Source organism: Poromitra crassiceps (assembly GCF_964638095.1).
Source record: "Poromitra crassiceps genome assembly, chromosome: 3".
In the NCBI taxonomy this organism is placed as follows: domain Eukaryota; kingdom Metazoa; phylum Chordata; class Actinopteri; order Beryciformes; family Melamphaidae; genus Poromitra; species Poromitra crassiceps.
Window position 1 is genome coordinate 64008420 of NC_139625.1, and position 144179 is coordinate 64152598.

General features: G+C 44.1%; 4 protein-coding genes and 1 pseudogene across 7 annotated transcripts in view; 2 read left to right on the forward strand and 3 right to left on the reverse strand.

Annotated features, from left to right (window-relative positions):
- Positions 1 to 27143: 27143 nt before the first annotated feature.
- Positions 27144 to 79119, reverse strand: gtf3c3 (general transcription factor IIIC, polypeptide 3). 2 transcript variants are annotated; one of them, XM_083634369.1, is made up of 19 exons: positions 78830 to 79119; positions 78338 to 78419; positions 76154 to 76476; positions 69480 to 69603; positions 63787 to 63978; positions 63114 to 63279; positions 62188 to 62335; positions 61784 to 61943; positions 54849 to 54949; positions 54094 to 54265; positions 52013 to 52215; positions 49999 to 50100; positions 49314 to 49446; positions 45311 to 45536; positions 41290 to 41344; positions 39724 to 39859; positions 37883 to 38007; positions 35760 to 35912; positions 27144 to 27740 (listed from the first exon to the last, which is right to left on the reverse strand). In XM_083634369.1, the coding sequence occupies exons 1-19, from the start codon at positions 78920 to 78922 to the stop codon at positions 27720 to 27722; spliced, it is 2715 nt and encodes a 904-aa protein (XP_083490495.1). In that variant the 5' UTR covers positions 78923 to 79119; the 3' UTR covers positions 27144 to 27719. The 2 variants fall into 2 exon arrangements, with proteins under 2 accessions (XP_083490495.1, XP_083490494.1); XM_083634368.1 differs by having other exon boundaries at positions 27144 to 27747.
- On the forward strand, positions 42254 to 43234 carry LOC310774221 (izumo sperm-egg fusion protein 1-like; the record flags this gene model as incomplete). Its single annotated transcript, XM_083634276.1, has 1 exon — positions 42254 to 43234. One exon carries the CDS (start codon positions 42254 to 42256, stop codon positions 43232 to 43234), a length of 981 nt encoding a protein of 326 aa, XP_083490402.1.
- A 6696-nt stretch (positions 79120 to 85815) lies between the features above and the next one.
- LOC310773216 (adenosine receptor A1-like) lies at positions 85816 to 90938 on the forward strand (the record flags this gene model as incomplete). The annotated part of the gene is made up of 4 exons (XM_083633108.1): positions 85816 to 85998; positions 87670 to 87804; positions 89374 to 89558; positions 90218 to 90938. The coding sequence occupies 4 exons, from the start codon at positions 85816 to 85818 to the stop codon at positions 90936 to 90938; spliced, it is 1224 nt and encodes a 407-aa protein (XP_083489234.1).
- A 3084-nt stretch (positions 90939 to 94022) lies between these two features.
- The window catches only part of dmd (dystrophin), a gene marked incomplete at its 5' end in the record, with an annotated part of 540780 nt that continues 490623 nt past the window's right edge, over positions 94023 to 144179 (reverse strand). For both annotated transcript variants that reach the window (XM_083633507.1, XM_083633508.1), the window contains 13 exons: positions 94023 to 96867; positions 103006 to 103095; positions 103307 to 103421; positions 105927 to 106170; positions 107337 to 107495; positions 112201 to 112266; positions 115148 to 115213; positions 116903 to 116941; positions 117589 to 117725; positions 119280 to 119391; positions 137396 to 137562; positions 143491 to 143648; positions 143930 to 144015. In XM_083633507.1, the coding sequence (XP_083489633.1) occupies positions 96770 to 96867; positions 103006 to 103095; positions 103307 to 103421; positions 105927 to 106170; positions 107337 to 107495; positions 112201 to 112266; positions 115148 to 115213; positions 116903 to 116941; positions 117589 to 117725; positions 119280 to 119391; positions 137396 to 137562; positions 143491 to 143648; positions 143930 to 144015 (1537 nt within the window). In that variant the 3' untranslated portion in view covers positions 94023 to 96769. The remainder of the gene's footprint in view (positions 96868 to 103005; positions 103096 to 103306; positions 103422 to 105926; positions 106171 to 107336; positions 107496 to 112200; positions 112267 to 115147; positions 115214 to 116902; positions 116942 to 117588; positions 117726 to 119279; positions 119392 to 137395; positions 137563 to 143490; positions 143649 to 143929; positions 144016 to 144179) is intronic.
- On the reverse strand, positions 127844 to 130552 carry LOC310773597 (catenin alpha-1 pseudogene; annotated as a pseudogene). Its single transcript has one exon. The product of its transcript is annotated as a catenin alpha-1 pseudogene (transcript).

The following is a 144179-nucleotide window of genomic DNA, read 5'->3' on the forward strand; positions in this document are numbered from 1 at the left end:
AAGCAATCTGATTGGTTCACAGCCATTGTATAATTCCAGTAACCGAGTTCAATAACCCATGGCCATGGGTTATTGGTTGCCATGGCAACTCTCTTACTAAAAGGCTCGAGCTCCGTGTTGGGCTTTCCAGAAAGCTCTCAGCTTCTCAGCAAGCGCCAGGATTGGCCAATGTCAACTTCAGTCTCCAGAACGATCCAATCAAATCACCCGCACGTCTATCTTCTTGCTAGAGGTCCCGCCTTACAGTAGTGTCAAAACAAAAAGCTACTCGCTTGCAGCCAGACGCATGATGGCGCAACTCTCTAGGCTTTGGTTACCTCAAAAACAAAATGGCGGAGACAACTTTCAGATCCTTGTGAATCGATCTTCGCTTATAACTTTACTAATACTTCGCAGAAAATGATGTTTTGTACAAGAATAGACGCGGGCTAATGTCTTAACCCCTCTCTCGCGCGCCCTCACTCTTAACCCCGCATTTCTAAATAAGACGTAACGTTACTTGGTGTCGGCATATGGCTCTGGTGTCGGGCTATGCAAAACCTCTCAGCAAGCGCCAGGATTGGCCAATGTCGACTTCAGTCTCCAGAACGATCCAATCAAATCACCCGCACGTCTATCTTCTTGCTAGAGGTCCCGCCTTACAGTAGTGTTTCAACTGACTCTATCAGAATAAAATGCCAGTCGGACTTATAGTATTATTATTATTATATTATTATACTTGGAAACCGTTTTATAAAAGCAATATAGCACTCGAGCTGCGTGGTGTTGTGGAATATATCCCGCTGATAAGCTGTTATCCCACGAGGCCGCAGGCCGAGTGGGATAACAGCTTATCAGCGGGATATATTCACCACAACACACTTGCTCTCGTGATATATTGCTTAAATATATGCACGGCACCACACGCCACTACAAATCAGTTCATTAGGGATGCACTGATATGAACATTTTGGCCGATACCAAGAACCGATATTTACTGATGTCGATATGATCTGTATAAAAACACATTTCTATGATCATCAAATGTTGCATACTGAAAAACACATTTATGTTCATTTTAAATATTAGTACATTATTGTTTCCTCTCTATGTGAAGATTTTGGCTGATACAGATAACCGATATTAACATATCAACATACATCGGACCATAGTACGTACTTTTAAACATTTAATTAAAGGCCCGCCTTTAATCAAAAGTACTGTGATATTTTGGTAGATAGTAGCATACCCTACGGTATTATACTGTGTCTATACCCTAGTATAGAGTGATTGATCTATTGATTGACAGTACTAACATTATATGTATACAAAGAAGAAATATATTGATTACTGCTTCTTTCCTTTCCTTCTGCTTATCTCTCCCCTTCTCAAACACACACACACACACACGCTCTCTCTCACTCACACACACACACACACACACACACACTCAGGTTGCCATAGTGAGCAGTGATTACGCCAAACCACGTCTCTGCTTCCACACCGCTCACATCAAAACCGATGATCAATCTACCAATCTCTCTCTCTCTCTCTCTCTCTCTCTCTCTCTTCCATCTCCGTTCTATCTTTGTACGTCCCCCTTCCGCTTGCTCACTCTCTCCATCCATCTTGCCTTTACCAGACCGGACGGAAACACACAAACACACACACACACACGCAAGCACGCACACTCACACGCACGCACACACACACACACACACACACACACACAGTCCCAGGAGGCATCTAAATTAGCTGTGCAATACCCTGCTGGTGAGAGAGGTAGAGAAAGACCGGAAGGAGAGAGATGCAGAGAGAGAGAGCGAGAGAGCTATAGAAACAAGGGCAGAGAGGGAGTGTGTGTACGTGTGTGTGGGATATATACACAAATAAACAAATAAATGAGGAGAGAGAGGAGAGAGTAGGAGGCTGTGTGAGAGGAGAGAGAGAGATATGGTGAGGGGGAGTGTGTGTGTGTGTGTGTGTGTGTGTGTGTGTGTGTGTGTGTGTGTGTGTGTGTGTGTGTGTGTGTGTGTGTGTGTGTGTGTGTGTGTGTGTGTGTGTGTCTCTGAGAGAGAGAAAGAGAGAGAGACACACCAACAACACTTGATGCTCAAATGAAAACCCTTCAGCACAATATAACCTTGCATCCTGCTTCATGTTTTGTTTATCATCCATCCATTATTATTCCTGTCATGGCTGCTGTCTGCTTTCCCTAACCCAAAGATAGAATATGGCTTCTGATTGGCTTATTGTCTTATTTTCCTCAGCACTAACAATCATTTAAGGGATTCCACCTGTAGGCACCTGTAAATGAGCCTCAAATCTCTATGCATAGATTTGGCAAAATCCTATGTTTTGATTAACTGGATTAGACTAACCCGATGCAGCCAGGTGGTTTGTTACACAGAACCCTCTGTGAACTTGTCCTTGAAAACCGTTTGGAAAAGGGCAGGCGCTTTCAAAAAATACTTGGCAGCTGATTGGATGAACCATCTCTCATACTATCACCGTTTATGATGGGCAAACGTCAACCACTTAGGGCTGTCTCACGCGCTCTTCCTGGTTCCCCATGGGGCCTAGGGAATTAAATTCCCTATTAGTTTTTTCCCATTGACATTTCCTAAACAAACAAATGAAAAACAGGGGACTTTTTTTTGTCTGAGTCAAATGTTCTATGGTCTCTGGTGAATCGCTTGGTTTGTCCAATAAAACTCTTCTTTTTTTATATGGATTTTACGAAATGTCACTCAATGGAAAAATGAATGGGGAATTTCTATGCCTAGGCCCGGAAGAGGGCGTGACATAGGCACTCTATTGGTCTGCACCCCTGCTGGAGTCGAGTCAAAGTCATGTGACAGCAGAGCAAGATGGATTTACCATCACGCCTGCAAGTTTAGGATTAGACAGCATTCATCTGCATCTCTGCTGATCCTTAAGAAACTCCTTCATGATTGTTTTGACATTTGGAGAGACATGTTCACAGTCTGTTGTCTGTTTTGCTCTTCAGTTTGCTCCTCCACACTTCTTCTTGTTAACGGTTTGGGAGCTCGTCCGAATCTTGATTTCATTTCAGAGGCTTGAGACCTTTTGCATTACATTACATTACATTACATTACATTACATTACATTACATTACATTTTGCTAGCAACGAAATGGCAAGGATCAAATTCAAGAGCTGAGAGACAGAGGCGGCGACATGGGCTTAGAAAATAGCCAGAGCCACATCCTGGGACGTACACCTACACTCATTTGACCCACATTTCTATTTGTAGAATAGTCGACTTGCTTTTTAGGCATTCAATATATCATTGTGATGAACATGCAGCAAGAACAATCAAACTGATTGGGTCTTAAATTAATGCTTTTCTGACAATATGATTGATTTTGGTTCATATCAGTAGCTGTGTTTCCATTACAGTTTTTCGTTTCGCAATTCCCGTTACCAGCAGCTGCCACAGTGATTACGCACGCGGATCTGCCCCATATCCCGTCCCCTGCATGCTCAAATCCAACCAATGGTCAATGCAAATCACAACATGAAGTTACAACGCATATAAACGAGCCTGATTATCAATTCAAAAGAACATGTTGCGGGCTGCGGTGAATGCAGTGAGCGCGACAGGCAGAGGAAAAAAGGTAGCCTACAACTTGTCCCATTTTAGAGATGGAGGAGGGGGGGAAAGGCTGATATGGTGCAATAGTCAGAATATCGTGTATTATAATTATAACATTGTACCTGAAACGTGTGTAATGTATTAATCACTTCAGTCAACAGCACCGCACCGGTGTGCTTTTCATCCCGCCGATCATCTCGCCGCTGTGCCAAATGCGCGCACACAGGCATGGATCGATTTCTCCCATTAAACATGATCTATTTTCCGGCTCCGCTTTTGCACAACACGTCTTTCTGCTAGGTAGCGTTGCTTCAAAGTTTTCCACTTGCTGCGAAGGTTTTGCCACGGTTTATCAAACCCTTTCTCCCTAATTTCCTTTCATTTTCCAAAGGAGAAGATGGGTCACATGACGTGCAAATGCGGAAAATGTGTTTCCATTACACTTTTGCGATAAACTGCTATATCGACACGTCTGAAAAACCACCTCATGAGAGCGCAAAAACGTTTTGCGATATTTGGGAGCTTTTTCGAAATTTACGTGTTTCCATTACCCAATTTCTATTGCGATATTTAGATTTTGCGCATTTCTGACGGTAATGGAAACACGACTAGTGTGGTTGTTTGCCTTGATGAATCACTGACTACAGGTCAGAATTTACCAATTCACCAGTAACTCCATCACATAAAGTGATCATTTGAAATAGTGATGGGAAACTTAAATGTAGTCTCCCCATTTATCCTGGCGCTAAGCTTTGAGATTCAGTTGACTCATGGCTTGAACAAGGTTTTGTTGTATTGTAAAAAGTAACAATGATTACAGATTACAATAAAACACTCCATAAACCTGGTTTACCCCCCCCCCCCCCCCCCCCTTCACTCACACACACACACACACACACACACACACACACACACACACACACACACACACACAAACAAATCTGGACTGATAGTGTTATAAATAGCTTGGGGCAGAGGCCAGCAGTGAGCACAGTGCTGCTGGCAGAGTTTAGAGGCACTTGTCCCCAAATGACACACACACACGCACGCGCGCGCGCACACACGCACACACACACACACACACACACACACACACACACACACACACACACAGTCTCTCAAAATTATACATGCTTTTGCACTTACAGATGACCACCCTCTTCTCTCTCTCCTTCATGTGAAGAACACTCAGCACACGCTGCAATCTGCAGCACCAATCTGCACAGAAACCTTATCTTACTGATGGGAAATGCAAACACACACACACACACACACACACACACACACACACACACACGTGACAACACACAATCTTGGGCGGTGAGTGTTCTTGATCCAGCAGCGGGATTAAAACAGAGAATGGGGGGGGGGGGGGGGGGTTAGTGTTGACAGAATGCCTCCTCTAATCTGCTTCATTACCACACGGCTTCAATCTGTAGCTTGAGTCTCTCTCTCTCTCTCTCTCTCTCTCTCTCTCTCTCTCTCTCTCTCTCTCTCTCTCTCTCTCTCTCTCTCTCTCTCTCTCTCTCTCTCTCTCTCTCTCTCTCTCTCTCTCTCTCTCTCTCTCTCTCTCTCTCTCTCTCTCTCTCTCTCTCTCTCTCTCTCTCTCTCTCTCACCATGTAGCCATGCTTACAGGCAACAGATTTGAACTTTTCAATTCAAAACTAAATAGACCAAATCAGCGGGATGTTTACATTTACTTCCGGGTACCCCTGAGGTCCACACATTATAATGGCGGTGGACGGCACAAACTGACGTGTTGAAGACAAAAACAGACAAAGAAGACAAAAATGGTTCGTCCGTGTTGTGTTGTTGTTTAATATCATTCATAACAACACTTTCACTAACGTTAGTGGAGACCAGACTAGCTAATTTACCTGTTGGACCAGACCAGAGTAGACTTGAAGCTAAATTAAATTAACTTGGCGTCAGTAGCTCTGTCTGTAATAACCTCGCGTCACCAGGCTCTTCTCACGAGTCTGCAAAAAACAGCGAGTTTGACAGACAAACAAAACGTTATTAGCTAGCTAACACTACATAAAACAAACACAGAAGAAAGGCTAGATACGTCGGACAAGCATGTTTACCAACCGTTTAACCATTTAAATTGAAAGTAGTCGGCCGAAAACAGCGAGAGGGTTTGACAGCATTTATTTGACAACACGCACATTTAAACCTGCCGCCTTCCCCAAGTGGTACCCGGAAGTAAATTTGTTTACATGGTGACGTCACGGTGATTTGGTCTATAAAATGTCCATCCAGCTGCTGGGTTGAAGCAAAATCGACTGGCTTCCTGTACCTTTAAAAACAGGACCTTTCAAATGTTTTGACAACCATTTTCAATCTGTCACACCTGCTGCACTTGCTTGGTCCTAGATGTGGAAACAGCTCAAAGAGCTTTCAAGGGTTCTGGGCTGTTACTGAGATGTGATCCTGATTCCTCTCTATCCACAGCACCTCTTTCTAATGGAGGTTGGTCATCTGAGAAGGTTTCTGTGCATCAGCTGCTGAAAACGTCATCGGATCAGGTTGGATTTGCTTTTGGTTGATCGTTTCTTGTTGCGACAAAATGCTGATGGAAACAGTGTTTTAAGAAAAAATACATACATCATTCAATTTAATTGACTGAAAGCTGCAGTAGTCTAGACACGATTTTCATTTAAAATACATGAAAACATAAAAACATTATCAGCCCAAATCAACAGGATGAGTGAGCATGAGCGTGCTGAGTGTAGTTGAATCAATTCATCAGTTTGAACTTTGCAAAATTCAAGTAGTTACCCCTCTCCGTCTCACACACAGCCAATGGCCTTCTCTCTCTCCGTCTCACACACAGCCAATGGCCTTCTCTCTCTCCGTCTCACACACAGCCAATGGCCTTCTCTCTCTCCGTCTCACACACAGCCAATGGCCTTCTCTCTCTCCGTCTCACACACAGCCAATGGCCTTCTCTCTCTTCGTCTCACACACAGCCAATGGCCTTCTCTCTCTCCGTCTCACACACAGCCAATGGCCTTCTCTCTCTTCGTCTCACACACAGCCAATGGCCTTCCCTCTCTCCGTCTCACACACAGCCAATGGCCTTCCCTCTCTCCGTCTCACACACAGCCAATGGCCTTCCCTCTCTCCGTCTCACACACAGCCAATGGCCTTCCCTCTCTCCGTCTCACACACAGCCAATGGCCTTCTCTCTCTCCGTCTCACACACAGCCAATGGCCTTCTCTCTCTCCGTCTCACACACAGCCAATGGCCTTCTCTCTCTCCGTCTCACACACAGCCAATGGCCTTCTCTCTCTCCGTCTCACACACAGCCAATGGCCTTCCCTCTCTCCGTCTGACACACAGCCAATGGCCTTCTCTCTCCGTCTGACACACAGCCAATGGCCTTCCCTCTCTCCATCTGACACACAGCCAATGGCCTTCTCTCTCCGTCTGACACACAGCCAATGGCCTTCCCTCTCTTCGTCTCACACAGCCAATGGCCTTCCCTCTCTCCGTCTCACACAGCCAATGGCCTTCTCTCTCTCCGTCTCACACACAGCCAATGGCCTTCTCTCTCTCCGTCTCACACACAGCCAATGGCCTTCTCTCTCTCCGTCTCACACACAGCCAATGGCCTTCTCTCTCTCCGTCTCACACACAGCCAATGGCCTTCCCTCTCTCCGTCTCACACACAGCCAATGGCCTTCTCTCTCTCCATCTGACACACAGCCAATGGCCTTCTCTCTCTCCGTCTCACACACAGCCAATGGCCTTCTCTCTCTTCGTCTCACACACAGCCAATGGCCTTCCCTCTCTTCGTCTCACACACAGCCAATGGCCTTCTCTCTCTCCGTCTCACACACAGCCAATGGCCTTCCCTCTCTCCGTCTCACACACAGCCAATGGCCTTCCCTCTCTTCGTCTCACACACAGCCAATGACATTCAATACATTTGGGCTCACTGGAGAAAAATAATTGTGATTGAATCCGTTTTTTCTGTGCAAGGCAAATCTAATATCCTTCAAAAAGGTAGAAATGCAGTTTGCATTACTTTGATTTTTGTGTCTGTTTGTTCATAATGTAGCACTAGACTAGAGAGATTCTCTGATACAGCCTGGATGCTATTTTAGCCTGTGTCAGCATAAGTCATATCAACTCATAACTAGGGATGCACGATATGGATTTTTTTTTTTTATTAAAAAAAATATATATATATATATTTTTTTACCTGTATTTTATGCACACCTGGGGTTAAAAAAGGGTTAGGGTAGATGTATGGATGTAGTGAGCATAGCTCTGACCTAACCAAATCTAACTGACATCACTGTGAATGCAAAACAAAGAAAACTTCTGATATAATATGATTGTTTTAATAAAGTGTATCACTCAATTATAGTCAATACAAAAATAAAGGCTTTTATAGAACGGAAAGCCAAGCTGCTTAGTCTGCAGATAAAACACTGACAAAAGGCATAGTAATTTAGACTCTTATTGTCATGTTACTGATCTGTTCAAATTTTGCATTGGTTCCATTTCTCAGTGAATTGTAGCCTGGGCCCAATGAATGGGGCAGGCACTATCTGTGTCGTTTCACTTTTTACTGAAAAATGCTGCCACCAGATTAAAGAAAAGACACTATGTGATGTTGACTGACTGATGCTTTTTATGTAGCCTAATGTGCGCGACTGCGCCTTTGTTTTCATTATTGGTTCTGTTCATTGACAGTACAATATATGGACAATATATGGACCACCTATGTTTTTGACACGGCAAAATGAAGCTAATTTCCCGATATTGTTTGATTTCGTTTGATTGGATGAATGGATTTTCCTGTTGCATTGTGGGAAATCTGTTCAAACCTGGAGCCGGGAAAACAGGAAGGGGCGTGAGCGTGGACGGGACTCTGGGGAGGGTTTCCTCCGCCACGGCATCCATCTTGTTCATCTTGTTTTCCCTGCTAGCCGTTAGCTTGGCTAACAAATGTTGCTAACGTTAGTTGCTATTGCTAGCCTTGCTCCATTGCTCTCACAGTGAATACAGTAGCCCGAAGAAAAACCAGAGTATTATTTCCTCCAGACCTCGCGCGGCGTCACCAGCCTGCCGCTTGCATCTTCAACAAAATCGAGGTAATCTTATTTTCTAACGTAACGCTAATTGCATAGCACGACATTAACGCTAGCTACATGTCCATTTGTCATTACAGGAGGACGTTAGACTAGAGTAGCATAAGTTAACGTTATACAACGTTAAACTATTGCATGCTGCACAGATTCGGTCGTAGACAGAAAACAAACGCAGTTCTGTTTACCTAGGTTACCTCTTTGAGATGAGGCAGACTCAAAGCATACTCATATGATCTACCAGCTATAGCGTTATATAACTAGCTAACGTTAGATCAACTATCAATCAATGAGGGGGAACAAGGGGGTTCAACTCCTCTGGATAGTTTATCCACCTCTGCATTTACAGTATTTACCAATCGCACGTAGTGTTGGGTAAGCAAACGTTAAAGTTATACAGCGATTAACAGCGTCTAATTCGTTTCTTCTAGTGATGGGAATTACGGCTCTTTGACGGGAGCCGGATCTTATGGCTCCGTTCCTTTCCGAGAGCCGTTCAAAATAGCGGGTCCTCGTTCCCTTTTTTTTCTTTTTTTAATGGGGCTGTTGATCTGCGAAATTACTAGGATAATGATATGGTATAATTTGGATCAGATTTGATCTTAGACCCACAACTATTTCATTTGGCATCAGTGGACTGCAGCAGCATTAAATTACTCATAGTATGTCCAGACCTAATGTCAATGATCTGCATTGTAAACATGATACAAGGTGACACCATATCCATCTGCTTAGTCAGTGAATTTACTTCTATGAAATGTGTTGTGTAAATAAAGTTGGCTTTCCTTGAATGCAATTCATGCAACACTTCGCTGCTCAGAAAGTCTTCAGATGCACTCCGCGGCGTAGCCCGTTTTGATATCAAGCTGAGTCCGCCCACCCAGGCCAGTTACAGCATGCACCGGTAGCAATTAACGAGTGCACCTCCCTGCTCAGCGGGCTAGCAGAGGGAGGGAGGGAGGTCTACCCTGTGTGTGTGGTGTGGAGCGCAGGCAGTGAAATGTAGGTACAACATTAAAATGAACGGCTCTCAAGTAGGACTCGGTTCCCTTCGTTCATAGCAAAGAGCCGTTCAATAGATTCGGATCGTTCGCGAACGTCACATCACTAGTTTCTTCCAAGGGTAGCTGCTGTCCAGTACCAGATGGGACACACAACAGAGGATCATGATTTGTGAAGATCAAAGCTATAATATTCTGTTCTCCTGAGATTAACGCTAAACTACATGTTACTGATGATCAGTTGTTTCGACATAGGAAATTGCAATAACACACAAGCCAAATGCTGACATGAGAGATTTGATTTGAACAAGTTGTAGCTAGTATCTGCCAGTGACCGGAGAATATTGTTATATTTGCTTGTTTTAATGCTTTTGTCAATAAACATTGTCAACAAAGATAGCCTTGTTGTATATTATCATGTATCTGAATGTCGCAAATATGATCGCGCAGAACGATCCATTAGTTGTCTGGTCAGGGGCAGGTTGGATAAAATGATCAGATGTGATATAAAGATTGTTGATGTCGAGTGAACACAAACTACGAACCGAAGATTGGACCAGAGGACATGACGACGGAGAAACAACCGATCAGCAGTCTGCTTCAATCAATGAATGCTTTATATTTATTGAAATGAAATATGGTGATATCTGGTGGTCTGAAATTACCCTCTAGCTAGGCTAACTGGCTCATATTATGTCATATTATTGTAACGTCTGAATCAGCGTTTCATAACTTTATAATATCCTAACATTACTGTATAGCCTGACGTTAGCTAATGCTACCCATCCTTCCATTGGTGTATGCTGCCTTTAGCTTGTGGTATTATGGTACAGTAATATTGTCTAGCTAGACAGACAAGTTTATCTGAAATCAGGGTGACAAGATCCCTGCTGCTAGCTCGTCTGCCTTTCTGTGTCACAGAGTATCTTGCATGTTTACAGTATCTTAACAGACTGCATTACATGCTACACCATGCAAATATATTTTGATATAATTCAAACAATGGTTCCTTTCCATGGTGGGCTGGACTGTATGTATTGCTGTGGAAAAAGTTACATTTGATTGTTTCAAGTGTTACACGTTATATTTTTAACTGAGTTTTGCGGAATTACCTCAACACAATTGTGTATCAGCTTTAAATGTCCAATATATACAGCATTAAACAAACGACCAGCAGCATTCAAATGTGCAAAAACGTTATATTTATTGAAATGTGGTGATCATGTCACAAGTCACATTACATAACGATATAGCGTTAGGTGTTCTTTTGATCAACAGACCTCATAACGGGGATCTATACTGTTACTACGTTGCTAGCTAGCTAGCCGCAGATCAGCTCTGAAGCCCCAACTTGTATGGTCGCTGCCCGTCCACTAAAACCCGATTTCGATATAGCGTTTAGGTGTTCTTTTGATCAACAGACCTCATAACGGGGATCTATACTGTTACGTGTGTCTACTAACATCATTAAAATATCATAAAAGTAACGCTGTTTCTGGTATTTTGCTTTTAATCTCTGGCTACGTTGCTAGCTAGCTAGCTAGCCTGCCTTGGCAACTGGTTGGGATCATCTGGTTTCCTGTGACTGGTGTCAATCAAGGAAAATCCCGCCCCCAAAGTTATAATTTCTATCGGCTCTTTTACTCGAAATGGGACCACAATTTAGAAAACGGAGCCCAGGAGAGCATGAAAAAGACTTGAAATTGTTTATTCAGACCATAAGCTCATTCGGAAAATGTTTATTTAAGACACAGAACGAGAGAGAAGTCGGCTCATTTTTAAATTGGAGCCAATGTACGTGTCGTCACTTCCGGACCTGATGTGCGCCCCCCTGCGGACTTTCGAATTAATGGAATTTCAGGACTGGCCTCATACATTCCCTAATTCTGTTGCCCACTGGTTCTGTTACTGTAGATGGCTCTGTCTAGCAGCTAACGCTAACTAGCGCGGTTAGCTTAACGTTAGCGAGTGGTTTTTTGGAGTTAAATACACAATCCCTGGATGTTTAATTTCGGGTAAAGGGGTTTCCATTAGTTTCTATAAGTTTACGCCAGCTCTGTGTATTACAGTAAGTGCTTTTGCGGGACTGTTCGATCACAAGCCACAGATTGTCTGCCAAGTGGACGAGCCTGCAGGGTAAGCCGCGCTACGAGCTAATGCTAACAAAACTCGCTAACAAAACTCGCTAACAAAAACAACAAACATATCCGCTGCATCATCGCCAGCTTTGGTTTAACGTAATGCCAGCTTAGAGGTTTCCCCTCCTCTCAGAACCTGTGTGGGACATGGATTGCAAATTACAGTAGCTTTCTGATCATTCTGAAACTGAAAAACAGCAACACACTGGGAGCAGCCATGTTTGCGTCGCAGCTGTGATGTACGACAACAAAGGCTCCGCTTCAAAATAAAGCATGATTATTATCGGATGATAATTTATCGGAAAAAGGCCATTATCGGAATAATAAATAATAACGCAAAATGGCCATATCGGCCGATAATTTATCGGTCCGATAATTATCGTGCATCCCTACTCATAACAGTTACAATGCCTCAAAATCGACACATATTAAATTACGCCTATGACGGAAGCAGTTTTTAATAAGACTTCACCTGTTTTAACAGCTTGTAACAGCTCACAAACTACCGTAACGCATCATTATCATTACAGCCTGTTACAACAGCTTGTAACAGCTCACAAACTACCGTAACGCATCATTATCATTACAGCGACGTGCTTTGATGCTGCCTAACAACAGAGTTGGGACAATCCATCTGAGGAAAGACACTCAGTGTGTGATCTACTAAAACCTGGGCAGATTGAGCAGCTCCTCTGCAAAGTGCTGTGTTGTGTTTCCACTCCATCACACAGCGGCTCTCCACAGCCTCTACAGTGGGGGGTTGGAGAGTGAGCTGCAGAGAGGTGCCAGTGCATGGCGCCATGCTATCAGCACACACACACACACACACACACACACACACACACACACACACACACACACACACACACACACACACACACACACAACTATACACACAAATAGACACACACAGGTAGAGACATGCACATTCAAAGATGCTTTCACAGGCACAGGTAGAGAGACACAAAACCAAACACTTTTATATTACACACACACACAAACACTGGTGTGCACGCACACGCACACAAACACACACACACACACACACACACACACACACATACGCACGCACACACTGGAGACAGTCAGTGGATTGATGGACTGAGTAGACAGGATCAGAAAGCTGACGCATCACTGCCCCACTGCCCTGGCGTCTCCAAGACTCTGTGTGTGTGTATGTGCGTGTGTGCGTGTCTGTGTGTCTATGCCTGTGTGTGTGTGTGTGTGTGTGTGTGTGTGTGTGTGTGTGTGTGTGCGTGTGCGTGCGTGCGTGTCTGTGTGTCTATGCCTGTGTGTGTGTGTGTGTGTGTGTGCGTGCGTGCGTGTCTGTGTGTCTATGCCTGTGTGTGTGTGTGTGTGTGTGTGTGCGTGCGTGTCTGTGTGTCTATGCCTGTGTGTGTGTGTGTGTGTCCGTGCGTGTGTGTCTGTGTGTCTATGCCTGTGTGTGCGTGCGTGTGTGTCTGTGTGTCTATGCCTGTGTGTGTGTGTGTGTGTGTGTGTGTGTGTGTGTGCGTGCGTGTGTGTCTGTGTGTCTATGCCTGTGTGTGTGTGCGTGCGTGCGTGCGTGTGTGTCTGTGTGTCTATGCCTGTGTGTGTGTGCGCACCTAGCTTCCCGGCGGCAAGGCTAGCCCATATATCCATTATGTGAATTAAATATTCCAGTGTTTGTTGGGATGTGGGTGCTTTTTCTTCTGAAAGTATTGCAGACAACACAGTCTAGTACATGTTAACTCATTCATGGCCAGTTTAGGACTGCCAATATTTAGCACAGGCCAAAGATTTTCATAATTGTTGGTCATCTTTCAAGACCCACAGTAAATTATCTATTAGCACCAAAGTGATTTGCAATACCTCAAAATGAAGATGTACGTCTCTGGGTTCACCAGGAAAAAAAAGTGAGCTTTTAGCATGTTCTGTACTCTACTTATAGCCATTTATATTAGGGCTGTGGCGATTCACTTATCTCCCGATTCGATACTATCACGATTCTTGGGTGCCGATTCGATTTATATTGCGATTCTTAAGTATTGCGATTCTACGATTATTGCGATTCGATATTACGATTTATTGCGATTTTTGTTTATTTTTTTCTTTTATTTTTTCAGTTTGTTTGCTTTTTTACACTAGATTAGAACATGGGAAAAGTTGAATCATACACTAGAGACTGTATATTATATATCATGAGTAGGGCTGGGCGATATAGTTAAAAACAGGGGCGGACTGGGATCATAATTCAGGCCGGGCATTAGATACCAAGCAGGCCAGGCCGATATGGGCCAACGCGCGTGAAATTTGGGCCGTTTGAAGCCAGATTTGGGCCGTTTGAAGTCCAATTTTACAATGAGATGCACCCACTTTAACCCTGAAGTGTAATTATTACTTCAGACTAACTAATAAAGTAATAAAACCACTAGTAAACCAGTAGGTGGCGCCTGGCCTGCTGTTCAGTGAGTGGCCTGACTGCAAGCACCAAAAAAAAAAAAAAAAAAAAAAAAAAAAAATTTGCGATTATCGATTCTGGAATAAAAGATCGATCCAAAAAATCGTGACATTAAAAATCGCGATACTTAGGTGAATCGATTTTTTCCCCCACCCCTAATTTATATACACCCTGTTTTCACCAAAAAGGTCTCCCTGAGAAGATAAACAGGAGAAAAGGCCATTTTTGTAATCTCAGGCAGAACTCGCTCTCAATTCTTTTATTTTGAACTGTATTGACATCAGACATGTAAATATTATTCGTTATGACACAAATGACAAAAAAAAAAGATATATATATATATATATACATGAAGTGCTTTTTTTTTACATTCAACAATACAGTTTACTCAGTGTGAGTGAGTGTGCAGACAGACACACAGACAGACAGACAGACAGACAGACCGACAGACAGACAGACAGACACACCGACAGACAGACAGACAGACACACACACACACACACACACACACACACACACACACACACACACACGATCCCCCTTTTATCTTCGTTGCGTGATTTCTAACCCCACATAGGATAAGCAATAACCACGCCCTGTGGCGCCGGGATTGGCCAGGAGCAACACTGGAGGGCACGCAGCCCAGCGATTTCATGAACCAACTGAATAGCTCTTGAGAACGGACAGCGGGCTGCTGTGACTGCCGCTTCTGCCTTGTTAGCTGTTAGTGTGTTTATTTTGTTTTGTTCTGGTCCACCCGTCCTCGTCCATGTCTCCCTGTCCTATCCTCCCTGCTATTTTCAGTTTGCAGTTCAGTTTGCAGTTCTTAAGTCCTTACACTGGTTGCCAGTGTGTCAGAGAATAGATTTTAAAATACTGTTATTAGTCTATAAATCACTTAATGGCCTAGGCCCAAAATACATAGCTGAATTGCTCCCACGCTACGAACCGTCTAGAACTCTTAGGTCAACAGGGTCCAGCTTATTAACTGTCCCTAGGATCAAATCAAATCACGGGAAGGCTGCATTTACCCACTATGCTTCTGCTAGCTGGAACAAATTGCCTGAAGACCTCAGATCTGCCCCAACCTTACTTACTTTTAAAAATAGACTAAAGACTTTTATGTTTACCGTCGCTTTTAACTGCTGACAGCTACTATGCAAACCCAATGAGTCCTCTATAAGTTTTAGCTCTTTCTGCAACTGCTGCGCCTGCTGCCTATTGCACTTTTTATACTCTTTTTTTTTAAGTTTTGTTGTGATGCTTTCAAATGTCCATTTTATTTCTTCTTTTCGTTTATTTTCCTGTAATACACTTTTTATACTCTTTTTTTTAAGTTTTGTTGTGATGCTTTTAAATGTCCGTTTTACTCTCTTCTTTTCTTTATTTTCCTGTCAACCATTTTATGTGAAGCACTTTGAATTGCCTCTGTGTATGAAATGTGCTATACAAATAAACTTGACTTGACTTGACTTGACTTGACTATTTGATCGTTCCCGTTTTCCCCTCGGCTATTCAACACGTCCTCACCGCCCTCTGGATTACCCGTCAAACTGATTGATCATTTCCTCATTCCTCCGATGATCAAACACATCTCTGGATTACTTTCTCCCGTTTTCTCCCGGCTGGCACACAGGAAGGCGACCAGCTCGTGCAGCGCGCCGAGGGGCGTTTCAATGGCGTTTCTCCTGTCTGCACAAGGAAGCGTTTATCCGTTTTCTGATTTTCCTCCTGCTCAATTTCAAAACAACAGCTGCGGTATGTGTTTGTTCACGTGTTGTCGGCTTGCCTTAGATGCCAGGGACCTGGACCCTGTACTACGAAGCTAGTTTAACAGATCCGCGATAAGTCCCTTTGATCTGGTTTGACTGAACAGGATCAAAGCTATCTAGTTTAAGGATACTACGACGCTGGTTTTGTAGTCGATAACTGAAGCTGGGATCTGCCTGTGCACGCGCACGTTTTTCGCTCGTGCACAGGCGCGCGTCCACACGAAAGAGGTGCACTAGCCAATCACATTATGAACAGCTGAGTTGATCCACGCCCACACCCATTTCCACACCCATTTCCTCATTCAGCGCAGCCACAGTGTGATCAGAGATTTTTGCGGATATTTAATGTATCCGCGATTTAATGTCAGAATGAAAATCCGCGTTGGATAGTCTGCTGAAGGGCTGTCTAAAGCAGCAGCTTGTATTCACATCAGTCATTTGATTTACTTTGATCAGCGATTTCTGTCTGATACAGCTGCATTGATACAGGCAGCAGCAACAAATGTAAAAGTGTAATCTCAGTCTATACATTTCCACAATCTGTAAGCCTATTTAGACCATAGATTTAAAAACGCATGCTCAATGAATAATGATCTCTATCACTCATGTGTGTGGTTGCACTGATCGAATAATTCATATATAAAATAGCCTAGTATAAAGCCTAATAGCCTACTATAAAAGAGAAAACTGTTGAACTGAATTGAGACGATGCGGGCATAGTTATCATTGATGAAAACTAGCCTATTTTTGCTCATATATTGGCATACAGCCTACAGGACACAGTTCCAGCTGAAAGATGCAAGAATAGCCTGCATATTTAGTATTGGGGCTATCCCATATTTAAACTAATATCTATATTATATGTATAGGCTTTTCTGGCATGTAGGAGAATATCACCCTCACTCCATTTGAAGGTCCGTTCATGATCTGCGCCGCGGTGATTAGTGATCATATTTCTCCACGCATCGTTGAGCTGTTAAGACATAAAGTGGTAAGTAGGCTTAATTTAATTATGTAGCCTACAGAGCCACGAATGTTTTGCTTGTTCTATTCTCAGTTGACTGCAATCTATTTTTCATATGGCGATCTTATCAATGGTGAGTGACTCCAGAGAGCCGATATTATATGGGTCTCTCATGGATTTTGATCTTATCCTCTGAAGCTAACCTGGTCGCGACCAGGTTAGCTTTGCAGCGTCAGTTGCCATGGTGATTGAAAGTTAACTTGCTTTGTAGTACGGCTAAACCAGGTTTAAACTCAAACTTACTCGGATAAGGCATTAAACTAGCTTCGTAGTACAGGCTACTGATACAATGTCACAGGCTGGGGAAGTGTTTGAACTACGCGCTGTACTAATAAAAACAAAAACACGTCAAACACGTCATTGGCTGGGAGGGCTATTCCTGATAACACGTCAAAGACGTCTTTGGCCATGAATGAGTTAATAACAGCATACAGTATGGTTTTATCAATATATGGGTGTGTTGGCAAAAAATGACAAATGAGATATCAGAAGACAAGGAGCCACAAATCAAAAATCGTTGATCCTGGCCCAAACTAGACAGATTAATTAGCTGATAATGATGCATTGCCTATGCCATTGTAACCCTATTAAAGTGCCATTACCCAGAATGCTGTGCAAGTGTACAAACATTCAATAAGGGTGCTAACATGTGCTTATGCTTATTATTTAATTACATTTATATTTAGGATAAGCAGTTTAATCTCTGTATCCTGTTTGAAAATATCCCTACAGTATATATGTGAATAATATAAATATCTTAGCATGGAAAAACACTGCAGTAATCATGATGGGCTTTGCTTGGCTTAGTATCCTGGCTCTACTGGCAGCTTCTTGGCAGACATGTTTGGATGCAAGCTTATTGTCAATGGAAGCGTTTACATGCAGCAGTTAAACTAATGGAAAACGTGAGTATGCCACATATAATATGTGGCCAAACAGCATGAACTCATTAACTTTACAGAGAAAGCCATTAGACATCGGAAGAAGTTTCATGACAATGCACGATTTGGATTTAAGATCTAATAATTCAAGCGTAACAATTGATCCATTGTGTAATAATTGAAAGAATTGATGGAAAAGAGAAGATATCCCGCAGTGTGTCCGTTTGAACATGTTGTGTCCCATATGGCACTAGTGCTTCTCAATGTGTGTCTGGAGACAACCAGGGGTCCTTGAGGGGGTCCCCAGCAAACTGATGAATTAATTGTTTTTATTTTATTGTTGTTATTTCATTTACAAGAAGTCAACAAAATTAGAACATGTAGAAGAATGACTGCTTTAATCTTATCTTCTCTGTGGATATTTTATGTTTTTATTTTTGGCCACCCCCCCACCCCCCGCCCCCCTACTCCCTAATTGTTAGGGTGCTCCACGCCCTCTGCCAATCTGGGAGAGTTGTAGACTAGCACATGCTTCCTCTGATGCATGTGCAGCCAGTCACCAACCGGTTCTTTTCACCTGACAGTGAGGAGTTTCACCGGCAAGAAATAGCACATGGGAGGATCACACTATTCCCCCCAGTTCCCCTCCCCCCAAACAGGCGTCCCAACCGACCAGAGGAAGCACTAGTTCAACTAGGACACACACCCTTAATCCGGCTTCCCACCCGCAGACACGGCCAATTGTGCCTGTATGGATGCCCGACCAAGGCAAGCAAACATTGGGGCTCGTACCTGCAACCCTCATGTTGGTAGGCAAGGAATCTACTGCTGCACTACCTGGATGCCCAATCATAGTTTCTCTGTTATCTCTCTACCTACAGCACAGATATAGTCATGGAACTCTGGAGAAAATCTAAACCTGACAATACAAATATTCTCAGATTTGGGATCTCATCAAATGGGGGTCCGTGTCCCTAATTTGGACTGAATGAGGGGTCCTTGTTGATCTGAAACAGGTTGAGAATGGCCACATGGAACAGGAAGAGTCAATGTGAGCAGTGACTCAGTGTGGAGCTGTGTAAGATAAGTGCTATCTTTTCTCCTGCAACAGCTTCAAGTCTGCAGGTTATTTATAAGTTGTGAGACTTTGTGACTAAATATACACACACTCCCGTGAATACAGGACCATTCACTGACATCAGCATGCACACACACACACACACACACACACACACACACACACACACACACACACACACACACACACACACATCGCACACAAACACACACACACACACACACACACACACACACACACACACACGTACGGTGTGAAGTGGATGCAATTACACACGCATGCCCAAACCTCTTTCTGGTATGGTAGCTATTTTCAATAAAAGACATCCTACACTAAAACAAGGGAATTATGCATAGTGGGACACAAACACACCTACGCACGCACGCACGCGCACGCACGCACGCACGCACGCACGCACACACACACACACACACACACACACACACACACACACACACACACACACACACACACACACACACACTCACTCACTCACTCACTCACTCACTCACTCACTCACTCACTCACTCACTCACTCACTCTCTCTCACACACACACACCAGTATTTCCCCTAAAAAACATTGTGAGTTAAATTAATCGCCAACTATTTTGATGATCAATTAATCTGGTTGAATTTTTTTTTAAATCACAATCCTCTAATTCCAGCTTCTTAAATGTGAATATTTCTGGTTTCTTTATCCCTCTATGACAGTCAACTGAATTTTGAGTTGTGGACAAACAGAGACATTTGAGGATGTCATCTTGGGCTTTTGGAAACATGATCGATTTTTTTTTTACCATTTTCTGACATTTTATAGATACACCAAACAACTGATCGATTAATCAAGAAAATAATGGACAATGAAAATAATCGTTGGTTGCAGACCTATTTGTGACGTGGAAAGGATTGCATTTCAACTCGTATGACTTGACGGTCGCTCTGCCAGACCTCCACTACCACTACTCACCAGCAGGGAAAAGAGGGAAGGAGAGAGGAGGGGAGTGGCAGGCACACTTTCACATATCACTGAATTATACAAGTGTCTCAATGTGGGGGTCCGGGGACCATTAGGGGTCCTTGCGGGGGTTCCAGAGGGACCCCAGAAAACGTATGAATTGTTAAACTTTAACATTATTTCATCAAACACAATTATAGAAAGTAGAACAATGACTATTTTGGTCATTATGTTGAATTCTGGACAAAATCTTATCTAACAATAAAAAATATCTCCCAGTTCCCCTCCCCCAAACAGGCACCCCTGACCGACCAGAGGAGATGCTAGTGCAGCGACCAGGACACATACCCTAAATCTGGCTTCCCACCCAGAGACACGGCCAATTGTGCTTGTATGGACGCCCCGACCAAGCCGGAGGTAACACGGGGGCTCGAACCTGCGACCCGCGTGTTGGCAGGCAGGGAATCTACCGCTGCCGTACCCAGACGCCCAAATGAGAAATATTGAACAATGAACATTCAGTTTCATGTGTCTTTTCTGTAATTACAGTATAGTAGGCTATAGCAATTCCCTTGCTGAGAGACTGTCACCCCCTGCTGTTTACGTGCTTTATTGAACCCTAAAAGCTAATAGCATGTGACAGCTAATAATAAGTTCTTAAAGCAAGCGATGATGTGAGACACTTGTTTGGAATTGGAATTGACCTGACCTCTTCAACTCATGTTACATTTCGTCTGCCTGAATATTGCTCAATATAAAAACACACAGAAACAAACTTCAGAGATAGGAGCAGTAAGTGATTATATACACACACACACACACACACACACACGCACACACAACTGCACACACACACACATTGTCCTGAAATAGCGGTAGCGTGATTGGAGAACAATGAGGCGGTCCCGTCAGAGGCGACAGCTTCCTGTCCCCAACACACACCCATCACATTCCTCTGTGCCAGTGTGTGTGTGTGTGTGTGTGTGTGTGTGTGTGTGCATTCTTGTACTCCTACCCTTGTTAATGTGAAGCCTAAATCGCCCGACGGACGAGGGTACTCCACCAACTAAGCACATTTTGTGCAGTGTGTACTGACAGAAAAACAATTTGTTTTGGGTGAAGCCAAAGGTTACTTAGCGTTATGTTTAGATTGAATAGTTAGGAGGATTATATAGAATAGTAGGATTAGAGAATGGATACGTCACAAATATAGTGATATAAATGAGTGTTTTTATTGATGTTTTTTTTCACAGAATTCTGTTGCTAGGGAACAGTTTAGAACCTAGCTTATGTCCTGTCAGTTATTGTACTAGCAAACACTGCCACAGGAAGTAAGCTGGGGGCAATTTAGAATGTTTATGTTGTAGAGTTGAAATCGTCTATAGTGAAAATATATAGCGTCAATCAGTCAAGGCCTAAATGGTGTTTGCAATTAATGTTCCCCTACCAGTGACCTGAATTGACCGCCAATCTCACCACCACAGCACATAAGCAGCTCTAGGTGGCACCGTGGCAGTAAGAGGTGACCCTTTGAAAAATGTGGACTTCAATACCCAGAAATCTTGCGAGGTGATGTCACTAAACTGCACACAGCTCACTCTTGTTTACCAACCCGGCCAGTCTGGGATGCTTTAAAGTTGACACTAAAGATACCAAACGGAGGAGAGACAGATTTAGAGCTCATGTTTAAAGTTGAGACTAAAGATAGCAAACAGAGGAGAGACAGATTTAGAGCTCATGTTGGCAGCTCTCTCTGGACGGAGCGCTGCTCACTGCTGTGTAGGGAGACACAGGTCGGATTTCAACAATTCACTCTCAATTGGTCAGTTCCTGTGGGCGGAGACGTGTCCGTACCAATCAACAGACTTTTATTTTGGACAAATCTAACATCAGCCAAATAATAGTCAGTTTCATTTCTACTAGCCCTTTAACATCAGCCAAATATTTCTACTAGCCACAGTAGTGTGTAGCCCAGCTGTTGCAGGTGTTTTGGGTTATAATATATATATTATTTTAAAGTTTTGTTGTGATGCTTTTAAATGTCCATTTTATTCTCTTCTTTTATTATTTTATTTTCCTGTCAACCATTTTATGTGAAGCACTTTGAATTGCCTCTGTGTATGAAATGTGCTATACAAATAAACTTGACTTGACTTGACTTGACTTATAATATCTACGGTACACTTAATAGCAACTGCATGTTTTGATCTAGACTTTTGTACATAGCACACTTGTTAAAAACAAAGCCGTCTAATGGAGGTTTTAATTTACTGATTGGAAAATAGCACATGGGACAGTAATTTGTTTATAAAACATGGTTGCTAGATTGTCTTCTTGAACGTCAGGAAACTAGAATAAGAATCTGTCAGGGCGTAGATTCAGCAGTGTAATATTAGGAGGAGCACAAAGTCAATAGGGATGATGACACTGTAGTAGTATCAGATGCCGGGTCGGGCCTGCTTCCCTGTCTGAAGGGCAGGTTATAGTACATGGTAACCACCGACTATCATCAATGCCCATTGGGCGCAATGGATATCGATCATAGTCGGTGGTCATGGTCGGTGGTTACCATGTTGTACCAAGGTTGTACCTTCTGGGCATTTGAAAACTATTATCACAAATCACTGTATTTCAACCTTGTTTTAACTGATTTAACAGCCTACCTAGTAGGTTTGCATATTCTGTGTATATTTGTGTGCTTTGTGTGTACATGTATATCATGTATGTTTTTTTTTTTTATTGTTTTCTATTGTGCTATTGTCAACTCGAGGTCATTGCAAATGAGAGCAATGTCAATGATTCTCGAGATTAAATAAACGTTATGATGATGTTATTTTTACAGTACAGTCAGAAGAAGCAGTGGATGTGATTGGTCCATCTGATGAGTGAATCCAATAAATCTTGATAACAACCTATTGGTGAAACCTAAAGAACATCGTGTCCACCTTGTTAACTGCAAATTATAGCGTAATAGATGACTTTCCCATTAATCACATGTTAATTTAAACTCATTATAATCCACTGAACATCCTACTAACCAATAGCCTACAGATTACAATCAGGGCCAGAACCTCGTTGGGGGCTATTATAAGGAGGAAATAGGAGGAGATGAGCTGAAGACAGCTGTCTCACTCGGGGAATGATCTGATTGTGTGTGTGAGAGCACATTACATGATCTGATTTCCTCACATTCTCAAACAGTGTGTGTGTGTGTGTGTGTGTGTGTGTGTGTGTGTGTGTGTGTGTGTGTGTGTGTGTGTGTGTGTGTGTGTGTGTGTGTGTGTGTGTGTGTGTGTGTGTGTGTGTGTGTACAGTAGATTGAAATGACTGGTGCTGCCCTCTCCATTAGTGAGATGGTTCCATTATGCCAAACCTTATTTCATCCTGACAAACATGATTATCACTTGATGCTGCAAAACAAAGCTTATTTTTTTCTTTTTGCCCTGTTATGGCTTATTAGGACATTTATTGTTTGTCATTGTTGTACTGTTGTTGCCACTAGAACCCATCCAAACATCACTTCACCAGCTCACAAAAACAACAGACAGTCGGTGGGAGCCCGTTACTTCAACTAACGAATATAACAGGAGACACCTTATAGAGGCTACCGCTACAGATTTATGTGATTAAATCTGAATGAAGAGAAAATGTCAGCTGATAGCTGATGGCTGCGAATCAAGATCAAAGCCAGATCAAAGAAAAGCAGCCACAGAATAACAACACAAATGTCAGTCTGCATTACATAAACGTACCTCACTTACCATGCAGACGTCCAGGTCTCTCTATGGCGATTATTCCTGTTTCAATCACAGCCGCTCCTTTGGTGTCAAAACGAAGCTGTGATTATGGACGACGGACCCCCACACGGCCCGGGCCCCGCCGCCACCGACCCTTCATCCGCTTCCAACCCGGGATCCTGCGCTCCTGTGCCGGGGCGCAGCGCCGCTGCCTCTCGGCGTCTCCCCCCAGCCTCCCGTCACGTCACGGCCAAACCTCGCTTTTGACGATGGACGATCCGTCTTTACACCAGTTGTAGAGGCACCGTTGCCCGGGTCTCTCCGCTGCAGCGTCGGGGCTGTGATGTTGTTGCCAGGTTGGGTGGGAAAGACGCGTTCATATCTTATTTATTTGCCTGGCAGGATCATAGTAGCCTACTACTTCACATCCGCTTTCCTGCTTCCGCTGCTACACACTTATGCCCGTTTTCCCCAAGCCAAGTCTGGAATCTCGCTTGCCAGACTAGACTATCTCCGTTTCGCGCTGGACCAGCGGAGGAGAGACATGACACAATCCAATCCGAACCGTTTTCTCACGATAATGTCCTCCTACCTACCGGCGTTAACAAACTAGTCGCATCCGCCTACATCAGTACCAGTGACGGCTGTGAACTTTTCTAAAGCCGCGGCCTTGTTATATGAACGTCCATTAACAGACCTCAAGACCTCAAAAGAAAATAGTGATTTAAAACCCCCTCCTTTCTGTAGCCTAGATCAGAGTTCCTCAACGTGGGGTCCTGGGACCACCAGGGGTCCTTGAATCACAATTAAATTTTATTAGAGAAAGTAGAATGATGACTATATTGATCATGGTTTATTTATCTGTTATCTCTACAATAGGCTACATAGAATTCTGGACAAAATCATCAAACAATAAAAGGGAGGAAGGGGGCTCTGTGTCTGTTTGTTTCCATTTTTGGCCCACCAATTGTGATGTCACTGATGATGTCACAATGTCTATGACATAATCAGTGATGTCACTCAATCAATTGTGATATCATGTCTACGACATCATCAGTGCTGTCACTCGAGCACTCGATGATGACATCAGTGATGGTAAATTGGCTCTGTCTGCGATTTTGGTCCGCGATCTCGAGCAATTGTGATGTCACTGATGATGTCACAATGTCTGGTCACTCGATCAATTGTGATGTCATCACTAAGTGATGTCATCAGTGATGCAAAGTTGGGCAGTTGCGCCTGCCAATAGAGCTGAGCAGGCGAGGCCACGCAGCAGCTGAGAGCTGCAGGCGAGGGCGAGCTGCGTGTGAGAGCTGCAGGGTGTAGCAAGCCTGGACAATGCGAGCCTAGGAATCGAGCACAAGATGCCTAGTAAAGAATATTCTCTATTTGGGTCTAACGATAAATTAGGGCTCCTTCACAGGAAAAAGGATGAGAATCACTGGCCTACTGTAGATCAGTGCCCAAACTGGCAAAACGATGAATAGTTTAATTTCAATATTATTCACTAAAAATTATCCCAATTAGAGAATGTTTAAAGTTGACTATTTTAGGCTCAGTGTAGTTCAACACAGGAGAATGGGGCCATATGGGGGACAGTTTTATGAGTTGGGAGGGCAGTGGGGCCTGCCTGGTGCCTATTTGGGGGTTGGGGACATGGAAAACATCTGAGATACCCTGGCCTAGATGAGAGTGCACTCAGTGCAGTGACCCGCGGAGGAAAGACGTTGGGAGCAGACAGTTGAGATGAGAGAGGAAGAGAGGAGGAAAGACATTGGGAGCAGACAGTTGAGATGAGAGAGGAAGAGAGGAGGAAAGACGTTGGGAGCAGACAGTTGAGATGAGAGAGGAAGAGAGGAGGAAAGACGTTGGGAGCAGACAGTTGAGATGAGAGAGGAAGAGAGGAGGAAAGACGTTGGGAGCAGACAGTTGAGATGAGAGAGGAAGAGAGGAGGAAAGACATTGGGAGCATAGTTGAGATGAGAGAGGAAGAGGGATTTGGCAAATAATCCCACTGCCTTAATCCCTGTCACAACAAAAGAAAGCTACTACTTCTGCTTCCATCCATATTTGCAGCTTTTGTCACATGACCAGAAAACAACAGAAAACAACAAGCTCTCAGATGTTCCAAAGCTACTTCCATCTTATTTATTATGATCTGAAAAAATTCCCTTCATACTTTAAATACCATTCATTAACAAATATAAAACTGTTTTTACATTGTGGCCCAGAATCATCTACCAATATTGCTCCCAATATTGCCGTTATAACCCACACTTTGTAGGATATAATAGCTTTATTGGTAGCAGTCATAATGATGATGATGACTGGAATGAGGTTGACAACAGTAAAAATGGTAAAAGCGGATAAAGTTGAAGCTGCCATCCGCTTTGCCACAAATGCCCCCTATAGGACACTCCACTGCAAACTATACTCCCTGGTAAACTGGCCCTCCCTCAAAATCAGACGAGACATTCGCTGGCTGACGTTTATTTATTTACAAAACACTTCTAGGCCTCACTCCCCCCTACCTAACACACCTACTGCAGTTACGCTCACCCCCCATGTACAACACCCGCTCTGCCACGCACCTCCTGCTGAAGGTCCCCAGAGCCCATTCCTCCTTGGGCCGCTCCTCCTTTCAGTTTGCGGCAGCTGATAGCTGGAACCAACTTCAAAAAACCCTTCTTATGGAAAGCTTTGTTCCCATGCGCTCCTTCAGGGACACAATTACAAACACCTTAGAGCATAAGCTTCTCCTGATGCTCTCCACCCTGTCCATGTGTCTGTTTATGTTTGCCTGTGTGACTGTGATGGTATGGCCATACTAACATGCCCTGTCTGCCGGCTACTGTGATGTCTGTCTGCCTATACATGCTGCCTTTATACTGCTGTGTGCTGCTTATGTGCTGTCTACTACAACTGTGTGCTGTCCTGTACATAACTGCAGGATTTTTATTGTTTTTAAGTGTCTGCTTCTGTGCTAATTGTCTGTTAACTACATGTATTGTATGTTACTGCCTCTGTGACTGTTTGTGATGTCCATTTTTAATCGTCGATTCCGAATTCCCTCCTGCATCCCCTTCCCCGCCTTATGAGGTCTTTTGCCTCCTACCAGGCTGTCACACTGGATAAGAATTTGTTCTTACAGACTTGCCTGGTTAAATAAAGGTTGATGATGATGATGATGATGAAGCTATTTAGCTTTCAATCAAAAAGCTTTAAAATGCTGAAATTGAATGGTAACAACAGGATAAAGACTATGGGCAGTTTGTAATGTAATATAAAAGAAAACAATGAAGCATAGTCTGATTCTACTGAGAAAAGAATGGCATTAAAGACAATAGTTAAATCCAACAAAATTAAATGTGTTTTTATTCAACAGGATCATATGAAAAAATATGTACTGACAAAGTATTATTTTACAGCTTGCATTGGAAACATGTTTCAAACAATGTCCTGCAATTCTCTGCATGAAGACATGGTGATACTCGGTCGGTGTGTGCGTGCGTGCGTGTGTGTGTGTGTGTGTGTGTGTGTGTGTGTGTGTGTGTGTGTGTGTGTGCGCGCATGTTCAAATGATGACCGTAACAACCAGTGTTTCCTTGACATTCATTAGCTGTGGTGGTTAAGGAATACAATATATATATATATATATAATATAAATACAAGGAAAATGTAACAATAAATCGTCACCTAAATAAATATTACAATTTAATTACAATTAATAATAGAGCAGAAATGTCCAGATATCATGATGTTCTGATACTGCAGCACTCATAGCAAATTAACCTGGGTCTCAAAACCAAAAATATACAAACAAACAAAAATCTACAGGAAACACTGGCAATGACAATGATTTTGGATTGTGTGTGTGTGTGTGTGTGTGTGTGTGTTCAGACAATGCAGTGTGTGTTGATGAGCTGGCGGGCCATCTCCACGTTCCCACTGGCCTGATAGATGAGGGAGAGGTTGAAGGCGATTTCTCTCCTTAGATCCACCTGATCGTCAGCTATGCCCTGCAGGGATGGAGAGAGGGAGAGAGAGAGACAGAGGGAGAGAGCGATGAGAGAGAGAGGGAGAGAGCGATAAAAGAGAGAGATGAGAGAATAGCCCATTTTACACAGCCTGTGAAAGCCGCGATCGTTGTGGCATCATTACGCCTCGCCTCCTGTTTAAAAGTCACAAGGAGGGAATGGCGAGTCATTTTGTTACGCCTTTCGTTCCGGCAGTGGAGGTAGTATCCGAATCAACATCTATTTAAAAGGGTAACCCGCGGGAAGGCGGATCAAAGAGGGGGAATCGCTGTTTACTGCAGTCTCGTCTGTGCACGTTCTAGGGGTGTCAAAATTAATCGTTTAAACGATGCATCGCGATGCAGACGTGTAAATCGAATCGAATCATTGACAGATGAATTGTTGAATCGTTTACGTTTAAATTTCTGTTGACATTCAGATTTTAAAGCATTTTCTAAGTAAAAAAGGGACTTGATATTTATCTGATTGCTTGTATTAATTGATGAAAAAGTAGCCATGTGCAGTAATAATATAGAAAATTGAGGATTTGATACTTGGAGCTGTGATACTTTGAGCTGTATGGAGATCGAGATGCATCGTGATGCATCGTGGAATCGAATCGAAGATAGTTGAATCGTAATCGAATCGTGAGGCTAGTGAAGATTCACAGCCCTGGCATGTTCCCTTCCGAAAAACGTTATAGTAATCCTGTGCATTTATAGCCTACTAAATAGCCTATATCCCAACAAATCCATAACTCCATAGGAATATTATAATACATTTGACGTTACGGCCGTCGCAGCAATAAAAAGGGGAAAGGCATAAGTGAAAGTAAGGTTGCTTTCTCACTGCTTACAGGAGGAATGCTCTGTGCCTACATGTGTTTACAGGAGGAATGCTCTGTGCCACTGCCTACATGTGTTTACAGGAGGGATGCTCTGTGCCTACACGTGTTTACAGGAGGAATGCTCTGTGCCTACATGTGCTTACAGGAGGAATGCTCTGTGCCTACATGTGTTTACAGGAGGAATGCTCTATGCCTACATGTGTTTACAGGAGGAATGCTCTGTGCCTACATGTGTTTACAGGAGGAATGCTCTGTGCCTACATGTGTTTACAGGAGGGATGCTCTGTGCCTACATGTGCTTACAGGAGGAATGCTCTGTGCCTACATGTGTTTACAGGAGGAATGCTCTATGCCTACATGTGTTTACAGGAGGAATGCTCTATGCCTACATGTGTTTACAGGAGGAATGCTCTGTGCCTACATGTGTTTACAGGAGGAATGCTCTGTGCCTACATGTGTTTACAGGAGGAATGCTCTGTGCCTACATGTGTTTACAGGAGGAATGCTCTGTGCCTACATGTGTTTACAGGAGGAATGCTCTGTGCCTACATGTGTTTACAGGAGGGATGCTCTGTGCCTACATGTGCTTACAGGAGGAATGCTCTGTGCCTACATGTGTTTACAGGAGGAATGCTCTGTGCCTACATGTGTTTACAGGAGGAATGCTCTGTGCCTACATGTGTTTACAGGAGGAATGCTCTGTGCCTACATGTGTTTACAGGAGGGATGCTCTGTGCCTACATGTGCTTACAGGAGGAATGCTCTGTGCCTACATGTGTTTACAGGAGGAATGCTCTGTGCCTACATGTGTTTACAGGAGGAATGCTCTGTGCCTACATGTGTTTACAGGAGGAATGCTCTGTGCCTACATGTGTTTACAGGAGGAATGCTCTGTGCCTACATGTGTTTACAGGAGGAATGCTCTGTGCCTACATGTGTTTACAGGAGGAATGCTCTGTGCCTACATGTGTTTACAGGAGGAATGCTCTGTGCTACACGTGCTTACAGGAGGAATGCTCTGTGCCTACATGTGTTTACAGGAGGAATGCTCTGTGCCTACATGTGTTTACAGGAGGAATGCTCTGTGCCCACATGTGTTTACAGGAGGAATGCTCTGTGCCTACATGTGCTTACAGGAGGAATGCTCTGTGCCTACATGTGTTTACAGGAGGGATGCTCTGTGCCTACATGTGTTTACAGGAGGAATGCTCTGTGCCTACATGTGTTTACAGGAGGGATGCTCTGTGCCTACATGTGCTTACAGGAGGAATGCTCTGTGCCTACATGTGCTTACAGGAGGAATGCTCTGTGCCTACATGTGTTTACAGGAGGAATGCTCTGTGCCTACATGTGTTTACAGGAGGAATGCTCTGTGCCTACATGTGTTTACAGGAGGAATGCTCTGTGCCTACATGTGTTTACAGGAGGAATGCTCTGTGCCTACATGTGTTTACAGGAGGAATGCTCTGTGCCTACATGTGCTTACAGGAGGAATGCTCTGTGCCTACATGTGTTTACAGGAGGAATGCTCTGTGCCTACATGTGTTTACAGGAGGAATGCTCTGTGCCTACATGTATTTACAGGAGGAATGCTCTGTGCCTACATGTGCTTACAGGAGGAATGCTCTGTGCCTACATGTGTTTACAGGAGGAATGCTCTGTGCCTACATGTGTTTACAGGAGGAATGCTCTGTGCCTACATGTGTTTACAGGAGGAATGCTCTGTGCCTACATGTGTTTACAGGAGGAATGCTCTGTGCCTACATGTGCTTACAGGAGGAATGCTCTGTGCCTACATGTGCTTACAGGAGGAATGCTCTGTGCCTACATGTGTTTACAGGAGGAATGCTCTGTGCCTACATGTGTTTACAGGAGGAATGCTCTGTGCCTACATGTGTTTACAGGAGGAATGCTATGTGCCTACATGTGCTTACAGGAGGAATGCTATGTGCGCTCTGTGCCTACATGTGTTTACAGGAGGAATGCTCTGTGCCTACATGTGTTTACAGGAGGAATGCTCTGTGCCTACATGTGTTTACAGGAGGAATGCTCTGTGCCTACATGTGTTTACAGGAGGAATAGACCCCTTATATACGCCTACGTCACAATGACAACAAACAGCGTCAGATGCGCAAGACGGAGGCAGAAAGACAGACTCCGCGCAGCCCTGTCAAGTAGTTTTCCAGTCGCCCGAAAACTATTCGAGCTAGATATGTCTTCGTGTTGTACAGTGGGATGCCAGAATCGGAAAGTTATTGTAGGAGAGTATTCGGGTCCGCCTATTCACACTTGGTTAATAAAATAATAAACGATAGAGCCAGGCTGTAACGTTATAATTCACCTAATTCTCCCCACATATCCTGTTCTACGCAACTCGAGGGAACATACACAGCCTCGCACACACGCAATAGAACACAACACAACACAACACTGAACAGTCTGTTACACTATCAACAAAGCAAGGACTAAAGTTTTACCGAATCCCGTCAACTCATACTGCTTTTAATGCTAACCGTAGGTGTCTTTGGTTGCAAGCCGAAAGAGGAAATCGTTAAAAATGCCCGACTTTGCAGTGCTCGCTCATTTCATATCAGGTAAACTGTAGTAGGCTGCAGCCACATCGCTCGGTTAGTTAACAACCAAGTAACGTTAAATAATGTCATTATTGAGTTGAACTGATTGGAACGAGGACATCATTAAAAATGCCCGACTTTGTAGTGCTCTTCATAATCAGGTAAGCTGCCTGAAACTATAGGCTGCTCAACATCGCTCGGTTAGTTAACGGACCAAGTAACGTTACATAATGTCATTATTGAGTTGTGTGCATTATCAACATAACAATATATCTTTGCAAGTTACATAATAATTATCTACGCTATCCCCAGTTATAAAGGAATGCATGATATGTATTGCTGGCCATATAGGCTTGGCCAATTGACAGCGCCAGTGCGTATGGGTCTGTAAGACATATCCCATTAAACAACGTTAATTTCGATGCATAACATTGCTTATCACTAGGCGATAAGCTGTGGTAGTAAGCCGAGAACTGCATTTTAAAACTAAAATATAACTGTGTGTTGCAGATGGGCACAGAGCAGTCCTGACAGCGTGGCTTTCACACAGTTCTCACTGTCTGTCAATGCTGGGCTGACGGTTTTTTGCCTACACGATGCGCGCGCAGCTCAATGTTGACAAGCTGTATAAGGGGTCTATGCTCTGTGCCTACATGTGTTTACAGGAGGAATGCTCTGTGCCTACACGTGCTTATTTAACGTGCGTCTGCATCTGTGGTGAGTCGTGGTCTGAGGACTCCCTCTCTGTCAGTCTCTCCTCAAAACAATCCACAATCCAGCAGGTAGGCTTTTTTGTGTGCGTCTGATACATCTCTCTGTAAGTCGTAGGTGAGGATATCCCCTCTGATCAGAGCTAGTTCATGATAGAATGTCATGCCAGAAGAATGCCTCCTCACGCTGTGTAAAAGGCAACACTGCCCTCGTTGTGGGACTCATTGCGGGCCTCCCTAACAGCAATATCGTGGGATCTCTGTGTAAAAAGTGGCTGATGCCAACAGAGAAAGACAGAGGGAGAGAAGAGCGACAGAGAGAGGGATATTACCCTGACTTTGAAAAACACTTTCCAAACTTCTATCTGTTCTAATGAAATGAAACTAGCATTTGTACTTTGAGAGGAAGAGAAGAGACTGTGGGCGGCAGCTAAGTTTGTCTCAGCCTGTTATAGTCTGAGACACAGCAGCTGAGCTCATTTCTCTGTATTCTTACTCCACTGAACGTTTCCCTGTTTGCATCAACAATATGTAACTGTAACTGTATTCTGTTTACTACAATGTGTACGTTTGCTTTGGCAACAGACACCGCTGTATCTAATGTCAAAAAAGACACTTTGAATTGAATTGAATTTAGAGGGATGGAGAAAAGACAAAGGTGGAGAACAGACAATGGGGAGAAACAGAGTGCAAGTTCCCTAGCCTGGGTAAACCCAGCCTCCACGTGACCTCTATCTATGTGCTATCAGTCACAAGACTGAAGACTGAAGACTGATAGCACATAGATAGAGGTCACGTGGAGGCTGGGTTTACCCAGGCTACAAGTTCCCCATACTGAAAAGTGGCTTTTAAACATGAAGTCTGGATCATGTCTGGCTAGCCAGAACAGGATATTTTCCAGTTTTACCTTTTTAACACGTTCACTGCCAATGACGTGTTAACACGTTTTCAGAATCCAGCTGTTGACTGCCAACGACGTGTTTTTTTTGACGGTGGGACGTTGATCTAACCCTTTTACGTCTCCTACACCAGAATTGGAGGTATTGAATGTGTATAATCTATTTTACCGACGCACTGAGTGGCGACATGTCTCTCCACAGTAGAAAGAGGCGACCCAAAACTGGAGGGAAAAGCGTGAGGAAGCCGTTCTCATACTGTAAAATTGATGGCGAAAACGCTTTCACTTTCGCGCTGATGCACAGCGGTGGCAACGGTGGGGGGTTCCAAGAATAGATTGGATGCACACTTTGAAACACGCAGTATAAATATGACCAGAATCGCAAAACCTTCATCAAAGCTCTCAACCAAAACTCCACGAAACGAGCGAGTCCACCCAGACTTCCTCAAACAGCGGCCGCGCAAACAGGCACAGCAGCAGCAGCAACTTCGTTGTGACACGCCCGCTGGAGAGCCAGGGAGGCAGGAGGAGAACACACACGGAGGGAGGAGTTGGAAGCAGAGGGGGGTTTCCTGCTGTTATGGAGGAAATTACTGTTCAAAACTATTGTTTAGATGTCTGAAGTCTTACTGATGCCAAAAATGAATGGTTAAAGTGACTGTTCTATCGAATTTCACAAAAAGCCGTTTATCTCTGAATAATTTTTCTGACGCTGAAACCATGCTGTATTCAACTGCTAATGCTTACATAACTACTAACTCTACAAACTAACTCTTTTAGACAGAGAAAGCACACATTCTATTAGTTCTTTTGAGATATTGTGTGTTCACAAAATCTTAGCAGAAAAGAATCCTCGGGTCTTGAAAGATGAGCCAGAATTCTCAAAAAAAAAACTCTGGCAGAAGCTAACTACAGTAAAAAAAAAACGTCTGGCAGTGAATGTGTTAACACGTTCACTGCCGTGGACGAGATATCTCGTCAAGCAGAAACCAACGCTTGACTGCCGTGGATGAGATATCTCGTCAAAAAAAAAAATTTTTTTTTTGGATCAACGCCCCCCACGTCTCCTATAAAAATATGGGAGCCACCGAACGTGTACAACCCATTCCACCGACCCACTAAGTGGCGACAGTGCTCTCCAGACTAGAAAAAGGCGAGCCAAAACTGCAGGGGAACGCGCGAGGAAACCATTCTCATACTGTAAAATGGATTGGCGAAAACGCTTTCGCTTTCGCGCTGGGAGCTGGCGGTGGGGGATTGCAAATTTGCATAATAGATTATGGGTGCAACACACTTTGAAACACTGGCAGAAAGCCCACAATCGCACGCAGCTTCATTCCAGCTGAGCTCACAACCGAAACGAACGAGCCCCATGCAGACTCGCCCAAAGAGCGGTCGCCAGCAGCCAGGCAGCACAGACAGGCAGAGCCTCGCTTGTACCGCTGCAGCCACGGAGGGAGGAGGAAAACACACACGGAGGGAGGAGTTTGAAGGAGAGGGGGGTTTCCTGCTGCTATGGAGGAAATTACTGTTCAAAACTATTGTTTAGATGTCTGACGTCTTACGCCAAAAATAAATGTTTAAAGTGACTGTTCTATCGAATTTCACAAAAAGCCATTTATCTCAGCTTAAATTTTCAGACGCTGAAACCATGCTGTATTCAACTGCTAATGTCTACATAACTACTAACTCTACAAACTAACTCTTTTAGACAGAGAAAGCACACATTCTATTAGTTCTTTTGAGATATTTTGTGTTCACAAAATCTTAATCCTCGGCTCTTGAAAGATGAGCCAGAATCCTCAAAAAAAAAACTTGGCAGAAGCTACCTACAGTAAAAAAAAAACTGCTAGCAGTGAATGTGTTAAACATGATAGCGGTAGCATAACAAGAAATGTGATAGGAAACAGCTTTAGCGAATCTTCAACCAAACTCCATTCATAAACATGCCGTTTTAATAGAGGGTCCATAGGCTGTCAGTCAGTCAGCTCCTCTCCTCTCTCCGCAGTGTGGACGCTCAGTCACACAACACTGCCTGCCTCAAATGGCTGCCTCATCACACAATAGACTTGGCTGCATCCAACTCAAGAAAACTTATCAGAAGAGACTAACGTTAGCGACAAATCTGGAGACTTTTTCTGATATGGGAATGATGGGATTATTACCAGCAAGCAGCAGTAAAAGCAGGCAATGACAATAGCTGGGTAAGTCCCGCTAGCATCGATGCTAAGTTAGCAAAGTAGCCTACAGCAAGAGCGCAGCTGAAGCTAATTAATATGGACGTTAACATCCATATAATATATAGCCATGTGTTTGCGCGATGACATCATGTATTGGCGATGTCAAAGGGTGGCGATTGACGATCTGACTGAGGTCAAGATTGCGCAACTCTAATAGGCTATCATCATCTCTCTTGTTGCATTTTTAAACTGGCAGATGGGGGATTCAACTTTTAGTTGTTTACTCATCTATATTGGCTCTCTTCCAAATAATCCAGCCACGTAACTAACGCTACGTCCATTCATGAAAATAATGATGGGACATTAATGGTTTGTAAAGTGCCACCACGTGCCCACTCACACATAACAGCGAGATGATCTGGATCATGACCTGCCAGAGTTAAACTTGCGCTAACCCGGATCCTACACCGGCGACCGAGATGAATATGATACGGACTCGCGGGAGTACGCGTAGGCCAGCTAATTGTTGTTTAACATGCAGGCCAACCGGCTAGGAGCGGGTTATAATACGGATTCCACTGCATGTTAAGAAGTGGCTTGTGAATTCAACTACTAAATGGTCGAAAAGAGGAGGAAGGAGAGGAGGGGGGTGGGATAGAGAGGGTGAAGGGGGGAAAGGGTTGCGGGGGCTGTCTGTGTGTGTGTGTGTGTGTGTGTGTGTGTGTGTGTGTGTGTGTGTGTGTGTGTGTGTGTGTGTGTGTGTGTGTGTGTGTGTGTGTGTGTGTGTGCGTGTGTGTGTGTGTGCACCTCTAGTGGGGTTGCAGGCAGCGTCAGTGCTTTCTGGTAGTAGTGTATGGCCAGATGGGTCAGGCCCACCTGGTGCAGCGCTCGGCCCAGGTTGTACAGGCTCTCCTGACACTCGCCACGCAGCTCCACGTACCGCCACAGGAACGAGAAGCCCTGCAACACACACACATAAGAACACAGAAATAAGGTAGATAAATAAAAAGCCAGCAGGGGGTGCCAGTGTTTAATTTGGGGGCACCACACTCATGTTGTTCTCATTCGCTGTTCACACTAAAACCTACGAGAAATAATGTAACTATCATTTGTGTATATAACCACGTAACGTCTGAAATCCACGCCACGGCAGTGCAACATTCAAATAAGCCACAGTGCCGCTTAGTGGTCAGGGTGGAGGAGGCGCAAAACACTCTGCTTTCACGCCGGAGATCCGTGTTCACTCCCACATGTCCAAAGTCACCATTTCAACCATAAGTCACATCTCACGTTTTCGTTATTTAAGCCTAACCCAAATCATGACCCGAACATTAACACATTGAGTGCCAGCCATGTTTTCAATCCTGTGGGTAAGTTGTGCCAGGGTTGTTTTTGACGATTCTGGCTCATTTTACAACAGCCGAGGATTATTTTCTGTTAAGAATTCATGAACACCAATCATCTAAAAATAACTAATAGAATGTGTGCTTTCTCTGTCTAAAAGAGTTAGTTTGCAGAGTTAGTAGTTATGTAGATATTAGCCGTTGAGTACAGCATGGTTTCAGCGTCTGGAAATTTATTCAGAGATAAATGGCTTTTTGTGAAACAGTCACTTTAACCATTAATTTTTGGCATCAGTAAGACCGTCAGACATTCTAAACAATAGTTTTGAACAGTAATTTCCTCCATAACAACAGGAAACACCCCTCTCATTCAAACTCCTCCCTCCGTGTGTCTTCTCCTCCTTCCTCCTGGCTGTACAGCGGGCGTGTCAGAAGCGCGTTGCTGCTGCCTGCCTGCCTGCCTGCGTGCCTGCCTGCCTGCTTGCCTGCGTGCGGACGCTCCTTGTGCGAGTCAAGATGGGCCGGGGAATGCGTGGGCGATGGGCAGATGTTGATTCTGGCCTTTCTGAGGTGTTTCAAAGTGTGTTTCACCTATAATCTATTTTGCAAATCGCTCTCCGCTCTCTGTGTGCTGCTGCCGGTGCGCGGCCGCTCTCAGGCAAGACAAGTCTTGAATGGATTACTGTAAAATCGCCTCGCCATTTCCTTGAACGGCTTGCTCCCGCGGCAGTTTTTTCTTTGATTTCGGTCGTCTGGGGGAGCACTGTCAACACTTAGTGGGTCGGTAAAATAGATTATACACATTCTCTTGCTCCAATAGTGATCTCGAAGATGTAAAAGTTGTTGATTGATGTCCCACCGTCAACAAAAAAAAAATGTTTATGTAAGACGAGTAAACTCGGCTCTGGCACTCAAGCGTTGGATTATGTAAGACGAATTATCTCGGCTATGGCACTTAACGTGTTAACAAAGTTGTTTTACTTGCCTAAAACCAACCATGTTGTTTTACTTGCTTAAACATAACCAGGAAACGCGGCACCACGCCCGGCCTGAGCGTTGAGCTTCCCCCACTGTCACCACCAGGTAGCTGTCCAGGCGGGGGTGGGGGGTGGCGGAGAGGGGCCAGTGACGTGGACCAGCTGCTGCCAGAGAAAGATGGCTGAGTCCGCTCTCTCTCCCCGGGAAGCGGTGCTCCTGATGCCGTCCGATCTACTTCACCGGCCCCTCTCCCCCAGGGAGCAGTGCTGCGGCACCCAGCCACAGAGCACCACAGCGGGCTTGGCAAGGCAGAAGTGAGTACGGTTCCCGGAGCCCCTGGCCAGTGTGATATGGATCTTTTTCTTATTTCACCATGACCAAACCCAAACCCTAATCTTAACCAAGTTGTTTTACTTGCCTAAACATAACTGTAACAATCTTAGCAGGTGCAGGGGCTTGCACAGGCACACTGATTGCTCGTGTTGCTGGACACTCGTAGGATTATGCACGAAACTGAAGGAAAACTACTTTTCGTAAGATATCGTATGACGTTGAATACGTTGCCACACACACACACACACACACACACGCGCGTGCACACACACCTACCTGCAGCAGCAGTGGATGTCGTTTAGCTACAAACTTCTGTGATGCCATGTGGAAGAAGGTGAGTCCCACACACAGGCTGTGCAGAGGGTTGTTGGGGTGGGTCTTGAAGGCCTGTACATACTGGCCTAAAGAGACACATGTCAGCACACATCCTCATAATGCTGGCTGCTATGCTTATATTAGCATTAGCTGTTGGCACAGATCCACACACAGAAATGACATCAGGTATGTTTATGCTAGTCAGGCGAGTGGAGCTGCTGCTATACCCAGGGGATTGGTATAAGCTCACAATTAAATAATTCCTTGTTCTCCTAAATTGAGGAAAAGTAACATTAATCAGCCATTTTTCTTTACGTTCTTTTTAACACATTGAGTGCCAGCCGTTTTTTCAATCCTGTAGGTAAGTTGTGCCAGGGTTTTTTTTTAGGATTCTGGCTCATTTTACAAGAGCCGAGGATTATTTTCTGTTAAGACTTCGTGAACACCAATCATCTAAAAATAACTAATAGAATGTGTGCTTTCTCTGTCTAAAAGAGTTAGTTTGCAGAGTTAGTAGTTATGTAGATATTAGCCGTTGAGTACAGCATGGTTTTAGCGTCTGAGACAGCAAGCTGAGATAATCGCAGTTTTGTGAAATTCAATCAAACAGCAGAACAGTCACCTGCCTGTGATTGTGGGTGCCCTTGGGCGAGTCTGTATACTGTATTGTGTGTGTGTGTGTGTGTGTGTGTGTGTGTGTGTGTGTGTGTGTGTGTGTGTGTGTGTGTGTGTGTGTGTGTGTGTGTGTGTGTGTTCGCGCGTTGCTCCGCGGCTCTGGGGGGAGGGGATCTCTGTCCGTTCTTTGCCCCCGCGGCGTGTCTGTCTCCCGCTCTGTGTGCTCTCTCTCTCTCTCTCTCTCTCTCTCTCTCTCTCTCTCCTCTCTCTCTCTCTCTCTCTCTCTCAGGACTGGGGGGAGGGGGAGAGAGAGGGAGAGAGTGTGTGTGTGTCTCCGGGCTCCTCCCTCCGTCTGTGCTGCGGGGGGAGGATTCTCCGCGGCCGTCTGGACTGTAAAACTGTTCTTGAGGTGTCGGCTGAGAGCTTTGAGTAAGCTTTTGCGATTCTGGTCTTATTTATGCGCGGGGGTGCTCGAGTGTGTGTGTGTGCGCGCGCGTGTGTGTGTGTGTGTGTGTGTGTGTGTGGGATCGAGGGAGTTTTCGCCCAGCTGCTTCCTTGAAAATTACACTGGCTTTCTCCAGCGCGCTGGCTGGCTGTGGCTGGCTGTGGCTTCTCTCTGTCTTGGAAGAGAACTGTCGCCACTTAGTGGTCGGTAAAATAGATTATACACATTCTCTTCCTCCCAATATTGATATAGAAGACGTAAAAGGGGTTGATTGATGTCCCACCGTCAAAAAAAAAAAATGTTTATGTAAGACGAGATAGCTCGTCTATGGCACTCAACCGTTGGATTATGTAAGACGAGATATCTCGGCTATGGCACTCAACGTGTTAAACTATGAAAGTATAGCACACTAAGCCACATGAGTAAGTACATTTAGATGTCTCCAACTGATATCTCATTGTGCTGAAATAATCATGAAGCCACATGAGTAAGTACATTTAGATGTCTCCAACTGATATCTCATTGTGCTGAAATAATCATGTTTGTTTTCTGAAGTTGTAAAGCTTACTGATTGGCATCAAGTTACCTATAACTTTGCTGCGTCTAAATTTAATCTGCATGTGTAGATATAATCTGTGTATGCTGTTGTTTGTTTGTGTGTGTGTGTGTGTGTGTGTGTGTGTGTGTGTGTGTGTGTGTGTGTGTGTGTGTGTGTGTGTGCATGCGTGCATGTGTGTTTTACCCAGGGCATGTTTGAAGCTCCCAGACACCAGGGCGTTGTGTCCGCAGAGGACATTCAAGGCGTGGTTATCAGGATTTTTCAGCATCAGCCGCAGACAGAAGCGATGGTGACGCTGGTGCTGGGAGTTTAATGTCACCTGGGGGAAAACGCACTGAGTTTATTTGTGTCCACAGAAAAAAATAATACAAGAAATAAAGCAGGGCTGTGAGCAAAAATGTCATCCAAAGTAAAACAACAGCAGTAGCAAACACACTTCAAAATTGAAGTCAGTCAAGGTGCAGGGCCAAGGCCAAAAATGTCATCCAACATGGAGTCACAGATACTTTGTGAGTTCTAATTTCTTCTTTTGAAGCGGTGCAGCCATTTCTATAGGATACATCATCGCTGTCCTATGACAACCACTTATCTCCAAAACGCCAACTTTTCAGGAAATACACCTTATTGATCTATTTACGTCAGACGATGCCAGAATCACACAAAACCAAGCCGAAACACAGCCGGCATTCGATTCAGCAGCGTGCCCGGTCACTTCTCCGGGAAAGTCCTCATGAGGTGGGGGGAAGCATGGAGGTCCAGCTGTCACATACGCGATGTGATGGGCGGGTCTAGCATCCAATGGTAGTACGTGTTACATAGATTACCCAGTAAAACGTGTTTTCATTGGTCATTTAGACGTCAAAACCTGCCAGTAGATTCAGAATGGATATATTCCGTTTATATTAAAAAGTAAAAATCATAACAAATTGACTAAGTGGTTTTCATTGGACAGCGACGACATATATGTGTCTGTCCATCCATTTTAGCACGAGATGTTGGTTTGTAGCATGAGAGGATAGACCAATCAGGAGTAGCCTATGCATATGGAGAGGGTGGCGGGTGCGTGCATGACATCATGTGCCCAATGCAACACACCAGGCGTCAAACAGCACGGAAGTTGGAGGCACACACAATTGTCAGCACAAATAAGCATGCAACATTTACAAAAAAGTGTCAATATCTTTGATTAATGTAGATGCAAAGGCTCGTCATAATTCGCATTCCAGGAATATCGCTATTCACGATGTCCCAGCGGTCACGGCTCATGGCTCTTTCCTGGCCGGGGGCCGGCTCTCCCCGGCCGAGAAGCAGCTGTCTGCAGGGGAAGAAGCGCGCGTCGGTCGCCTGCTCTGGGGCTGGGCCTGGCGCAGTGAGTCAGTCTCTCACACACACACACCTGGTCTGGGGCCTGGCGCAGTGAGCCAGCCAGACGCTGTAACCTGGATTTACTTTTCCTCAGATGACTGCTCCCACCTGCACCACTTACTTCAACAGCTGGGTGTGATTTTTCATAGATCATTGGTCTTCAGCTTTGATTACATTGTATTACATAATAGGGGTCAATACATTAGAGTATTGCGTTTGAATTATTGTTTGATCAAAAAGTATGTTTTGATCCAATTGTTTTCTGATGCAAAATGGGTCTCTCTTGTAAACTTAGAGAAGCCGCCTGACTGTTAATAACAGCCGACGTACAGCAAAGTCTAGGCAAATCTTTAACCTTTGTTTTTTTTTCAGTCACATACACACCTGGTTGAAAACGTTCCAAAGCTGAGCGCGTTCGACAGTCTCCATCAGCATCAATCTATTGAGAAAAAGAGAGATGCAGAGAAACAGAGACAAACTTTTACAACAATAAAAGTTGTAAAACATGGCCTTATTACATGGCGGTGTTGAATTAATACTCAAGTCTGATTGGCTAATCAATGTGTTCTGCTGTCTCACATCTAATCATATCACTTTGCAGTCAAGAAGCCTGGTCCATGTTGTTGATCTCTACTCAGATTAACCACAGTAGCAACACGTTGTGGCACCTTGTTGTTACTCCTCCGTTACAACAGACCAAGTCCGCTAACTGAGGTTAGAAACATGGAAGATATTTACTTTAAACATTTTTACCTCTTTATTTATTTATTTATTTTTACATTTTTGGGGGGACCTTGGGGAGAGCGCTGCCGGATCGGATGAACGGTTCTCGAGATAAAGGGTTCTCAAGATAAACCGCTTTTTATGTTGCCAGTAAATTTGTGTTGGCAGTAGGTGGCCACACGCACATAGTCTATGTGTGTGTCCGAAATTGGGCACCGCACTCAGTCGGGTTCCTGGCAACGCACTCCCCAAGTTTGAAGTCAATCGGACGAACAGTTCTCGAGATCATTTTTGTGTGTGTTGCCAATAGGTGGCATTATGACTATGCACGTGTCCGAAATTGGGCACTGGACTCAGTCAGGTTCCCGGCAAGGATTTATGGTCATTTAAGATTTAAAAAAAAATCTCAGACTGTTGTGAACTAGCTAATACCTAATCTTATATCTTAATCTTATACTACTAGTGACCCACAATCTCACTCACTGATGGCATCACAATTGCTCAGGTGACATCACTGGTGACATCATCACTGAATGCTCGAGTGACATCTCTGTTGACATCACTATCCTTCCCTGCAGAGGCTATAAGTAGGACAGTGCTGTGTTGATCAGGACATGAAGCCTCCATGCAACTGTTGGTGCAGAGGGACTTGAGCAGCATGCTGCCTCTGCTGGCGGCCCTGCTGCTCTGCATGCCTGCAGGGGAGGCCTGCCTGCAGTGTGACAGCTCAATCATTGCCATGCATAAGGAATTCATATCCCACACCCACAGCCAGCTCAACGAGAAAGAATTAAAAGACATAAGAGACAAGGCCTATGTTGAATACAGAGACACCAGCAAGACACAAAGCGGAGTTATTGATCCCACTAGTCTGTACAGGGCCAGCACTGAGTACCAGAATGACTTTTCCCAGGCAAAAAAAAATACAAGAACTGAGGTCATTTACATCCTGGGCAGGAGAGGCACAGAGATCTTACAGAAATACTTGGCGCCGAGAACACTATGCCCTAACGAGTGTGGGCTGCTGCTGCAGAGAGTGATGGACTGCGTCTCTTGCCGGTACAAGTTGCACACTTGCCATGACAAGCATGACTGTGGTGAAATCCCTGTGGAGGCTGAGGAAGGAGACCAGGCAGTGTTGGACTGTTATCTTCCATGGCACGGTCGTGTGGTGGGAAGGCCCGAGTATAAGTACTCGTGGGCCCCTGGTCTGCCTGGAAGCAGAACGCTGGCTGACAGTGACTTAAGAGTGTTGAAGGTGACTGAGGAGTCAGCTATGGTCCTGAATCAGCTGAGGTTGGACGAACAAGGGACATATCGCTGCTCGCTCCAGGACCGAAAGGGAAGCCAAGTCTTCTCCCAAGTCACCTTCCTGCTCCATGTCACCGGTTTGCCATCCCAAACTCACTGGCCCCCGGTCACTCTGCCCCCCCTCCCTGCACCTTCCCCCACGGACGGCCTGCTGGTGCCAATCATGACCACTGTTACGGCTCTGAGCCTGGCAGCCTGCATAGGCCTCACAGTTGTCTTGGGAGTGATGATGAAGCAAAAGAGAGATGTGGAGGAGCTGAAGAGAGGGAGGGACAGCACACAGAGTCTGCAGTGATGACATCACATTGAACATGTCATTCAGTGCCAAGCCTTTGTGTGTGTACACAAAATTAAAAAAAATAAAATAAGTAGGACCGGTGCAACTCAGACAACATCAGTGAGTGATGTCATCAGTGATACTGATCAGTGACTGATCACAATTGCTCAAGTGACTCACTGATGATCAGTCAGTGATGTCATCAGTGATATTATGCGCGCTATTGTGATGTCATCAGTAATGTCACTTGAGCAATGACAATCATGTAAATCATTGATTATGTCACAAGTCAACTGTGAAATCAGTGATGATGTCACAATGTCAACAGTGAACTGATGAAGTTCCTTGCTGAGGTTATTAATTGGCTGAGCCAATCAAGCCTGAACCTGCGGCTCGATCGGCAGCGAACGAAGTTGTAGGCCTCACCTGACCTGATATAGTCGTAGCCCTCGCCTCACCTGGTATAGTCGTAGGCCTCGCCTCACCTGACATAGTTGTAGGCCTAGTCTCACCTGATATAGTCGTAGGCCTCGCCTCACCTGATATAGTCGTAGGCCTAGTCTCACCTGATATAGTCGTAGGCCTCGCCTCACCTGATATAGTTGTAGGCCTAGTCTCCCCTGATATAGTCGTAGGCCTAGTCTCATCTGATATAGTCGTAGGCCTAGTCTCACCTGATATAGTCGTAGGCCTCGCCTCACCTGATATAGTTGTAGGCCTAGTCTCACCTGATATAGTCGTAGGCCTCGCCTCACATGATATAGTCGTAGGCCTCACGTTACCTGATATAGTCGTAGGCCTCGCCTCACATGATATAGTCATAGGCCTCGCCTCACATGATATAGTCGTAGGCCTAGTCTCACCTGTCACCTGATATAGTCGTAGGCCTCGCCTCACATGATATAGTCGTAGGCCTAGTCTCACCTGATATAGTTGTAGGCCTCGCCTCACCTGATATAGTCGTAGGCCTCGCCTCACCTGATATAGTCGTAGGCCTAGTCTCACCTGATATAGTTGTAGGCCTCGCCTCACCTGATATAGTCGTAGGCCTCGCCTCACCTGATATAGTTGTAGGCCTAGTCTCACCTGATATAGTCGTAGGCCTCCCCTCACCTGATATAGTCGTAGGCCTCGCCTGATATAGTCGTAGGCCTAGTCTCACCTGATATAGTCGTAGGCCTCGCCTCACCTGATATAGTCGTAGGCCTCGCCTCACCTGATATAGTCGTAGGCCTAGTCTCACCTGATATAGTTGTAGGCCTAGTCTCACCTGATATAGTTGTAGGCCTCGCCTCACCTGATATAGTTGTAGGCCTCGCCTCACATGATATAGTTGTAGGCCTCGCCTCACCTGATATAGTCGTAGGCCTCGCCTCACATGATATAGTCGTAGGCCTAGTCTCACCTGATATAGTTGTAGGCCTCGCCTCACCTGATATAGTCGTAGGCCTCGCCTCACATGATATAGTCGTAGGCCTAGTCTCACCTGATATAGTTGTAGGCCTCGCCTCACCTGATATAGTCGTAGGCCTCGCCTCACATGATATAGTCGTAGGCCTAGTCTCACCTGATATAGTTGTAGGCCTCGCCTCACCTGATATAGTCGTAGGCCTCGCCTCACCTGATAAAGTCGTAGGCCTCGCCTCACCTGATATAGTTGTAGGCCTAGTCTCACCTGATATAGTTGTATGCCTAGTCTCACCTGATATAGTCGTAGGCCTTGATATAGTCGTAGACCTAGTCTCACCTGATATAGTCGTAGCCCTAGTCTCACCTGATAGTCGTAGGCCTCGCCTCACCTGATATAGTTGTAGGCCTAGTCTCACCTGATATAGTTGTAGGCCTAGTCTCACCTGATATAGTCGTAGGCCTCGTCTCACCTGATATAGTCGTAGGCCTAGTCTCACCTGATAGTCGTAGGCCTAGTCTCACCTGATATAGTCGTAGGCCTCGTCTCACCTGATATAGTCGTAGGCCTCGCCTCACCTGATATAGTCGTAGGCCTCGTCTCACCTGATATAGTCGTAGGCCTCGTCTCACCTGATATAGTCGTAAACCTCGCCTCACCTGATATAGTCGTAGGCCTAGTCTCACCTGATATAGTCATAGGCCTTGCGGTAGTTGCAGTCGAGGAAAGCGGCTGCCAGGCCGAAGTACTCGAGCTCCTTCCTCTTGGGTTTGTTCTCGTAGAAGGAGTAGAACTCCATGGCGGAGTCGACCAGCAGCTCGGCCTCCTCGTAGCGGTGAACCTCGCACAGCGTGCGGATACAGCTCACCAGCAGCTGCCACCAGTCCTCCCGCGTCAGCACACTGGTCTTACCTGCCGACGGGGACGCGAGGGAAACCATGACAACATGAGAGAGTAACAAACAACACAGAAGACACACATAATACTCTTGCAATATAGTATACCGCTAATTTACTTTTAGACTTGTATACTATTTATGTTTAGTTATGATTTGTAAAGTACACTCTAGTGTGGTACAAAATAGTGCAGTAATATAGAATAGTAATAGTATAGAATAGAATAGTATTCTTAGGAAAGGCATAGTAGTGTATGTATAATATGCAATAGGGCTGTGCCGATTCACTTATCTCCCGATTCGATACTATCACGATACTTTGGTGCCGATTCGATATATATTGCGATTCACGATTATTGCGATTCTACGATTATTGCGATTCGATATTACGATTTATTGCGATTTTTGTTTATTTTTTTCTTTTCTTTTTTCAGTTTGTTTGCTTTTTTACACTAGATTAGAACATGGGAAAAGTTGAATCATACACTAGAGACTGTATATTATATATCATGAGTAGGGCTGGGCGATATAGTTAAAAACAGGGGCGGACTGGGATCATAATTCAGGCCGGGCATTAGATACCAAGCAGGCCAGGCCGATATGGGCCAACGCGCGTGAAATTTGGGCCGTTTGAAGCCAGATTTGGGTCCAATTTTACAATGAGATGCACCCACTTTAACCCTGAAGTGTAATTATTACTTCAGACTAACTAATAAAGTAATAAAACCACTAGTAAACCAGTAGGCGGCGCCTGGCCTGCTGTTCAGTGAGTGGCCTGACTGCAAGCACCCAAAAAAAAAAAAAAATTTTTTTTTTTTTTTTTTTTTTTTTTTTTTTTTTTTTTAATTTGCGATTATCGATTCTGGAATAAAAGATCGATCCAAAAAATCGTGACATTAAAAATCGCGATACTTAGGTGAATCGATTTTTCCCCCCACCCCTAATATGCAATACAAGATCTATTCTACTTATTTATATTATACAAAACGATTATGATACTTCACTGTACTTTTGTATATAATAACTATAGTATATGCAATTCGTTTTAGTAAACTAGCAAACTTTAGTAAATGGAGCATATCAATACACAGGATCTCATAGCTATATCCATTGTACTTTCTCTCTTTGTACAGCACGCACCTGCGCGCATGCACACACACACCCATACACACAGCATACACATGTAATGAACACATGTAATGGCTGTCAGCACACTGAAAAAGACAAACACTAAGGTTGTGTCTGTAATGCAAGGAAGCTTAATATCATCTAGTTACCTAACTAGATGATTGTTTAATTAGGTATCTCATTTTAATATAGGTGATTAAAAAATAACTTGTTTCAGACGTCCTCATTCTTCCTCATTCTTTCCCAAAGCATTTGGCAATAAATGAGTATAAAACTGCATGGCTGATGGCTGTTTTCTCTAACGTTATTATAATCCAAACAGGTCGAGGCTTCACAGGCGAACGTTTCATTGTTTTTACACTTTTAATTTGAAGGCAAAAAAGGGAAATGGTACGTGTGAAATGATAAAATTGACAGACTAGTGTCAATTCTATCTACCATCACACCATTTCCCATTTCGGCCTTCAAATTAAAAGTGTGAAACCAAGCTAACAGGAACGTTGCATTTGACAAACAAATTGGTAACGTTACTTAAGCAATGACAGCTTGTCATTTAATAAAACACGGTTAAAACGAACTCCACTTACACTTGAAGGTCTGCCATGCATTTCTAAACTAACGTTATACGTTAGCTAGCAACCTAACTAGCCGGCTGCTGTCCACAACAGAGTCAGGTAAGATGCTTCCTACTATAGTTCAAAAGTGACTTTCCTGACACTGTACAAACATCTGACTGCACTGAAATTAAGTAAAGGTTGACGTTATTGACTATTCTAGAATAAAAACAAAAAGAAAGTGACAGATGTTTGTTATTTAGTCAACGTTGTTTCACTTTTTTCTGATGCGGTCGGCTTTGTGGGCATCGCCATTAGTGGCTCGCTCAGGCTTGCTTCGTTCTTCTTCGTCGATTGTAACGCTTAGTTCACACAGAGAACCTACGCCTTGCCTTGCCTCAACCCACGCCTACGCCTGCAGACCTTGAGCTGGGCGTGAACCTATTACACGCTTTTGCGATCACACCGCACGCCTTTGCACGCTGAACCTGGAGCCGAGTCACAAGCGCCTCTCCTCTCTCCCGACTGTATTTTTTCACGTGTGGTCCCGAATTATCATAGGTAAAATAAATCGGATATATTTAATGTTCTATTGATGCTGGATATGTATAACCAGGTCTGACTATAGTCGGACATTTTAGAGAGGTAATCTTGCAAGAATATGTGCTGGCACAACAACATTGTCCATTTTGCTTCTTCGGTCGCTATTCTCTCTCATGAAGATTTGTTTGCAGACAGGGAGAAAGCCCCACGTGATAGTCACCCGTCAATCTCTCTCTCTCTCTCTGCTCAACACTGTTAACTGTAATTCAGTTGACTTTGCCATTTCCCACGGATATTGTCGCGTTTTTCTTTCATGGCTTGACAGAAGAAGCCTGCCTGCACGCGCCTAGTCGGCTTGAAAATAGAACTCACGCCTAAACGATAAAATCGGCAAGGCACAGGCAAGGCGTGGGTACACGCAGGGTTCACACTCAGGCACACGGTGTACACAGCCTCGTTGACTAAAACGGACGCCTATTTAAAAGCGTGGGTAAAGGCAAGGGATAGGCAAGGCTTGGGTCCCCGGTGTGAACCCAGCCTAAGGGTCGCAAGGTATCATGGGATATCCTAACCAAACAAAGGTACCATGGTATGGTTCCTCGAAGTCAGTGAATGTATAATATGTATAAAACTGGTTTCAGACAGCCTAATTACAACTTCTTACCTAGAAATGCAACCTATATAGCTTGTTCATTGGAGAATCAGACAGAGGGTAAAATGTGCTGAACTGACAATAAACACTGGGCTTATAGGTACAGTCGGTCTGTGTGGGAACACCCACAAACTTCCGGTATCCTGTCAGTAGGACGGTGGGGGGAAAAAACCATATATCTCAATGGGCTGATTCATCAGCAGAAGGTGCTTTGGCTCTACATTACAGGTTTTTGGATTCAAGAGCAGGTACATAGACATCTGTTCAGATGTGAGTTTACTGCGGGGGTTTGAATGGGGAGAACGGGAGGATTTCCCCCATGCTGACCCACTGACCACGCATCTATGATGAGACACCGCCTGAATGCATGGCCAACGATGCCTTCACTACATAGCAGATTGGTGAAAGTCCATAAAGACAAAATAATCCATAATGTAGCTGCAGCAGAAAACTCAGAAAAACTTTACATCCACATGGAAACAACAACTTGGCAAGGATATGATGGTAAGGTACACAGAACACAATGCCTGGACCTCAACATGGCCACCTAGTCATATCACACAACAAGAAAACAAATGGCACTAAAGCTACTACAAGCAGCAGCTTCTCCACATTGTGCCAACTGCCATTAACTGCTGACAAGAGAAGAAAACCTTGCCAACTGCTCTGCCCGCCCGGCTCTCTGGTCCCCATACCACCAGCCTGTGCTCAGTGCCCAGGCTAATGAACATGACCAACACCAGTACCCAACACATATGCGCGCACGCACGCACACACACACACACACACACACACACACACACACACACACACACACACACACACACACACACACACACACACACACACACACACACACACACACACACACACACACACACACACACACACACACACACACACACACACACACACACCACTGATGTCCTGGTAGGCAGCTTCCTGGTCAGCAATGTCTGGCATCAGGTCTTTGACCATGACCAGCCTCAGGTGACGCTCCCCTGACACGAACACAGAGCGCACACACACTTTGGCACGCTGCATGGGCACCTAGCACAGAGACAGACACAACACGCACATTTGAATCATTTGCAATAAGCTTGCTTGGTGTGTGTATGTATGTATGTATGTATGTATGTATGTATGTATGTATGTATGTACGTACGTACACAATCCCCCCCTTTAAGTTAGGTTTTGTCGCTGTGGGGAAATTCATCCTCTGTATTTGACCCATCCTCTACTATGAACCTTCCTAGAACTAGGAGCAGTGGGCAACCGCAGTGCAGCGCCCGGGGACCAACTCCAGTTCTTTTGCCAGTGCCTTGGTCAGGGGCACTGACAGGAGTATTAACCCTAACATACTGTACAGTCTTTGATGGTGGGAGGAAACCCACATGAACACGGAGAGAACATGCAAGCAAACTCCATATAGAAAGGACCTGGGTTCGAACCCGGGACCTTCTTGCTGTGATGCAACAGTGCTAATCACTGAGCCACCGTGCATCCGTTTACTTAAGTAGATCACAGACAAAAATCCTCTTGGATTAAAAATCCCCTCAACCCAGAAGGAGAAGGGAAGAGAGGTGTCTGTGTGTGTATTACCTTTAGCAACATGGAGAGCATACTGATCAAAGCATCCAGGTAGTCCTGTAGTCGTCCCTGAGTCTTCAACAGTGTGGAACGATGCAGCAGCAGTTTTAATTCCTACACACACAAACACACACAAAGACCCCTTTTATTCCCTTATCTCGGTCCTTTTTTCTTTCTTTTTTACATAATAAGGCCAAGCTCAACTGAAGATACAATCAGGGTATCTACAGGTTTCAGTTGAATTTGAACTTGTAAATATTTTTTCTATGTCAGTTAGAATGAGACAGAAAAGCATCTTGGCAAAGGAGAGCAGTATTGTTGTAAAGCCAGGTTCCCATCGTGGCCCTGATGTAAAATTCAACAACATTTCCATGACGTTGCAATAACTAAACCGGAGCGCTTCCATGACTACGACATTTTCTACCCAGCTGGTTTGTTATTTCTGTTCATCTAAAGAGGTGAGCAGCAGTATGGTTTCCAATACAGCTGGGCTGAAAACCACCAGCTAATGCAATGAATGTGTGAAACTAGTTGGAAATACATTCTGGTATACTCCTATAAAGTGACCAATTTTACAGGGACCCTGTAAAGCTGTGTTTAGACTTAAAATGCAATTTAATAGTCTTCAATACCTTTTAAGAACTTGAGTTTAGATGATATTACAGACAATTTAAGACGTTTTCAGGTCCTGCAGACAGAATAGAATAGAATAGAACTTTATTTGCCATTTCAACACATGGTTGATTGGAAATTGTCTTGGTGCAGAAATGCTCACATAGAATCACATAGAATCACAGGAGACATAGATGCAGAGAGTTCCATACATACAAAAACAAGGAAGTAATAAAAAGGATAATAACGACATTTTAAAAAACAATTCATGGAACCTGTTAAAAAAGCAGAGTGCCACAGTGCCACAGGGAGCTAAAATAATGCTTGATAAAGTGCTTAAAAAAGAATTTAAAAAGAAAGTGCTTTTGATCATAAAGTGCAAAAAAGCCTAGCTGGTGTTGACCCTTCTAGCACAAAGTGCCTGTGCTCTTGGACACACCCTGGTTGTGTCTGGCAAAGGCATCTTGGCAAATAGTAGTGGTGGGAATCCCAAGAGGCCACACAATACAATATTACCATGAGACTTAAAGTCCCTGGAAACCAGAAATATTTTTTTATTATTTAGCATTTTGAGTTCATCACATCACAGGAACTTATGTTAATAAGCCACCAGCCAAATTTGAACGATGATGAACGTCGCAAAGTATATGAATTTAGGTTTGACAGTCATGACAAAAGTCATGAGAATCAATTAGATTTTAGACTCTCTTTTCTCCCGCGGACTGTGTGGGCGTGTCCTGTGTGTGTGTGCGTGCAAGACTGCAGGTCTCCTCCGAAAGAGAGAGAGAGAGAGAGAGAGCGAGAGAGAGAGAGGGAGGGAGGGAAACGGAGAGAGAGAGAGAAGGAGAGAGAGAGAAGGAGAGAGAGAGAGAAGGAAAGAGATAGAGTGTGTGTGTGTGTGTGTGTGTGTGTGTGTGTGTGTGTGTGTGTGTGTGTGTCTGTGTGTGTTCACTCGTTGCTCGGAGAGGAAGAGAGACTGCCGCATGACAGTGAGAGAGAGAGAGAGAGAGAGCAGGCAAGATAGCGCTCGACACACAGCACACAGAGCGGGAGGGAGACAGACAGACACTAAGCGAGCGCTGTGGGGGCAAGAAGGTTTTTATAAGAACGAACAAAAAATCGTCATAAGATCATTCATTTTAGCACCACACGCACCTCTCTCTTCAATGAGAAGTGGAAATCCAGACCTTGTAGAAAAGTCACCTACTTTCTGAGGCACACAATTACTCACATAAGACCCTAAATTTAATAGTTAAAAGGTTTTTGTGGATTTTGGTTTCCAGGGACTTTAAGTCGCAATATGATATTATTGCGATTTTAAACATTTTGCACTATGCGATAACATATTTGTGATTACCCCCCCCCCCCCTCCCCGCCGGCAAATACAAATAAACACACAGACACACGGGCTTGCCTTTCGTGCGGCCGACGAGTCCTGTGCCAGTGTGTTGGGGTCGTACATGGGCTCCAGGGCCTTGAGGGCGCAGAGCGGGCGGCCCAGCTGCTGCTGCACGGTGGACAGGGAGAGCCGGGCCTCCAGGTGCTGTGGAGCCATCTCCACCACCTTAGTGAAGCTTTCTGCTGCCGCCTCCATGTGGCCCAGCGCCTTCAGACACTCTGACACAGACAGGGAGGGAGCAGAGAGTGATAGAGGCAGGGAGAGGAATGCATGGTGGTGAGACGTCCAGGTAGTGCAGCGGTAGATTTCCCTGCCTACCAACATGAGGCAGGGTCGCAGGTCCGAGCACCCGTGTAACCTCCGGCTTGGTCGGGCGTACTGTACATACAGGCACAATTATTGGCCGTGTCTGCGGGTGGGAAGCCGGATTATGAGTATGTGTCCTAGTTGCTGCACTAGTGCCTCCTCTTGTCGGTCGGGGAACTGGACTTCACATGGAAGTACATTATGTGCTAGTCTACAACTCACCCCCGATCAGCAGAGGTGGTGGAGCAACGACCGGGGATGCGGGGCGGGGGGACGGGCTGATTCCATGACTTTTCCATGACGATCCACAACTACGTAAGAGTGCTAAAATTGTCCAGGTTTGTTGATGTTGATGGGGAAAAAATGTTTAAAGTGGTAAACATCCTGGTTTCCCCTAGCCTGGTAAACCAGCTCGTCACGTGAACTCACATTTCATTTGGTTCTGCGTGACGGTCTGGCCCCAACCCTTCACCCAGTCCTTAGCAGGGGCGGGAGCATGGGCTGGCGTAGTTGCCTTGACAGACAACTCCTTCAGCCAATCAGCGTTGGATCCAGTCAAACCCAAATCCACTCGGGAGAATGGCAAAAACATGTTTTCCGCCGAGAAACTCTGCGGTTGCGGCGATACTCCTGTACTTTATTAATTGTTGTTATTGAGTCTATTTCTGCAATAACTGCACTTTATGGCTGTTTAAACTAGACAAACACTGACATTAGTCCTCGAGACGATCAGGCAAGGAGGCGGCCATTATTTTTTTGTTAGTGCAGTGCTAGTAGCATTCCTGATTGGCCAACTTGAGTCGCTGATTGGCTCTTCCGCTCTGCAGCTTCTGCTAAACACCCTCCCAGGCTTAAAGGCCGGGTTTACCGTGGGGAACATGAATATATATTAATTCTTAAGAAATCTTAAATTTGGAATCCGTTGAAATTTTTGAAATTGCTTGTTCACAGCCAGAGAAAAAAATAAATGGAAAAAAAAAAAAAAAAAAAAAAAAAAAAAAAAAATTGGGCCAGGTGACGCGTTTCGCGTCGAAACGCGTCACCTGGCCCATTTTTTTTTTTTTTTTTCATTTTTTTTTTTCTCTGGCTGTGAACAAGCAATTTCAAAAATTTCAACGGATTCGAAATTTAAGATTTTTTAAGAATTAATATATATTCATGTTCCCCACGGTAAACCCGGCCTTTAAGGGCCAGACCCTCACGCAGAACCAAATGAAATGTGAGTTCACGTGACGGGCTGGTTTACCAGGCTAGGTTCCCTCAACATTTTGGCTCCACTTACTGTACTGTGGAGAAAAACAGCTGACAAAACACCAGCTAATGCAATGAATGTGTCAATCAAGTTGGAAAATGCATTCTTGTGTATTCGCCTGAGAAATTATCAAATCCCCTGAGTTTACCTGTCTGGAATACGAAATTCCATCATATTCCAGGAATTTATTTTCACAAAACACACAATCCTTTCATATTCAGAAAGAACTACCGTAGTCACTCATCTACTCAGTTTTTGACTAGTCATGACATCTGAGATTAAACTTGGTGCAGCAGTACTTTTGCAGCAATATGGTCTTTTGAAACAGGTGTTCTGTTGGTGTACCAAGAGGACATTTTGGTCTCAATTCCCCATACCTGTCTGACCAGGATTATGGCTGATATTTTTACCTAGTTAGCCATTGCTTACAAATAATGCACAGTGGTAATGCAGTGTTCTGAATCTGTATTTGTTATTATTCTATAATTGTGCCATTTTCATAGTTTTGAATGAAGTTTGCTTTACGTCTCTGTCCTACCTGCGTGTCTGAGCCAGACGACAGCCAGGTTGTACTTGTCTGACATGACGAGGGCAGACAGCAGAGGCAGAGCGCAATGGTACTCGCCCTCCTCCAGGAAGGCCTCGCCCACATCCAGATACAAATCCCCGATCTCCTCTGGACTCTGCTCCATCAACGCTGTTTGCAGCGCCTATGGGTGACGGGGTGAGGGAGAAGAGGGAGGGAGGGAGAAACAGATGGAGACAAGTGAGTGAGCACATTTATATTGCCATGCCACTATCAAAGTCTAAAAAGCAGTGCAGGTTTGCGCAGGTTGCACCCTATACTTCTCTTCTCCACTCTCTCTGGCACTGTGTGTGGGTGTGTGTGTGTGTGTGCATGTTTCACCGGCTTCAAGCCGCCGTGCTTTCTGTCTCCACCCTGGCTTCATTGTAGAAGCGGGGGGAGGGTCCTAGGCTAGGGGGAGGGGCCTAGGCTAAACTTCACTTCTCGGTGAGCTGCTGAAATTTCTGTGAAAACGGTTGGACACACGTCACTTATAGAAGCGGCTGCACCACTTAAAAAACTTTTTAGCATGTGAGTTGTATGGAAATTTGTAGCTTACGTTAAATCTTCACAATACAACCTATCACTGTTATGATATAGACACACGTTTATGCCATTTTTGTAGTTTTACTAAACTGTGCACAGTGCAAAGAAACAGGGAGGACAGGGTAGAGTGATACAAGGATGACATGTGACCCACAGGCTGTACTCCCCACAGGTCAGTTTACCTCCAGAGGCTTGTTGGCATGCAGGTGTATGAGGCAGACCATCAGCTTGGCCCTGATGTCCACTGGGACGCTGTCAGGAACCTCCACCTCCTCGATTTCACCTGGACACACAAACACACACACTGGTTGAAGGTATAAGTTGTGTCCTCAAATCAAAGTTACTATCTATTCTACTATAGTTACTTTCTTCAAATGCCAACTACATTCAGGAATCAGTACAGTGCAATGATGCATTTGTTATGATGATGTAGCAGGGTAGGAAATTAAGCCCAAAAGTTAAATACAGTAACGTTAAGACAGAAAGTTAACAGTTAATTCGTTATTTTACGGGGGCATTTAAAAGCCCCCATCATCCCAATTCCAATTGATGCTGTGGTGTAGGTTTCTTTTTGATTATGTGGAGAGGATTGTTGAAGCTGTGAGGCTGTGGTGTAGGTTTCCTTTTGATTACGAGGAGAGGAATGTTGAAGCTGGGAAGATTCAAGTTACATTTCCAAAACACAACTTATCGTGGCTATCCATCGTGTGAAAACCTCTGAAATCCAATTTGGGTGATATTCATGTTTTCACTTCAGTTAAAGGATTACATGTTCCTCTGTTCATTCAGGAAATCCTACTGCAACCCTTCTTTGGCTTATGACCCCTTTTCTAAACTAATTACTTCAACTAAAACAATTCATGGAGTTTAAGCTAAAAACAAGGTTGTTTTCTGGTTCATGGAAAGTTGATATTCTGGAGACAGCACCACTATACTTTCTTTCATGACTTATATACTCACTGTAAAGAACAAATTGTTTTCCCAAGTGCTGCAAGATGTGATGAAGCACAGTCACAGACATAGAGGAGTGAAGTGTCTGACTGCATGACTGACTTGAATGTATCTCTCGGGGGGCAGAGTGGCATCAGCGGAGGACCAAAATGTGTGACTCATTAGCCAATGAACAGCCAGGAAGGTGTCTCGCGCTACTTTTGAATGCTAAAATAAAGCTGATAATGTAAAATTTGATTAAAAAAAAAAACATTCAAAGTACAACACAAAACTGTCCATTTTGCTGCAACTCGACAGTGCTGCTTAATCCAGGACCTTACTTCCTGGAACTCTTGAGAGTAAAAAACTGGTCCATTGGAGTGAATGGAGATGTCGCGACTCTTCTATATACACGGCTCTGGAACACATCATAAGAAATGTCTCTGGTGTGCAATTAATCTTGATTAACACGTTACAAGACAGCTACACAATACAGAACAGACACAATACCAGCTCTCATTTTGACTGCTGAATTCTGTTCAAATGTCAATACTATGCCATCCCAAGGTTATGGTTTCGGGATGAACTGCTTTATAATTTATGTAACGAAAGACCACCACTGTTTTACTGTCTGTGCTCATGTACTACTGTGTCTCTTTATGTGCAAGACAAATGGCCCCTGGGTGAAATAAAGACCTATTCAATTCTAAAAACATCCCTCAGAACAACTATATGTCACGATTTATTATACCTCTGAGTATTTTCTCAAATGTGCGCATTTGAATTTGCCCATGAAAGAGAAAGGCCAGCTACAGTTATTATCAATATATTGGTCACAGCTAAGTATTTTCCTTCAGGTTTCATTTACATTGTTCCTATCTTGGCATTTTTGCTTTTTGTGAAATTTTGGAAACTGGATGGGAATGGAGAACATGTTAAATCAGTGTAATTTAATTTCTCATGAAGAGAACGAGCCAGTGTGGGTTCAGTTAGAACGAAACAGTGCCTCTCCCGTGCCCCTTTCAGCATTATTGTGTGCTCCCCTCCCCTGCCCCTTAGTAAGCATAGACACACGAATAACCCGATTGTGATTGGCTCACTGAAGATTTGGTCACAGTTTAGGATTCATTTTAAACAGGAACGGGCCCTGCCCTCTATCCCTATCACAGCCAACCCTCTCTTCCCTGCCTCTCTCTGGGATACAACTTACAAGGCTTGGTCAAGGAAAGGGTTAACTTGTGTCAAAGATTTATTTAAAGATGGCATGGCATCTTTGTTTTCTTCCAGAGGTTCAAGAGGGATTATGACATTCCAGAAACACATCTTTTTAAATATCTGCAGGTCCACAGCTTTGTCAAAAAACACTTTCCCTGCTTCCCATCTTCTCCACCTGATAGCTGGATAGAAGAGTATATATGTTTCGATCCACTTGGCAGAGGCCTTATATCCAGATTATATAGTATGATTCAAATGGTAGCTTCGCCCACCCTCGATCATCTGAAAGAGTTATGGGAGCAAGATTTCACAAATGAGATCTCAGACTTTACCCGGCAGTCAGTGATAGGGATGATTCACTCAACATCCATTTGCATCCGACATGGATTGTTGCAATTCAAAGTCAAGGCTCAACGTTAACTTTTAAAAGTGGTTGCCGGAGTGGCAACCTGGCACGAGCTTTTGGTTGGCCGAATAAAAATATGGTTGCCATATGGTCGCCTTATATTTTGAGTAATTAAGATACTATGCAGTATAATAGTCTATAGTACCGGTATATAGAAAATTCTAAAAGTATATACGGTAGTATAATAGGCCTATTCAGTGCGCGCACCGGGTGTAGTAGTAGTAGTAATAATAATAATAATAATAATAATAATAATGATAATAATAATAATATAATAATAATAATAATAATAATAATAATACATTTGTGTAATTTCGTTTTCTAAACAAATCTTAGTTATTTTTTGTTTTTATAATGCATTTGCACTGAAAGGATTTGTTTAACTAATATTTGTGAACGTTCATTTTCAGATATTTTTTAACAGTTATTGTTCATATTGTGCTTAATTTATTAATTAAAAGCCTTATTGATAATTAAGTACCGTAAATTCCGGACTATAAGCCGCGGCTTTTTTCCCGTTTTTTGGCCTTTTTTGCCCCCTGCGGCTTATATAACGGTGCGGCTTATCTATGGATTTTTCCAGCAAACGGCCACTCGGGAACCTCCAAAATCTATGGATGTTGGTATGAGGCAGAACGAGAGCAAGACAGACATTATGAGAGCGAGACCCTGATTGGATGATGTTGCAAAAAATGTGCCTCGCGACCTGATTGGAGCACTGTGCCACTACTCTCTCTCAGCCACTACGGTAAAACACCCTCCCTCCTCCCTCGCTCCGGGGGGAAAAAGGCAGCGATTGAGCCTGAAAGACAGTCTGAATGAAATTGAATGTAACATTCCCAATTCTATGTATTACATTCTAAAAAACTAACAGCAACATTTTGGAAGGCTAAGCCACACAACTAGCTCGTTGTAATCTAACATCATGCTTCAAAAGATGGAGAACTGGCTGTGTTACGACGATGGCGGCGATTGAGCCTGAAAGCCATGTCTGAGACAGTAGCGAGACAGGAACAACAACAGCAGCAGCAGCAAAGGATCATGCACAAACCCGAGACGAAAGGGACTGTCCGTCAGGGCGCGGACGACTGTGTCAGCAACTCCCTCCCGACTACCAGGAGAAAATTACAAACTTCGGCGAATTCACACAAAGAAAGATCAAGGAATATTCCATCGGACCGGAGCAGATCATAAATATGGATGAAGTGCCTTTGACGTTCGACCTGCCTCTCACTAGGACTGTTAACAAGAAAGGTGAATCGTCCATCACGTTGAGAACCACAGGTCACGAGAGAACGAATTTCACTTGTGTTCTTGGCTGCACAGCATCTGGAGTAAAGCTCCCGCCGATGGTGATTTTTAAGCATCTCACAATGTGTGATTTTGTCTGGGGATTAGTGACCTGACTTTTGTTTTGTTGAAATGTTAATAAATGGGAGCTTCCCCAAACAGCCATCTCTTTCCCGACAATCCCCTCTGTGCACGAAGCCTTACATATGGTAATTAAACATCAAAACACCCGCGGCTTATAGACCGGTGCGGCTTATATATGTAAAAAACAGTCAACTCTGCAGGTGCGGCTTATACACCGGTGCGCCTTATAGTCCGGAATTTACGGTAGGTAATGCCTCTCATGCATGTTCATTCAGGGATACTATGATGACAGTGGTTTGGGGCCCCCACTCTAAGATGTTGCATAGCCCCAAAAGGCCCAGAAGCGGCCTTGGGCCGCCGCCCTGTCCGCGCCGCGATCCCTTTCTCTCTCTCACCCCATATCGTATGTGACAGGCAAGGCAACTACCGGTAGTAGAGGAATATACAAGTGGGGGGCAAAACTAATAGTATTTGCCCCCACCTCTTTTCTCAAATTACCGTAAATTCCGCACTATAAGCCGCACCGGACTATAAGCCGCGGGTGTTTTAACACGTTGAGTGCCATAGCCGAGATATCTCGTCTTACATAATCCAACGGTTGAGTGCCATAGACGAGCTATCTCGTCTTACATAAACATTTTTTTTTTTTGACGGTGGGACATCAATCAACCCCTTTTACGTCTTCTATATCAATATTGGGAGGAAGAGAATGTGTATAATCTATTTTACCGACCACTAAGTGGCGACAGTTCTCTCCCAAGACAGAGAGAAGCCACAGCCAGCCACAGCCAGAGCCACAGCCAGCCAGCGCGCTGGAGAAAGCCAGTGTAATTTTCAAGGAAGTAGCTGGGCGAAAACTCTTTCGATTTCACACACACACACACACACGCGCGCGCACACACACACACTCGAGTACCTTTGCGCATAAATAAGACCAGAATCGCAAAAGCTTATTCAAAGCTCTCAGCCGACACCTCAAGAAACAGTTTTACAGTCCAGACGGCCGCGGAGAATCCTCCCTCAGCAGCACAGACGGAGGGAGGAGTTTGGAGACACACACACACTCTCTCTCTCTCTCTCTCTCTCTCTCTAGTCCCGAGAGAGAGAGAGAGAGAGAGAGAGAGAGAGGAGAGAGAGAGAGAGAGAGAGAGAGAGAGAGAGAGCACACAGAGTGGGAGACAGACACGCTGTGGGGGCTGTAATCACAGGCAGGTGACTGTTCTGCTGTTTGATTGAATTTCACAAAACTGCGATTATCTCAGCTTCCTGTCTCATACGCTAAAACCATGCTGTACTCAACGGCTAATATCTACATAACTACTAACTCTGCAAACTAACTCTTTTAGACAGAGAAAGCACACATTCTATTAGTTATTTTTAGATGATTGGTGTTCACGAAGTCTTAACAGAAAAGAATCCTCGGCTGTTGTAAAATGAGCCAGAATCCTCAAAAAAAAACCTGGCACAACTTACCTACAGGATTGAAAAAACGGCTGGCACTCAATGTGTTAATGTTTTTTTTTATTTTATTTTTTTTATTGTGTTTTAATGTTTAATTACCATATGTAAGGGTTCGTGCACAGAGGGGATTGTCGGGAAAGAGATGGCTGTTTGAGGAAGCTCCCATTTATTAACATTTCAACAAAACAACATAACACAACACCACCTGTGTTTTTTTTTTACAGTGCACACAGTGTCCGCGGTGTGGTGAAAAGAGGGCAAGAGAGGAAATTAAAACAGAAGTGGATTTATAGTTAGAAAGAGTGCTAAAGGAGAGAGAATTCCGTTTTTTATTTATTTTTTTGCTGAAAAAATCCATAGATAAGCCGCACCGTTATATAAGCCGCAGGGGCCAAAAAAGCCCAAAAAACGGGGAAAAAGCCGCGGCTTATAGTCCGGAATTTACGGTAATTAATAACGTTAGAGCAGACGTAGGCCTACCTCTTGCATGCCTGATCTGATCCGTTCTTTACTTGATCGCTCCAGCAGACGAGGCAGGGATGTAAAGCGTTCGTCATTTCTCGGCACATAATACGCGGTAGTAAAACCTTTTTTTTTTAAGGATGTCCTGTCGAGGTGTATGTTGTATGCTACATGCTTGGCAGTAGTTCAAAGACGCTGGGGTATTTCACCACTCCCATGACTTGACAAATTTCCTCATCTTTTGTTTCTGTGCGGGCGGTTCTTGTTCCTTGTCGCTTGAATTGTCATCTTGCAACTCGATTTGTGATGTTGATGCTGATGCAGGGTAGCATTATTAGTCGGGGCTTTGACCCAGCCAGACTTCATCTGATTTGACATCTTCACGGCTCGTCTTGCAGCCGGTGTGATTGTGTGCGAGCGAGCAGTCACCTGTCCCAGTCAGTACTCGGTAAACACACCGCACGTGCAGCGTCACGCAGGTTTCCGACTGGTAATTAGTAACATCGTTCCGATTGTAGCAACAACAAAATGTCACATGTATGTCCCTCACAAGTATTAAAATATATTTATTTGGTGTATATTTTGCTGTTTTGCTGCTGTACATATTTTTTTGCATGTTAAAACGTGGTTGCCACTGTGGCCACAAAAGGCCAAGAAATGGTTGATTTTTTTTCCCGACATCCGTTAATGTCGAGCCCTGAAAGTGTTAGACTTCAATTATCGAAAAGTAGGCTTGTCAGGATGTACGCCGGCTTGGATCCGACATGTTCTAGGTGTAAACGGGCCCCAGCCACTCTATATCACATGTTCTGGTCGTGCTTGTCTCTGGTCGCTTTTTGGTCCTATATCTTTGAAACATCTTCCTACATCTGCGGGAAGGACATTGATCCAGACCCTGCCATTGCCATTTTTGGAGTAGCCCCTGATGGAGTTACAATCTCTGGTGCTCAAGCTGAGGCTGTAGCTTTCTCGTCGCTTCTGGCCCGACCACTAATTTTAATGAGCTATCCCCTGCAAATTGTATTGTAATTGTTTGTAGTATTTATTTTTATTTTATTTTTAGTCTTGGTTGTCTGTCTCTCTTGTATTATTATTTTTTGTCTTATTTTTGGTGCTTCATGCCTTGCTTTTCCTTATGTCTCTGTATATATGTAGTATGTTTGAACTGAAAAACCCAATAAACAAATTTGAATAATAAATCAGTGTAATTCAATTTGAAAAAACAGATTGTTGGGATAACCCCCAGCCTTCCTGAGAAGAGCCACTCACCCAGCTCCTCTGATGCCTTTTCCTCCACTGTCTTTGACGCATCTTCCTTCTCCCCCTCCTCCTCTGTAGTCTTCTCCGCTTCCTGCCCTTCTACTCGTGGCGAGGGGTCTGATTTGGGTTCAGCCCTCACCAAAATTATACCTGAAAACTGGACCAGGATCTAGGAAAACACACACACACGCACGTACGCGCACGCGCGCATGCACGCACGCACGCACACACACACACACACACACACACACACACACACACACACACACACACACACACACACACACACACACACACAAAATGTACACAAAAATGATGGAAAGCAAAACACAACTCTGCTTTTTTAGTTAGCTTCTATCTCTCCTTCTCCTCTCTCTCTCACACACACACACACACACACACTGGAGGTGTACCTGCAGGGCCTTGCTGTGCTGATGGTTGGCGATGTAGAGCTCGGCAGCCATGTTGATGAGGTCATCGCCGACCATGCTGGGGTGTCGCTCCAGAGCCTCCACCACCACACCCAACGCTGAGGGCAAGTCATTATTCTCATAGTAACTCCTATAGGGCAGACACAGACACACAGACACACACACACACACACATTATGCAAAATACATAGAGAAAGACGCAAACAGACAAACTTCAGTTTGTGCAGCAACAATCATCTGACACCAATTGATGCTTTAAAATTATCAGTAGCTTTGAGTCATCCAACTGTCAAGCCACTTTTAAGCTATTTTCCCACCAATGTTGTAAAAGAATGAATGAAAATTGTGTGTTTCCATCAACTCAACAGCCTTCCTGAATGTCCGGGGGGAAAAAAAACATAAAGTAAATGGAAAGAGGCCTTCTGGAATTTGATACAATTATTAATTACAATCATGTCAGCTCGTCGGCCATATTTCATCAGAATCAGAATCAGCTTTATTGGCCATGTATGCAAACACATACAAGGAATTGGGCTCCAGTTAGCTGTCTGAAGTCCAAACTTCGTCACTTGTGTCACTATTTATTTAGCAAATGTGTTTCCATGACTATTTATCACATACACTTCTTAATTTCACATCAATAAACAATGGGCATGAACACCTTTTGTGATATGAGGCCATTTTATGGAAAGTTACTTTTTGGTTCAGCCTTTCTAAGACAATACATCCTAATTCGTAATCCTAATACCAATCCTAATTCACCTAGAAATACTTGGATGGAAACCCAGCCAGTGTGTGTGTGTGTGTGTGTATCCCTCCTGGCTTGGCATGTACGTGCCTCTAGCTTGTGGTGTGTGTGTGTGTGTGTGTGTGTGTGTGTGTGTGTGTGTGTGTCCGTCCGTCCTCACTTGGCCATGTCTTTGGAAAGCTGCATGAACTGCTCCGCGTCTCCCAGGGGCAGCAGGGACAGGATCCGGCGGTAGCCGTCCATGCACTGCTTGCTGTCGCCCAGGCGCATGTGCAGGCTGCAGCGCTCCCACAGGTAGTGCACGTTGGTTGGGTCGTACTTGATGGCTACGGAGGTGACAGGGATGGCAGGGATTAGAGATTAGTCATTATAATCATAATTACAAATCAATACCTTGACCCTTAATCCATCTTCGGGGAACAACATAATCAAAAAAGATAATCAGGTTGCTTTGATTTCTAATATTCTTCTTGGTACATCGGTTTTAGCCTGCTATTTTTAAACATTTCAGTGCAGTTGAGTGAAATAATTTTGTTTGATTCATAAAGTGTGATAATATCTAGAAAAATAATTGCAAAATGACAATTTAATTGATTATGTAGTTTGGGATTATCTTTTTTTCCATTTCTTAAAAAGAACATCATCATAACAACCTCATTCTGCCGGAACATGAATGAATGATCATATGTAGGACTATCTCCAAACAAAATAGCATAAAAATCCATTCCTGTACATTCTGTGGTGTCTATGATTATTGTTTTAAAATCTGAAAATCAAGTGAAAATGTAAAAGCTAAAGCTAAGACAGGGGCCGTGGGAGACTGTCTGACGGACCCTTGTTGTAGCAGACGATGGCCTGCCGCACGTTGTCTTGGTCAAGAGACATTTCTGCCCGTTTGATCCACTCTTCAGAGTCGGAGGGGTTCAGGTGGGCGGCGATCAGGCCGAACTGCAGGGCTTTCTCCATGTCTTCCTTATCCTCGTAGATCATGGCCAACGTGGAGAATGGCTCGTAGGCCAGGGGAGCTGGAGGAGGGAGGGGAGGGGATAAGATAGTGACTTGGCGGTAACGTTAGTTTTGTGTGCTTACTGTTAAACTATAATGCAAGTATCATTACTTGATTTCATAAATAACACAACTACTACTACAGGGGTTCCCAAACTTAAAGGACGGCTTTCCCGTGGGGAATATGAATATATATTAAATCTCACGCCCCTAAGGTTTTCGAATCCGTTGAAATTTTTGAAATTGCTTCTTCACAGCCAGAGATATCAACCGAAATCCACTCTGTGTGTGTGTGGGGGGGCAGGGGGTGGTGGAGGGGAGGGGCGGGTGCGAGGACCTGAAATCCTACATTTCCCACAATGCACTGGGCTCGCGTGGCCTTCGTTTCCACGCCCACCCCTCAGGCATTTGGCTGATATCAAACTCCAGTAGGTGGCGGTAATGCACATATATGTTTGCCAACCGCCATAAAACTCAAAGAAGAAGAAGAAGGCTTCGACATAAAACAATTGTAGAAGAAGAAGAATAATATATATTTTTTTGGCTCCAAATTGCACCAAATTTAAACCGAAGTATATATGTCGGGAGATGTCTTCATAAAAAAAAAATCATGCATTTTAAGGCATTTTCCAAGGAGTTACGCGCATCTGATGTAACTATTTCATGTAAAAATGTGTAAAAACGGGTACATTGCTCAGCGTTGATTTCGTTACTTCAACGCACCTACTACTAGATGTAAAATTTGACGAGCTTTCCAATGCCGCCAGTCCCGTGTCTGTCCGTGCTTCCGTTCCCGAGATATGGTCTCTTTGCAAGGAGCTATGGAAAGCTAATATTAGCTACCGTAGGCTAGGTGGTGGAAAAAGATGGCTGCCTTTTGTTTTTCTTCAAGACCTCTGAAGGGGCGTGGAGGACCTCTAGAGGCGGGACCATGGCGGCACAGGCCCACAAGTAGTGTAGTTCATAGGTGCTCGACTTCCGCAAGGCGGACTTGGCCCAGATGACGCAAAACGCGTCGGCTGGGCCAAAAAATATGTGAGAGATGGTTGATATCTCTGGCTGTGAAGAAGCAATTTCAAAAATTTCAACGGATTCGAAAACCTTAGGGGCGTGAGATTTAATATCTATTCATATTCCCCACGGGAAAGCCGTCCTTTAAGGATGCCACGGCCCACTTTGAAATCTGAAAATCTTCCAGGGCCCACCCAACCCTTTAATCACAACTCTGATCAACACGAGACTAAGATGATGTATTTCCCTATATGTTTTTTATATAATATATTTTTTATTTCATTAACAGAGCATGTGAACTTGGGCAAAATACCCCAAATCAGATTGCCAACATTTGATCCGCCCTTAATCATCACAAGTATTTGCATCCATAACAATGACAATGATGAGCAACTGCGACTCAACCCGACCAAAAACAAACAAACAAACAAACAGTTATTAGGACATTATAAAAAGTGTGCAATTAATGCTGCCGCGGCTCAAATAATGGGAACGGTATGTATGTGTGTTACTGCCATAAATGTTTTTCAGCTTTCATGCTATGTTGTTATGGACGTATGCTTATTCCTTTTCGGGGCTCTCTCTCCTATATCTCCGTTGCGGGGCTACTGCATGCGTAATTACACAGCGTACTGAGAGAGTTTAATTTCGTTCCACCAGCACACATTTTCTTTATCAGATATTTTTTATTCGTTTCTATTAATGTATATACATTGAATCCGACCAATTTAGTCTGTCATTTCCCGCTTGGCGCACATAAAGACACATGCTTCCGTCACTGTCTGCTTGATGGCGAGAGGGACTTCAGCTGTAGGCTACTCGTGACAAAACCAGACATCGAATTTTCAACATAGTTAACTTTTGCAGTAGGCCTAGGTTACTGGCTATTAGTAGGAGATGAGACAGTTAAGTTGAGCTGGGTAGTAACGTTATAGGCCGACAGTATGCCCCGTCTCTCTCTCACTCCCCGACGAGGGAAGTGGAGAAGGCTATTGCGGTGCTATTAAACGTAGCCTAATGGTTGGAAAAAAAAACAAAAGCATTTGCTTTTTATTTTCTCCTACCTTTTCTCCTACCTAAGGTAATCTACTGTTATACACCTAACATCACAGACCTTTATGGTCAGGAATTATGTAGCCTAATAAAACCATGACAAACAAATTCTTATTTTTAAATCAAGGTGTGTTTTTTCTGCAATGTAGGCTATAGTTGAAAATCAACGTGGCATTCTGAGGAGGGAAGAATGTCACGTTGCCGCACGTTGCCACGCGCAAGGTTTTGGAGAGAGAGGGACATCCATGCCGTGCGTAATGTATCCAAGCGAGGATTTCCTGCACTGCACGCAGAATACAGGTGCGCTCAGGCGAAGTGGGGTTTTTTGTGGTAAGACCTGCTATTAGGTGGCGTTAAAATTGAGAGCACCCAAGGCCATTTTGTGTTTGTCAAACACATTGCGCCAAAACGCCTATTTTGGCACGGGCAAAGCCCAAACCTGTGTTTACACTAGGAACATGGTGATGGTATCTTCGCCAGAGTGCAAAATGACACTTGCGGGAGGCAGATGATAGGCTAAGAGGCGCACGGACACGCCTGGGCCACGCCTACACCTGTGTCTGCGATTAGATTCCAGCTCAAAACTGGATGGTGGAGGCAGACGACAGCTTAAGACGCAGGGAAGATAGCATAAGAGGTGCGCAAACGATAGGGCCGTACGACAATAGGGCCCTTACAATATCCTAAGGGAATCCTTATGTGATTTTATGCAACCAATTTTTTTACTTCGATGAAAATGTAAGGGCAACCTTAGCTTAAAGGAGAACTTACCTCCAAAACACTTTTTTTCAGCTTTTAACCAATATATATGACTTTGGGGGTGATGTGTGAAGAATTCTGGTCAGAATTTCCACATTTGACACCAAACTGTTGCCATTTGACCATTTGTATCATTTTTCAGCAGCATATCTGGCATAAGCGCCCTCTAAAGGTCGAACACTGCTTTTTCTTTTTTTCTCAAATGAATGGGAGATTTGGTACAACCTGACGTCAGGTTGTCCCCAAAGACTATGGGATTTCAAGATAATTACTCCCCTACCCCCCCTGTACCCTTTCGGCTCCTCAGAACTCCAAGCCTATTCCTGTTGAAGTTTGCTCTTAAAATACTGAACCAAACGTCGTCAAAGTTGGCACATGTCTTAATTATAGTTAGTTTCCCGCTGAATGTGTCACTACTTTATTAATATCTTACCTGGATAAGCTCGAATGATGATGTATATATTATCAGTCCGAGTTGGAAGCAGCTGTCTCCAGCCCAGGCAGGCAGGCGGGAGCGAGCGGGAGAGAGTCGTACTGTAAACCTCATGCACTAGCTCCAAGCTCCGCGGGCGCGCGCAGCAGAGCTGGGCTCTCTCGGACTCGGCCAGAGCAGAGAGAGCACAGTCTGACATTTCCGCGGCTATCAGTCCGACTTGGAAGCACTTTCTCTCGGCCAGTCAAACGGGAGAGGAAATGTCAGCAGAGTAGAGCGACTGGGGACTGGGGGGGGGGGGGGGGGGGGGGGGGGGTTGACTCGCTGTGTGCGAGCACGAGCTGCTGTGTGCTCAGGCAGCGCCGCGGGGACGCGCGGGCAGTGAGAGGCGGGGGCTTTGAAGAGGAGAAGAGCTCTGCGCTGCCTCTCCTGCGCCCTGAGAAGAAAAATGCTGCTGTCATGCTGTAACTTTCAACAAGAATCACGAAAAGCCCCAAAACGCAAATTAAAAACGGATTTCATTGCGCGGTTTATCTCTAGTTAGACGAGGGAATTACGTGGAGAAATCTCGCATTGTGTTACCCCAGAGCGAGAGGTTTGTCCTATTGTGGGTGTGCTGCTGTTAACTCATTGAGTGCCAGCCACTTTTGGAGAACGGACGCTCCCAGTGCCAGAGTTTTCAGAGCGTTTTCAGTGATTTCTCGAGGCCCACAGAATATTGTGTGATATTACTATGTAAACACCGAACACGCAAAAAGAACAAGGAGACTCTATTGTATCATCAGCAAAAAAAAGTTTATTGATACCATTTTCCGTTCTTTAGTTATGAGCCGGAGAAGATAGGTTGTTTTCAGCGTTTTCAGGCATTTCAAATTATAAGCTGAGATATTCAGCCTTTTGTGAAATGCAGCATTTCAAGCACATTCACTGACTCTAGATACGGTAATATTTTCTGATGTAGTGATGTGGTGTAGTTGTGTCCTGCCCTGCGTGCCCCACCCCCCCTCCCCCCCCTCAGCTGAAAACTCCTCCCCACACTAGTAACACACAGCCTCGCACCAAGCGTCTAGGAAGCCTGGGAAGCGCCGCCTCCCAGGCAGCGCAACATGGAGAAGCCACACGCGGACTGCAGTGAAAGGTTTGGCTTTTCAGTGTCGCGCTGCTGCTTTTCTAGCGGCTAATCATGTGGAGAAACTATGCTGACAGACAGACAGAGGCAGAAGGACTCAGTTGTGTGCGCGGATTGACTGTGTTCGCACGCACCGTCAGTTGCAGCCAGAACAATCTACATGGCTCTGGACTGCAGCATGAGCGGGTTCTCTTTCATCAAGGCTATTTCAGGCTGTGTATTCCTGACATTTCTGTAATCTGGAGAGCACTGTCGCCACCTAAGGGTTCTGTAAAATAGGTTATAGACCTCCAATAGCTACTATAGTTGTACAGGAGCTGCGGAAGGCTTTGATCGACGTCCCACCGTCAAAAAACGCATTGGACGTCGAAGGACGTCCGTGGCACTCTACGTCACTATTTAATTGGACGTCGAAGGACGTCCATGGCACTCAATGAGTTAACGAGCCCATGTCACTTTGCTCCCGTAACGTAGTTTGAGTAGTTTCCATAGAGATACATGCAGAAAAATAATTAAATTTCTAGTTCGCCACTGAATTACCAAATTGATATAACTTAAAACCATTTTCAGATTTTCTGTTTCCATACAGACCAACAGCGTTGGCTAGTTGTTGATATTTATAGAGATATTGCCCCTCTCAAATTAATTATTTTTGAGGCAGTAGGCAAACTGTAATGGCGTCGATTTCCGAAAAAGAATCTCGACTCGAACACAGCCAAAGAGTCCAGTATAGACAAGAGCATATGTCATTTCTTGGTTTTTTCCATAGGTATTTTCAAATCACTGTTCTAATACATATCTAGGGGGTCAGTCCTCCTTTAAGTGGTTTTATGCAACCGGGCACAGGTTTTTCCCATACAATAAGATAAGTACAAAAACTTTCCAGACTGTTTTGTGTAAAGGTTTCAAGACCTGGAAGTTATAAATCCATACAGAGGAACTCTAGATAATCTGTGAGCTAAATATAAAACAAATATTTTTGTTACCCTGTTACGATGTTAGTCATGCCACCAAACACATGTTGGCTTTCTCAATAACGACGCAATAAGAAAGAACTGTTACTATATAATCCTAACAGGCAAAAGGAGAGACTGCCACACACACACACACACACACACTCACAAGTCGTTCTGTACCTTGTCTTATAATCTCCATACACATCAAGATGGCGTCTTCTTTCTCTCCTCTGGCGTAGCGAATGTTGGCTTCGCCCATCAAGCCTCTCAGCGCCCTGGGCAGCTTGCTGCGATGACGTCGCTCCTGCTCACTCACACACACACACACACACACACATAGAGTCAGAATCAGAGGCTGTGTTCAGACCAGACCCGGTATTAACATGTCTCTTTGGTGATCCGATCACAAGTGGACAGGTCTAAGTACGTCAGTTCACACCTGGCATTAGAATGTGCCTCCACACTCTATTCCCTGCTCTATATGCAAATAAACACGTACACCATTCCTGCCACAGCGAGCACTGTTACATATACGGTACATGTTACTGTTACATATAGATCAGGGGTGGGCAACTATTTTTCATGGGGGGCCACATGAGAAACCCAGATTGTTGCCGGGGGCCGAACAAATATTGTCATGCCGTAACCCATGGATGGGCAACTTTGATGATAGAGAGGGCCACAAAAAATGTCCTCGCTACCAGGTTTTGCTGAGGGCTGAACGGCGCCAGCGCGAAAAATAATTTGGGGCATTTGACGCCAGGTTTAGAGGAATAACTCATTTTAAATTAACAGTTGTGATATCATTATTCAGTCTTAACCACCAATATTTGATCCTTTTCTCACTCACTCCTGTGTCACCACCTGCTCTCAGGGCTTGAAATTAACTTTTTTGACCACCTGCCAATATGGCTGCTAGATTTTAAAGTTACCAGCCAATTAGAATTTCCACTAGCCGAAATGTTTTTCTTGAAATAAACCAGAATATGAGTGGGTTAATTTAAACATAAGTATCAGTAAGTGGCCCGGGATTCTCAAAGCCTGTGTTGAGGGTCACACAAACAAAAATGCACTCTTGAAGCTAAATAAATCCAAAACCAATGAGTTAATTATTTAAATTTCTACTTCAATGTAGCCTTTTAGTCATAAAGATTATTGAAAGATATTCCATATTCCAGACTGAAATGCTATAACAGAAGTGGAGTATTGGCCAGAATGACATGAACATTTGGACACTTATTCAGTGGGTATCTTGCATGTTGCGTTCAGGTGCACTGTAAAAAAAATATATATACCGGTATATATATATTAGGGCTGTGAATCTTCACTGGCCTCACGATTCGATTCGATTACGATTCAGAGGGCTACGATTAGATTCGATAACGATTATCGATGCATCTCGATGCATCTTAAAGTGATGCATCACTTTTTTTCCCGAATAATACATGATTTTTTTTCTCACTTTCTTTTTTCTCACTGTGTGGCTACTTTTAACACATTCACTGCCAGCCGTTTTTTTTTTTACTGTAGGTAGCTTCTGCCAGAGGTTTTTTTGAGGATTCTGGCTCATCTTTCAAGACCTGAGGATTCTTTTCTGCTAAGATTTTGTGAACACAAAATATCTAAAAAGAACTAATAGAATGTGTGCTTTCTCTGTCTAAAAGAGTTAGTTTGTAGAGTTAGTAGTTATGTAGGCATTAGCACTTGAATACAGCATGGTTTCAGCGTCTGAAAATTTAAGCTGAGATAAATAGCTTTTTGTGAAATTCGATAGAACAGTCACTTTAACCATTCATTTTTGGCATCAGTAAGACGTCAGACATCTAAACAATAGTTTTGAACAGTAATTTCCTCCATAACAGCAGGAAACACCCCTCTCCTTCAAACTCCTCCCTCCATGTGTGTTCTTCTTGGCTGCAGCGGGCGTGTCACAAGCTCGTTTCTGTTGCTGCTGTAACCTCGCGTCACCAGGCTCACTGCTTCTGCTGCTGTGCAAGTCTGGATGGGCTCGCTCGTTTCTTGGAGTTTCGGTTGAGAGCTTTGATTAAGCTTTTGCGATTCTGGTCTTATTTATGCTGCGTGTTTCAAAGTGTGTTCCACCCGTAATCTATTATGCAAATTTGCAAACCCTCACCGCCAGCAATCAGCGCGAAAGCGAAAGCGTTTTCGCCAATCCATTCTACAGTATGAGAATGGTTTCATCGCGCGTTCCCCTGCAGTTTTGGCTCTGCTTTTTCTAGTTGGGAGAGCACTGTCGCCACTTAGTGGGTCGGTGGAATGGGTTGTACACGTTCGGTGGCTCCAATATTTTTATAGGAGACGTGGGGAGCGTTGATCCACGTCCCACCGTCAAAAAAAAAAAAAAAAAATTTAAGCCGAGATATCTCGTCATTGGCAGTCAACCGTTGGATTTTGTAAGCCGAGATATCTCGTCAATGGCAGTGAACGTGTTAAAATAAAAGTGTATTTAGAATTGCATTGTATTATGATCCATAATTAAAATAAACAACTGCATGTACTTCCATTATATTTTATTTGATAAAAAAAAAAAAATAATAATAATCGATTTTTTCGATTTGTGAATCGATGCAGAATCGTGCAGGTCCGCATCGCGATGCATCCTATAATCGATTATTTTTGACACCCCTAATATATATATATATATATATATATATTTATTTTTATTTATTTATTTTTTGCAATTCCATTGCGGGCCACAAAGATGGCGCCCGAGGGCCGCATGCGTGTTTTGCCCATGTGTGATATAGATGTATGTATTAATGTCCTTTTCCTCCAAGCCTGATACTAGTGGAGTAAATATGTTTCCATATTGACACAATATCGTACAGTAATGTGGGAATAGGAATTGATTGAATGATCATAGAAAGTTACGCTGCAGTAATTACTATAGGAATGATCATCGAAGTCGAAACATTGCTATTTGTCACTTTGATCATATTCTGTTATCTAGGCAGAAATACATTTGATTTAAAAAATATATGATAGTAAATCTGGTGCATTTTCAGCAGTGGCGCCTAGAAACAGTTCATCTACAGTCCTCAATGCACAGCGGCATAGCCTACCAACAGACCATTTCCGGCAAAAATACAGATCTTTTGAACATATTTTGCATTATTATCTTGTTTTGTTTTATGCTTACACTGTAGAGTAATGTGTCCTGAGGACACATTGCGTTCACAGTTCACACACACACCAGGCCCGGCGCCACGAGGGGGCCTAAGGGGGCTTAGCCCCCTCAGTTCAATTTTTGGCCCCCTCACTTGAAAAAAAAAAAAAAAAAAAATTTAAAGAATAGTTACTAATCTATAAAGGCCAGTTAGGCAACGTTTGTACCTGACATGTTTAGGCTGCTGTTTCTGCAGTCTTCATCAAATTTGATCAGTTTAAGTTGATGTAGGCTACCCCCTGTAAACATAGCTCTGTTGTTTCAGAATTGGCAGGGAAGCGCTATTTGCTGTGCTTTGGTTGTCACAAAGTGTCAGAGATGTAGCTATTTATTAAATTTGAACCTATGAACCCTTGAACCTCTATTAATGCCTTAATCTGCTGCTGTGAAATACATGTTTTATTTGATTTTGAATAGTAGTCTTTCTTGTGTTGTTATTGCACTTTTCAGAGGTTATTATGGTTAAAAAGTCCAGAAATAGGCATAGCGGGTATATAACCTATGTTTTACGATATAAAAATATCATATAAAAAAAAAAAAAAAAAAAAAAAAAATCAGCCCCCTCGCCAGTTATAACTGCCCCCTCAGTCATTTCATCCTGGCGCCGGCCCTGACACACACACATGAGAATTCGATCACATGCGTCCCAGAGCACCTCCGAATGTGGTCTGAGCGATTGGATCTCTGGGTGCGTTCACCAGTGTTGGGGAGTAGTGAACTACAGTACATGTAGTTGAAGTTGAACTACGTAGTTTAACTACATTTTGCAGTGGCTTGCTTGTAGTTCAACTACATTCATATTTGCGTAGTGAGTCAAGTACTTAACACATTCACTGCCAGCCGTTTTTTTTTTACTGTAGGTAGCTTCTGCCAGAGGGTTTTTTTGAGGATTCTGGCTCATCTTTCAAGACCCGAGGATTCTTTTCTGCTAAGATTTTGTGAACACAAAATATCTCAAAAGAACTAATAGAATGTGTGCTTTCTCTGTCTAAAAGAGTTAGTTTGTAGAGTTAGTAGTTATGTAGGCATTAGCACTTGAATACAGCATGGTTTCAGCGTCTGAAAATTTAAGCTGAGATAAATAGCTTTTTGTGAAATTCGATAGAACAGTCACTTTAACCATTCATTTTTGGCATCAGTAAGACGTCAGACATCTAAACAATAGTTTTGAACAGTAATTTCCTCCATAACAGCAGGAAACCCCCCTTTACTTCAAACTCCTCCCTCCGTGTGTGTTCTTCTTGGCTGCAGCGGGCGTGTCACAAGCTCGTTTCTGCTGCTGCTGCTGCTGCTGCTGCTGCTCTTGTCTGCTGGCGGCCGCTGGGCGAGGATGGGCTCGCTCGTTTCTTGGGGTTTCGGTTGAGAAACCCCAAGAAACGGGGTTTCTTTTGCGATTCTGGTCTTATTTATGCTGCGTGTTTCAAAGTGTGTTGCACCCATAATCTATTATGCAAATTTGCAATCCCCCACCGCCAGCAATCAGCGCGAAAGCGAAAGCGTTTTCGCCAATCCATTTTACAGTATGAGAATGGTTTCATCGCGCGTTCCCCTGCAGTTTTGGCTCAGATTTTTCTAGTCTGGAGAGCACTGTCGCCACTTAGTGGGTCGGTGGAATGGGTTGTACACGTTCGGCGGCTCCAATATTTATATGAGAGATGTAAAAGTGTTAGATCAACGTCCCACCGTCAATTTTTTTTTTTTTGACGTCTCAACTCGTCATTGGCAGTCAACCGTTGGATTTTTTTTGACGTATCAACTCGTCAATGGCAGTGAACGTGTTAAACTACTGTACTTTTTGGTCATTTTTTGTAGTTTAAATACTCAAACTACAATTTTCTGCAATAAAATGATATATATTATTTTACCATTACTGTTGAACCAGAACCCCCTTTTGACAGGACTTTCATCCTGATCGCTTTGAAGGCAGCATAAACCGTGAAGGCAGCCAGGATCCCACATAACGTTACTGTACTTCTTGACTAGACACACAGCCTACTGTATGCTGCCTCTGATTGGCTTGCCCTGATATTTTTACCCTAACCTTAACTATTCGGAGTCAAGTCTTTACTGTTGATTTGTCTGATAAAAGAAAACCCAGAAGAACCCAGATGTGTTTACAACAACAAAAATATAACATTGAATGTATTGGGTGTCAACTATTGCAAAAAACTCAATTGACCTATCGCTAAGCCCTACCCCCCCGTGCTCACTCGGACAAACACAGGGCACGCTGACTAGAATAAATGGCAGCCGTCACTGTCAAAGTTATATCCCAAGAGGCTCTAAACAACTTTTTGAGGCCTGATATTGTCTAGAAGCCATCAGAAAGTACTTCACTATGCCATGGAGGGCGATGTACAACATTTAAATCGATATCGATATCGATAAAAAAGAAATGCGATAAGTGCATGGAAACGACTTTAGCGAATCTTTAACCAAACATGCACTTTTAATGAAGGAAGACAGCGAGATAACCAGTGGGGATAACAGGCGACTGACATCCAGAATTTACATTTTATTCACTTAAACTCTCCGTGGATTATATATATGGCGAATTGAAGAGTGGCGCCTGGCAATCTATTTCATGTAGGCCTACCTTTGTATAATCAAGAAACTTTAAATTAATATTGTCGATGTTTTTCATAGCGAGACAACAGCACGCACGCATGGGTGTAGCAGTGTAGCAGATGCAGATCAGGAGAGGCATAGCCTACAGCAGACCACTTTTTCCATCATGTTTTGTCTTTAGACTACCTCACATTTATTTGGGGAACGAGATTAATCCCCTCGTTTTAGGGTTTGACTGGTGTCTGTCATCAATCAATGCGCCTCCTCTTCAACCAACTCCATTACGCGCATAACGTAATGGCTGGAAACTCGCATAATTCAGCATTTTCTTTTGTCGACTTTCTGAATACCATGATGATTTCATGATACCTTTGGATCACGGAAGGCAAATGAGGGAGAAGACTCATCTCGCTGTCACCACGATTGCAGATTTAACGTCCAAAATAGCAGCATCATTGTGGATGTGAGTGGATCTACGTTTACTAGTTTCTTATTATCCATTGCCTGGCCTCCCAGGATACCTCGTAATGTTGCATTTACCCCCATGCACATCGTTTGACAATTTTTTTCTATTTATAACTGTATGAAACACCATAAAACCAGAGGAGAATCCCGATTTCTTCTGTATTTCTTCTCTATGCTTCTCTATGGAGCTCTCGGCTCAGGTTGTCCGAGTGTATTGTGGAGCTAGACGCGCTGTGATTTGCTCGTCTGCGTTCGGGGCGGGACTTAGCGATAGGTCAATTGAGAGGCATATTTTTGCTGGCATTGTGCTTTTTTGTAGGCTATTATATTTTATTTCATATATACATGTATACATTGTAAAAAAAAAAATTGTTTTATTTGTTTTACAAATTGTAGTTTGAACTACTTTTTCTGCGTAGCTTGTAGTTTCCTAAACTACATTTCTCCCAGGGTAGCTTTGCTGTAGTTTCAACTACTTCCATTGTGAAGTAGTTGGTAGCTTCCTAATCTATGCTTTCAAAGTAGCTTCCCCAACACTGGCATTCACACCTGTACTTCACCCAAGACGCATGTTAAAATCAGGTCTGACTCTGAACAGGGCCATACACTCTCACACACTACCCCTGCTCCTCACCTTCAGCATCTTCTTGTTCTCTCGGTTCAGCTCCATCTCCAGAGCGAACACGTCTCCCACGGTGGGGTTCTCCCCGTCCTCCTCATCCTCCATCTTCCTCCTCCTCTTCCTCCCGCCTCTCCTTCCTCGCTTCTTCTCGCTCACCTCCGGCTTGGCTTCCTCTGCCTCCAGTACGTAATCCTTATCAGCTTCATCATCCACATACGTCAAATCATCATCCTCTTCCACTTCATCCTCATCCTCCTCTTCTGAAGACGGTTGTTCTGTCGGCTCTCCCAGCATGGAGGCAAAGGCTTGCTGGACCACCGGGCTGACTCCATCCTCTGAGAGGGGAGGGGAAGGGGGGGAGAGTTGTCTTGCATTGTTGTATGGTATTGTGTGCTACTGCTGTGCTTGCTGTTTTTAGTGCGGATGACACTTGACCATAGTTTTTTACCAACCTGCTCAGAGACTACAGATGAAAATTTGCTCTCTCGCTAACTCTGGCACATTTACATGGATGTGGAAACTTAATGTGCATTGTCCCTGGTAAATGAATAAATAAATAAATAACATTCAGCCAAATCAACTGTGGTCATTTATAGGAAACCTAGGCAGCGCTCGATTCCTAGGCTCGTCTGCAGCGTGGGCTCGCCAGCTCAGCCGCTGCACGGCCTTGCACGCCCTGCAGCTCGCATACGCAGCTCAGCTGCTGCGTGGCCTCGTCTGCCCTATTCATAGCTTTCAAGGGGCGTTACGTGCTGCCGGGAACGCCCACCTGGCGGTCAAAAAACAAACTTGTTCATTCGCTGCCAGCCAAGTCGACTAGGTTCTCACGCAGTGTTTGTTCAGCCGTTTGTACACACGTCTTTGCGGCCAACATTTCCTCAAAGGTAAGCTCAAGTAACGTTACAATAATGATTAAAATACCCCGTTAACGTTACTTGAGCTTACCTTTGATGAAATGTTGGCCGCAAAGACGTGTGTACTTTGATGGTAGCCATTTGCCCTCCCCAGCGACTGAACCACGTCTAATCGCACAAATCCACAACCTCCTCCTGTCTGAGTTTTCTTTCTCCGACGGCATTCTGTAAAAGCACAAGTCAGGCGTGTCTCCTCGTCGGTTTAGTGCAACCGATAGCACAACACGTAGGCTATGCGGCACTTTGGCTGAACAAACAGCGTGAGTCGACTCGCAGGCAACGGAATGAACAGTTTTTTTTTTGACCGCCAGGTGGGCGTTCCCGGCAGCACGTAACGCCCCTTGAAAGCTATGAATTGGCATGCGCGCAATCTCTCCCTTTCTCTCCCTCCCTCAGTCTCTCCCTCTCCTCTCTCTCCCTCAGACTCTCTCATGTGTCAAGTGACATCACTTATGACATCATCAGTTATTTATGACATCACAACACTGATGACATCATCAGTGGGACAAAAATGTAAACACTGATGACATCATCAGTGATGTCACAATGCACAATTGCTCAAGTGACATCACTGATGACATCACTTATGACATCATCAGTGATTTATGACATCAGTGGGACAAAACAGAGAGAGAACAGAGATTGACAACATGCTCCCTAATACGAATGAATATATAAGATAGGATGTTGCGTTTAATAAGAAACCTAAATCTGTGTCTAACCACAGCAAGCATTATTCACTTATATTTTAGAATCATTCAGTAGATCATGGTGTCTATCAATGATATAGGCAGTCACCATCCTCTACCAGTGTTTTCAGTTCAGATTTCTGGTTGACTTACTTTGAGCCTCTTCTAGAGTAAAATTGCTTGCCTTGTCAAAACAGTTATTTTCTAGCCTGGCCGAACAGGACTTTGACCGAAAAATAGTGGTTCAATAAGAGAAATATTTGAAGGCAGTGTTTCATATTGATATAAACCGTACAGGTGCCCTGTATTGAAAAAGTTAAAATCATGTAGGACCAATGATGTCCCAGCTCTTGTATGCAGGAAGACTTGAGCACTGGTAGACAGAACAGACTCTGGCCTCATAAGGAGATCAAATGAGAGAGAGAGAGAGAGAGAGAGAGAGAGAGAGAGAGAGAGAGATTGGACCTTCAGTCCAATGTGTGTAAAGAAACTACAGTTCATTGTATGTGCCGACCACAGGCATCAGCACTGCACAGCCACACAGTCAGTCAGTCAATCAGTCAGTCAGTCCGCCATTCAGACAGATGTTTTACCGATTGTCCCCGGGGTTTGGCCGGAGGTGGTGGGCTGAGCATCATCCTGTCCATCTTCATCTAAACCCAGTCTGCCTGACTGCTGAGAGTGTGAGAGGGCAAAAGATAAAGGGGGGGGGGGGGGGGGGGGGGGGGTTGTTGATGACGCTTTTCTTCATCGTTATTTGCTGCTGCGTTCACAGGAAGGAAGCCAAGATACTATCTATATTGGTTAAACATTGTAATAAATGTATACTACTAACCTAGCCTCAACGCGAGACTCTTCAGTCATTCTTGAAGAGTCTCGCATCGAGGCTAACTACTAACCTAAAGTTGTAGCGGGCACGTCTTTGGAAATTAAAATCAAAAAAATGCTATGCTATGATGAGCCCATCCTGTAACGTGTATTTTGTGAACGTTAGCTTAATGGCTTGACGTTAATAAGTTAACCAGCTAACTAGCAGTTTAGCACAACTTTGTGTGACTTTAATGCTACTGTATTCTATAATTTACCTTGGCTTCTCGCTCGTCTCTCCTTTTGTCAAACTCCTCAAATGTGGTCCTGCCCTCCAGGTAGTCAATCAGCTCAGCGCTGAAGCCCGACATATCTCTCTGCCAAAAGCGCTGTTCACAGTCAGTGTGCGATGGAATTAAACGGCTTTATTCCCCAAATAAAAAGCGTCACAGGTTAGAGTGCGTTCAGCACTCAGGCTCAGCCCATCTTGCAAGCATCAGATATAACCGGAGGAGAGGATTATGGTGAATTATGGTGAATTGTGAGAGTTAGCGTTATATCAGTCAAACAGCCCTGTCGTCCCACTCCACTCTCAGTAAACAAACAAACCTGCTGAGTGCAGACCATAGGTGCAGACTGAGCACGCGCTGACTGAACCATATCACGTGATCTGTGACAACTTCCGGGTTAATTTTTTGTGTGGCATCCGGTAACCTCGCGTCACCAGGCTCTTCTCGGCGAGAAAGAGCCTGGCTCCCGCCCACAATTGATTTTGTCACCCTACTGGTTCCGGCCTAGAGTCCGCCCTAGACCGGATGGCAGCGTTTCTAGCTCGTCAACTTTCACGTTAACTTGACAATTTGACCCAAGTATCAGAACGGCAAACAACAAAACAAAAGATGGACGTACCGAAGTTCTTTTAGAAACATTGCGGATTCACAATCTCACATCTTTTAAGCCAATACAGAAGCTTTGCATCAGACAAGTAATCGAGGGAAGAGATATCAAGCTAACAGCAACACAGATGTTTTTTGGCGCACTGCCTTCCGGTGTTCATTCTGGTTCCGTGGTTTACGCCCCATGACAAAAAGCGGGGTGGAAGGTGCCCAGACTAGGCATCCGGTGACTACTAGTGTCCTACTTATGGCTCTACAGATCCCTAGTATGGCTCTACCAACTAACAGGCTGGTTAGCTCAGATGGTAGAGAACCAAACTTACAATTTAACAATCTTGGGTTTCAGGGTTCGAATCTCACCTTGACTGAGTGTTTATTTGATAAGGATATCTTTCACTTTATTTTAGGGTACACAAAAAGAGTAACAAATGGACAGGTGATAATTCAGTACTCATAAACTACAGAGTATGATGCACCACTTTACAATAGGGTACTGTACACAAAAAGAGTAACTAATGGACAGGTAATAATTAAGTAATGAGTAACTAACAATTAACTATATACTCACAAACTGACCATTGACTAACCATTAACTAATGCGTAATTACTCTACTAAGGAACTAACAACTAATCATGAACTAATGATTAACTACTATACTCACAATGTGACCTTAACTAATGATTAACTAATATATTCGCACACTGACATTTATTAATCATTAACAAACGATTAACTACTCTACTCATGGAACTGACCGACTAATCAGTAACTAATGATTAACTACTATATTCAAGAGCTGACATTTAGTAATCATTAAGTATTGATTAACTACTCAGGAACTTAGATACTAATCATTAACTAATGACTATCTACTCATTAACTATGATTAACTAGTGATTGACTAATGACAAATTATTCCTTAGCTACTCATTAACTAACTATTTAATGATTAGTTTACTAGTAACTACTACAGTATTTGTGTACGTTATTGTATACGTAAGTGTTACCAATTATTCTACTGCGCTATCTCAATTTGGCCATGCCGGCGATAATTGTAATCATTTTGAGCATATTTATGCATCATAATATTTTATTTCATGGCAGATGTGGCCTTTCTTATCTCATAGTGCAAGTCGAGCTGTTTATGTGCTTTTTTTTTGTCCCATGCGTGATGCCCTCACGCTACCTATGATTTATATTGACACTGAACATTTGTTTCACAAGCGAAAATAGTATAACATTTTGTCGGGGAGTGTCAATCATATTTTTCCAATCACTTGTGGAGGTTCAAGGAAAAATATATTTCAGTCAGAGAAGGGTCACAGCTTTTTAATTCAGAGCGCCCCAAATCCCTCCAGTGACACCCCTTCTAAATAACGAACGGTCCCTAATGTGTGATGAAATATGGCCTCATAGTAACCATTTCAAAATGTGATAATACTTTTTTTTTTACTTGACCTTATACTGTATAAAATGCCCTATTGTGAGCTCTAGGATCATCACACAGCCTTGTTAAACTCTCTAGTCTAGACCCAGAATGTAGATACATACAATTGTATGGGAGAGGGAAATTGAAGGGAAATTGAAGCATCATGGGTCATGAGGTCTTCAGGTGGTGTTTTGGGGAGATTTTAACTAATGCACTTTATTATTTTAGTAAAAAAAAAATAACTTCAATTTATATAGTGCCTTTAAAAAAAAACATGGTCGCTTAAAGTAGTAGTAAAGTAGTCACAGTGTTTCTTATTCTCTAGCCTCTGCATTTTGCTCTCAAAGTACAACAGATTGATTCATTTTTATTTTAAAATGTACAAAGTTTTCGCCGGGGGGGCATGCAAAATCTCTCTCCAGCCAGATACCCAAAGTTGGCAACCTTGGGTTACAGCTTTGGAGAAAGACGGGTCAAATTTGCACTTGTTTAGAAGAAAAAGAACTGGACGGACAAACCCGTCTTTATTTGTCACATGAACACACCCAACACACGCATGTGGCCAGCCACACACACACCCATGCTGACGGTGGCCGGTGAAACACAGTCTCTGCATTTATCCCATCCAGGCTTGTCCTTCCTCCGGGGGCAGCCAGGAGCAGTGGGCAGCTTTCTTGTGTACAGCGGCCGGGGACCAACTTAAATGTTGTCATCACTGGTCAGATGATGATCTTCTGCATGGTTTTTTTTGGGGGGGGGGGGGGGGGGGGTTCATATGGATGTTGTATGGAGGAACCCCAGGGGAGCACGGGGAGAACATGCAAACTCCACACAGAAAGGCCCTTTTGACGAGATAGCCCACCTGGGCATGGGCGCTGAGGACACGGTTAATACAGCTTTGGACAAAGACGGGTCAAATTTGCATTGCAGGTCATCAACGTGTTTTACTCGCAGTTCAATTATTATACTTTTTATGTCGGCATATGCTTTAGGTTTCAAGTTCCTTGATGATCCCCCCCCTTCAATTTTAAGTTCACTTCAAGCTCAAATACACCTTGAAGTTGAACAGAATGTACATCTCCATTGAGTACTTCCAAGAGCACATCATTTACTGCTCAATATGACATGTTTATTTTTCTTTGTTTCGATAACAGGCTACAGATCTACGTCAAAGCATATCTCCCTTTCCACTTCATTAAAAGCAGGACGGCAACGGCTGCTTCCCATCAATAGGTGTGTCAATATCTGTGTCATGTTGACAGTATTCTGTTAGGGTCAGTGCATTGTCTGTGTTTATCAGCCACGTGTGTGTGTGTGTGTGTGTGTGTGTGTGTGTGTGTGTGTGTGTGTGTGTGTGTGTGTGTGTGTGTGTGTGTGTGTGTGTGTGTGTGTGTGTGTGTGTGTGTGTGTGTATGTGTGTGTGACAGAGAGAGAGCAAGAGAGGGAGAGGGATGGAAATCAAAGAAGAGAAAGGGACAGAGAGGAGGATGTGGGTGTGGTTTCATCCCAACAGCTGCTGGTTCTCCCGCTTCTCCGCCTTGTTTTCTGTCAGTTTCCCGCTTTCCCCTCACAGGCTGGTGTTGTGTTGTATTCTGCAGCCTCTTGGTGTTTGGATGTGCTGGAGAGCCTGGGCCATTCTCACTGCAACAGAAAGCCAAGTTCAGGTGAGTCCCACCTAAGAGTAGCCTACCATAAGAATCAAAATCTCAGACCCATACTCACTAAGTAGGCATTTGCAGGAATTTGGCTATAGGTGATATTGGTTGCAGAGGCTTACTGAGTCGCACGATAACAAAAAATAAGATATTGAACACGTTCTTTTTCTTTGACTAGGCCTTTTTTGGTCTCTTGTGTCCTGTTTCCATAGTTTACTATTAGACAAAGACAAAGTACAGGGATGGCAATGGAGCAGTTGCAGAAGCTCAAAACATCACATTCAAGCTGTTAATGAATTGTTATACCTTTCCAGCAACTTGCAGTGTGCAGATCCTACTTTTGCCTCAAGCTTTGTAGGCTATTCTGTCAGGCGGCTGATTATTAAGATTATTGGCATGTGCATGATTTCTCTCATCATTGTTTCCGATTGATGCTGTTGATTTCTCCGTTTCTTTGTGTCCCTGTCTGAGCCTATTGACATTTGTGCAGAGAAACAGGCAGAGGGTACAAATCCCTATCAGCCAGGGTAAACAGTGGACGCTGCTTCTGTGCACGCGCTGGTGTTTTTGTGCCTTATCAGGGACACATTTTCCCCGCTCAGTTGGTCAGCACAAAGGCCACAGAACAACCATTCAGTCCATATTGCTCTCCCCTTCCAGATCTCTGTCCTCCAATTCAGTTCCATTCAATCTGTGTAATCGGCTTTGATTCTTGAAAAGACTTGCCCAGTACTAACACGTGATTTTCTTTTCTGTCAGAGAACCAAAGCAGAGTGGATTGCTTTCCCTTAAACTTTAAAAAAGTGTGTGTTAGTCTTGTAGGGCCTACAGGACTGACACACTCTTTCAACCATCTCTCTTCTCTCTCCTCCTGACTGAGGTTCTGAGGCTCCTGAGAGAAGAAGACAACCATTTTTCCACATTCCAGGGAGTTCAGAGAATGAGAAACAGTGGCCAAGATTTCTCTTTCTGTCTCTCCATCCATCCAGCCGTCCTTCCTTCCCTCTCTCCTCTCCAGTGTCATTGTGCTTCCACAATCCTTCCAGGATTCATTCCCTTCACATTTTTATTGATTACAATTCATTAAGTTTCCAAGTTTCTATATTTTACCATCCAGAGTGACTTGAATAAGCTGCATTTTGTCAGCTGTGTCTGGTGTTCAACTAGGTTAATTTAATTTGACTAGGGATCTCGCTCGCCCGCTACGCGGGGTCGCCCATCCTGGCCCTGCAGCTGTCCCACACAGTGGGATTTATGACATCACTGATGATGTCACAGTGGGATTTATGAGGGATTTATAACATCACTGATGATGTCACAGTGGGATTTATGACATCACTGATGATGTCACAGTGGGATTTATGACATCACAGTGGGACAATAACAGTGGGACAGAGAAACAGACAGACAGACAGACAGACAGACAAAGCCTTAGCTCCCATTTATACTGATTAGGAATCTCGCGCGCGTCGTGGCTTCGCCCGTCCTGCAGCTCGCTGAGCTGCCCCTGCAGCTCGCCGAGCTGGCCCTGCAGCTCGCATTCGCAGCTCGCCCGCAACTCGGCTGCTGTGTGGCCAATGAGACCAGCATCACTGATGATGTCAGATTTATGACATCACTGATGATGTCATCAGTGGGATTTATGACATCACTGATGATGTCACAGTGGGATCAGGGATTTATGACCTCACTGATGATGTCACAGTGGGATTTATGACATCACTGATGATGTCACAGTGGGATTTATGACATCACAGATGATGTCACAGTAGATTTATGACATCACTGATGATGTCACAGTGGTTATTTATGACATCACTGATGATGTCACAGTGGGACAATCACAGTGGGACAGACAGAGCCCGAGCTCCCATTTATGTTGGGATGATGATGATGATGATGATGATGATGATTGTCCTAGGTCTTCTTATGGCTATTCTCACAATGAACTTATGTAATGAGGAAACAAATCTCATGATATTTCCATGATATTTCCAACAGGGAATAAATACCTTTCGGCTGTCTCCGCCGACAAGTCAAGTTGCGGTCTACATCCATGTCTGTCCAGACTCATACAAACACAAATACCTTGAAGCCCACGGCACAGTGGTGTGGGTTATTCAGCCTTATGGCACTTTAGACGATGTTTGCAACACGGCTAATCTTTTCAACATGGAAACATGGACATACCCCTAGCCACACCCCTAACCCACCCCTTGAATCCTGAATCTCTATGACCTTCGTATCCCTAGCTACGGCCCCTTTTCACTAGGCCTGCCCAGAGCAATTTAGAGAGAGAGTGGCGTCAGGGGAGGACCAAAATGTGTGACTCATTAGCCAATGGCCAGGAAGGGGTCTCACGCTACTTTTGAATGCTAAAATAAACCTGATAATGTACTATTTGATTAAAAAAAACTAAAAACTTTCAAAGTACAACACAAACTGTCCATTTTGCTGCAACTCGATAGTGCTGCTTAATCCAGAACCTTACTTCCTGGAATTCTTGAGTAAAAAACTGGTCCATTGGAGTGAATGGAGATGTCCTCTTCTATATACATGGCTTTGGGCCTGCCCCCTTCCTTGATCCTCCCTCCACTCTCATCCCCCTAGCCACGCCCTCTACCCACCCCTCAAACCCCGACTCTCTGTCGAAAATACTACGTAGAATGTTTAAAGCCATTTTTCTCATGTTTTACTTTTAGACATAACATATTAAAATACTCATAACTTTTGATCTGAGAGAGCTATTTCAGTCATTCAAAAAGTGATATATACGGGAGAATTTCTAATTTATGGAAATGTCAAAAAATGTAAATGTCAAATTCCCACCATGTGAAGAGTTTTTGCAGGTCACCACATACTGTTCATCCTAGAGTCCAAGTGGATGTTTGAGCCAAATTTGAAGAAATTCCCTTCATGCGTTCCTAAGATATCGCGTTAACGAGCATGGAAAGGGCGGTCGTGAGGTCACAGTGATCTTGAAATTTGACCTTTGACCACCAAAATCTAATCAGTTTTTATCCTTGAGTTCAACTGGACATTTCAGTCAAATTGAAAGAAATTCCCTCAAGGCGTTTCTGAGATATGGCGTTAACGAGCATGGGATGGACGTACGTCTGTCCGTCCATACGGACTACCTGAAAACATAATGCTATCGCCGGCGGAGGCATAAAAACCTTTTGGATCTGTATAATTTCCCCTGAGTTTAGCCTAACACCATTTTCAAACCCCACACTTTTCTCCAGGTTTTCCATGCCTGTGGAAACCGCATCTCTCTCTCATGATGAATGTGACTCCCAGCGGCTGTCTGGCATCCAGCATGCCTGATGGATACCAACCCCGCCTGAAAGGGGCCTACATCGCCGCTGAGTCCATCATCGCCCTGCTGGCCATCGCAGGCAACCTCCTGGTTTGCCTGGCCGTGTCCCGGAACAGGAAGCTCCGCACCGTCACCAACTACTTCCTGGTGAGCAGCGGAGAGTGGCACGGGTTTATTCCAGTGGGCAAGCCCACCCCCTTCCCTCTGAGGATGCAGAAGTGAATTGAAAAGCTGTATTTCCCTCGAATGGCCACTAGGTGTCAGGGGCAGTAGGCATCCCCCCCCATGTTAAAATGCCTGACTTTGTAATATGATTAAACGTCTTTCCAGTTAGGGGCGAAACACGGTTTTGGTCTATATAGCTAATTTCACCTTTTCATAACAACTGTAGGGGGGTCAATTTTTATATAACTCGCCCGTTTGGAGTAAAATAGATGATAGAAAGGGGGTGATTGACAGATTGCCTGTCCAGTGATCACGCAGCTTGCCGATCACAGACGGCGGAGCTGCGCCTCTGGGAAACTCATGCGGAAGGACTCAACCCATTCCCTCCCACTCCCACTCTGCTGACGAAAAATCAAGATGGCGACACCCACTGTTTGAACTCCGCCAGGAAAACGAAATTTAATGGGATAGATACGTCCATATTATTTATGTCTATGGTTTATTCGAGCACAAAGTGTATTCCCTGTCATCCCTGGCTGAAAAAGTGGAATTATTGTTAACATACAATTGCATACAACTGCTTTCTTGTAAATTAATTTTTATCACTCTCAAAAGTGAATACAAATTCCCCACTTGGGACACTACTTGTCGGTCCTCACATAAGAAATCATTTCTTTTAGGGAATTAGAATTAGGGTTATTTGTGTTTCCTTATCTACCAAAATGAACCTGCTTTTGGCGGGCCAAGAAACATCTCAGGGGCTTATTGACTGACTGACTCCCCATTGTTGAAACACATGTGAGTGTTGAGCACAGTGGTATGCAGTCTGGGTCCGGCTTAACCCTTGTGCAATGGACACTTCACCATTACAATATTAATTAATTGATTGACCAACTGTTTTGGTCAATTACTTTATGGAGGAGTCCTGAGGGTGAAAAAATATTTGTATTTCTTTTTTTGTATATATAATAATAATATCGACATATTATTATTATTTATCGATAAATATCGACATATTTATCGATATGTTCTATCGATAAACCAATTTCTCGAATAACAGCTCCAAAATATCAGACATATAGGACTACTATATGCTAGAGCTATATTCACACTTCACAGTATAATTTATGCAAGCGGGGGAAAATATCAGATAAACTGATTGTTGTATTGTATCCTGAGATCTTTAATCTCGCCTGTGGGGGGGGGGGGGGGGGGGGGGGGTCTAAATCTTTTAAGTCCCTTCAGATCTCCTCATACATACCCAATGTTTATTCATTTTCAGAACCCTTTTTTTAACCCTTTAAATGCCAGTTTGTTTTATGTAAACAACTGTTTTTTCACAGTTTCAGTTTTCCACAATTTTGCACAAGATAAAATGCCAAGTGATTTTTGGGGGATGGGATTCTCTCAGTGTGGTATATGTAAAAGAATAGCAACAACATTGAGTTTGATCCATTTTGATTTTTTTGTGCAGTGAAAAATCCTCATTATAAAAACTGCAGAAAGTGCTATTTTTGGGCCTCCAGCATTTTTTTTTAAACAAAAAGCATGCATTTTATTATCTTGGCTTGAAATGCTTGAAAAACGTACATGTACACTGTTAGTGTACTGCTCCAAGTAGTAAAATCTCTAATGTTTTGCGTGTGTGTGTAGGTATCTCTGGCGGTAGCAGACATCCTGGTGGGCTTGCTGGCCATCCCCTGTGCTGTGCTGACGAACATGGGCCGTCCGCTTTACAACCTACCCCTCTGCCTGGTGCTAGTCTGCGTGCTGATGGTGCTGACACAGGTAGGATCTGACTAGTCCTCATTTCTGACTATTCCACATCAGTATAACTACGGTAAACAAACGAGACCATCGACAAGATGTTTTCAGCCTACCAACATGAGGGCCGCAGGTTTGAACCCACGTCTTACCTTCGGCTTGGTCGGGCATCCATAAAGGCACCATTGGCCGTGTCTGCGGGAGGGAAGCCGCATGAAGGGTATTTGTCCTGGTCGCTGCACTAGTGCCTCCTCTGGTCGGTCAGGGTGGAGGGGTTGGAGCAATGACCGGGACAGCCTAGCAGGGGGAATTGGCCAAGTACAATTGGGGAGAAAATCATGGGGAAATCCACAAAAAAGAAGTTTGCAGCCTCTACCGACTTCTACTCTGCATTTTACATTATGAACCAAAGGGTCGGAACATGTTGGGTGAAATCTGCTGGATTGCTTTATGGCACCAAACAGGAAGAGGGCGCTGTTCTTCCAGAGTTTCCGACAATGACAGATGGAGTGAAAGGCACATGGGAAAATCACTTTCAACATGTTGACGCTCCTCAGTGAAGCCAAATGGAAACTGCTAGTGTGAGATAGAGGCATGTTGCTGCTTATTCTTTCCTTACATGGTCTCATTTGTTTACAGTAATTATACTGAGTTATCACAATTAACTTGACAAGGATTCCTACAGTAGATGTTTAAAAATGCCACACGGAGCAGCCCCTCTGGGAGCCGGCTTGCTTGATGCTGTGTTTTGTGATGACCTCCCACTCTCCTGTTTCTGTTACTTGCAGGAGCCTTGTGGGTGGGGCTTTAAAAAACCTAAAGAGCATTCAGTCTCTCTCCCTCCTCACCTATGTAGCTTTTGTTCTGTTCTTTGGTTTAAATGTAGATTGTGTTGTCTATTATTTTCCATTATAGTTTTAGTTAATACATTATTGTTTTAACTTTTACTTTGGCATGTCTCCCTCTCTCTTACTTCCTTGAGTTGGGGGGAGTCATACGCCAGAGTAAAAGTTAAAACAATAATTTATTAATTAAAACTTAAGGGAAAATAACTAGATGAGACAACACAAACTACACAAAACAAAAGAACAGAAAATGTGCATTGGGGAGGAGGGAGAGATACTGAATGGTCTGAACGTCCTTCCGGGAGCATATTGTAATGATTTATACGGAAACTTAACTGTTTAAAAATGATATAATTGTCTGGGTAGACGTGATCTCCAAGCAAGGGGGTCTGTCCTGGCTCATGGAGACCGACTTTGATGCATTAGATCCGCGTGGAGGTGACTTCCATGCTTGGGGCTCTCTTCTGGCTCATGGAAGCTGACTTTAGTGCTTAACATCCGGGTACAGAGGACCTCGAGACCTGGGGATCTCTCCTGGCTTTATGGAGGGGGGTGCAAATCTCGGCAGTTTGTACCTGCCGAGATTTGCATCCCTGTTTTTAAGTTAAAACAGTCCCAAAATATGGTGGGGGTGCAATTCTCGGCGAGGGTGCAAAACTCGGCATGACACCGGCCCACACCCACCAGGCTTCTGCAAGCCAGGTGGAATCGGGTCGTCACAGTTTCTAAGCCTCCCCCTCTCTCTCAGAGCTCCACTCTGAGCCTGCTGGCGGTGGCGACGGAACGCTACATGGCCATCTTGCTGCCCTTCCAGTACCAGCGCATCATGATCCCCAGGAACGCCCGGCTGATCCTGCTCTTCACCTGGAGTCTGGCTCTGATCTTTGGGACTGTACCGCTCATGGACTGGCACAGACAACCAGGAGACTCTGAGTGAGTGAGGCTGGGAAGATGGGGTGGGGAGGTTAGGAATGAATGATGGAGTGAATGGACGAAAGAATGGGAAGATGACAGGGATGGATAAATGAAAGAATCAATGAATGAATTAATGAATAAAGGTGAAGAAGGCAGGAAAATGGCATGGATGCAGGAATGATGGACCATAGGACGAACAAACGTAATGAAACAAATTGAAGAATAGCACGATAGCCCAGCATCACATCGCTAGCTTGTCTGGGACGCTAAGCAGGTCTGACTGTGGTTAGTGCTTGGATGGGAGACCATCTGGTGCTGGATGTGGTGTTTGAGGTGCTCTTCTCTCTTGTGTCATGCATAATATCCCCAGGCCCAGGGCAGAGACAGGGACTCTGCCCTGTGAGTGAGCACCGTCCTCATAGCCACCTAATCATCCCTCATTGCCTAATTGGCACATTCAATCCTCTACACTCCATTGAGATAGCTGACGTGTGATCAGTGTTCTTGCGCAAACTGGCTGCCGTGCATCACCCAGGTGGGTGCTACACATCGGTGGTGGATGAGTTGAGCCCCCTATGTGAAGCACTTTGAGTACTTAGAAAAACACTATATACATGTAATTAATTATTATGAATAAAACAAAGCCTTATCATGTCTCCCCCTATCTGTCCCTCCAGGTACTGCATCTTCACCTGCGTGGTGGACATGACCTACATGGTCTACTTCAACTTCTTCTGCTGTCTGCTGCTGCCGCTGGCGGCCATGTTCATCATCTACGGCCACATCTTCCTCACTGTTCGCCGCCAGCTCAGACGCATCGCCGTGGCCAGGGGTACCACATGGACCGGGATGGAGGACACCACTGTGACCCAGTGTTCAGCCACTGAGGGGATCACAGGAGGGAAGACAGACCTGGGGATAGAAGCCAAAGAGATACAATGCAAGACTGAAGAAGGGGTTTTAGGTGTATCTGCAGTTGAGGTTGGCACTTCAATTGGGACTGGAGAAGCGGTTGACTCTGGCATTGAGGCTGATTTTACAAAGTCAGAGTTCAGGACTGGGTCAGCCGACTCTAGCTCCAGCCCCAGGTCTGTCGACGCCCGTCCAGGAACGTGCGATGAGGCCAAACCCCGCACCCGCCGGGAACTACGCAAGGCCACCTCCCTCTTCCTGGTCCTGTTCCTCTTCATGGTGTGCTGGATGCCCATCCACTGCATCAACTGCGTCCTGCTGCTCTGCCCCCAATGCCCCGTGCCCATGTCGCTCACCCTGTGTGCCATTTTGCTTTCCCACGCAAACTCGGCCCTCAACCCGCTCCTGTATGCCTACAGGATGAGGTCGTTCAGGCACACGCTCATGGCGATGTGTCCGCAGTGCATCAGGCCCAAACGCCGGTAGGATGAGGTCCTTCAGGCACACGCTCATGGTGATGTGTCCACGGTGCATCAGGCCCAAACGCCGGTAGGATGAGGCCCTTCAGGCACACGCTCATGGTGATGTGTCCACGGTGCATCAGGCCCAAACGCCAGTAGGATGAGGCCCTTCAGGCACACGCTCATGGTGATGTGTCCACGGTGCATCAGGCCCAAACGCCAGTAGGATGAGGTCCTTCAGGCACACGCTCATGGTGATGTGTCCGCGGTGCCTCAGGCCCAAACGCCGGCAGGATGAGGTCCTTCAGGCACACGCTCATGGTGATGTGTCTGCGGTGCATCAGGCCCAAACGCCGGTAGGATGAGGTCCTTCAGGCACACGCTCATGGTGATGTGTCCGCGGTGCATCAGGCCCAAACGCCGGCAGGATGAGGTCCTTCAGGCACACGCTCATGGTGATGTGTCTGCGGTGCATCAGGCCCAAACGCCGGTAGGATGAGGTCCTTCAGGCACACGCTCATGGTGATGTGTCCGCGGTGCATCAGGCCCAAACGCCGGTAGGATGAGGTCCTTCAGGCACACGCTCAGGGCCGATTCTAGGGGGGGGGGCAGGGGTGGCCTATGCCCACCCAAAAATTAATCTTGCCCACTCAATTTTTTTTATTTTTTATCTCCCTTTTTGAATTCCAGGCGACCGCACTTAGGGTCGCGACCCGAAGGTTGGAGACCACTGGGTTAGTTAGTTTAGGGCAGAGGTTCTCAAATGTTTTTCAGCCAAGGACCCCTTACAAGATAGAAAATATACTGGGGACCCCCTCATTCTGATTTGTGATTTTGGGCTAAGCTTAATTGTTTCCACGGTAACGTGCTTGACTTTTAATTTGATAGGTTTGTTATTAGAATGTAATCCATGAACCATTTTAGATTTAAAGCATAAACTATTTTCGTTGAACTATGAAGATTTTGCAAAAAAAAAAAAATATTTTTATTTTTATTACCGTACATAACATTTACATTACGTCATTTAGCAGACACTTTTGTTTTATCCAAAGCGACTTACAATATCACAATTTGTCAACAGTACAGAAAACCACTATGCAACAGAATCAATGACAGGATATTTTGATAGACTAGCACCATGTAGGAAGTAGTTTGAGAAGGAATAAGTAACATGTAGCATTTTATAAAAAAAATAAAGATTTTTTTTTTTTTTTTTTTTTACTTGAAAACTTTTCGCGGACCCCCTGGCAAAGTGCCACGGACCCCTGGGGGTCCGCGGACCCCCATTTGAGAACCACTGGTTTAGGGCACCTAACAGTAGTTATAGCTTTAATTTGATTTGAGAAATAAGCTCATCCAATGCAAAGAATATTATGGAGTTGATTATTTTAAACTATGGATGAAGGATTGTTATTTATTTGTTAGGGTAACAAAGTCAATCTGCTTTCAAAGTTTTAATTTCAGTTTGAGTTTGAATAAGACTAAAAGTCTTGTAAATATAGGTTTGAAGGCTAAATGGCAAATAGTTTTTAGCTATGGTTAAGTCTCACTGCACTAGTCTTTAATTTGATTTGAGAAATAAGGTCATCCAATGAAAATAACTGTTATGGAGTTGATTATTGAAATTATGGATGAAGGATGTTTTTAAGTTTTATGGTAAATCAATCTGCTTTCAAAGTTGTTTTCTTTTCACTTTTAAGACTAAACGTCTTGTGAATATAACAAAAGTTGTGTAGATAGTTAGTTTGTTAGTTAGTTTGGTATGTACATAGTTAGTTTGCAAATAGTTTTAATAATAGGAGTTTTGTAAACATTGGCCTGTCCCCTGAGTGAAAGTTCATACTTAGGTTTCCCACAGCACAATGTGGACACCTAGTGGAACAGTTTAGTGTTAGAATATAATGCAACAGAGTTTTTTTTTTGGTATGGCTATTTTCATTGCCCCCCCAAAATTTTCAATTGCCCACCCAGTAACCTCACCCTAGATACGGGCCTGCACACACTCATGGTGATGTGTCCACAGTGCATCAGGCCCAAACGCCGCTAGAGGGCAAACAAGCTCTACAAAAGCACTTGACTGAAATTATGACCAAAACTGAAGATTACCCAAAGAGCTAAACTAGCTCCACATCACATCAAGAAAATGTCATTCTAATGACTAAAGCAGACCAAGAGCATTGATATTTCTTAACAACCAAAGATCTAATCTTAACCTTTAGCCAGTGGTTGTTTTTAACTCGGCATATCCACATCCCTTCTGATCCTAGCCTTAAGCTAACACTTGTGTTTGTTGCCTGAACCAAACTGTATAGATTGTGGCATATTTGTGTCACTAGTGGAATCCGCTCGTACATACAGTACATGTACCATAGACTGTAAATAACATGTAGCCTATTATTACTTTGCACATATGTAAATGAGTTTGCTCCCCTTGTCTATGTATGTATCTATCTCTAAATATCTGTAAATACATGTTGAATAAATGACAAGTTGCAATAGGCTGCAAATAAACAGTTCAAATGCACACAGCTGAAGTAGCCTCAGGGTGGGTATTACATGGAGGCCATGGCCTGTGTTGCCCCTCCCTCTGGCCATGATGCCCTGAGATCCCTAAGGCCACGTTGGCAGCAGTGCCCTGCTAACAGCCTGCTACTGTCAGTTGCTTTTAAAGTGTCAGTGGTCTCAGTTTAATGTAGCCTGCCATATGCAAAGGATGTGTCATTGGCTCATTTTAACACACATTTCAGAAAAATCACCCTTCACGATGTCAATAGACAAGAGCAATTGTCTTTGTGCCCTGGCATCATGTGGCCTTGTGCCCTTAAAAAATGTGCGACGCCGAAGGCCAGATGGCCTTGCCCCTAAAATGATGAAATTCCCACCCTGAGTAGCCTCCCGCATGTCTTGCACTGGTCCTTTGCACTCTATTTGAGGCCCTGTGTGTAAAGATGTACTGTGAAACTACTGGAAATGAAGGAATGTTTCTGCACCAATTTCACCAAAATACTGACTGTCTGTCTATCTGCACATTTATTTAAGAGTTTTCTAATTCTGATGGTAAAACAGCACTAAAGTCAGGAAGCAATTCAAAGAGTCAAGTCAATTGAACATAACTGCGTGCTTTATTGATATACAGTAAAGCATTTTATAATACAGTAGTAAGGCATATATTTGGTGGAATCTGATATGTTGTGAAGTATCGACGTGTTATTGGAAAAATGATGGGAGAATGAAACACAAAAGTTAAGAAATTAAAAATCAAATTCAGTGTATAGATCAAAACAAAAATCTCTTGGATCATGCTGCAAGAATATGTTGCCAACACACACGTGTAGAACGCCGCGATGCGACTACGCTCATCATGGCAAACACCTCCGAGTGGTTACACATTAAATAATGATGGGATTTATTTATTCACACGCGCTAATATCAGAACACCTCACACAGCACAAAACAAAATACCATTTAACCAAAGACAAACGCAAAATGTAACACGCCGCTAGAATGAATGCCCTCCTCCACACACAGAAAACAAATATCTAGTATGTTCCAGGTATGACAGTAGTGCACACTGATTCAGTTGGTGTATAATGATGGCTTTTATACTTAGTTATGATATAAAACTGACAGAGATGAGAAATGTAGTGTATGCATCTGAACATTCAGATCTGAGGCTCTCGCAGCAGGTCCTCTGTATGGAGAGAACGGTTGGTTACATTGTAACCCAGATTATCTGAGTGGAGAGACTATCTCCAGCTAAGAGCTCCGAAACGTGCTTCCGATCAAGATTAACTGGAGGGGCCGCGGCTGTGCAGTACATTTTACAGCCGCGGGCCAATCAGCGCGCGGCCCTAATCACAGGTGATGTGATTGTGTGTCTTAAAGAAGCTAATCCATGAGGACTGCGATGATCAGGATATAATCTCAAACATACAGTAGAATATGTAGTGTGGAGAGATACTCTTGACACGAAAGAGAACATGTATGGAGCAATAAGGAAATCTGACATGAATCAATCAATGGAAAAGTCATTAATAAAAGAGAATTAAAACAATGTGTGAGGATGATGGGATAGAGTACAGTAGAGATATTGCCTCCACATGGGTTCAAACGAGGTAGAGCTTGGCAGCTTGCATTGCCGGGCTTCCTACAACTACAACATTTCTCTTCAAATTGAAACCTTTGTTCAAGATGAAGACAAATAAATCTCAAGGTTCACGCTAGCAGCCTTGTAACAATGTAGTGCTCGGGTTCAAATTAAAATCACATTATTTAACCTCTAAGCTCCGCTTACAGTACTCTTGACAGGGAGAAATCGTTAACTTATACACTATTACATACCGTTTGTACTCAACTATTACATACTGCTTGTACTCACAGGGCCCCAATGACAGACAGACTGATTACATTAAACTGAAGATCTGTGCCAGAGCCATAAGCGAGATTTGCCGCATTGCACTCCGGTAAAATTATTCCAACATCTCTGAACCGGTGCAAGGTCATATCGATGAGATGAACTTTTAAGGCCCGCTGCAGAACTGGGGATGAATGCTGATTCTCAACACGATAATGGCTTTCTTCAAGTTTGGATCACTTTCACCACTGAACTACACCTTCAAACTGTATGACAAATTACGAAGGCTCACTAATCCACACTACTACAATTAGAACAATAGAATTAGAGCAAAGAAATGTGCACCAGAGGCGATTTCTTTGAGACTAACATTTAGCATGAACTCAGATTCAGCCCATCAGATGACGACTCCAGCAGAGAAATAAAAAAACTGCTCTACAGGACTGTGGATTTAGTTGAGTTATCAGGGAAGGTAACTCTGTTTTTCCACCCAGTAGCGCCAACAACTGGCTTATTGTTTGCTTATTCCATTAATTTATCCTCTGCTGTTTTCACCATTTATCTAGTTTGGTGATTACCTGCCAAAGTGGCTGGTAAACATGAAAAGAAAACCAGGTTACTTTCCCAAAATGTGTAGCCTATTAGCTTTAAAGCGACTTGCCTCAGTTCTGAATCGGGCCTTTTACAACGTCTGCTTATGCACATAGCACTTTGTGTGGAAAAGAAATGGAGGGTTAAAAACTGTAGCCAGATACTGTATATATATATTATGAAAGGGGAAGATGGACAGGTGAACAGGCGGATGGATATATGGACGGATGAGTAGATAAGTGATTCATTCAAATACAATGTGAGGTTTGTCAAAGCAAAAAAAGAAAAAGCAATGTAATGTGGAAATTTTGCACCACCACACACACATACAGTACACGCACACACATACAAAACCACGCACACAAAACCACACACACAGTCTCACAGACAACATACTGTAAAGATCCAGGATGCCTGCATTGCCTTGACAGTAGTGTACTTTGTTATAGAAAGACATTTTGCTCTTAGAAAGCACCCTTATGATTACAATCATTCTTTTTCCATACAAATGTCTGAAATGCATCCCCCCCATTACAAATAGATGGCAAATATACGATCACGTCGAACACACTTATTTGTATCTCATCTTTGTTTTTTCCCCAACTCTTTTTTTATACAATTGCATAGAAGTTTAAAAACCAGCCTCTGTTAATAATAAAACAACTTCAGGACTTTTTAAGAAACTACTGAAATCTACAAGTTATATTTTTTTCAGTTTTGTTTTTACTCGTCATTGCTGTAATCGCGATCCTTCACAAAAATAGACGTTATATATTCTCTTTGTAAACTGTGTTTCCGATCCAGTTGTTTTGACTATAAAAGCATGCGATAGGTAGGCAGGGAGGGAGGGAGGGAGGGAGGGGGTGGGGTTTGGGGCCAGGGGGTGGGGTCAGAGGGGCAGGTGCCTCGTGCTATTCGGCGCTCTGCTCATCTGTCATCACGTTGACCAGAGACTCCATGGCGCGGCCCAGGTCGTCAGCCATGTGGAACAAACTGCCCACGCTGGGACCTGCCGAGAGGGGGGGGGGGGGGGGGGGGGGGGGGGGGGCGAGGTGGGGGTTAGACACACTCGTGATAATAGACTTGTACCTACAGTTGATGTCGGAAGTCTACATACACTTAGGTTGAAGTCATTAAAACGAATTGTTTTAAACCACTAAAAAATATAGTTTGGCAAGTCAGTTAGGACATCTACTTGTTTGTGCATGACCAAAGTAATTTGTCCAACAATTGTTTACAGAATATTTCACTTATAATTCACTATATTACAATTCCAGTGGGTCAGAAGTTTACATACACTAAGTTGATTGTGCCTTTAAACAGCTTGGAAAATGACATCATTTTAGTCAACTGGAGGTGTACCTGTGGAAGGGTTATGGTTGGGGTATGGTTCACTGCATTCTAAACATGCAGTGAACTCCTGAAGATATCCAGACATCACTCGGATAGGTTGTAACTTGTATGTATAGACAGCGCACTCCTGTGAACTCGGACCTTACCCACCAAAGCCTTATGCTTATGGTTATGGTAAATGGATTGAGAAATCTTGTACATTGTAGCCTACTTGCAATAGGCTATTCACCTTCACCTGCTATAACCCGGAGGGTCGTTGGTATCACAGCCTATCTGTCACAAGCTCTCTCCATCTCTCTCTGTCCCTGGTACGAGTCGAGTTTTAATTGAGTCCACTGTAAATCCTCCAATCTTTTCTTTTGTCTCCACCGTTTACCCGGTGCATAAATGATTTGGCACGCCTCTAATCTGCGTTTGCGCCCGTTGTTGTGACCAGTTATGCTCCCCCGCGAGTAATTGCATTTTTGGTCTGTTTTAACTTAAAAACAGGGAGGTCACATCTACCCAAACAATTATATCATTTTTAAACAGTTATGTTTCTGTATAAATCATTACAATATATGGTCCCGTGAGGTGGGGATGCATTTTGTTGCTGCTGGGCGGGGGTGCAAAACTCTGCATAACACCTGGACAGCAGACTGAAATCTTCCCTGCCTTAAAACACGCACAAACAGGTGCACAAGCGTAAATAGGGGATATCGCCTGTACCAAGATAGGGTCCAATGCCTCTTGTCTGGAAGGGGACCTGATTCAACGGGCATAGTCCAGAGTTCATGTCTAGAAGTGGCTTTAGTCTATGTAAACTTTTGACCCACTGGAATTGTGATGTAGTGTAAGTGAAATAATCTGTCTGTAAACAATTGTTTTGTTGGTTAAATTACTATTACGTGCACACTTAACAGACTTGCCAAACTATAGTTAGTGAACATGAAATCTGTATAGTGGTTAAAAATTTAGTTTTAATGATTTCAACCAAAATGGACTGTATGTAAACTTCAGATTTCAACTGTGCCTACATACAAAGACAGGTTCACATACACACTGGACACAGGCTAAAGTAGCTCTACCAGACAAAATCTACTTCCTACTGTGAGAAACATCAAGAGCAGTAGAGTGACAGAAAGGGAAAGAAGTAAAAAAAGGAATTGGGGAGGACAGATGTTTGGTTTCCTGCATGAAGTGTAGGGATGGGACCATAGACTGTATAAAAAATATGGACATAGCCACCATGATGTCACCCATTGGTTTGTGGACTCCCATTTTGAAGCATTTTGACTGTCGCCATCTTGTTTGTTTGTTTTTTTGCTAGAAGTGACCATATTTGAATGAGAGTGTGGAACGGTGAGCCCTAGCAGAGAGCTAGGGGTTAGCCACATGTCACTTAAAGTGGCCACACCCATAAAGCCTGAATTGGGGAACTGCCGTTTTTGGCACTTCCACATTGGCTTCATTTTTCAGCCCCAGAGGTTTCTGCTTGGATAGGACGATATATGGTCATTTAATACACGGCGATACAATTTTTTTTATAGCAAGCCAATGTCATTTCTAGAAGGATTTGTGTCTCAGAAATAAACCTAATCCTGCACAGTAATATTTGTCACTGAACTGTTAACTGTCACTATTGCAAAAGACCACAAGTTCATATTCCAGCTGATAACCAAAGGAGAGGCTAACATACAGCACCATAGCCCCGGTATGGGTATAGTATGGCACTTAATGAAGTGGAAATACTCTGTGGAGGTGTGGAGAAGAGACAGAGCAGAGAGAAAGAGAGGAGCCACTGACCTCTCACGGGTGTCCCCTTCTCCCTCCTGGCTCACGGAGAAAAGGAGGAGAGGAAGGGAAGAAGACGAGGGAGGGAAAGAGGAGAAAAGGAGGAAAGGAAGGAAAGAAGATGAGGGAGGGAAAGAGAGGGAAAATCAGCCTTGTACCGTTAAACAGATGAGAAGAAGAAAGAAGTCTGAAGGGGCAGCTCATTGGTAACGCTTTACTTAAGGCATATAGTTATGATGGATTCCCTATAGCTTGTTTTCGACCATGTGATTCGCATGACGTCTGAGGAGCAGCTCTCCCAGAGCTACTATACGTCTGAGGAGCAGCTCTCCCAGAGCTACTATACGTCTGAGGAGCAGCTCTCCCAGAGCTACTATACATCTGAGGAGCAGCTCTCCCAGAGCTACTATACGTCTGAGGAGCAGCTCTCCCAGAGCTACTATGGAGAATGGAGGAAAGCGAGTATGCAAGAGGGGTGGATGCCGCTCCACGCTGCAGGTATCACCAGAAGATTGCAAACCATATAGGATATGATCCATATACAAAGAAAAGGAGCGTTTTTTCCAGCAAATTGTCCGATTTTGCTCATGCTTTCCTATGTAGCTGCTGCTGGTTTTTTCCTATGTAGCTGCTGGTGGTTGTGTCCGCAGCATGATCACGCGGTTTGCAAACAAGCCAATGGTCAATGGTCTCGCACCGGGGGCCATATTGATGTGACATCATCTGAAAACAAGCTATATGAAGACCTTTATATTACTTCACAGATGAAAGCCTTTAAGGAAAACTTCATGGAAAAACAATGCTGATTGATTTTGTACGTGATCTCACACAATATCCAAAAGCTGTAAACAGTTTTGCAGACATTCATTTAGTTTGACAGTGATTGAGAGTTCATTTGAGTTGGATGTGGACCAGTGATGTCATTCAGGCACAAATTACATCACTGGTCCTCAAAATAAACCAGCCGTGTTTTTTGGTGAACTTTTCCTTTAAGGAAAGCCTTACTGAAAAGTTTTGTTTTATTTCAGAATGATTTCAATCCTTTTAGGAAAAATTACTTGGTGTAAACATTCAGGCGGTGTGTCGTCATAGATGCGTGGTCAATGGGCCAGCGTGGGGGAAATTTTCCCCCATGGCCACACACACACACACTGGTCGAGGGTTGCCAGTAGGTTAAAATAGCTTAGGTTAGGCGATAGATTAGCTACAGCCTAACTATAGGCTGTAGACCTGTTATAGTGTTCAGGCTAAAATCAGACTAGAGCAGAATAGGACAGGGCAGAGTAGGCTGTAGATTAGCTAGATTCCCTGTGTTCTAGTTAGTTCCGGTTAATGGCTAGAGTAGTGTGATTTGCTCCCCCTTTTTCCTCTGGCCCCCCTTATATCCCGGACCGTCTCATATACCCGCCCCGCCCCCTGGTTCACCATCAACCTCCGCACCATGAAGTCCACTGGTCGTCGGTTGGAGCGGCTCCACAAACGAACTGGCCTCACCGTCCACCGCCTGGCCTTTGAAGACCATGTGAAAGCTTACAAGGAGGAACTCACCAAGACCAAAACTAAATACTACTCCACCCTTATTGGCTCACAGCAAAACCACCCCAGGACACTATTCACCACCATTAACCGTCTGCTCCGCCCCCCTGCTGCCTCCCCCACCCCTGATGACCCTGACCTCTGCTCTAAATTCCTGGACTTTTTTCTGGCTAAGGTGGACACCATTCACCAGCAACTCCTCGTACCTGCCCCCCCTCCTCCCAACGTGTCACAGACACCCTCAGCGCCCCCCCTCCGCCCCCAATGTTCTCTCTCTTCCTTCTCCCCAGTTGATGCCGCACTGGTAACCAAACTAGTGACTAAAGCCAAAGCCTCCTCCTGTTCCCTGGACCCCATGCCAACAGTTCTGGTTAAAGCCTGCCTTCCTACCCTCTGCCCCTCCATCACAGACATAGTCAATTCCTCCATAGTTTCTGGTACAGTTCCCCCCAGTCTTAAAATCGCCTCCATCACTCCCATCCTAAAGAAGCCTGGTTTGGACCCTGATGACCTGAACAACTTCCGGCCGATCTCCAACCTTCCTTTCCTCAGCAAGGTCCTGGAAAGAGCAGTGGCTGCCCAGCTCCATCTACACCTGTCCAACCATGAGCTCTACGAACCCCTTCAGTCAGCCTACAGAACACACCATAGCACAGAGACTGCCCTAATCAAGATCACTAACGACCTCCTCATCGCTGCAGACTCCGGTAAAATCACTATCCTCATCCTCCTCGACCTCTCCGCTGCCTTTGATACAGTTTCCCACACAATCCTCCTCAAATGCCTATCTGACCTCCTTGGCATCACCGGTACAGCTCTCTCATGGTTTCAATCATACCTCTCCAACAGAACTCAGTTTGTCACCATCAACGGCTCCTCCTCCCCCCCTGCCCCAGTCAACCATGGCATCCCTCAAGGCTCTGTGCTGGGTCCCATACTCTTTATCACCTACCTGCTCCCCCTCGGCCAGATCATACGTCACCACGGACTCAACTTCCACTGCTACACTGATGATACTCAGCTCTATCTCAGCACCTCACCATCCACTCAGCTCCCCCCACAGTCTCTGGTCACCTGCCTCCACGCCATAAAAACCTGGATGACAACCAACCTACTCAAACTCAACAGCAGTAAAACTGAGCTCATGGTTGTGGCCCCCAAGCCACTGCTCCGGAAGGTTGGAGATCTCCTCCTCCACGTCGAGGGCTGTTCCATCAAACCATCTCCTCAAGTTCGCAACCTGGGCGTCATCATTGACTCCACCCTTTCCTTCCAGTCCCACATCAAATCCATCACCAAGTCCGCCTTCTACCACCTCAAAAACATTTCCCGTCTCCGTCCCTCACTCTCAGACTCCGTGGCAGAAACCCTCATCCATGTATTCATCACCTCCCGGCTCGACTACTGTAATGGAGTCCTGTCCGGGGTCCCAAGCAAAGCCCTGGACAGGCTCCAGTACGTGCAGAACTCAGCTGCCAGGGTTCTCACTCACACCAAGCCCTGGCAGCACATCACCCCCACCCTCATCCACCTCCATTGGCTCCCGGTCAAGTTCCGCATCCTGTACAAACTCCTCCTTCTCACTTACAAATCCCTTCACGCACTTGCCCCCCAATACCTGTCCGACCTCCTTCACCAACACACTCCATCCCGGAACCTGCGGTCTTCAGACGCGGGTCTGCTATCCATCCCCCGTACCAGACTCAAAACCTTTGGGGACAGAGCCTTCAGCGTGGCTGCCCCCACCCTCTGGAACGCTCTCCCTGCCGAAATCCGTAATGCCCCGACCCTGAACAGTTTCAAAACACACCTCAAAACACATCTCTTTTCCATGGCCTTTCCACATTAGTTAGTTCAGTTTAGTTCAACCATCCCTGTTGTTTGTTTTGTTTTGTTTGTTTGTTTTCCTCCCCCTCTCTCCCCTATCTGTATCCCACTTTTGTGAAGCGACCTTGGGTTTTATGAAAGGCGCTATATAAATTAAAGTTATTATTATTATTATTATTATTATTCTCTCCACATACTCTCTCTCATAATCCCCCCGCTCTCCCTCCCCACCTCCTCCCCTTCCTGAACTCTCCTCCCCCACTATTCTAAAGCATGGCATCCATTCTATTCTAAAGCATGGCACCCTCTTTCCCCATTCCCCTGCTCCTTCCCTGTTCTCTCCTCCCCCACATTTCCCATTCCCTCCCCACCTCCTCCCTTTCCCCACTCTCCCTCCCGCCTCCCTTCTCCTGCTCTCTCCTCTTTCCCCCTTCCCCACCTCCTCTCCTCCCCAACATTTCCCATTCCCTCCCCACCTCATCACTTTCCTGCTCTCTCCTCTCTCACATTCCCCCTGCTCTCTCCTTATATTTCAGAAATTCAGATAGTTTCACTTTCTACAAAGTATAGTATATACAGTATATTTTTGTGATAGCTGAATTATAGTGAACGTGTGTGTGTGTGTGTGTGTGTGTGTGTGTGTGTGTGCTGTCCATACCCTGACTATGAGGGAAGGAGTTGTTGAGCTGTTCCATCACTTCTTCCAGCCCAGATGCATCTTGGGAAGGGCTGGACAGCTCGTCGTCGCCTGGAGCAGGAAGGGAGGGAGCCGCGTTAAAGAGGTGTGAGTGTGTGACTATGTGCGTATTTAAGGATGGAAATGATGAGGATTTCAGTGTGTGTGTGCGTGTGCGTGTGTGTCTGCGTGCGTGCATGTGTGTGTGTGTGTGTGTGTGTGTGTGTGTGTGTGCGTGTGTGTGTGTGTGTGTGCGCGCGTGCATGTGCGTGTGTATGCTCACCCATTGTGTCAGTTGTCTGGCTGGCGGCCACGCGGAGCAGAGGGAGAGAGGAGTCTGAGCGCTGAGAGGAGGTGGAGGGAGAGGACAGGGCCGTACCGTTCACCTTGGAGTCCGTCTGACACACACACACACACACACACACACACACACACACACACACACACACACATTAGATACACTACAAAATAATTGAGACAGACATGCCACATAGTCTGAGCTAAATTATAAGTCAAAAGGTAAGTGAGTGAGTGTGTGTGTGTGTGTGTGTGTGTGTGTGTGTGTGTGTGTGTGTGTGTGTGTGTGTGTGTGTGTGTGTGTGTGTGTGTGTGTGTAGGACCAAGGAGCTGGCCAGATACTCAGTGGCAGCTATTACTGGCAGCTGGAGGAAGCACTGCTTGACTCTGCATTGAACGTAGGCCTGTGGGTTCTGTAGATCAACACATTCCATCAAGACTCTTTTGAACCTTTATTTACAGCTGAGTCACTGTATTATTATTATTGCTCAACACCAGGTTAAGTGCAAGCGGGTAGCTCTTGGTTCTGAAAAATCAAGCTAATGCAAAACTACCTTAAACCTGCATTCCTTCTAATGGCCAGCAGGGGGCAACCCCACTAGCTGCAAAAAGAAGTCCGACTTTATAGAAGTCAATGGGAAAATGACCCTAATTCTCACTCTTTTTTTTTTGCGCCTTTCTTGGATAGGACAGTAGGCAGACAGGAAAGGTAGAGAGAGAGAGAGAGAGGGAGGGGACGACATACGCCAAAGGACCATGGGTCGGATTCGAACCCGGGTCGGCCACGTGAAGGACTAAGCCTTTGTGGTACGCGCTCTACCAGGTGAGCCACCGGGGGATGACCAGTACACACTCCCCCCCCCCGATGAAACACGGGGAAGGGGGGGGGGGGGGGGGGGGGAACTGGCTCCATGCTTCCTCCGAGACATGGGCAGTTAGCCAGCCGCTTCTTTTCACCTGACAGAGGAAGCTTCACCGGTAGGACATAGCACGTGGGAGGTTCACGCTATTCCAACCGGTTCCCCTCCATCTGAAGAGGCGCCCTTAACGACCAGAGGAGGAACCACATTAGCAACCAGGATATTGCATGTTTTGGTGAAGGGGGTTCCTATATGAAGGAAACCCCTGGGAGGCACGGGGAGAACATGCAAACTCCACACAGAAAGGCCCTTTTGACGACCCCACCCGGGCGGTGGGCACTCGAGGACATGCGGACGGGCACGCATTCCTTCAGCGTTCACAGCGTCCCAGGTGAGAATCGAACCCAGGACCTTTGAGCTGTGAGGCGACAGCGCTTACCACTGCACCACCGTACCCCCCTGTAAACACTTTCCTAATGAGTTGATCGTCTCATGATGGTCCCATTTAAAGTCAAATAGACGATAAAGCAGATTATGCTTTGGGGCGTGATCGGCGGACTGCGCGATCACTGGACAGATGACGTGTCGAGCCCAATAGCAGGCTCTCTGGGAAACCCCTGGTCTCATGCCAGCTTGCTTCTGGTTCCAAATAACCAAGATGGTGACAGTCGAAATGCCAAACTCGAGGCTTCAAAACGGACACCACAAACCAATAGGTGACATCGCGGCAGCTACGTCCATATTTGTATACAGTCTATGGTTAAGTGCAAGAGAGACAGCAAATATTGATGGAGAGGAGAGGGCTTTTCATTCACTTTCCCAACCACTCATGGGCCGATTTGAAGCAGCTTTACTTTTTAGGGTTCCTACACTAAATCATGAATTTTCAAACTGCTGCCGTACGATATCAACACAAATTCACCTGCACAAAGGTGAAGGATAGCGATGAATTTGGATGCTACATTAAAAAAAGCTTAATATTATTGTCTCAATAATAGTCTTTCAAAGCTTTTCCGAGCCTGTGGGAACTGTCTAGTGAGCTCCAGGCTACAGCCGCCCCACATTTACAGCTAACAAAGACATCACTTTCTACTATTTTACATTCTGTTAACAGCAGACACAGCAAACTAAGTAGACATAGCCAAAAAAATATAAACAAAATACATATTTAAATCTGGTTCACTGTCAATCTAAACATCGCTTGGCTTGGATGGAAATCTACTAGCTGGCACCCCCCCCCCCCCCCCTTTTTTGTTTATCCGTTGTGATTCAAGGTTTCTCCCAGTCCAATTCCCACTAACTGCCATCTGCTTTGAGTAAATATTAATTACTATATAATGACATATTAATTATCTTTACATATATAACCAATGGGACAAACACTGGTTTTTTGTTTTGTTCTTTCATATTTCCCCCCTATTTTCTCCCAAATTGTACTTGGTCAATTTTTCCTCCTGCTGCCCCGGTCGCTGCTCCACCCTCTGATCTGATCTTGATTGTTTAGTTTGGCTATCTGCTAAAATGGAGGGGGCAGGACTTATGACCTATACTGCAACCAGCCACCAGGGGGCAATCAAGATGTTTAGGCTACACTTTTGAGGAGCCGTCATGACGTCCATATTTTATACATTCTATGGGTCCAGTAGCAGTCTCAGCCTGTGCAGCGCGTGCGCATGTGTAGTGTGTGTGTGTGTGTGTGTGTGTGTGTGTGTGTGTGTGTGTGTGTGTAGTGTGTAGGGTGTGTACCTGTTCCAGCAGCTGTCTGAGTCGGTGCAGTTGGGACTCCAGCTGTTTGTTGTGATCCTCCAGGATCTGCATGCGAGCCTCCAGGCGGCCCTTGTGTTGGCGCAGCAGCTTGGCCTCGGCGATGAGCTCGGCGTCGCGCGGGCTCTGCGGTGACACGGGCAGCATCTCCGGGGGCGATGGCAGCGGGGACAGGCCCTTCCTGTCATGGGCCTTCTTCAGGCGGTCGTACTCTGCCTGCAGCTTCCTATAACATATAAGAGTAAGATATAAATAAAACTAAATAAAAATGTATACTATTATTATTATTTAATCTAGCCTATTTACAATTTTTCTCCCATTTTTCTCCCCAATTGTACTTGGCCAATTCCCCCTGCTGCCCCGGTCGTTGCTCCACCCCCTCTGCTGATCTGGGGAGAATTGTAGACTAGCACATGCTCCCTCCGATTCTTTTCACCTGACAGCGAGAGTTTCACCAGGAGGACATAAAACTATCAGTTCCCCTCCCCCTGAACAGGTGCCCTGACCGACCAGAGGAGGCACTAGTGCAGCAACCAGGACACATACCCTTCATCCAGTTTCCCACCCACAGGCACGGCCAATTGTGCCTGTATGGCTGCCTGACCAAGCCGGAGGTAACACGCACGGGGCACAAACCTGTGACCCTCGTGTTGGTAGGCAGGGAATCTACCACTACCCAGACATCCCAAAATGTATGAAAGGTTAAAGGAGTCATAGACATCCTTGTCAAACTAGTAATAATAAAGGTTTTTATTGGCTATGATGGCTATTGATAGATGTACAGATGTTTGTAGTTGACAGTTATACATGTTTATCTTCCAATATTTTATTTTACATTTTTACATTTTTCAGAACAACACACAAAGACAGAAAACAAAAACGAACAGGCTCAGACACAGGGCGGAAAAATATATATATATTATCGACATTCAAAATGACAAAATAGTGCTACCAGCCGCATAAGGTGCTTATGTGCTTGTAAGAGATGCTGTGCATGGGACCCCACACAAGGGGTCCATGAGAAACCACCCGGGCAGTTTTACATTTGTAGAGCAATAACACACATACAGTGCAAATAACACTATTGGTATGAAGGTCTGTGAGACTGGGCTGAATTTTCACTGGAAAAACATTTAAGCCGTCTAAAACTGAATGTAAATCGATTTAAAATGGTGTATTTAACTGTCAACTCAAGACCTTTAAGACCTTGAGGTTAGATAATATCATGTATGAGACTTTTCAAGATCTACAGACTCTATTTCTTAGGTGAAGTGAGGACAAGCTGGCAAGTCAGTCATGCATTGGTTCCCGAAAGCTATGTAGCCAATAGAAGATCCTTCCAGGTATAATAGAAACTTCTCTGCGTGTGCGTGTGTGTGTGTATTCACTGGCCTGTTCTCCAGCTCCAGGTCATTGAGGACCCTCTCCAGCTCTCCCTTCTCCCCTTCTTCCATGGAGATGAGTATCTGGGCTGGGCTGCGGGGCTGGCTGAGAGGAGAGCCTTGGTTCAGAGACTGGCAGTAGTGCTGGATCAACATGTGCTCGTCATCGCTGCAAACACACACACGGGCACAAACGCACGCGCACGCACACACACACGCACACACACGCACACGCACACGCACACGCATGCACACGCGCACACGCATGCACACGCGCAGACACGCAGAAAGGAGAGAGAAAAACTAAATCAGCTTGTGAATGAGATGGCAATATTGAACCAACACAAATTAAGTTTCTGACCGTTCTAATGGAAAAGGCAACAGGGGCAGAGAGAGGGGCGGGGGCGGTCTTGTTCTTTCAAACGCATTTGCCCCGAACCTTCTTTTGGAGGGCTGAATTTTGGGATAATTCAATTGGCCACGCTCTGCCTACTTTGACCAATCACACGCGTGGCACTGGGTATTTGGGAGGATTTTAATTAGGCCAGGTATTTGGATGCTGCTGCGCTCACTGCACTGCTCTCAGCAAAAGCTCTCTTCCAGAAGTGTTTAACAGTTGCAGATATCTGCCGTTTGAAAACACACAAATCCACTTTAAAATGACCGTGGATATGAAAGTATAACTCGTTATGGGAAGAGTGTGTAGACCACTCATGCTAACCTTGCTTGCAAGATGGATAACCTCGCGAGATCAAAAGAGATTCTCTCGACGTAATCCATCTTGTCATGCACAGGCAGTTAAGATGATTGGCTTAGAAACCCGAACCATGGCTGGCTCGACGAATCAGCGGCAGCCTTAGGCTCATCTGGGCAAGTAGTGGGTACATGGTCTTTGTAGTTCTTTTCACTCGTCAACATGGCTGCCGCGGCGGAAGTGACAGGCAGTCTGAATGAAATTGAATGTAACGTTCCCAATTCTATGTATTAAATTCTAAAAAACGACCCTCAACATTTGGGAAGGCTAAGCCACACAACTAGTTTGTTATAATCGAACGTCATGCTTCGAAGGTGACTTTACGACGATGAGGACGGTGAGGACTCAATCATGATAGACTACCACAGAGATCAGGCACAGGCACCTTCCTCCGGTCGCAAATGTGACGTCAGAGGGCATGGCGATCTGATTGGTTGAAGTTAACACGCGCCAGCGGTGATAGACAGATGGGTCATCCAATCACCTGCCAAGTAGCTTGGAAAAAGTGCCCGCCTCCGTCAGCGGGTTGGATTACTGCATTGCCAGATGGACTGGTTTAGTGAAACGTAATGTGAAGCTAAACCGTCCATCTGGCAGCGTCAGGTTACACTCATGCAGCCCTGGCTCAAAATGGCCCCTAGTTGCATTTTGCAACCGTTTATCAACGTAGATTACCGGTTATGGCAATGCTGTTACACTGGAACAATTCCTTTGCTTTGAACTTTTTATGCTGATTTTACCAGGTCAAACTCACTGTGGAGCCGCAATTCTGACTCTGTCTAGCAATGGCCTCAAAGCTGGAGTAGCAGTTGTGTTGGGCCCTCTAACTTTCTCCAACTCATTTCCACTAATGGAGATGAGCGAAACACAGCAGAAAGTGTCCATTCAATCATTCTTTGTCTCTTGTTAATCAGTAGATAGACACAGAGTGGCAGGGCTGAAGTTTCCATGTTTGCAGATTCACATCCAGAATATGTATTTTAGTTTGTTGAAGGACAACACACATCTATCATACATACACCTATCATGTATTTTTGCTCTGTCATGATGTTAGCTATTTTGACATGTACATATTTGTGCAATAAATGAATGTGCAGTGACTATCCACAATACTTGTGTGCAGTTTACAATCTCCAACTTATGTTTTGCACTTTACTAATGTATTACTGTACAATAACTATTCACACTGCTGTATATATTACTATGTTGTACATATCTTACTTATTTGGTATTATATTATTCTGTATAGGACATAGAAATAATGCATATATTTAACACCTTTCCTTTAAAAAAAATTATTTATATTTTATCTTATTCTATTTTTACTGCCTTAGGCTATTCTTCTTTTAATTTCCCTATGCCTAGAGGATATTTCCCTACTTGAATATGAGCAACTGCAGCATGCATTGCATAATTCCCCCTCTGGGATCAATAAAGATTCTGATTCTGATTCCAATATGTGAGCGTTTCTGCTGTCACCAGGTTGTGACACGGTATGATGTGGTAACAGGCACCAAGAGAGGCTGGTAGCAAAGTCACCAGCCATTTTAGCACTAACAAGACTCAGACTTTGGAGATTTTTTTTTGTTTTTGCTTACTGTTGGATGAGAAATCTGTATTTCAGGAAAATAAGTTCCTCAGGAATTAAGAATGCACCTGGTGGATTTGTGTTCTAAATTACTGTGGTGGGTCTTTAAGAATAAGAAGTTCACAACTCCATTTGAAGTTTTCGGTTTAGCAGTACTGTATTTTCAGATATAATTTTCTAAATGTTAAGCTTGAATGTTGGGTACATTCACTGAACAAGACAGTAGGGGTTGTCTACTTTCAGGAGATGATGATGCTGACACTGGTTCTCAAAGTGGGGTCCGGGGACCCCCAGTGGTCCTTGAGAGGGTTCCAGGGGGTCCCCAGAAAAAAAGGGGAATAATTCATTTTCACTATGATTCCATCCAAGTAACACAATAACAGAATGTCTGACTATTTTGGTTTTCATACATTTTCTGCAATAAAACATCTAAAAGCAAAACTCTTATCAGATGGGGGACCCTGGGACAAAATCTTATCAAATGGGGGTCTGTGGTCTAATAATAGTTTAGGAGTGCTTGACGTCAACAAGCTTGAGAACCACTGCTCTAAATTATTTGGATGGAACAAGTGTGTTAGCTTTTCAAACTATCTTAAATTGCATTTATATTAGGGATGGGCATTTCTAGCAAAAACACTATTCGAAATTCGCTGGCCAAATTCGAATTTAATTCGAAATTCGAAAAAAAAAAAAAAAATGTAAAAAAAAAAAAATTTTTTTTTTTTTTTTTTTTGTGAGTGAAATGTTGCATTGTCTCCCCTGATTCTAAGTCTACGGCTTTATTAATTAATATAAAAAGCTTCTGCTGTGGATTTTTAGCTCAAACAAGCATTGCACCACTGAAGTAAAGAACATGTTACATGACATTGACATTTTCGAAAATAAAAAACAGTTTTGACAATCATGAGTGGTTCATTAAATATTTAGTAGGCTCAGGTCTGAGTGCCAAAGGGGTGCCAAAGTCACCCCCTCTCCCTCTTCATGGGATTTCATCCGCCATTCATTTTTCCATAAACCTTGCTTAAAATGCTTATAAAAATTGTTTTACTTGCTCAAACCAAGCGATTTGACTATACTTAGAATCAGGGGAGACAATGCAACATTTCACTCAAAAAAAAAAAAAAAAAAAAAAAAAAAAAAAAAAAAAAAAAATTCGAATTTCGAATTTCAATAATAAAAGTCGACCTTGATAATAACAACGATTATTCGAAAATTCGAAATTCGATGCCCATCCCTAATTTATATGTTTCTGGATTTATGAGTCTATATCATCGCAGTTCCATAAAACATCTGCATTACAGGAGATTCAGCAGGCAACATCGCTATCCAATACAATAGACTTTCACATTTGAGAGACTTATTGGAGAAACCCATGTTGTTCTGCCGGTTAGTGAAATGGAGAACAGTAATGTATAAGTAGGGCAATATATTCATTTTGATTTGTTTGGGTTCGATTTATATCTGATCACTTACAACCCCAAGGCCTGACAATTTGTTTGTGTTTGTTCTATCTCCCTCGCTCTCTCTCTCTCTGTGCAAGACTTGCCATTGTATTTATATGTTCAGAAGGGAAAAAATATAGACGATTAAGACATTGTATGCACAAAATATTGCTTTTTTCAAACAGAAGAGTGGAGATTGAATACAATATTGGCTGGAATACAGGGGAAGCAAATGCAAAGTCATAATGACATTTAAATAGACGAACACATGATTATACAAATATGCTATCATTTGTTCATTAAATATGGCAAGGAGTAGGAAGAGGGATACATCCGTTTACATGCACACCAATACTCTCATTATTTGGGATACTAGTATTTTGTTAACAAAGGGCTGCATATCAACATCATATCCCAATTACAATAACCCAGATAAGCTCTTATTATCAACTAGATATCAGGCCGTTATTCGGCCTATCTAGTTTGCTGGGACTCTGGCCCGGTATTGTGTTGTGTAAGGTCTGTGTGTGTTCTGGGCACTTCCCAGCAGCACATTCCCCCAGTTTGAAGTCGATCGGACGAATGGTTCTCAAGATAACCAGTAGGTGGCGTTATGCTGAATAGCAGTGTGCCAAGTCTGTGTGTGTGTGTGTGGGGGGGTGGCGTGGTATTGGCCCGATGTCACTTTCATGACACAAAACGTGACGCAAATCGTAACTGACAGACACCGCCCGCCCGCCACCCGCCCGCCCACCTACTGTAGGCAATTTTATTATAGGATGACATGAAATACAAACATGATATGTTGGATATACTGATAGACATGGTCATATCAGGTATATCCTGTTCACATTTACAGGGATATTTCTGATTGGGATATGATGATGCACTTATCCAGAATAAGACCTTAACTAGGATATGAGTTTGTATCCAGAATACTGTGCGCACTGTGGATGAAAACACACTCAAAGCCACATTTCATAACCAGCCAATGCAACTGTTGGAGGCGGGGCTAATTCACACAGCGAGCCAATCGTTGAATGGGCAGGTTGGTAGAACAAACAAACATCAAACAAAAAGCGGTTCTCACATGCTCTCATTGGGTGAGATACTGTCATTCAGATAAGAGCCATTACGATTCTCCATTTCTGCTAACCTGCGGAGGGGGAAGAAACAGAGCAGTCAGTCCCAAAACCAGCTTCTAGCAATTACCAGATTACAGGGGGGAAATCCACCTTAAAACACAATAGTTTAAAGTCTACATATGGGGAAATTTGTTCATTGGTCTAAAATATCAACGGGGTAAACGTCAGGTTTTAGTGTCAGTCCCTCACAATCAAAGAGTGCGGAGTTCTTTCTAGAGCTGCCATTTTGCACCAAGAGATGTTCAACAATTAAACAGGGAGAAATCCATCGTAGAAGAGGCAGAGAGACCAATTTCGTCAACGACAATAAGCCTCAATAGACCAGAATGCAACAAGTCCATTCTATGGGGGTTGATAAAAGGCATCCTGGGAAATGTAGGAAATCACTACCTCAAGCAGGGGCGTGTTGAGGGAAAGTGGATACACCAACATTTTTGATTTTACAACACTTGATCACTTGATGTCCTGGGACGCACCGAACATCAAAGGCTGACAACATCTTACAGTGTAAGAGGATCCAAGGGTGGAATTCCCCTTTAAGAAAGCAGAGTCTGCTCATTCATAAAATAGGTGCAAGCAAAATGCCAAAGGTTTTTATCGAGGCTTGCCCTGCCGCTATCACTACCAGTCTGTCCACACAGGGCACGGTCTCAGCACTAAAAGACAAAATATGACAAGAGCTCTCAGCTTGGCACAGAGCTGGAAAACAGATGGATGTAAGCCTCGGCCGCAGACTGGCATCTGCCCAGGTCCATGTATTTGTACTCATAAGCTGCTGTGTACAACAGAAACAAGAGATCAACTCCTGGCCGGGGAGCCATCCGCTCACTCAAGGCTTAATTATGTTACTTCTTTGCCCTACCGCCCCGCTTTAAATCTACCAGATAGTATCCACAAGCCAACAGATCTAGATGTGACAGGGCCAGGGTGTGTGTGTGTGTGTGTGTGTGTGTGTGTGTGTGTGTGTGTGTGTGTGTGTGTGTGTGTGTGTGTGTGTGTGTGTGTGTGTGCTAGCCCCAGGCAACAGTGACTGCTATCAAACACTCCCTCCCAGGGATCAAACGCTCGGCCCGTGGCTCAGACCTCAAAGCGACTCCACTGTGGAATGCCAACACTGGCCGACTGGCTGATAAAATGACCGATCGATCGCCCGGTTGATTGATTAATCGATTAATCGATGTGACTGCTTCTTGTCCCTCAGCGGCGGTTTTCTCTGTGCAGTTAGGATCACAGTGCGAACAAAAGAATACAGAGAGGTTTTCTCTGTGCAGTTAGGATCACAGTGCAAACAAAAGAATACAGAGAGGTTTTCTCTGTGCAGTTAGGATCACAGTGCAAACAAAAGAATACAGAGACTTTTTGGCAAATAAGCTCTTTGATTGATGCCGCCCGTTTCACCTCTTTTGAGCCAAGCATTGATTTCCAAGCGCACGCTAGCACTTTGTGACCTTAGTCAACTAATGGATGCTACAAGCAAACTTAGCATTTCAAAAGCATTAGCATTTGCACTGTTTCAAGACTAAATACTGTGGACACAGAGGTGAGACGAGCGCTGACCCTCTCCCCGCACAACGTTTATTCACCAAAAAGTCAATGCATTACTTTAGCGTGTGTGCAGATTTAATTTCTATTCAAAGGGATACCTTGACATTTTAAAGTTTAGCCTATTACTATTCTTCATCAGACATTTGCAGGGCAAAAACTTCTTCATTGGCATCAAAGCAAAAAATTAATTCTTTAACACCTTTAGCATTTCACATCTGAACTGATGGTAGAGTTAGCTGCACACTTATTACTTATACCATTACCAACTTATTTCAATGAGACATCCTTGTAGAGTTAACATGTTTTTTTTTAAGGCAAGCTGAAGAATAGATTCAATGTGTCAAGGTAGCCCGTTAAGCAGGGTTCAAATCTAAGAGCCAGGCATCTCTGCATGTCGAAATGATCTACAATCGTGCGCCAATCACTTTCAAGTCACTGACATATACAGCCAATTCCAGAGGTATGGAATACACAAGTGAGTCATTTTTGATGTTAATTCAGATACATTGTATGGATTTAACATTAAAGCGTATGATGCAAAAGAACAGATGGCCATCTACTGTCTACATTAGCATTAGCATAATGTTAACAATGAGCAAGCAAAAACAGACCAACTTTAGTTTGACTTTACGTGGCTATCCAAGTACTACTGACTGTATATGACATCTGTCTGAAAGGTAGCTTCACTTCTTCCAAGTTAGCATTTAGAGAGATTTCTTGGACTTGCTGTGAACATAGACTCACTCTTTTGTGAACGGGGCGAGAGAGAGAAAAACATATATTTAGTGCATCTATCACTTTATAGATGTTCAATTTCCTCCTTTTCCATACATAAAAAAGCAAAAACTACCAGACATCCACAGAAACTGCCTCAGTATAAAGATAATTTCTGTGGTTTCTGTGGTTCTTTTAGATTTATTAGACAAATAAACATGACAAGTTCCGCAGAAGTGCGTCAGCACAGAATTAGGGCATCTGGTCCCATCTGAATGAATGGCTGTGCGAGCACAGTGGGAAAAGGCTGTCCTCCTAATCCAGGATTGAGGTGTGCTTTAACATTTTCTCCAAATCACATCAATCAAAGTGCTCTCTCTAGAGACAGCGTTAGCTGCAACGCTCTGTGGGCCAGAGACAGCAGCAAGTAGAGCGTGAAGCAGGTAGCTTTCCCCCACGTCCCGTTCACAGCACCGCGACTCTACGCTACAACCAGCATAATGCACACAGGGGCGTTCACAGCACCGCGACTCTACGCTACAACCAGCATAATGCACACAGGGGCGTTCACAGCACCGCGACTCTACGCTACAACCAGCATAATGCACACAGGGGCGGGCGGTGGGGGATTACCGGCTGGCGTAGTGCTCGATCCGAGTGTGCGTGTCGTCGTGTGAGAGTTGGGGGGACGATCCCGGCCTGAGAGAGAGAGAGAAGGAGAGAGAGAGTTCATGAAACCGTCCAAATTATTAATTGATTAATTATTAATCCCAATGCGCGCGCACGCACGCACACACACGCACACACACACACACACACACACACACACACACACACACACACGCCACATGAATACACAGTAGAGCTATCAGGGTGGCGACAGTACATGGCACAGATGTGTGGCGGTATGAAACACTCCCGGCTCGGGATACATTTGCCTTGTCTTCAAAAGACGCATTGAAGCTAAGATCAGAAAGACTTTCCACAGTACTTTTTGTCTTGTCTGCCCACCGTGTGTTTCAAAAGGGAAGTAGTATTCTGACATCACTTAGCATGTCTCTAAGGATACATAAAGACTTTCCACAGTACTTTTTGTCTTGTCACCGTGTGTTTCAAAAGGGAAGTAGTATTCTGACATCACTTACCATGTCATAAAGATTTTCCACAGTTCTTTTTGTCTTGTTATTTAGGTTACTGTTAGGTTTCTATTTCATTGACTTAGCCCCAACTGGTTGACTGCCCTACTGGTTTAGTGCTGAAGAAAATGACAGGATAATTCAAAATGTAAATGTAATGTATCCCTTTAAGTTGAAATGATATGTACAAACCTATAGCATACCATATGGTTAGCACTGTGCTTAATATTTTTTGGGGATTTTTTTAAATACAAATAAGCACAAATAAACAAGCAAAGCCAATAACTAGATCACCAGAGTGATTGAATATGATATATCCTACTAAGAAGTGAACCTGACATTGATTCGGTCATGTGGTAGCTTAATATTCACAGCCAGCATTGGAAGCAAAATTGGAAGCTTTTGAGACAGTGACCCCCATCCCCTTTTTTGTGTGTGTTGCCATTGCTTTGCTAAGTTGAGCAGAGTTCAGATTTGACTCAGAGTTGCTCAGGTTCTGGACGGGTTTGGGATCAAAAACACTGGTCAAAAATACTTTAAACTGTGAAACTGTAAGTTGAGTTTGTGCTCAAATCCAATACCCACTGGGATTGGCTCAGACAGAACTTCTGCCTGTTTGATTGGGTCACATTCTTATACAAGTACTGAACTGGGGCGCACAACACAACAAAGTGATCTTTTAACTCTACAATTACTTTAATAATTATGCCATATAAGTTAAAGCTACAGTTATGGCTTTGATTAGCGACCTGGATAACTTTATGGTTAAAATCGTCAGTGTGAATCCTGTCCTAAATAACAGATCCACAGGGCGGTCTGAGGGTCAACAAGCACCATAGCTACCAACAAAATGACACTACACAATGAGAGTGGGTAGGAGTGAGTGGGTGTGTGACTATGTGTGTGTGCATGAGAGAGTGTGTGTGTGTGTGTGTGTGTGTGTGTGTGTGTGTGTGTGTGTGTGTGTGTGTGTGAGTGTTTGTGTGTGTGTGTGTGTGTGTGTGTGTGTGTGTGTGTGAGTGTGTGTGTGTGTGTGTGTGTTTGTGTGTGTGTGTGTGTGTGTGTGAGTGTTTGTGTGTGTGTGTGTGTGTGTGTGTGTGTGTGTGTGTGAGTGTGTGTGTGTGTGTGTGTGTGTGTGTGTGTGTGTGTGTGTGTGTGTGTGTGTGTGTGAGTGTGAGTGTGTGTGTGTGTGTGTGTGTGTGTGTGTGTGTGTGTGTGAGTGTGTGTGCGCGCGTGCGAGCGAGGTACTCACGCATGGTCTACGGGCCAGAAGTTGATCAGAGTGACAGGACTGCAAGACAAAAAAATGTGAGATGATGACACAAGAAGTGGGAGGAGACTACACAGCAAAGCATGTTGGGAGCAGTATGAATAGCAGGAGATGGGTGGGCAGTGGGAGGGGGTCGACTCCAACAAGACATTATGGCAGGATATGGGTGGTAGTGCACTGGTACGCACGCGCGCGCGCACACACGCACGCACGCACACACACACACACACACACACACACACACACACACACACACACACACACACACACACACACACACACACACACACACACAAGGTTCATAAAGATCAAATTAAAACAATGAAAACACAAAATAGCATTTGAGAAGCACTAATAAAACACGCATGCTGTTACAGAGATGCATTAAAGCCCTCCAATGTTACTACCTGTTTAACAGTGAATGTTCCTTATGTTCCTGTTCAAACATCCTATGTGCACCTGGTTGTCTGTATGACCAAAGAGGAGTGTGTGTCTGCGTAATTGCGAGGTCGTCCAAGTGTGTGCCTCTGTCCTCTGATTCAGGTCACACAGCTGGGCGTGTCTCTCACAGTTTGTAATAAAATCTATCTTGTTTGCCCGTTTGCCCTTGTACGCGTGTGTGTGTGTGTGTCTGTGTGTGTGTGTGTGTGTGTGTGTGTGTGTCTCACGTCTCCATGTTGTCTCCCTCCAGGATGGTCTGTACGGGCAGGTAGCCCATGCGCGGGTGTTTGGCAAAGTAGCGCTTGGTCCTGAACTTATTTTTCAGCACCTTAGCAAAGTCCCTGACATCCTCCCCTGATGTAGTCTAGATAGAGAGAGAGAGGCAGAGAGAGAGAAGGGGCACAAAGGCAGCTTTGTTCACTGGATGGGTGTGGGACAAAAATACTCACACACACACACACACACACACACACACACACACACACACAACTTGCAAAAAATACAACCCATTTCATGTCCCTTTGACTCCATTCACACATTGAGTGAGTGAAGTTAATGGGCTCATTGTCAGGTGTGCGGAGCCGTTACACAGTTACAACAGAAAGATTTATCACTCTCAGCCGGGACTCGCTAAACTTTGTTTTGGCCCGGGGCCAGTAAGCACTTTAACACTGTTCTGCACCTCAGCATCTATACATACAAGAGGACGTATAGGATCACACAAGAGGACAGACATGTCGGTTATGTGATCTGGCAAACATTAATTTCATCTTCTGTTCACTGTGGTCCCCTATGTAAAATTGCATGACTTTCCATTTAATACATACAGTAATTAAGTCACATTGCTTCCATGACATCAACATTTTATTCCTTCCTGTAGGCTTGCCACGGTGTGGACATTTTCCCAGCGGTTAATAAACTCGTGACAACACCGGTGTTACCATGATGGGGTGGATGATGTGTACGTTAGCGTGTACGTTAGTTTCTTCTTTACATTTTCACAACACAAGCTCTCAGCTCCTTGGCAAGTAAACTATCTGTGTGGTGTTTGAAGGGGCGCTTGTTTGTCGGAGTTAGGGATTTACCGTGTTAAGCACAGTGATTGGCCCGAAGTAAACCGTCCAGCCAGGAGACTAGAGGACATCTCACGAAGCTAGACCACGCATTACTTGACTGAGTGAGACAGCATGAAGTGAATTTGGTGTGTGCTGCCCTGCGCCATGGGGGGGGACGGGGGGGGGGGGACGACAACAAAAAAGCAACAGTGCTGGTGGGCAAGTCATGTATTGTGTATCACAGACTACTGTGGCAAGCCTACCTTCACCATGTATCACAGACTACTGTGGCAAGCCTACCTTCACCATGTATCACAGACTACTGTGGCAAGCCTACCTTCACCGTGTATCACAGACTACTGTGGCAAGCCTACCTTCACCGTGTACCACCGACTACTGTGGCAAGCCTACCTTCACCGTGTACCACCGACTACTGTGGCAAGCCTACCTTCTGCTTTGTTAATGTTTTTCTAGAAGGGTAAACAGTTTTCCACTACAGCTTGGGCTTGCTGTGGAGGAAACAAGCTGTAACACCACCGGCTAATGCGATGAATGTGTGAAACAAATTGGAAAATGCATCCCGGTGTGAGCCATTTGTCAACTTGCCTGATATGCCCTGACTTCCCCAGAGAAGCTCTAAATTATATGAAACGTCTTAATATTGCTGATATTCTACAATTATTAATTCTGGACACTAAAATCGCATTACAGTATGCGAATTATATGTGATTAACTGTGCAGTCTTACTCAGCAGTTTACTTCATCCATGCACCCCCTCAGGAGTTAATCCACGCCTTCCACTAAAACTATGCATACTGCATACGATATACTGTATATTTCATAACACCCATACACACTCATACCGGAGTGCAGTATTCAACCATGGGATACTGCATCTTGTGTCCCTTGGCGACGCGACCCGAGAAGAAGCAACTTTGGCAAATGTCGTAGTTGAAGTGTTTCAGACTCCGATATCTGGGGGGGAGAGAAAGAGAGACAGAGAGAGAATCAATGTAAGGGAAAATTTACGACTCTGTTTTCTCCAGGGTAGGAGTTGTTCAAATTCTTTCAGCCCGGTACCCAAACGAGAAATTTATTCTCTTGCCCTGGGACTCTTCATTCAAATTTATTACCGCTCTTGTCATGAAGGGGTCAAACAACAATAGACCAGCGACGCCCCCCTTTACAGGTCCCAACCCTTATTAAAAAAAAGCCTCTTGGCTTTTACCACTGTTTTCAGGGTGGAAGCTACGCACATACTGACTGCACTTTGAATCTGTTTTCAGGGTGGAAGCTACGCACATACTGACTGCACTTTGAATCATGATAATCATGCTGGCATTATAAATTATTCATTTGTGCGTTTGCTTTGAGTAAGCGAGTCTGGTAGTTTACTACTACTGGTGGTGGTGGTAAAGTGGATTAAGACTACAAATAGCTTCACAAGCATTTTCACAGCCGGACCCCCTGACTGGAGCAATCTAATTGATCAAATGGGTGAAGAAAACATGCTTTACAATCACAATAACACCTGAAAGAGTGATCTTTACTGTGATTGGTGCTGAATGGTGTTCTTTTACACAGTGGTAACCAAAGTACTTGGAAAAGGGTATGGCACATACACAGGGGCATAAAACAGGAGAACACTAGAGGGCACTCAGTAGGTAGACAGCATGCTTACCGCTAACCTTTCTACAAAGTTTTGTGGTGTTAGGTGAATCAGTTTTGAGGTTAGGTGCCTTTTTGTGAATGGACACGGCCATTGCCACGCCCCCTTTTAGTCATTTGGCGTGGAAACTTAATCATTTCTAAGTTGGCCCATGACCTACTTTTCGACAAAGTTTCGTGCAAATCCATTCATAACTGTTTAAGATATCCTGCCGGCTGCCAACAAACAAACCGACAAACGGGCAAAAATGTGACCTCCTGGCGAAGACTTCCGCGAGCCATAATTGGTACTTATCTTTGAAATGCCACATATTGATGAAGCTGAACTTCCCTGGCATGTGTACGGCGGCAGAGTACGACTTTGCTAACTGCTAAGTGCTAACGTTACCTCAGCTGCAGGCTGCAGCCACAGGCAGATAGATGTAGGCTAGTGGGCGTGCCTGTAACTCACTGAATTCACTTCTCACACACAACAAAAACACAGCAAACATTAATTACGTTAATTTACACTATATTATTTTTATGCTCTGAACTCGGTGTAAATGAACATCATGAAAATTGAAAATTAAACAAATTTCCATTACTTTTCCAAAACCTTGTCGGATTTTATTTTTTTCCAAAACTTTTCCATGACCTGGAAATTGAATTTAAATTTCCATGATTTTCCAGGTTTTTCATGACCATTACACGAACATCTGGTAAAGAAGGAGGGAATAAGGGAGCTCGTGAGCTATCTTTCTCTTTTAATCACCCCGCCCATTCCTCTGTGTGTGTGTGTGTGTGTGTGTGTGTTAAATTGTAACTTCATGAGAAGTCTGAAAATCCCACTAGAAGCATCTCCTTTCCTGTTGAAATCTAGAGAAGATGAAATTGCTCGAGTTACATCACTGATGACATCACAACTGCCTGATGACATCACAGTCACCCTCTTCCTTGTTGCCTCGATCCATCCAGACCCAAATCTACACACACATACACAACTGCCTGAGTGACATCACTTCCAGGTGACCTGTTAGGTGACTTCTTATGTGACTACATCTTCTTAGGTGACTACAGCACAACTACCTGATCACATCACAGTCGAACAATTGCATGACATCATTTCGTACACACTTCCTTGTTCCCTCGATCCACCCAAATCTCGGCTGACATCACAGTTGGGCAATTGCAAATGCATTCAACACACACACACAACTGCCCGACTAACATCACTTCCATCACTAAGATAAGATCGAGTGACATCACTGATGACATCACAACTGCCTGATGACATCACAGTCGAGCAATTTTTTTTTTTTTTTTACAAATTTATTTACATAATACGAAAATACAGGTTCACAACATAGAGGTTACAAGACAATTGCAAAGGCCATTCAACATAATACATACAGAAAATACAAAAAGAAAAGAAAAAGGGAGGCATACGAGAGACTAGATAAGGTTATAAATCAAATTCAATAGACAAGGCTTTAGTTTTCACAGCTTTAGAGTTTGTGCAGTACTTTAGTGTATCCAGGTATGCTTTTAAGTATGCCTTGAAGACAGTAAGATTAGATTAGGTTTCTGCTTTGCAAATTTGCTGGCATGTATATGGAATTTTGCTAATAGAGAAATGAGGTTGAAGACATATATTTTTTTAGAGGGGATTTCATCAACAACAAAAAACAAACAAAATAAAATCAATTTTAAAGTTGAGTTGAGTACCTAATTTCCTGTTCAACAACATATTAAGGTAACTGCCAAAAGGTCTGAGTATAAGTACAGTCCCAAAAAAGGTGAGTTTCTGTTTCATCAACAAGGTGACAGAAGGAACAAAGAGGGTCAATGTTTAGTTTGTATTTTACAATAACTGAATTGACAGGATAACGCCTGTGCAATATTTTCAGAGATACTTCTCTTACTTTATTAGAGACAAAGAATTTTCTAGGTAATAACCAAGTCTTTTCCCAATCTATGTCGAGATACGAGTTGTTCCAAACAAATATACACGCAGGTCTACTGAAAGTCTCCCTCTGAATTAGTTCTCTTATACATTTGTTATCAGTTTTTTTACTCAAAAAGGGATCTGAGTTTCCTATGTACTGTATAAGTCTGGTAAGGTAGAAAGATGGATAATACCTCTGGTTCTAGATGACATCAAGGCTCTAATGCCTGATGGAATAGCATCAAAAACTATTGCATACTCTCTAGGAAGTACAGGGATATTATATTCTAATACAAATTCTCTATAAGTAAACATATGACCCTCCTCGTTAAACAGCTGACAGACAAGCAGTATACCATTATCAACCCAATTTTTGAGAAACAATGATTTACGTTTGAAACAGATATCCTTGTTGTTCCAGATGTAGTATTTGTGTGGGGAAAAATTATGCTTATATACCAAGGACCAGCATAAAAGTAACTGTTTATGAAAATTAGAGAGTTTTACAGGAATCTTTTCTATGTTGTAATTACACCGTAAAAAAAATGTTTAATCCTCCCAAGGCTTCAATAATGTTTTCCTGTTTCAGGATCAACTTTTTAGACAAGTGAAAGGAACTGGTGCGGCCTACGCTCCGAGCTATGCTGTACTTTTCCTAGGCCTGTGGGAAAAAAGCACATCTACAGCCCTGCCAACTCTTTCCTGGACAAAGTCACATGGTATGGCAGATATATTGATGACTTATTTTTTATATTCAATGGGACTGAGAAGGAACTCCTTGATTTTCACAAGTACCTGAATTCAACCAACAGAAATATCAAGTTGACATTAGAATACAGCAAGTCTGAAATAAACTTTCTGGACCTTAAGGTTTCAAAAGATCACAATGGTATTATCCACACATCCATTTTTAGAAAAAGTAGTGATCGTAATACCATTCTAAGGGCAGACAGTTTTCACCCCTCGAGCCTCATCTCCAACATCCCCTTTGGACAGTTTCAAAGGCTGAGAAGAATCTGTGATTCTGATGATGATTTTTCCCAACAGGCAACAGTCATGCACAACAGATTTAAGCAGAGGGGCTACAAAACAGACACACTCCAACAAGCCTATGCTAAGGCTAAATCACTTGAAAGAAGAAACCTGTTTCAAAAATCCTCTCGTCCCACTAACACAGGCAGGATATACTTCACCACTCAGTACAGCACCATGGCCCATAGTGTCACAACCATCATCAAAAAGAATTGGGCCATCATACAAAGTGATCCTGTCCTAAAAAATGTGTTTCCTGATCCTCCAGCAGTGTCATTCAGATGGGCTCCTACGCTGAAGGACAAGTTGGTCAGAAGCTACCTGCCAGCCAGTGCTCCCAATGAGTCCTCCTGGCTTCGCCACCCTGTGGGAAACTACAAGTGTGGTGGTTGCAACCATTGCAATAACATTGTCAAAACTAACAGCTTCATAGATGTCTTCACTCAGAAAACCTACCAGGTCAGAAGCTTTGCCAACTGTAACACCACTCATGTTGTTTACAGATTAGAATGTGAATGTGGGTGTTTCTACATAGGCCGCACCAAACGCAGGCTGAAGGACAGATTGCAAGAACACAAATATGCAATAAGAACCTTTAATCCTAACTATCCTATGGCCAAGCATTATAAAGAGGCTGGACATGCTAATTGTAACTCTTTAAGAATTATGGCCATTGAAGTCATCCCGAAGTCTGTCAGGGGTGGAGACAGAGTCAAACATCTCCTTCAAAGAGAAACATTTTGGATAGTCACTTTGAAAGCCACTACTTTTCCTGGTCTGAATGATGATCTTGATTTTTCCCCCTTCCTTTGAAGGAGTTTCCAAATGGATCTCCTCTTCTTAAAGTCGGAGGTTTTCCATTTTTGTTTATTTTTTGTTTATTTTATTGGATACCCATTCTTTTTGACTAAAAGAGCAAATATGCTCCACATTGTTTCTATGCTGACGCTTTGGCTAATTCTGGTGTTAAACATCTGTTTCAGTGATAAATATTGTCACATCAGTGTTTTCATGGGTTCTTCTCTGCATGTGTGCTGATGCTTTGGTAATTTCTGGTATAAGTCGAAGCCAGCTGTAAATGTTGTTGCAATTCCTATTTAAACTTTCATGTGATCTTTTCTATATGGTTATTGACCTGCATTGGGTTGTTGTACCTTTAAGCACCAAGATGACTGCATTTTCTCTTTCCCTATTTGCATAATTGTGGAATTCTGATTGGATGGCCATCCAATGATGTAATCTTGCTGATTGTCTACATAAGGGCTGTCTTAGATTCACATGTCCTCTTACTCCCTGATGAAGGCTCCTGTGTGAGCAGAAACATGTTGGTGTTTTTTAATCTATAGCCATGTTTAAAATAAAGGCTTTTTAAAATTTTCTACTACAAAGACCAGTGTTGCTGTGGGATTTTTTAAGGTTTGCTCTCTTCCACTCTCCACAAAGGTTTTTTTTGCGGGAGACAAACTTTTTCTATCAACTTCAAAAATATGTGTTGAAATAAAATTCCATAATGAAGTTGGATTGGCCAAATACCTTTTTTTTTCATGTGCTTACAAAACGATAAAAAAAAAATATATATATATACTGTGCAAAGGATCCAAAAGAAATTCAATTACTGCTTTTAGCCTGATCGAAATAGGTCAGGAACGGGTCCCAAATAACAAAGAATTTCCTTAAAGAATTTGTCCTCTGGAACCTGAGTCTCTCCATACGTATAACTGAGATCATGTCTGTCATCTATATGGCTCTGGCTGCAGCATGAGCGGTTTCTCTTTCATCACGGGGCTTTTTCCTGCTGTTTTCCTGACCTTTCTCTAATCTGGAGAGCACTGTCGCCACCTAATGGGTCTGTAAAATAGGTTATACACCTTCAATAGCTCCCATATTTTTATAGGAGATGTAATAGGCTTTGATCCACGTCCCACCGTCAAAAAACGCAATTGACGACAATCGTCGTCATTGGCACTCTACGTCACTAATCGAATTGACGACGATTGTCGTCATTGGCACTCAATGAGTTAATATTAAGAAATAAAGGCCTCACTCGAATACAGGCCTCTGCTCTAATATAGGACGGGGGCTCTCTGCGGCTCAGTAAATAAAGGCCCCGGTTACTATTAGCGGAAATACGGTAATCCATTTCGTGTACCTCCTCAGAATAACACTCTTGGATAAGGCGTAGAACTGCCAGTATTATCTGGTTCTGCCACGTAAGCACCCGCAACATCAATGAGAGCACAACCGTAAGATCCATGTCTGCTTCTCTTCGTGTTGTTTTCCTGACTGAACTCGCGCACGGCTATGACGTAATCGCGTGTGTCGCGTGTGCAGGCAGGTCAGAGTTCCTGAAATGAGCTTTGAGAGTGTCAAAGCGATTACATGGAGTGCTCAGCGGGGAGCGTCACCAAGAATTCCACTCTGGAGGGTGGTTTCAAAATGTGTCGTTTCCTAAGCGCAAATTCGCCGTCGCCGTCTAAAAGGGAGGCACTAACGATAAAATCATTCCCCGCCACCATAGGAAACCGTCCTCGTGTAAAGTGCCCCTAAGATGTGTGTGGGGGACATCTGGCGAGTGATGTCGCTCAACTGGAAGTGATGTCACGCAATTATTCGACTGTGATGTCATCAGGCAGTTGTGATGTCATCAGTGATGTCACTCGAGCAATTTTCTTCTTCTTTAGTTAAAATTGGTTAAGTGGTGTCTGTCTGTGGCGGTGTCCATCACGATTTATGACAGAAATTATGTCACTTAACTGAAAAGTGACTGTGTGTAGTCACCTCACCTAAGATGTAATCACTTGGTATGTTGAAGGGTGGTCAAGATTTTGTGTATAATCACAGCTGCTCGAGGAAGATCTTATATTACTAGATGATTGCGTGACACCACTTCCAGTTGAGTGACAAGCAAGTTTCAAGGACCAGAAAAGCTGCTGAGACCATGCTCCTAAGAAAAGGGCTATGACTATATGAACTGCACTGCTTACTTCAGCACCTGGGTGTAATTTTTTTATTTTTAGAGATACAGAGTAGGGCTACAATGGGTATACCTTAGGAAGACTCTACAAAGCAACTCCGAGTCAACCAGACAAGGCATGTTCACGGAACACCTGTGCATACTTCTTGACTTCTTGCTCATTGCCATTCTTGGTGGCATCAATCAGGACCAGAACATTGGTTTCAAAGGAGTCAGAGATGTGGTCCATTACAGCTTTACCCAGCTGTCTGTGCAGGTCCCTGGTCTTCTTAGGCATCACTCCTGTCCTTCCTGCCCGCATTGCCCATATACTCCGACAGAAGGTCCTGAAGAGCCTGGCGCACAGAGTTGCACTCGGCCACAATGCGTTGTGAAGAAGAATCGGCCATTAGGGCAGATTATTTGTTTATCAAAATTGTTGAGGGCATAGGTGAGCTCTCCTCCCCCTGCTGGCTGATTGAGGGCAGTTTTTGGTGGCAGTGGCCTGGGTGGCGTTGGAGATACTGGAGACTGCATGCTGCAGCTGCTTGGAGATGAGGTCACGGATAGCCTTGTAGGCTGCCACATCAGGGTGCTGCAGGCAAGCACGGGACGCCCGCCATGTACAGCATGGGGATGTTCTGCTGTAGGACCCCGCGGGCAGCAGCCAATTGGTCATTGTGGTGGACATCCTTCAGCTCCTGCTGTCTCTTGGAAGCCATGATGTTGAGCTTGTGGTGGACAAGCTCTGGTTTCAAGGCCTTATACTGGATCCCCAGGTCCTGCTCTGTTCCTGCATTATGCCCTTTCACCAGATTTTCCTCCACCAGTTTGAGCTGCAGTACCAGTTTGTAGACATCAGACATGTCCGCCAGCACCAGAAGATGAGTAACAGCTGAGAGGATGGCCCTGGCCGCACGGACCATGGTGCCTCTCTTCACTGAAGAGCAGGGATCTTCAGCAAACTCTCCAGAAGCCAACTTCATTGAATCACCTTGCTTGTGGACATCCTCCACAGCAGCAATCAGCTCATCCTTAAGGAACTGACTTTCCTTTGCAATCATTTCTCCTTCATCCGGGAAATTGTGCATAGCAGTCTCTACTGAGGCCACCAAAATATGAGCCTTCTTGGACCATCTCTTCTTCTTGTTAGAGGGGCCTTTGTTGCAAGAGTTTACCAGAGTGGTGACCTGGGTGACCAAGGGCTCCAGCAGCCTCTCCACTGCCAGAGCACGAATATACAGGCTCTTTGGGCCGCACTTGAAGTTGATGTTGGCTGTGTTCTCACATATTCGAAAGTAATCCACTCGAAAAAAGTGTTTAAAAGTTCAAAATGGAGAATTCCTCTGTCTCCACTCCCTTCACTAACTGAGGTCTGATGTCATCAATCACTCCAGCAATTGTGATGTCATCAGTGATGTCACTCGAGTAATTATGATGTCATCAGTGATGTCACTCGAGCAATTATGATGTCATCATTGATGTCATCAGTGATGTCACTCAAGTAATTATGATGTCATCAGTGATGTCACTCGAGCAATTATGATGTCATCATTGATGTCACTCACTCGAGCAATTGTGATGTTATCAGTGATGTCACACGAGCAATTTTTTATTTTTTATTTTATAGGGCAATAAAATCAGACCTTTAGTTTGATATGAGAGACAGAGTTTGCTACAGTATACCTTAGGAATCCTCTACAAAGCAGCTCAGAGTCAACCAGACAAGCCGAATATGCAGGGACAGAGTAAAATTTTTAAATGTGTTAAATCCTTTCTGATGGATCGTCAAGCTCAATCTATTGACCAATATATTGTCTCTGCCCTCTGTTGAATGAGAAATAGTGGATTTATATGCTATCCATGGCCTTGAACTCGCTCAGGGCCTGCACAGGATTAACATGCTTCCTGTAAGATGATCTCTTGATTATGTTGTTCCGGCCGTCTTCCTGCTTTTCTCTCTTCACAAGAGGCTTCTTCTCAGGGGCCTTCATCCTCCAGGAGATGGCTGGCATGTTGAGGGACTTCTGGTACTTGGTGGATGCCACGTAGGAGGCCTTCACAGTGGACACCACCGTGTTCATCAGGGTCTTTGCTGCCTGGATAAGGGACATGGCGCTGTCCACCCCAGACACGACCAGCTCTCCTCCCAGGTTCTGAACCTCAGCCTTGACCATGCTGCAGATTTTTAGCTGGTGGCAGTACAGAGCGATACGCTCGAGGTAGTGCAGCAGGTCCTGCTTACAGGTGGAGTCGGGACAATTGTCAGCGATGGTGCGGCCCAGCTTGTCCATTCTTGATCCCGCTTCAGCGATTTTCTTGGCGGCACTGATGACATCAGACGTGTTCTTAAGCGGTCCTTTCCCCCTGGTGAAGTCCGTCATCTCCATCATGATCATGCACATCTGCTTGGCCAGCACGATGATGTCATTGCCACTGTCATCCCACTTGGATACTTCAGCATCGAGCTTGCTCTTCTCTTCCTGGAAACTTGCCACCTGTTCTGCAATCTTCGCCTTCTGCTCCTGGGGCAACTGGGCCATGGTAGCCCTGGCACTCCGGCCAGCAATAAGCTGGTCATCCTCTGTCTGCACGCTGGTGCTACTGCGAACGTCAAAGTCCTCTGTCTCAAAGTCAGAGTCATCCAGCTCCTCTGGAGTCCTGATCATGAGGACAGCCTTGCGAATGTTGCGAATGCCATCATACACCAGACGGGAAGCATCAATGAACTCGTTCTCATCCACAGGTAACGTGGGGTTTGCACTCTGCGCCTCCACTGCAGCCTCCACCTGCTCTGTGAACCGTGGCATGAATGTTTCGGTGAGGAGCTTGGTGGCTTCCAAGACCTTCTCAGTGTAGACTCCAGGCTCATAGTCGTCCATTTCTGAGGTGACCACATAGACCAGCCTAGCAGCACAGCCTCGAATAACGCCGGCAGTGCGATCCAAACCATTAACATCCTTCTCCTGAAGAGCGATCACACACTTATTCACATCCTCCAGGATGTGGTTCTCAGACACACACAGGAAGTCATCAATGGATGTAATCTCATCAACAGCATCGGTGAGGATGTGGACCTGCTTCTCCCACTGCTCCTTGAACAAATCCATATTGTCCTGGGCCACCTTACTGTTGGGCTTGGCAGCAAGGGCTAATGCTGCATTAATCACCTGGGGGCAGAGGGTTTCCAGCTGGGAGTCTGCCATACGTACCAGCTTCACTCCCTCCTCATTGTTGGAGATGGTACATGCCAGGTTGGCCACCTCAATCAGCTTATTGGCATGTTCACGGAACACCTGTGCATACTTCTTGACTTCTTTCTCATTGCCGTTCTTGGCGGCTTCAATCAGGACCAGGAGGGGAACATTGGTTTCCAAGAAGGAGTCAGAGATGTGGTCCATTACAGCTTTATGCAGCTGTCTGCGCAGGTCCTTGGTCTTCTTTGTCATCCTGTCGATGGCAGTGTTCAAGGTATCACTCCTGTCCTTCCTGCCCACATTACCCATATACTCAGACAGAAGGTCCTGAAGAGCCTGGCGCACAGAGTTGCACTCGGCCACAATGCGTTCCCTGCGGTCATCACGGGTGCAAGAAGAATCGGCCATTAGGGCAGCACTGCTGATAATGCTCTCAAGGCGCTCCTCCAGGGACAGACGGAAGCGCTTCTCGCTGAAGGCCAGAGGGTCCACGATGATTTGTTTATCAAAATTGTTGAGGGCATAGGCAAGCTCTCCTCCTCCTGCTGGCTGATTGAGGGCAGAGACTTTGGTGGCAGTGGCCTGGGCGGCGTTGGAGATACCGGAGACTGCATGCTGCAGCTGCTTGGAGATGAGGTCACGGTTAGCCTTGTAGGCTGCCACATCAGGGTGCTGCAGGCAAGCACGGGACGCCATGTACAGCATGGGGATGTTCCGCTGTAGGACCCCGCGGGCAGCAGCCATTTGGTCCTTGTGGTGGACTTCTTTCAGCTCCTGCTGTCTCTTGGCAGTCATGATGTTGAGCTTGTCCACCTCTTGTTTCAAGGCCTTATACTGGATCCCCAGGTCCTGCTCTGTTCCTGCATTATGCACTTTCACCAGATTTTCCTCCACCAGTTTGAGCTGCAGTAGCAGTTTGTAGACATCAGACATGTCCGCCAGCACCAGAAGATGAGTAACAGCTGATAGGATGGCCCTGGCCGCACGGACCATGTTGCCTCTCTTCACTGAAGAGCAGGGATCTTCAGCAAACTCTCCAGAAGCCAACTTCATTGAATCACCTTGCTTGCCGACATCCTCCACAGCAGCAATCAGCTCATCCTTAAGGAACTGACTTTCCTTTGCAATCATTTCTCCTTTATCCAGGAAGTTCTGGGTAGCAGTCTCCAATGAGGCGACCAAAACATGAGCCTTCTTGGACTGTCTCTTCTTCTTATTAGAGGGTCCTTTGTTGCAAGAGTTTACCAGAGTGGTGACCTGGGTGACCAAGGGCTCCAGCAGCCTCTCCACTGCCAGAGTACGAATCTCCAGGCTCTTTGGGCCCCACTTGAAGTTGATGTTGGCTGTGTTGATGCTCGTCATGTTCTCACAGATTCGAAAGTAGATAAACTGAGTCAGGAGTGTGGAAACTTTCTTTTATACTGCCTTCACAACTGAGGTCTGATGTCATCAATGATGTCATCGGTGATGTCACTCGAGCAATTATGATGTCATCAGTGATGTCACTCGAGCAATTGTAATGGCCTGTGATGTCACTCGAGCAATTGTGATGTCATCAGTGCTGTTTCCTGGCTGAGAGCTGGTGTGCTGTGTGGCTCCATTCTGGCCGGTGAATGCTGGGCTCAGTAGGCAGAAAGCGAAAGACACATTGAAGAATGAAGTGCTGAGTGCTGCCCTCAAGGACGCAATTGCTCAGGCCCAGCGTGTCAATGGAGCATCAGGGCATAATCATTGCACATCAACTGTAATGTGCTGTATTTGGGCTAATAATCCTGGGTAGGGATGCACGATAGTTATCGGACAGATACGTATCGGACCCGATATCAACAATTATGACGTCATTCAGATAAATCCGATAACATTATTAATAGCTCCGATAATATATAATATTTTTTTTTTGGTCAAACAACTGCGGTGTGGGTGGATTGGGATGAGGGCGTTTGTTTTTTTGTAGGCCCCTCCCGTTTTACCAGTACAATGGTATCAGTGATTGTGTGTGGTTTAGGAAGGGGTTGTTTTTCCACAAATCCAGCGCTCCCTCTCTCCAGCGTGATGACGTAATGGCCTGAACGTCCCAGAACAACAGCAGTGCACGCTGGCTGAGCCACAGAGCATGGTAGGAGGGATACAACGAACATGGCGTCGGTAGTTTGGGACTTTTTTAAAGTTTCTGAGGAAAGCGCTTCGCTTGCCATTTGCAATAAATGCAAGTCAGAAGTTCCACGAGGAGGGAAAAAGGCATCGAGCTACAACACATCCAACTTAATAAGTCACCTGAAACATCGCCATCGCTACGATGGTGTGTTAAACGCATACGAGGAAGCGAAAGCGGCTCAAGAAGCTGAGAAGCCTAGGAAGGAACCGGCGGGGACTGTACCTATCGACAAGGCGTTTGAAAAAATAAAGATGTTTTTATTGTTAACTCCGGTCCTATCTGTTGGAGCCCACCCTTCAGTTGAACCGTTGCCCACTTGAATACTGGAGGAGCAACCAGTCCCGTTACGAGCGACTGTCTCAGCTTGCTCGTAAATATCTGTCAGCACCATGCACCAGTGTTGACTCTACTGAACGCTTGTTTTCTGCCGCTGGAAACGTGATGACGGAGAAAAGAAACCGACTGCTATGCGATAAGGCAGAGAAGCTCCTCTTCATAAAAAAAAATCTCCCACTGATCCACCCAGAGTTAAAACAAGTAGAAGTAGTCGAAAAAGAGTAGCGATGCGGGGCCAACCCCCCCCCCCCCCCCCTCCCCCTCTCTGTCTCTCTCTCTCTCTCTCGCTGTCTCTCTCTCTCTCTCAATTGAGAAAAAATAGAACCGTTAAAACCTCATGCCTTAGGTAAAATGGGTCCACTGTCATATTATGGATTACAATCCTTTGTTCTGTAAAATGACTGTTATACTGTGAGGAATGCACTTTCAGTTTGTTACAGAAATGTTTAACTTGTTTCAGTAGCTTTGCTTTTTGTTACTGTAAGGAAATAGGAAAGGAATGCAGTCAATGCACTTTTTCAATTTGTTTTGTTTACATGACAGGTCTGACTGTCCTGTCAGTATTTAATTTGAATCCTTGGCTTATTAAGAATTGCTAATTGCAACCGTTCTATAGGCCTTTATTTTTGTACCACAGAGTGATGAGCCTTACTATTCAAAAATGTTTACATGTTACACACACACACACACACACACACACACACACACACACACACACACACACACACACACACACACACACACACACCTACACCTACACACACACACACACACACACACACAAATAGTTGTTGGTATTCTTAATTTATTGTTCAAGGAAACACATTGCCATTGACAATTTGACATATTGCAGTTGACTCAGATTATTATATTTATTTTGAAAAATAAATATTCACTTTATTTGAAGAGTCAAAACTGTTCTCTTGGCATTGTTTTGTTCATAGTAGTAATGCTCATGTCATTTATACATCTGGTTAGGTCAAAACAAAAACTACAGGAAAAAATATGTATAAAAAAAAATATATATATTATCGGTTATCGTATCGGTATCGGCCTTGAGGAGCAAGAAGTTATCGATATCGGTATCGGAATCAAAAATTCAATATCGTGCATCCCTAATCCTGGGCTTCTAAATGTGTTTTACCTCAGATTTTGGCACAAGGGATAGTAACATCTTGAATGAAACAACATGAATGTCATTATGTTTATTATTTGCATGCACAATAAATAGGCTATTGAAATATATGCTATGGTGGTGGTTTATTATGTGGTGTAATTTTTTTCATAGATGTAGGTGTGTTTTTGACAATAAATTACTATAACATTAATCATTGGATTATTGTAAATGTTAGTATGGGGGACATCGGATTGCTGCATGCCATGTAAGGGCTTTAATGACACTATGACCTTGATTTAATTATTTAGTACATATTTGAGTCAGGGCCATGGTGTTATTGGGGCTTTTGCATGGTATGCAGTGGTCTGATGTCCCCTATAGGCAGGCTACTTGAGTTTATGATCTATTTGATAGTTACTTTATATACACCGTCATGACTGTTCATCCTCAGATTTCAGATTTCAGATTTATTTCGCCCCCCACACACACAAACAATTGACATGTAGATAAACATCAAGCTACAAATGTGTGGAGTGCCAGGTCTCCAAAGAAGCTACTTAAAGCTTATGGCAGGAGCCTGAGCAATGACTTAAAGAACAACTTAAATACAGGTTACTGCGTACAGTATAACAAAACAACAATTACACAGCAGGACAGGTAACAAACAAAACAAACAAAACAATCCCAGATCAATGGATAAGTATAAGTATACTTATAATACATATCAATACCATATACCATGCTATATATCATATACATTATATATTATATATACTATGTATCATAATATACTATATTACTATACATACAGGTTAAGCAGTTGTTCTTTCATTTTTTTCTTGAAAACAGAGATGGATGGAGCTGTTTTCAAGCTCTCATCAAGCCCATTCCAGATCCGCGGCCCTCTATTGGTTATACTTAAACTGGTGCATTTCAGTCGTCTTTTCTTACCATAAATAAGATGTGTATTTCTGGTGTTAAAGGAATGAGCGGGGCGGTTGACTGGGATGAGCTTGGAGAGTCTTGGATTTAGGTTATGGACAACTTGGTACATTATGATTGCGTTTTGGTGAATATTAAACTCAGCAAGCCTCAAAAGATTATAGCTATGGAAGAGGGAACATGTGGGTGCGTTGAAATCTGACCAGGATACGGCACGTATTATTTTCTTTTGTAAGCTTTCTAGTTTCTTCAGATAGCTGGGGAATGTGTTACACCATATGATGTTACAGTAATTAATGTGTGGCTCAAACAGGGTTTTGTACAAGATCAGGAGAGTAGATAAAGGAAGAAAATGACGGAGTTTGAAAAATAGACCAACATATTTAGACAGTTTTGTTAACAGATGATCAATATGACATTTGAAGTTGATTGACTCGTCAATGAGGACCCCCAAGAATTTTGTTGATCCTACTCTTGTCAACTCCCTTCCATCTATATTGAGGTGGATATGATCCACTGATTTTTTGTTAGAGTGGAATATAATGAAATTGGTTTTGCTGATATTCAACGACAATTTATTACATTTGAACCAAGTATCCACTTGTTTGAGTTCAACATTGAGTAGATCTTGAAGCTCATGTGAATCATGATGGGACAGGAATAAGTTTGTGTCATCAGCAAATATCACTTTATGCAATAATTTAGAGGAGTTGACAAAATCATTGATGTAAAGAATAAAGAGCAAAGGCCCCAAAAGTGAACCTTGGGGGACCCCATATTTAACATTCATTTTTTGAGAATGGAAATCATGTATGTCAACATACTGGTATCTACAATGCAAATAATCACGAAACCATTCAAGAGTCAGTCCTCTAATCCCATAATGGTGCAACTTCCCCAACAAAATGTCAAAATCAATGGTGTCGAAAGCCTTTGAGAGGTCCAGAAATACACCCACCCCACAGTTCCCCCGATCAACAGCATCATTTATTTTTTCTATAAGGTCTAATATTGCCATACAAGTTGTATTCTTTTTCCTGAAACCATACTGAGAGGATGTAAGAATATTAAGCTTATCAAAATATTTGCTCAGTCTTTTAAACACAACTCTCTCATAAATTTTAGAAATAACAGGCAAGACTGATATTGGGCGATAATTGCTAATACTATTTTTATCCCCAGATTTGAAAATTGGTATTACTCTTGCAATTTTGGTCATCCTAGGCACAACACCAGAAAGTAAAGATAAATTTATGCAGTATGCAAGTGGTTTTGCTATAATAGCAGCTACGGCAATCAAGATTTTACTGCAGATTCCGTCCACACCAGCTGTACGAGAGTTGTTCAGATTCATGATGGCTTCATATACTTCATCGCAGTCAGTAGGTTCCATAAAAAATGAGTTAGGATAGTCTCCTGTAAGATACTGGTTGTAAGAGATACCTTGAACAGGAGAGATTTTATTGGCCAGGTCTTCGCCTACAGAGACAAAATAAGAGTTAAATTGATTGGAAAGTTCGGACAAGTTGACATGACCTGGGAGAACTGGTGGTTTTTTGTCCCTATTCAGGACCTTATTCAGGACAGACCATGTCCTCTTGGTGTCACCCTGTGCTGTCCTTAGCTGTTCAGCAAAATGGACACATTTGCTTTTCCTTATTATATGGGTGAGCTTATTCCTGAAGACATTATATTTATTTTTATTAATAAGGCTCGGATTTTTTATATACCGTTTATAAAGTTTGTTTTTCTGTTTTATGGAGGTTAATATCCCCTTAGAGAGCCAAGGGTTTTGATCTTCAGCTCTGCATACGACAGTCTTTTCAGGGATTGAGTTACAAATAGAATCAGATAATTCGCTGATCAGGCTGTCATAAGCAGTGTCTGGATCAGGAGCAATGAAAACATTATTCCATGACTTTGTCTTCAAGTTGTCACAAAGCTGGCTCAGAGTTCTGTTATTTAACACTTTTGTTGGTTTCTTATAGAGAGGGGGAGCTAGTACACAAGTGAGATTAAGAAACAGTACAATAGGAAAGTGATCAGTTATGTCTGTCAGAACCACTCCAGATTCCAATGTAGTGTTACGAATGTTAGTGACAATATTATCTATGATGGACTTGGACGATGATGTTACTCTTGTATAGGTGTTTATCGTTGGAAAAAACGAAAAAGAATGTAATGTATTTATGAAATCATTTTTAATTGCATCTTCCTTGGAGATATCGATGTTAAAATCTCCAATAAAAATGCAGTTATTATTTTTCTTATTTATAGAGTATAATGTTTCTTCTAGTTTATCCCTGAAATCGACCAGATTTGAGTCAGGGGGTTGATAGATTATTCCAACTGTAAGTTTTTTACCCTTTTGAAGATCAATATCGATAAATAGGGAATCGGAAGGATCATCAAGATTAACATTGGCACTAACATTGGCTTGGAGACTGGAGTTCACATAAAGGCACACTCCTCCACCTAATTTACCGTTTCTGTTTTTGTGGAATAACTTGTAACCCTTTAAATTCAAAATATCAATGTATGACTTGTCATTTAACCAAGTTTCACTGCATCCAATGATATCAAATTTGCAAGTAGAAGAAAGTAAAGAAACTAGATCATCATAATGTTTAGATAGGCTTCTAATATTTAGGTGTATCAAGGAGAACTTGGTCTCAGTATTTAAATAGTTAAGTTGTTCAGGTTCATATTGCCTGCAATTTATGTTTCCACCATCAAGGCAACATTTTTGTTCATAATCTCCATCCTCTTTATTCAAGTTAAAGAAAACCATATGGATAGCTTTTTAGATTCCTGAGCTCTGGGAACAACACACAACAACTATAGACAGATAAAACAAACATATAGCTTTTAGGATTCATGACCCAAAAAAGAACAAAGACAAAACCAAACAGAACAAAACAAAAATGGACCAGCAGCAGCACTCCTGAATAAATAATAGATTAATCCTGTCTATGCTCATACTAGGCAGCACATATCCATTGCCTTAATTGCCTCATTAAACTCAGATGGTGAAACAAGTTCGCTTATCACACAATAAATCACACTCGTTTGACTTATGAGGGCATGTATGTTATACTTCACATTCGCTAAAACTGCCGGTCTTTGAACTGAACTCTTTGAACAAGTCGGGATTGCCTGTCGGAGAGAAATAGCCTGGTTCAATGTGTTGGATCCGTTCACCTGTCGCGTTGAAGCACTTTTTACAGACTGGCATTGATGTGTCCACGGGCTTGCCCTCGCTGTCAGGGTTTCCATCCAAAGGTACCGCAACCGTTATGTAATATCAGGAATGTTGAAGAGGAGGGGCAATTAATTGACGTGATTAAAACATTGCTAGACACCAGTCAAACGCTCAAACGAGGGAAATTAACCCCATTCTCTGAATAAATGTCAGGTAAAGAGAAAACATCCTAACCTGATATTCAGACTGAAGTGGAGGAAATCATGATGGCTTGGTGACAGAGAGAGCGCACTGCTGTCTGCCTCTGCAGAGCTGCTAACTTTACACGTGCGTGCCGGCTAAGTACAATTTGGGAGATAACTGGGGCCAAATCCGTAAAAAAAAAAAAAAATTTTATACCAGCATGGATTTGTACTCTAAAGGTGGACTGGTAAAAAGTCAGTGTGAGCCTACCTGAAGCCTATGATGGGACACTCCTTGCAGATGTTGCACTTGGCCTGGTGCTTGGCAGTCTCTGCGGCGGCCACACGGTGCAGGACGGGCAGCCACACCATGGACTGAGGCTCCAGACGCATCCAGTCGAGGAACACGGCCGCCTCCAGCTCTGGCTTGTTGTTGGCCTGGGAAAGAGTTACAGAGTTACAGGAAGCACGGTTTAAAAATAAAACATCCACTAGTTCCAAAAAGTCACACCCGCTCTCTCTAAGAATATGACTGGTGACACATTGGGAAGATAATCTTTTTTTATTTATATATGAGTATATATAAGTTTTTTTTTGACAGAGTCACAGCGAGGAGTTTCACCAGGAGGATGTATCGCGTAGGAGGATCACGCTAGTCCGCCCAGGTCCCCTCCCCCCTGAACAGGCACCCCGACCCACCAAAGGAGGCACTAGTGCAGCGACCAGGACACATACCCTTAATCCAGCTTCCCACCTGCAGAGACAGCCAATCATGCCTGTATGGATGCAGGAGGCTCGAATCTGTGACCTTCGTGTTGGTAGGACTAGGCAGGGAATTTACTGGAAAATTTACTGGAAAATTTAGTAAATTTACAGGGAATTTACTGCTTATATAGATCAAAAAGCTTGCTACAGAATCATTCCTACACATGCTGCTTGAATAATTTGCTTATAGTAATCAGGAGTCCGCTTACAGTGGTAACTTTGGGTCTTGTCATACATGGGAAAAGATGTTTAAAACTACACTAATTCTATTATTTTTTCACTTACAAACTGCCAAAAATGAGCCAACGAGATAAAGCAGCGACACTTGGTGCATGTGAGACCAGACTGCTGTGTTTGAAACAGGTGGAGGCCTAGGCTAACTGTATGTATTTTGAAAGTCAATACAATTCATTAGAACACGGCTCTCTCGAATACTCGATTCTGATTGGTCAATCAACAATATTCACCGGTCATTATTTCTCGACAACCGACCGCTGCTCTGCCACACCTGGATTAATCAGTTGATAAGAGCTTTTTGTCAGCAAACACTACTAATTAGGCCAACCAGTTGCAGCTGTGGTGTCTTGTGTGCCAATTACGAATGAAACCGCTTTGCCGTTGAAAACGCTATTAAAAAATCTATTTGAATAATTATTTTTGTCAGATTATTGAATGATTTAGTTGTAGGCCGTGTTCTAAGCGGGATAATGTATATTGAGGCGGTGATTACTGGGAAATAATGACCTTCAGGTGAATCATTAAGCCCTCCGCTGCGCGTCGGGCTCAATCATCACCTGTCGGTCATTATTTCCCCCGTAATCACCGCCTCAATATACATTATCCCTTACGTAAATAGCTAAGCTGCCCATTTCATTACTTTATATGTACTGTATTCATGTAATAATTATACAAATGTCAATTAGATGGTAATCTGCATGACAAATATAGAAAAAGAAAAAAATCTGTTATAATGATCATCCACTTATAGAGCTCAACAGGCACATAACTCTTTGTGATGTAATTTGCCCCGGAAGTAAGTTCCGTGTCCATTTTCTCCATAGACATTTCGATAAATCCAAATATAACGAGATTTAAGGCTCGAACCATGCCAAAAAGTCTTCCAGAGAATCTTGAGTGACCACAAAATATTCGGTTTAAGCGAGAACAAAAAATAACAACGGGTAACAACAGATTCCCCCCCCGTTGTTATTTTTTGTTCCAGCCCTGAAATCACAAAAAGATGAGAAATATGAGAGTGGCAAGCCAAGCCAGGAGTGAAATGACTGTCATTGTCATTTTGTCAGCCTTCAAAAGCTGTCTGAGACTCTGGAACAGTGACTGAGACCAATATCAAAAAGCCAACTATGATTATCGCTGCTAGTCCCTGTTCCTCTCAAATCCCTGTCTGGGATAAACAACTGCGCCCGCAGTGACCCACCCCGGGTGGGTCACTGCTATTGTCCCTCGCCAGACAATGGTTTGACTTCCAGGATATGTTTGGGGGGGGCGGAAACAAAAGGGAAAACGTTGGCGAGTTCATCAAAGCATGGACTTTGAAGGCGAAAATGCCGGATTATGTTTTGGAGAACAAAGGATAATCCAGCGAGATTACAATTAGTGGGATCCTGGGAAAAGCCGGGGCAGAGGAAACTGAAGGGCGCGCTGGATTTGGCGCTGCCTGTTTTGCGGTCCAAGCGTTGCCGTCATCAATGCTGAAGACAGAAAGGGAACGCTTAACTGCACAGCTGTCGGAGATCATTGGTTTGATTCCCGGCATTCTGTCATTCACTTACTACTGCTGCTGCTGTCTGGTGTTTCCATACACACACGCCCACACACCTACGCAATCTCTCAGCTGCATTTTCCAGAGCCTGTGATGCACACGTTCACTTGTTTTTATTATCCTTGGTTTTATCGATGTTTTTGTCCTTTCTGTATATTGCACTCTATAAATAAATTTGATTTGGCTCGACGTAAGCCAACACCAGGATGCTCAGAGGGACTGTGGGAATTCATGGCCTTCTACAAGGCTTTAGGCGGTGCATGTTGCAGCACTGACTGCCCTGCTCCTATTAATAGCATCTATATCCATTAATACTGTCTGTAAACCTGTTTAAAATCAAACCGTCGGCCAAACTTAACATTAACACTGAAAAAGCCCCCTCTCCAGGGCATCCAGGTAGTGCAGCGGACTACCAACTACCACTTCCTACCAACACGAGGGTCGCAGGTTTGACCCCGCGTGCTACCTCCGGCTTGGTCGGGCGTCCATACAGGCACAATTGGCCGTGTCTGCGGGTGGGAAGCCAGATTACAAGGATGTGCCCCGGTCGTTGCACTAGTGCCTCCACTGGTTGGTCGGGGTGCCTGTTTGAAGGGGGGAGGGGGACTGGGAGGAATAGTGCCATCCTCCCGCTTGTATACTTTTTGCAACCCAGTTTAGGTGAAACAACGCCCCATACACCACCACACTTCATACACCACCACACTTCATACACCACCACACTTCATACACCACCACACTTCATACACCACCACACTTCATACACCACCACACTTCATACACCACCACACTTCATACACCACCACACTTCATACACCACCACACTTCATACACCACCACACTTCATACACCACCACACTTCATACACCACCACACTTCATACACCACCACACTTCATACACCACCACACTTCATACACCACCACACTTCATACACCACACTTCATACACCACCACACTTCATACACCCCCACACTTCATACACCACCACACTTCATACACCACCACACTTCATACACCACCACACTTCATACACCACCACACTTCATACACCCCCACACTTCATACACCACCACACTTCATACACCACCACACTTCATACACCACCACACTTCATACACCCCCACACTTCATACACCACCACACTTCATACACCACCACACTTCATACACCACCACACTTCATACACCACCATACACCACCACACTTCATACACCACCACACTTCATACACCACCATACACCACCACACTTCATACACCACCACACTTCATACACCACCACACTTCATACACCACCACACTTCATACACCACCACTTCATACACCACCACACTTCATACACCACCACACTTCATACACCACCACACTTCATACACCACCACACTTCATACACCACCACTTCATACACCACCACACTTCATACACCACCACACTTCATACACCACCACACTTCATACACCACCACACTTCCGCTCGCTCGCACCGAAGCCGAATGAAGATCGCCCGTTATGCAGCAGAGCCAATATATACACTTTATGCATAAAATGACACATTAATTACGCTGATATATATATCACTTTGTGTATATAATATGACATTATTTAGGTAGTAAAACAGATATTAACATTGCTTTTTCTTGGCTTATAAAATTAATCATCTCTAGTAGTAGTATATTGGGGGCTGCAGTGTCACCCACGCAGCAATTTAACGTTACTATGAAAGCAATGCAATTACAACTTTTAAACGGTGATGGTGATCTGAGAAAAATAACAAGTCAATGACCATAACATGATGCTGCATTTTGCGCCAATCGACTGTATTTTTTATGATCAAACTTTTTATTATTTCTTCCACAAACAGTTTAGCCATCCACACTGTCACAAATAAATGGACAAGACAAACAGAGAAAACAGAGCGGCAAGTAATGCCTACCCCACACTACAGGATTTTCAAATCCTTGAAGATTATAAAAATCTTGAGAGCCCACACACTACAGGACAGAGAGAGCCGATTTTTTAACATTTCAATCTTGGGACACACACACAATCGCGTCTGTTCAAACGCAACCCCACACACTAGAAGATTATGCAGAAGATTCACCTTGGAAACAGGGCTCAACGTTAACTTTTAAAATGCCTATTCAGTGTGCGCACCGGGTGTAGTAGTGTCATTTCGTTTTCTAAACAAATTTTATTTTTTGTTTTTATAATGCATTTGCACTGAAAGGATTTGTTTAACTAATATTTGCGCGGACAGCCGCGTCCATTCGGGGTGTAGGCCTACTGTGCACGGCCAGGCGAAAACCGTCTGCACAGGTGTCTTGTGGAGGGGCGCGTCTGCTGATTTGACTCACTTTTCCGTGCGGACACTCGCCGATGCGGGAAGCTGAGACCTAAGCGCTTGTTGTAGGCTACATGCTTTGCAGTATAGCATTTAGTTTTCCGTCCCGTTCAAAGACGCACGGGTATTTCACCTCGATGACAATTTCCTCCTTCTTTGTTTCTGTGCGGGGCTGCGAGCGGACGCGGACCAGATTATTTTGCGAAAAACTGTAATGGAAACGCAGCTACTACTGGCTCTCTGCTCAAGATGCAATCGCCTGTCGGGTTGTAAATATCTAACATGTTAGATATGCCCGATTCACAATCGGGAAGAGGCAGTCTTCCCGATTGTGAATCTTTGAACCCCACACACTACAGGATCATTTGGGAAGATTATCTGCCCGACGCGCTTCAAATCGGGAGCACCCCCGAGAAAATCGGGAGGGGGGAATCTTGGCCATAATCTTGCAAATTATCCTGTAGTGTGGGGTAGGCATAATCTGTATATAGATATGTTAGGGATACATATTTAAAGTACACAAACACACACACACAAAACGGGGGTGCTTATTGTACACATTCAAAACAGTTTAACCCAAGTCTGGATTGCAAGTAAGCTAGAATTGAGTCTCCACCTACAGTAGGTGTTGTATTACTTTTGCTGAGCGGGATGACTGATAAAGTAATGTGAGCATGATCTGATAAAAGATTGCTTCCTATGTGGCATGAGAGAGTAGATGGGACAATGGCATGTGACAGGAAAAATAATCAATCCTCGAGAACACATTGTGGGGGTGTGAATAAAATGTATAGTCGTTTACTGTCGGATTAAGTATTCGCCAAATGTCAAAGATACCCAGCCCCTCGCACATGTCTCTCAGTGCGTTTGTTGTCCTCAGACGCCGTGTGGGTGGAGGTTTGCGGTATAACATAGGGTCCATCACCTGGTTAAAGTCCCCACCCAAAATGATAGGAAAATCGCCCAATTCATGGAGTTTGACAATTGACTGTTTCAACGCACTGCAAAATAACACGGCGGCTAGTTTGACCGTGTATTTTGGAGTGGAAGCTGGCTTTGGGATTGCAGGCAGTCTGCAGTAGAAGGGCATAAAACATTTGTAATGGATGATCACAAAAAGGCGAACAAATAATCTGTTTGAAGTTATAATTGGCATGAAGTTTTCTGAAGGTTTAATCATGCAGTTAGGGCAAAGATTCGGTTAATAAAAAACTTTTTATATGAGGGTTTTGCGATCTTGCTAAGCTAGCAGAGCGCCGCAGCGCTTCTTCCCGTCGCGTCATGCGGCCGTGGTTTCACCTCAACTGGGTTGCAAAAAGTATACACGCGATCCTCCCACACGCTACGCCGCCGCCAGTTGTCAGGTGAAAAGAAGCGGCTGACGACTATGTATCGGAGGAACCGGGGGGGGGATTGTGTGTGTGTGCGTGTGTGCGTGCGCGCGTGTGTGTGCATGTGGGAGAGGTGGTGTCACGTACAAACTGGAAGCAGCTGCGGACAGAGGGCTCGATGTTGGAGCCGCCGAATGAGGCGACCTCCCCGAGCTGGCGGGGGATCTGGATGGAGTCGTGGAGGAGGAGGCCCAGGCGACGCTGGTCACAGAAGCCCGTGGCACTGGCAACCTGCCGGAACAAGACTGCAGGGAGGGCGGGAGGGGGGAGAGAGGGAGAGAGAGTGACAGAGGAGGAGGAAAGAGGAGAGTTTTTTGGGGGTATTTTTATTAACAGAGACGGATTACAGGGGTGATTCCAGACATTCCAATAAACTACTGCAAAATAATACCTCCACAAAAAGCCCTCATATTTGTACAGATGCCGTGTGTGTGTGTGTGTGTGTGTGTGTGTGTGTGTGTGTGTGTGTGTGTGTGTGTGTGTGTGTGTGTGTGTGTGTGTGTGTGTGTGTGTGTGTGTGACTTACATCTGTACTTGTCCTCCAGATGGGCCTTGCAAAGCGAGATGATTCCAGTTTTGAAGGACAGAGTCCGGATCTTTCCAGTGCGACCACTAGAAAACAACATAACAACATGTTAAAGTCCCCCTCCACTCAAATATGTTTTGATGTCTGTGCGGAGTTTGACAATAGAAGGCTGTTTTCGCATTCATCTGCTGAAAGTGGAACGTTTCTCTGTGCTCAGTGAAAATGCCATTTTACGAGGTGGGCCTACGAG

Bases quoted from the DNA above. Each gene is read 5' to 3' on its own strand.
- gtf3c3 (XM_083634368.1), bottom strand. From the start codon at position 78,922: ATGTCGGGCTTCAGCGCTGAGCTGATTGACTACCTGGAGGGCAGGACC. The intron at 78,420-78,829 runs GTAAATTATAGA...TCACACTCTCAG, and splicing joins GAGACGAGCGAGAAGCCAAG to CAGTCAGGCAGACTGGGTTT. The intron at 54,950-61,783 runs GTGAGTGGCTCT...TTGTGTGTCCAG, and splicing joins AAAGGCATCAGAGGAGCTGG to GTGAAATCGAGGAGGTGGAG.